Source organism: Schistocerca americana, chromosome 3, assembly GCF_021461395.2.
Source record: "Schistocerca americana isolate TAMUIC-IGC-003095 chromosome 3, iqSchAmer2.1, whole genome shotgun sequence".
Classification (NCBI taxonomy): Eukaryota; Metazoa; Arthropoda; class Insecta; order Orthoptera; family Acrididae; genus Schistocerca; species Schistocerca americana.
Window position 1 is genome coordinate 976,306,149 of NC_060121.1, and position 144,179 is coordinate 976,450,327.

Here is a 144,179-nt window from a genome sequence, read left to right on the forward strand (position 1 = left end):
CCGACCTTTGATGTTGTTTAAATGTGACTTGAAAATTTTTATGTGGCTGCTGGCAAGCTGTATACAATGCTCAATTGGCCACGTCATCTCCATAGACCACACTTCCCTAGGAGGTCAATATAATATCAGATCTGCTCTGTGCCAGTATAGGAACTCAATGTCCCTAGCACAGATCCAGCACCTCTCATGTGCATTGGCCTCTCTGGATTTTAGTCAGGCACTCAATCATGCCAACCAGTCCTATTACACTGCAGTGCCACGAAATATGCAATATCCGGATACCTTTATTGATGTAATCACGTGCCTCCTACATGGGGAACTGTCACTGGTACTCATCAATGGCTGCCTGACCGTTACCCTGCATGTCAACTGTTTGATGCACCTGGACTATCCTTTATCTACATAGCTTTATGCTTTGGCCTTGGAACCCTTGCTGCGTGGCCTGCTCCAATGGTTAACAGGACTCCAATTTGCCATTCAAGTTTACCAATGCATGGCTTATTCCAATGATGTAGTGCTTGTCGTCCATGGAGCCGATGACATGGCAGAGGCCATGTTCTAGATTGCAACATATAGAGTATCATCGGGAAGTAAACTCAACATCAACTAGTTGCTCACGATGCATGCAATTTCGGGTTTGTCGCGAGACTGTGTTGTCCCCTTTCGACTTTATTGACACACTACAATGCCTAGAACTGGACTTCACAGCCGACATCTGATAAACAACAACATTGAACTATAGATGTCTATTGCAACAGACCCTGGCCAGGATAGCACATGAACGCTTGCAGTCCATCAATTTTGTACAGATAGCACATTATTCCAATGTGTATTTAGCATCATGGCTTCCACACATCGCACAAACATTGCTGATCGTGCGCCAACTGGCTTGTAGCATTACGGACAGTTATGGCTCCTTTGTCAGCAAACAGATGTTGTTTAAAATTAGATATGACTCTCTTACCCTACCTAAGGACAGAGGTGGACTTTGGCTCGTTAGTGTCAATGCGTGCAGCGGCTCTCCACATCAGTACCCATTTAAAGCTGCAATGCAGATGTTGAATGAGAGGCTGGTTCCATCACAATCTGTAATGAGCTTTTAGATCATTACTGATCGTGATAGAACCAGCTTCTCTCGACCAACCAATTATGTTAGGAGGTGTCCCGGCTCCATTCAGTTACCTCAGGCGATTTTATTTGGACCACATTTATCTACACCAAGTGACACCAACCCCACTTTTAGCTATGACGAAACAACTCTACAGTGAACTATGGCAGTACCGCCGACTTGATCGAATCTGAATATCCAAATACGCAATGTAGAATGGTGTGGAAAATGGTGCACCAACCCTTACTTCACTCTGACACACAAGTCACAAGGTAGGTGGCTCCCAACAGGAAGTATGTAACGTATGAACGCATTTATGAGATCCACCTGGCAGATTCACCCACTGGCCTGGCATGCCATGACGGGGTGTATAAGTGGACAAGAAAAAAATTCCGTATTTTTCCCGGATTTCCCAGTTGAAAATACATTTTCTCCCAGATGAAAATACACTTTTTCTCTGTTAAGTGACAGTATACCTTTCCTCATGAGTCGAGGGACATGAAAGGGAAGCAGTGGTTGGGAAGGGAGTGAGACAGGGTTGTAGCCTCGCCCTGCTGTTATTAAATCTGTATATTGAGCAAGCAATAAAGGAAACAAAAGAAAAATTCGGAGTAGGTATTAAAATCCATGGAGAAGAAATAAAAACGTTGAGGTTCGCCGATGACATTGTAATTCTGTCAGAGACAGCAAAGGACTTGGAAGGGCAGCTGAACGGAATGAACAGTGTTTTGAAAGGAAGGTATAAGATGAACATCAACAAAAGCAAAACGAGGATAATGGAATGTAGTCGTATTAAGTTGGGTGATGCTCAGGGAATTAGATTAGGAAATAAGACACTTAAAGTAGTAAAGGAGTTTTGCTATTTGGGGAGCAAAACAACTGATGATGGTCGAAGTAGACTGGCAATGGCAAGAAAAGCGTTTCTGAAGAAGAAAAATTTGTTAACATCGAATATAGATTTAAATGTCAGGAAGCCTTCTGAAAATGTTTGTATGGAGTGTAGCCGTGTATGGAAGTGAAACATGGACGATAAATAGTTTGGACAGGAAGAGAATAGAAGCTTTCGAAATGTGGTGCTACAGAAGAACACTGAAGATTAGATGGGTAAAGCACATAATTAATGAGGAGGTATTGAACAGAATTGGGGAGAAGAGGAATTTGTGGGACAACTTGGCCAGAAGAAGGGATCAGTTGGCAGAACATGTTCTGAGGCATCAAGGGATCGCCAATTTAGTATTGGAGGGCAGTGTGGAGGGTAAAAATCGTAGAGGGAGACCAAGAGATGAATACACTTAGCAGATTCCGAAGGATGTAGGTTGGAGTAAGTACTGGGAGATGAAGAAGCTTGCACAGGGTAGGGTAGCATGGAGAGCTGCAACAAACGAGTCTCAGGACTGAAGACCACAACAACAACAAAAACAACCTTTCCTCAGAACAGTAAAACTTATTAATCCTTTGAATGGCTATGGTTTTATACAACGGTATAGAACCAAACTCAGTAAAACAAAACAAAAAAAACAAAAAACACGTTTTCAAAAGAATTTAGATGTGCAGCAACATGTACACCGCATATTTTAGTGTTAGAAAGTATAACTTTGAATTACACCACACACCTCAAATTACTTCCTGAAGCATTGAAATCGAGATTGCGATGCGCTGTTGTAAGCCAGTCATATCTCGTCACGTGATCCTGCCAGCCGATGACAGTGAATATTCAGAGCATAGGACACGTGACGTAGTCAGCCAATAGCAATATCACTGTTAAGTAGTGTGTATACACAAATTGGAAAAGTTAATAGTTTAAATTAATATTTGTAGTATTGCTACAAGAAAAGCAAAGGTTTCACATATAGTATTGGTCTCGAAGATTAATAGGCTGCAAGAGAAGCTAAGCTTTCACATATAATATTCATCTTTTTTGCGCGTACACTTTGAGATACATCACACAAATGTGGCAGTACAATTTTTATTAACGACATAAATGTCTGATCTCCTGGGCTCGAAATTTTTCTAAATGATCGTCCTCAAAGAGTTGATTTTTAAATAAGAGTCAAAATGCTCTGCGATTTAAGAAATTCGTCGTACATTCTCGCACATAGTTAAGCTTGCATAAAAGGAAATTTATTTTGAAAGTACGCTTTTCAAACAACCATTCGCAATATTTTCCCGCGACCTGTTAGAAATGGTTTCGTTTCAGCAGTTGTCAGAGAGCGGCAGATAACCAGGCGTCACCGCGCCTTCGCAGTTGCGATGGCGCAGGAAGCCCGTATGTTCGTACGTGTAAAATATTAAAAGATCTTACATTATGTCATAAAAGAACCAAGACATCAGAGGATACTCCAAGAGTACCGAATTTCGTGAACCATACTAAAATGCATAGGCTTGCAGAGCACGTTCGTATGTCCAGATTCGGATGTGAATTTTATTGGAGTGCTAGCACCATATTATCTCATGTTTGGTACTTTATTATGGCATAATGCAATACATGCGAGATGATGAAAAGATGCACTTTTGGAATGCAGTGAACAGTTGACACTAGCCAATAGTGTGGAATGAAACACATCGTTTCAAATAAATTGACTGCCTCAGAAGAAGATATTAATAAAAGCAACACTTCTTTTACTTATATGGATATGGTGTCTGTTCTTTCGGACACATCCGAGGCGTGCGCGAGATACTCGCGCTATCCTCTGTGCTCCCGGTGGCTCAGATGGCGCCGGCACGGTAGCTCAGCGTGTTCGGACAGAGGCCTGCGTCCTCTCTGTAATAAAAAAACTGAGTCAAGGAATCAACGCTCAACTTGAACGGATGTCTTGTGACGTCCGCCCCGACCAAACGCAACGAACTATATCAATGCCCGTAAGCAGCTGAAGGTATCAGTATAATTATACACTACTGGTCATTAAAACTGCTACACCAAGAAGAAATGCAGATGATAAACGGGTATTCATTGGACAAATATATTATACTAGAACTGACATGCGATTACATTTTTATGCAATTTGGGTGCATAGATCCTGAAAAATCAGTACCCAGAACAACCATCTCTGGCCGTAATAACGGCTTTGATACGCCTGGGCATTTAGTCAAACAGAGCATGGATGGCGTGTACAGGTACAGCTGTCTATGCAGCTTTAATACGATAGCACAGTTCATCGAGACTAGTCACTGGCGTATTGTGACGAGCCAGTTGCTCGGCCACCATTGAGCAGACGTTTTCAATTGGTGAGACATCTGGAGAATGTGCTGGACAGGGCAGCAGTCGAACATTTTCTGTATCCAAAAATGCCTGTACAAGACCTGCAACATGCGGTCGTGCATTATCCTGCTGAAATGTAGGGTTTCACAGGGATCGAATCAAGGGTAGAGCCACAGGTCGTAACACACCTCAAATGTAGTGTCCACTGTTCAAAGTGCCGTCAATGCGAACAGGAGGTGACCGAGGCGTGTAACCAATGGCACCCCGTACCATCACGCCAGGTGATACGTCAAACACGGATGCGACTAGCATGATGCTGTAAACAGAACCTGGATTCATCCGAAAAAATGACGTTTTGCCATTCGTGCGCTCAGGTTCGTCGTTGAGTACACCATCGCAGGCGCTCCTGTCTGTGATGCAGCGTCAAGGGTAACCGCAGCCACGGTCTCCGAGCTGATAGTCCATGCTGCTGCAGACGTCGAACTGTTCGTGCAGATGGTTGTCGTCTTGCAAACGTCCCCATCTGTTGACTCAGGGATCGAGATGTGGCTGCACAATCCGTTACATCCATGCGGATGAGATGCCTATCGTCTTGACTGCTAGTGATACGATACAGTTGGGATCCAGCACGGCGTTCCGTATTACCCTCCTGAACCCACCGATTCCATATTCTGCTAACAGTCATTGGATCTCGACCAACGCGAACAGCAATGTCGCGATACGATGAACCGCAATCGCGATAGGCTACAATCCGACCTTTATCAAAGTCGGAAACGTGATGGTACGCATTTCTCCTCCTTACACGAGGCATCACAACAACGTTTCACCAGGCAACGCCGGTCAACTGCTATTTGTGTATGAGAAATCGGCTTGGAAACTTTCCTCATGTCAGCAAGTTGTAGGTGTCGCCACCGGCGCCAGCCTTGTGTGAATGCTCTGAAAAGCTAATCATTTTCAAATCGCAGCATCTTCTTCCTGTCCATTAAATTTCGCGTCTGTAGCACGCCATCTTCTTGGTGTAGCAACTTCAATGGCCAGCAGTGTAATTCCTAAATTTCTTTATCAAACCGACATAAACAATTTCATTGCTCTTCAGGGTGATTAATGCTTGAGTGTCAGAAAAGTGGAAATAAAATAAAATCTGAAACTAATAACATATTGTAGCCTTCCGTAATTCTGTGAATGTATTTTAATTCACTTGATAGTTCCCGGCCACAGAAATCGGTTTAGTTTTCATTTGACGTGAGAGCAATAAACAAAGAGGAAACAGCAAAATCATTAAACGTAAACACGGGTCACATGGAGACTATCCAACTCCCCACTACAACTCAGACTGCTCTGTGCATCAGCACGAGATCAACGAAATGCGGCTATACTAATTAGAGGCCCGCCCCCCCCCCTTCCTCCCTCGAGCGTTTGAGGTAGGGCGCCAAAAATTAAAAAAATCGAGTTTTCAAAAATATGTTCATTTTGTAGCGCACGTCTTTCTGAAGAGTCTGTTATATAATACATGTGTTTGAGGAAATGTAAGACATGTTATTTGGTCTTAAGTGTGCCAAAGTGCAGTGCCATGCCTCTTCACACAGCATTCATTGTATTTCGCTCAAACGTATAATATTTTGTAACGGATGCCATCGAACTGTATTCAGGACAGTGGAAGTTAAAATGTCCTGTGGTCCCTCTCCTGCTTCCAGTCGGCCAGTTTGACATCCAGCCCCTCTTTTTTTTTTTTTTTTTTTTTTTTAAAGAAAACTCGCAATTAATATTGGATGGGATTACATATTTGTAACTCAGAGAACAAGAACTCTTCAGAAAATTTGCGCTCTTTATTGCCTATTAGCTAATAACTTGCTTTTTTTGTGTAACATAAAATTAAATATAGGATACATGAAACTAATAGAGACAAGTGACAAGCAAGACAGAGCACATTTCTTCAATCTTGAAGTCCTATCATTTTTTCTCTCTAACCTTGCTACAGTTTTACATGACATGCTTTCTTTTCTGCGAAAGAATCTATTACCTCATCAAACTTCATCAAACGATGACAGAGCGCATTTCTTCAATCTTGAAGTCCTAGCATTTTTTCTCTCTAACCTTGCTACATTTTTACATGACATGCTTTCTTTTCTGCGAAAGAATCTATTACCTCATCAAACTTCATCAAACGATTTGCTACATGAAAAAAAAGGTTGTCTAATATTGGAATAGCTGTTAATACAAACAGACCCAAGACTGATGTGGTTACTCGCTCTGATTACGTGTATTTGTCACTGTCTGCTGGAAAAACGAAATAGACCTGTCAAATATTGCAGCAATTGTAACACGCACTAAACAAACGAGACTGTTTTGGAACAAACGGTCATTTTTTTAACACGACATAATATAATGGGTATATATGGGTAGATCACATAACTAATGAGGAGGTATTGAATAGAATTAGGGAGAAGAGGAGTTGGTGGCACAACTTGACTAAAAGAAGGGGTCGGTTGGTAGGACATGTTCTGAGGCATCAAGGGATCACCAATTTAGTATTAGAGGGAAGCATGGATGGTAAAAATCGTAGAGGGAGACCTAGAGATGAATACACTAAGCAGATTCAGAAGGATGTAGGTTGCAGTAGGTACTGGGAGATGAAGAAGCTTGCACAGGATAGAGTAGCATGGAGAGCTGCATCAAACCAGTCTCAGGACTGAAGACCACAACAACACAACGATGTAATTCACAAAGTACCAATATCAAATGCCTATTAGGCCTGCTACAACCAAAGAGCTTTATGTTCGGAAATAGTTTTACATTTCATTCATACGCTCCAGCTTCCCAAGCATGGGATCGAAAAGTAGTAATACCAAATTTTTATATAAATTTGGAATCGTCATATTCTTCCATAATTTGTGTGATGTCTCCGTTTCTTCTCCTTCCTCTTTCTAACTTATGATTCATTCAGAAATAAACTTAGAATATGTTCAAAAACCAACGGGGATGTGTTTCAAAATTGCATGAATAATCGATAGACCAACGTGCGCTGGATGCTAGGCGCTTTGTTGTATATGGTGCATATCCTTTGCAACTTAAGTTTTTTTTTTCTGTCGTTTATGTTTTATTGCTGCAATATTATTCTGTAGTAGCAGGATACAGCAATATCCTTTGTTAGAGTATTGTTTCTTACCAGTCAAATTACAAAAATTTAACTGAAAACTAAAACCAAAAAATTCCTGGTTTTTTCCCGGATCTCCCCGTTGTCTCCAGTAGTATAAACCCTGCATGAGATAGACACCAATGGACACCATCTCAGCTGTGGGGGTGCGAGATAGGTGTGGTACCTTGTGCACCAGATGTTAGCGTATATTCTACATGCAATGCTGCTTCACAACGGCGCACACATGATTCTTCTACTGCACGAAACGTTCTATCCCAGGACTCTGATGAATGTAGTATTTTGGATCAGTGGCTAGACCATGAAATGTGTCTACTACGATGACTCCAAACACATTCTTGATTTCTCCATAAGCAGCACCATGTCATTGTATGCCTCACACAATATACCTTTTTAAACATTATAAGTTGATATGACTGATCACATACTTCAAAGAATGAATGCACAACACTGACTGAAACGAGAAGACGTGTCAGGTGACCCAGCCTGATGTACAATGGTGCATCACTTCCACCGGGCCTGTTACTGTTTTGTATTTAATATTTTCCCTCAATGTTCATCATATGCTAGAAGTGTCACTTGGTTCTCCAACTTAGCATGGCGTACCATAGGTCTTCTCCTTTGTTTCTTTGTATATACACAAAAGAAAACAAAATAAAAATAAAGCAGTTATTCATCTATGGCTGTGAACTACTATAATTGTCTATGTTTTTAGTTTCCTAGATACTGCCCCTTCTCTCCCTTTTCCTCAACATGTGACAGCGACACCATGGCCAGGCCTCATGTTGTGACCCCTGCTCACTCTGCCCCCTGACCCTCTCGTGTATACCCCAGATTGGGGAAAAAAGTGAGACGAGGCAATGTCCTAGGGAAGAAGCATGCAGACTTGCTGATATCCGAGTCGCATTCACAACAAACTTTTCAGTTAAAGCATCAAACTTTATTCAATTTACACCTCCTTGATGCGGTATTTCCTTCCCTAACTGTTACCTTTATTTAAACATTACCACATAACATGTACTTCCTAAAGACGTAAACGATTACTTTATTTTTTCCATGACACAAATACAACCGAAACTGTAGAAAATAATAGTCGATACAGTAATACTGTCTGTATCCAATAAGGTACAAAAAACATGATAGGTAGGATACATTACATAGCATATTATGCCATGCACAATAATTCAATTCTTTGCGTTCGAAGTCCAGGCTTATCTTCACAGAGCCGGTACATACTCGTAAACACTTCGCCACTCGATGCATCATACTTTGCTGGACCCTGTGAAACAACTGTATCCACCACTGACGAAGCAGCATGCACTAGAGCTATTAGGTCGTGTACATACGTTAGCGGAGTAGTATAAACTTGTTCCTCTAAATGACCCCACAAATAAAAATCTACTGGATTAAGCTCTTGGGATCATGGAAGTCAGAACATTGGACCTCCACGACCAATCCATTTCCCTAGAAACGCTTCATTTAAATAGTTACGCGCAATCATTCTAAAGTGTGATGGTGCACCATTGTGCTGCAACCACAGTCGTCGCCGAAAGCTAAGTGGGACTTTTTCTAATGCATCAGGCGAAGTAGCGCAAAGAACTGTACAATACAGGTGTGCATTCAACTCGTAAAGCAATAATAAGGGCCCAAAAGCACTTCTCCCACGATTCCAGCCCACAAGCTTATGCCAAAGCATATCTGGGAAACATGTTCATGGGCGACGCGTAGGTTGTGTTCTGACCAATAATGGCTGTTATGGAGGTTGAAAATGCCTTCGTGAATAAAACTAGATTCGTCAGTCCATATCACGTTATTTATAAAATGCTTGTTATCTTCCACTTGGTGCAAAAGCCACCCACAGAGCTGCAGTCGTCGAAATTGGTCTTCTGACCGCTGGTGTTGAGTTAACGACTAATGATGTGGATGCAGTTCTCAGTGGTGCAACACTTCGATGACCAGCCTTGAGATATGTGGAATTGCCTTACAATATTACTGGTACTTCACGGAGGTGACTGGAGAATGATTTCAAGAATCACGTCCTCTTTTTGTGGAGTATGTCTCGCCCTTGGGCGACCTCTGTCTTCTACTTGTGGAGAAGAGTACCAGTTTCTCAAAGGCGTTGCTCCAGGCCACAAAAACATTCCTATTAGAATGGCGCCTTTGAGGTACTGTGGAGCATAAACAGGAGCAGCAATAGCACTTTGGTTGTCGGATGCACCCAACACCAACACAATATCTACATATTCATGGTTAGTGTACTTCGTTGCGAAGCTGCCCTTCATGAACTAAAGAAAACCAATTATGGTTCTGCACTGTGCACTTATTAGACTCAGGCTTCCAGTTTCACGGGTACCACTGTCATGTGACAGGCTATTGTCATGTGACAAAATGGTGTCCTGCTTATAAACGATGGGAACTAGGAAACATACGTCTAAAAAATAGAAAGAAACCTGACGAGAATTCGAACCATAGCTCTGTGGGGATGTGGGTTTGATGTATCAGTAGTTTACTTATAACAAAGCAAGCTGACACCCGTTCCCATTTCGCTTTTCTTATTTGCCTTGATTCTGTTATTCCGAGTATAAGATCAGGCCCAACTTTGGAAAATTACATTAGTCAGAATAATTTCCTAATTAATTTGAACCATTTCAAGAAACTAGTTTTCCTAAAACGCAGTTCAGTTAACTAACAGTGATTATTTCCTATTCCAGTCACATTGTTGACATGTAAACAGATGTAATTACTATAAAGTTAGGACAATAAACCACATAAATCCTTAAAGTATTCACGTAGCTAATTTCCAGAGCATGGTAGGAACATCAGCACTTAATTAGTTTCCTGGTAATTACCACTTTTACGTATGGTATTGTTTATTTAGATGTTTCTTCAGTTTCCGTCATTAAGAAGGCTTCTTTCAGTTGAAACGTTTATTGTAACATAAAGTTCAGACTAAAACCAATTCTTCTGCACTATTCAATTAATTTGAATGTAAAACTCTAATTGTAAATTATCGAAATTACGTATTTAACAATGTGAAACTTCAGTAACTATTTTTGCGAAGCTGTAGTATAAGTACTGGGCCTGAAGCCATTTTTAAACTGAGTCTGTTCCGAGATTTCGAGAGTGGAAACCGTGTCAGTCAAAACAGCAATAATGTGATGGTGCAATGGTCTGACGTTGTGAATAATAAGACGGACAGTGAAGCAGGACAGTTAACAATGATTACTGATTAACTTTAATATAGGCCGGCCGCGGTGGTCTCGCGGTTCTAGGCGCGCAGTCCGGAGCCGCGCGACTGCTACGGTCGCAGGTTCGAATCCTACCTCGGGCATGGATGTGTGTGATGTCCTTAGGTTAGTTAGGTTTAAGTAGTTCTAAGTTCTAGGGGACTGATGACCACAGCTGTTAAGTCCCATAGTGCTCAGAGCCATAAACTTTAATATAAAAGTACCACACGTATTATTCATCTGAGTGTGACCGTTTTTGGTCGGTTATGTTACACTCCACAGTGACTATTGTCGTGTAATTAGAAGGTGCAGTACGTGCACATCAGGTAAATGAGATTTAACTATGTAATTAAGACACGGATTGGCCGTAACTAGTTTGATGAGGGGGTCCGACGTTAATGGAAGTGAAACATGTGAAACCAAGTGTGTGTGTGTGTGTGTGTGTGTGTGTGTGTGTGTCGATCACATTATTGGATGCAGGTAGTGCTGTGCCCACCCATATTGGGTCCACAAACGATATATTGGAAGATAAAGAACGAGAGGGAGACAGTGTTGTTAATGACAAGGCAGGAGAATTCGAAATTTTAAATGAATGGAAAGACTTACGAGGGACGTTTGAAAAGTACGTGCAAAAATAAAAACTACTTACGTGTTTGGGGTAAACCTTTTTTATTTTTCGACCTAGTCTCCTTTTAGACTTACACATTCGTCCAATGCTGTTCTAATTTGTTGATCCCTTCCGAGTAATAGGAATTGTCCAAGTCTGCAAAAGAGCTATAAGTCGCTGCAATCACCTCCTCGTTTGAATAAAATCTTTGTCCCGCCATCCATTTCTTCAAATTGGGGAACAAACAGTAGTCTGAGGGAGCCAAGTCTGGAGAATATGGGGGATGTAAAACAAGTAGGAATTCTGTTTACAATAATTTTGCGACCACAACTGCTGAGGTGTGTGCTGGTGCATTGTCGTGATGGAAAAGGACTTTTTTGCGGTCCAATCGCCTGCGTTTTTCTTGCAGCTCGGTTTTCAAACGATCCAATAACGACGAATAATATGCACCTGTAATAGTTTTACCCTTTTCCAGATAGTCAATGAGGATTATCTCTTGCGAATCCCAAAAGACAGTCGTCATAACATTTCTGGCTGAAGGAATGGTCTTCTCCTTTTTTTCGTGCAGATTCTCCCTTGGTAACCCATTGTTTAGATTGTTGTTTAGTCTCAGGAGTCTAGTAATGTGTCCATGTTTCATCCACAGTGACGAAACGACACTTAAAGTCCTGTGGATTCTTCCTGAACAGCTGCAAGCCATCCTCGCAACACACGATTCCGTTTTTGGTCAAGTGTGAGCAATCGCGGAACCCATCTAGCAGATAGCTTTCTCATGTCCAAATCTTTATGCAAAATATTATGTACCCATTCATTCGAGATGCCCACAGCACTAGTAATCTCACGCACCTGAACTCTTCTGTCATCCATCACCATATCATGGATTTTATCAATGATTTCTGGAGCCGTAACCTCCACAAGGCGTCCAGAACGTTCAGCATCACTTGTGCCCATATGGCCACTGCGAAAATTTTGAAACCACTTATAAACTGTTTTAAGTGAAGGTGCAGAGTCACCATAATGTTTATCAAGCTTATCTTTAGTCCCCTGAGGCGCTTTGCATTTCATAAATTAATGTTTAATCACCACACGAAATTCTTTTTCGTCTATTTTTTAATGTTTATCAAGTTTATTTTTAGTCTCCTGAGGTTTTTTGCCTTTCATAAAGTAATGTTTAATCACCACACGAAATTCTTTTTCATCTATTTTTTGACAATCACCCGACTTCCTTGATTCACATGAATGCCAAACACAAAGAAATAGACCAATGTGGCTAAAACTTGGTGTGCGTTCTTTCCAGACAGTAAATATCTCTGGAGTGAGCATTGCGTTCTGCGCATGTTGTCAACATTAAACCAGGATTGTCACGTGTTTTCGGGACTTCGCTGTGCGTCTGTGCTTTCCACAGAGTTTGAAATTTATAATATCAAGAGTTTTTGTTGTGTTTTCACCGTTTGTTGATAGTGTAATAGCGATGGTGAATTACTGTTGTTGCTACGGATGCAAAGAAAAATATGTTAAAGGAGTGATAGTAACTTTCATGGGTACCATGTTTAAAAATTTCGAGACGCTTTATAATGAAGGCTTGATCCTGTAGACCTATTTTTCTACGATTTTATGACTATATAATAGATATTATGGCTCATACAAAAGCTTACAAACAATCGCTTCCTCTCGTAAATTTGCTAGTGGAACAGGAAAGGGAATAGCTTCGTTCAAATGCCTCTGAGCACTATGGGACTTAACTTCTGAGGTCATCAGTCCCCTAGAACTTAGAACTACTTAAACCTAAGTAATCTAAGGACACCACACACATCCATGCCCGAGGCAGGATTCGAACCTGCGACTGTAGCAGTCGCGCCATTCCAGACTGTAGCGCCTAGAACCGCTCGGCCATCTCTGCCGGCAGGAAAGGGAATGGTTAGTTGTTTCAGCAAATACTATCCTCCATGCATTTATCAGTGACTTGTCGATTATGTATATAGATTTGAAAGACGGGAGAGAGATAAATTCAATAGAGTGGGAGTCTGTAATTGTCTTTGTACACTCCTGGAAATGGAAAAAAGAACACATTGACACCGGTGTGTCAGACCCACCATACTTGCTCCGGACACTGCGAGAGGGCTGTACAAGCAATGATCACACGCACGGCGCAGCGGACACACCAGGAACCGCGGTGTTGGCCGTCGAATGGCGCTAGCTGCGCAGCATTTGTGCACCGCCGCCGTCAGTGTCAGCCAGTTTGCCGTGGCATACGGAGCTCCATCGCAGTCTTTAACACTGGTAGCATGCGGCGACAGCGTGGACGTGAACCGTATGTGCAGTTGACGGACTTTGAGCGAGGGCGTATAGTGGGCATGCGGGAGGCCGGGTGGAGGTACCGCCGAATTGCTCAACACGTGGGGCGTGAGGTCTCCACAGTACATCGATGTTGTCGCCAGTGGTCGGCAGAAAGTGCACGTGCCCGTCGACCTGGGACCGGACCGCAGCGACGCACGGATGCACGCCAAGACCGTAGGATCCTACGCAGTGCCGTAGGGGACCACACCGCCACTTCCCAGCAAATTAGGGACACTGTTGCTCCTGGGGTATCGGCGAGGACCATTCGCAACCGTCTCCATGAAGCTGGGCTATGGTCCCGCACACCGTTAGGCCGTCTTCCGCTCACGCCCCAACATCGTGCAGCCCGCCTCCAGTGGTGTCGCGACAGGCGTGAATGGAGGGACGAATGGAGACGTGTCGTCTTCAGCGATGAGAGTCGCTTCTGCCTTGGTGCCAATGATGGTCGTATGCGTGTTTGGCGCCGTGCAGGTGAGCGCCACAATCAGGACTGCATGCGACCAAGGCACACAGGGCCAACACCCGGCATCATGGTGTGGGGAGCGATCTCCTACACTGGCCGTACACCACTGGTGATCGTCGAGGGGACACTGAATAGTGCACGGTACATCCAAACCGTCATCGAACCCATCGTTCTACCATTCCTAGACCGGCAAGGGAACTTGCTGTTCCAACAGGACAATGCACGTCCGCATGTATCCCGTGCCACCCAACGTGCTCTAGAAGGTGTAAGTCAACTACCCTGGCCAGCAAGATCTCCGGATCTGTCCCCCATTGAGCATGTTTGGGACTGGATGAAGCGTCGTCTCACGCGGTCTGCACGTCCAGCACGAACGCTGGTCCAACTGAGGCGCCAGGTGGAAATGGCATGGCAAGCCGTTCCACAGGACTACATCCAGCATCTCTACGATCGTCTCCATGGGAGAATAGCAGCCTGCATTGCTGCGAAAGGTGGATATACACTGTACTAGTGCCGACATTGTGCATGCTCTGTTGCCTGTGTCTATGTGCCTGTGGTTCTGTCAGTGTGATCATGTGATGTATCTGACCCCAGGAATGTGTCAATAAAGTTTCCCCTTCCTGGGACAATGAATTCACGGTGTTCTTATTTCAATTTCCAGGAGTGTATAATATGTGTGTCCAAACCTTTTTGTTTACTATAAAGTTACAGTAGGAGACCATGTTAAGTGTGTCTAGGACATGGAGAATGATTATGTGTAATTTATTTTAGTTTCCCGAAGGATGAATAACAAGTAAAGATGCGGCTCCAGAAAATAAGGAGGAGTAATTTTGTCCCCACAAAATATTCCAAAGTATGTTCAAAACACTTTGAAGAGGAATGTTTTGATAGAGAAAAATTTGGACGTGTGTGGCCGAAGGTAGATGCTATACCAACTATTTTTAATTTTCCACAGCAATTTCTCCATTCAGCTTAAATACTTTTTCTGCACAAATCAAATAAAAAACACAATAGTGTAGCTAATCAAAGTACACATTCATCTTTTTTGGTGTATTTTGACTTCAATTTATTTTCTTCAGCATTTGATTAAGAAGCGTAAAATTTTTGTAAACATGTCCACAAACTCTTTCATTTGTGTCACTTTCCACTTCCCTTAATGGTGTTATGTGGGTTGACTGTTTCATGACCAACTGTGTTTGCTTTACAGTACATTTATTCTCCGATCGCCTTCCCCCCCCCCCCTTTCTTATTCAGTCTACTATTTATTTAAGAAAATGGGAGCAAGTACGTAAAATGCGTTAAATAAACACTTCAAAGTGTCACCAGTAAGAAAAATTGTGCTTAAGGTCACAAAAACGAGAAAATAAATACGCAGAAATAGCAGAAAAAAGGACGAATTAGCAGGGATATAATCGCTAATGTGTGATAAACCCGGTGTTTTTCGGACACTTGCAAAAGTACTAGCGTACTGTCAAGACGTTTTGCAAGACTATCACTGCAAAAATGTACGTCAGGCTCTGTAATACTATAAAGTGCCGTATCATACCGAAAACTATCAAAAATCGAGTGCATCTGAAGTGTGACACCTACCGCAAAGAAGCAGAATGCAATATCACTTGCCCTTAAAAGTTACGTAGCTGGTTTATTCTCGGTATCAAATGGATACTGTTAAAGTGTCTGCGCAATGTATATAAATAATCCACAACACGTACGAAAAGAATCCGTCTGTACTAGGGTGTAGTGACATTCGAAATACACAGGGCGCTATACGGACAACCACACAACGTCCCGAGAACGCGTGACCAGGCCGGCAATGTATGTTGACAACACAAACTCTGTTTGGCGTATGTGAATGCTCACTCCAGAGATATTTACTCTATGGACGGAGCGACAACAACCAGCAAACGCACCGCGGGCAGGCCTGTGTTGGCGGCAGTAAATCGTTTGGCAGGCAGCTTCAAAAGTTGGTTCTCTAAATTTTCTCAGTAGTGTTTCTCGAAAATAACATCGCCTTCCCTCCAGGGATTCCCATTTGAGTTCCCGAGTCATCTCTGTAACACACACGTGTTCTTCGAACCTCTGAATTGCTTCGATCCTTCAATCCGACCGACCTGGTAGGGATCAGAAACACTCGAGCAGTACTCAAGAACAGGTCGTATCAGCGTCCTATATGGAAAAGTGAACCACTCCTTCCTGAAATTCTCCCAATAAATCGAATTCGACCATTCGCCTTCCCTACCACAGTTCCCTCTTGCTCGTTCCATTTCATGTCGCTTTGCAACGTTATGCCCAGTATTTAAACGACTTGACTGTGTCGTTACAGGTTTATTATCCCTGCTCATCCACGTTAACTTACATTTTATTCACATTAAGAGTTACCTGCCATGAACTAGGCACTACAATAATCTAATGCTCTGCTTAAAAAATTGACAGTTTTGTGAAACACTGGAGAAAATAGCATAAAATTCTATCAACTCACTAACTTTTGCTGTATCTGAACTGGTGACAATAGAAGTTCTCACACGTGTGACGATACTGTATACATACATTTACGTTGCTTTTTAAGTAAAGGTAAAATTCAAAGGCGAAAATCAAAGTCTAACTTGTGTTGTATCCGAATTGGTTACAATAGAAGTTCTCACACATGTGTGGATACTGCATAGGCCCCTATATACATTTATGCTGCTTTAAGTAAAGGTAACATTCAAAGGAGAAAATCAAGTACAAAAACCAGTACATGATTCTGAGTCCAAATCAGTATTTTCTTTTGTTATGAGAAACTAGTGATTTATGAAGTGCGATGCAAATGAAAATCCAGTAGCTGTTTACGTATTAGAATACCGGGGAATACGTTACCAGCTTTTAATCAGATTTAGAATATGATGATGACATTCACATGAATCCAGAAATAATATAAATCCAGAATTAAATGTCTAACAAACGAAACAAATCATAGTAAACTGACTGCAGTTGCTATCGCAAGAGGAAATTTTGGCAGCAAGACTACTTGTGGAGATAGCACCTGACGGCACTAGATCGCGGGAGGAGTGAAAGTTCAAATGGCTCTGAGCACTATGGGACTTAACATCTGTGGTCATCAGTCTCCTAGAACTTAGAACTACTTAAACCTAACTAACCTAAGGATATCACACACATCCATGCCCGAGGCAGGATTCGAACCTGCGACCGTAGCGGTCACGTGGTTCCAGACTGAAGCGCCTGGAACCACACGGCCACAACGGCCGGCAGTGAAAGTTCGAGAAATGGACTGAATCGTGATTGCGATCTTATACTTATGTATTAGTTGCAGTTGCTACATATGACCTGCACCCTAAAAAATATAGCAGTCCGTGTTTCACTGTTACTAAAGCACGTTACTACGAATAGCTTGAAGGAGGAACAGTGCAGAGATTGGCAACTCGGTCCAAATGTTCAGAAATGTAAAACTTTGCACATCACAAAACGAAGAAACATAGTATATCAGTGAGTCACTGCTGGAATCGGACAACTCATACAAATATCAGGGTGCAATACTTTCTAGCAATATGATCACATAGGTTCAGTCGTGGGTAAGGCAGGTGGTAGACTTCGGTTTTTTGGTAGAGAACTGAAGAAGTGCAATCAGTCTACAAAGGTGATTGCTTAGAAATCATTTGTGCGACCAGCTCTTGAATATTCCTCAGATGTGTGGGACCCATGCCAGATAGGACTGGCACGTGATATTGAAAGTAGACTATCAAGGACAGCATGAATGGCCACAGGTTTGTTTAATCCGTGGGATAGTGTCACAGAGATGCTGAAGGAACTAGAGTGGAAAACTCTTGAAGATAGACGTAAACTATCCTGAGAAAGTCTATTAACGAAGTTCCAATAACCGATTTCAAATGATTACTAATATACTACAAACCTCTATGTATCACTCACATAAGGATCGTGAGGATAAAATTAGAATAATTACTGCATGCACAGTGGCATTCAAACAATCATTGTTCCCGCACTCCATACGTGACTGAAACAGTAAGTTTCTTGGGTTTCTTCAAGAAACCCTAACAAATGGTATAATGAGGCATACCTTCTGCCATGAACCTCACAGTGGTTTGCAGAATATAGATGTAGATTTGATTTGATTTATTATTGGTCCTGTAGATCATACAATTTGTACAGCAAAGCACATCATGATATAGGACAAGTCAATTTGAAAAATTGTGTTAAGATGGTATATGACGAGAGATGACAGTAGTGGTACATAGCTCACATAGCAGAATGCATAAGAATATCTAGACAAAATATTAAAAAAAGGTGGTGTGTGATGAGAGATGACAGTGGTGCCTACTGCACATAGCAGAATACATATAAGAGATACGGACAGAATATGTGTAACAAACAATAATTAAATTATCGTACTAAGTAGAATTATCTACCAGTGAATATACAGCTTAGCAGAATACATATACGAGAAACAGACAGAATATGAGTGTAGTTATTGTTGTGGTCTTCAGTCCTGAGATTGGTTTGATGCAGCTCTCCATGCTACCCTACCCTGTGCAAGCTTCTACATCTCCCAGTACCTACTGCAGCCTACATCCTTCTGAATCTGCTTAGTGCATTCATCTCTTGGTCTCCCTCTACGATTTTTACCCTCCACGCTGCCCTCCAGTACCAAATTGGTGATCCCTTGATGCCTCAGAACATGTCCTACCAGCTGGTCCCTTCTTCTAGTCAAGTTGTGCCACAAACTCCTCTTCTCCACAGTACTATTCAATACCTCCTCATTAGTTACGTGATCAACTCATCTAATCTTCAGCATTATTCTGTAGCACCACATTTCGAAAGCTTCTATTCTCTTCTTGTCTACACTATTTATCGTCCATGTTTCACTTCCATACATGCCTACACTCCATACAAATACTTTCAAAAATGACTTCTTGACACTTAAATCTATACTTAATGTTAACAAATTTCTCTTCTTCAGAAACGCTTTCCTTGCCATTGCCAGTTTACATTTTACACTCCTGGAAATTGAAATAAGAACACCGTGAATTCATTGTCCCAGGAAGGGGAAACTTTAGTGACACATTCCTGGGGTCAGATACATCACATGATCACACTGACAGAACCACAGGCACATAGACACAGGCAACAGAGCATGCACAATGTCGGCACTAGTACAGTGTATATCCACCTTTCGCAGCAATGCAGGCTGCTATTCTCCCATGGAGACGATCGTAGAGATGCTGGATGTGGTCCTGTGGAACGGCTTGCCATGCCATTTCCCCTGGCGCCTCAGTTGGACCAGCGTTCGTACTGGACGTGCAGACCGCGTGAGACGATGCTTCATCCAGTCCCAAACATGCTCAATGGGGGACAGATCCGGAGATCTTGCTGGTCAGGGTAGTTGACTTACACCTTCTAGAGCACGTTGGGTGGCACGGGATACATGCGGACGTGCATTGTCCTGTTGGAACAGCATGTTCCCTTGCCGGTGTAGGAATGGTAGAACGATGGGTTCGATGACGGTTTGGATGTACCGTGCACTATTCAGTGTCCCCTCGACGATCACCAGTGGTGTACGGCCAGTGTAGGAGATCGCTCCCCACACCATGATGCCGGGTGTTGGCCCTGTGTGCCTTGGTCGTATGCAGTCCTGATTGTGGCGCTCACCTGCACGGCGCCAAACACGCATACGACCATCATTGGCACCAAGGCAGAAGCGACTGTCATCGCTGAAGACGACACGTCTCCATTCGTCCCTCCATTCACGCCTGTCACGACACCACTGGAGGCGGGCTGCACGATGTTGGGGCGTGAGCGGAAGACGGCCTAACGGTGTGCGGGACCGTAGCCCAGCTTCATGGAGACGGTTGCGAATGGTCCTCGCCGATACCCCAGGAGCAACAGTGTCCCTAATTTGCTGGGGAGTGGCGGTGCGGTCCCCTACGGCACTGCGTACGATCCTACGGTCTTGGCGTGCATCCGTGCGTCGCTGCGGTCCGGTCCCAGGTCGACGGGCACGTGCACCTTCCGCCGACCACTGGCGACAACATCGATGTACTGTGGAGACCTCACGCCCCACGTGTTGAGCAATTCGGCGGTACGTCCACCCGGCCTCCTGCATGCCCACTATACGCCCTCGCTCAAAGTCCGTCAACTGCACATACGGTACATGTCCACGCTGTCGCGGCATGCTACCAGTGTTAAAGACTGCGATGGAGCTCCGTATGCCACGGCAAACTGGCTGACACTGACGGCGGCGGTGCACAAATGCTGCGCAGCTAGCGCCATTCGACGGCCAACACCGCGGTTCCTGGTGTGTCCGCTGTGCCGTGCGTGTGATCATTGCTTGTACAGCCCTCTCGCAGTGTCCGGAGCAAGTATTGTGGGTCTGACACACCGGTGTCAATGTGTTCTTTTTTCCATTTCCAGGAGTGTATATCCTCTCTACTTCGACCATCATCAGTTATTTTGCTCCCCAAATAGCAAAACTCCTTTACTACTTTAAGTGGCTCATTTCCTAATCTAATTCCCTCAGCATCACCCGACTTAATTCGACTACATTCCATTATCCTCGATTTGCTTTTGTTGATGTTCATCTTATATCCTCCTTTCAAGACACTGTTCATTCCATTCAACTGCTCTTCCAAGTCCTTTGCTGTCTCTGACAGAATTACAATGTCATCGGCGAGCCTCAAAGTTTTTATTTCTTCTCCATGGATTTTAATACCTACTCCGAATTTTTCTTTTGTTTCCTTTACTGCTTGCTCAATATACAGATTGAACAACATCGGGGAGAGGCTACAACCCTGTCTTACTTCCTTCCCAACCACTGCTTCCCTTTCATGTCCCTCGACTCTTATAACTGCCATCTGGTTTCTGTACAAATTGTAAATAGCCTTTCGCTCCCTGTATTTTACCCCTGCCACCTTTAGAATTTGAAAGAGTGTATTCCAGTCAACATTGTCAAAAGCTTTCTCTAAGTCTACAAATGCTAGAAACATAGGTTTGCCTTTCCTTAATCTTTCTTCTAAGATAAGTCGTAAGGTCAGTATTGCCTCACGTGTTCCAACATTTCTACGGAATCCAAACTGATTTTCCCTGAGGTCGGCTTCTACCAGTTTTTCCATTCGTCTGTAAAGAATTCGCGTTAGTATTTTGCAGCCGTGACTTGTTAAACTGACAGTTCGGTAATTTTCACATCTATCAGCACCTGCTTTCTTTGGGATTGGAATTATTATATTCTTCTTGAAGTCTGAGAGTATTTCGCCTGTCTCATACATCTTGCTCACCAGATGGTAGAGTTTTGTCAGGACTGGCTCTCCCAAGCCCATCAGTAGTTCTAATGGAATGTTGTCTATTCCCAGGGCCTTCTTTCGACTTAGGTCTTTCAGTACTCTGTCAAACTCTTCACGCAGTATCGTATCTCCCATTTCATCTTCATCTACATCCTCTTCCATTTCCATAATATTGCCCTCAAGTACATCGCCCTTGTATAGACACTCTGTATATTCCTTCCACCTTTCTGCTTTCTCTTCTTTGCTTAGAACTAGGTTTCCATCTGAGCTCTTGATATTCATACAAGTGCTTCCATTTTCTCCAAAGGTCTCTTTAATTTTCATGTAGGCAGTATCTATCTTATCCCTCGTGAGATAAGCCACTACATCCTTACATTTGTCCTCTAGCCATCCCTGCTTAGCCATTTTGCACTTCCTGTCGATCTCATTTTTGAGACGTTTGTATTCCTTTTTTCCTGCTTCATTTATTGCACTTTTATATTTTCTCCTTTCATCAATTAAATTCAATATTTCTTCTGTTACCCACGGATTTCTACTAGCCCTCGTCTTTTTACCTACTTGATCCTGTGCTGCCTTCACCACTTCATCCCTCAAAGCTACCCATTCTTCTTCTACTGTATTTCTTTCCCCCATTACCGTCAATTGTTCCCTTATGGTCTCCCTGAAACTCTGTACAACCTCTGGTTTAGTCAGTTTATCCAGGTCCCATCTCCTTCAATTCCCACTTTTTTGCAGTTTCTTCAGTTTTAATGTACAGTTCATAACCAATAGATTGTGGTCAGAATCCACATCTGCCCCTGGAAATGTCTTACAATTTAAAACCTGGTTCCTAAATCTCTGTCTTACCATTAGATAATCTATCTGAAAACTGTCAGTATCTCCAGGCCTTCTTTTATGATTCTTAAACCAACTGTTAGCTATGATTAAGTTATGTTCTGTGCAAAATTCTACCAGGCGGCTTCCTCTTTCATTTCTTACCCCCAATCCATATTCACCTACTACGTTTCCTTCTCTCCCTTTTCCTACTACCGAATTCCAGTCACCCATGACTATTAAATTTTCGTCTCCCTTCACTATCTGAATAATTTCTTTTATCTCATCATACATTTCTTCAATTTCTTCGTCATTTGCACACCTAGTTGGCATATAAACTTGTACTACTGTAGTAGGCGTGGGATTCGTGTCTATCTTGGCCACAATAATGCGTTCGCTATGCTGTTTGTAGTAGCTTACCCGCATTCCTATTTTTTGTTCATTATTAAACCTACTCCTGCATTACCCCTATTTGACTTTGTATTTATAACCCTGTATTCGCCTGACCAAAAGTCTTGTTCCTCCTGCCACCGAACTTCACTAATTCCCACTATATCTAACTTTAACCTATCCATTTCCCTTTTTAAATTTTCTAACCTACCTGCCTGATTAAGGGATCTGGCAGTCCACGCTCCGATCCGTAGAACGCCAGTTTTCTTTCTCCTGATAACAACGTCCTCTTGAGTAGTCCCCGCCCGGAGATCCGAATGGGGGACTATTTTACCTTCGGAATATTTTACCCAAGAGGACACCATCATCATTAACCGTACAGTAGAGCTGCATGCTCTTGGGAAAAATTACGGCTATTGTTTCCCCTTGCTTTCAACTGTTCGCATTACCAGCACAGCAAGGTTGATTTGGTTAGTGTTACAAGGCCAGATCAGTCAATCATCCAGACTGTTGCCCCTGCCACTACTGAAAAGGCTGCTGCCCCTCTTCAGGAACCACACGTTTGTCTGGCCTCTCAACAGATACCCCTCCATTGTGGTTGCACCTATGGTACGGCTATATGTATCGCTGAGGCACGCAAGCCTTCCCACCAACAGCAAGGTCCATGGTTGATGGGGTGGGGGAGAATATGAGTAACAAACAATAATTAAATTATCTTACAAAGTAGAAATATCTACAAGTGAATATACACTTATTACAAGTAATTAAAATATTGTGGTACATAGTTCACATAGCAGAATGCATAGACCTATATGAGATAGACAGAATATAGATAAGATAGAATAATTAAGTTATCTTACTAAGTAGAAACATCTACAACTGAATAAACAGCGTATTGCAAGTAATTAAAATTTTGTTTCATGAAATTCATGTACGGAATAGAAACAGTGATTTAGTGGCAATTCCTTTAATTTACTTCTCATTATTTTTGGGTTTTTGCTTGTTTTTATGCCTGTTGGGAGGTGGTTGTATATTTTAATGCCCATACATCTAACCCCATTCGCTTATAATTTTGTGTTGTGGGCTATAATTTGTAACTGTGTTTTGATTCTGGTGTCATGTGTGTGGCAGTCTGCATTTCTGTCGATGGCGTTCAAGTGCTGTACTGTAAAACAAGCTAGTTAAAATATATAGAGGCAAGGCAGTGGCAGGATTTTTAGCTGTTGAAATAGTGGTTTACAGTGTTCAGTTCCTTTTTACATTTCATTATTCTTACTACTTGTTTTTGTGACTTGAAAATTGTGAGAGAATCAGAGCTCTTTCCCCAGAAGATTAGGCCATAGCTCAAGACAGATTCAAACAGGGCATGGTACACCAGCTTCAAGGTATCTACACCTGCTGTGTCTTTTAATGATCGTAATAGATAGCAGGTTTTACTAAGCTCTTGTGACAATGCCTCAATATGTTGTTTCCAATTTAGTGTGTTACTGATGGTAAGTCCAAGAAATTTGGTGTCCTGCCTGTACGTAATGTCATCTTTGTGGTAACTATAACTGCATTGAAGGGGGTTAGATTTTGTCTAGTATGGAAGTTCATACTCACAGTTTTTTGAGTATTTATGAGTAGTCTATTTGCTTCAAACCACGATTGTAAATGACAAGTAGTTTCATTAACTGCATCTTGCAATGTGTCACCTCTACTGGTTATCAGGATATTTATGTCGTCTGCATACAGAAAGGAGCTGGCAATTGGTATGTGTTCTGGGAGATTATTTATGAACAATATGAAAAAAACAGGGCCAAGGACAGATCCCTGAGGGACGCCATTCGTTGTATGTAGTATATCTGACCTGCAGTGGCTTAATGTCTCTGATTTTCTTATATCTACATATTGCTTTCTTTGACTAAGGTAGCTATGGAACCAATCATGAGCTACACCTCTAATCCATACTTATGGAGTTTCATAAGCAGCAGCTTGTGGTCGACCATGTCAAAGGCCTTGGGCTGATCAAGAAATATACCGACAGCAGGTTGTTTATGGTCAACAAAACTAGAGCACTTTTCTAGAAATGTGTACAGAGCATGTGTGGTGGACCTATTTTTCCGAAATCCATATTGGGAAGATGTGATTATGTTGTTAGAATTTAAACACATTTCTAATCTAGTTAACATACAATATTCGAATATTTTTGAGAAGGCAGATAGTATAGCAATTTGCCTATAGTTTGTCATGTCCGTTTTCTCTCCCTTCTTGTAGAGAGGTATAATTTTAGCAAGTTTTAGCTGGTTTGGAAATGTTCCCTCTAGAAATGAGGTATTTATGATATTTGACAGGGGTCCACTGATGTAATTTGAACACTTATGAAGTAAGAAGCAGGGTATCAGATCATGCCCTGCAGAATAAATCTTTTTGACTCTTTTTTTTAAATAGTATCTTCAATTTCATACAGTGTTGTAGGAGATAAGAAAAAGGAGTTCAGAGGAGTATTATTTTTGAGACAAGAGTGTGCAGTGTTTGGAGAGTTAGTCAGGAGATTTGTGGGAGGAGAGTGAACAGTATTTGAAGAGTTGGTTAGGAGGTTTGTGGAAATTTCTGAAAAATAGCTGTTGAATTTATTGGCAATTTTATGTGCATTTTCAACCTTTTGTCCTTCTATATTTAGTGTGATTTTATCCTCTATCCTTAACTTTCTACCAATCTGTTCATTTACTATACCCCAGATGGTCTTACATCTGTTGGAAGAACACGTAATTGTTTTATCATTATGAGCTTTTTTATCCAATTTGATAACTCTCCTGTATGTGTTTTTGTAATTTTTATAGTATACCTTGAACTCTCTGGATTTGCCACTGTCTAGTTTGCTAAGTCTGTGCAGCAGCCTCATCTTTTCTGATGAAGTTTTAATACCTTTTGTGACCCAAGCATTCTGTTTTTTGTTAGTCATAGTCTTTGTTTTCTCTGGGAAATGGCGATTAAAGTAATATTCAAATATCTGCAGAAAATTATCATATTTTTCATTTGTTGTTGAGGAAGTAAATACACTTTGCCAGTCTTCTTTCTCTAAGCTAAGTGCAAAGTTGTTTATGTTGCTATCACTATAATTTCTACATTTAAAAACTGTTTCTCCTGAGATGTGGATGCCACGAACTTAGCTGAGAGCTGTAATGAGGGTGGGGTTAGGAGTTTGAGCGGCAGCTAATTTCGTCTTGCTGCCAACCATGGAAATCGACATTGCGCACTTCTGCTTATTAGGAACATCTACTATGTTTAAACTGCAGTTTACCTGAATCCATTTGTACTCGCAATCGATTTGACTTTAAAATTGGACAAATACTCAACAGTAGCATACATTTCTGCAGGAGATGCTAAAAATCTAAACTGGGGCCAGTGACGTGCTTACGAGTTTCGTGCAGCAATGGTATTGACGCTCACACTGACGTATGACGCAAAATCTGGGGCGGCATCAGATACTGTTTATTCGCAGGTAATGAGATGGCGGCGGGATGACGATATACTTTTGTAGCAAAAGATGTAACATTCTCACGTCAATTTAGAAGCGAAATTCGCCATGTGTTATGATAAAAAAAATTGCAACATATTCTAAAGAAACAGGCAAATACTTGTGACGCGAAACATACGTTTCACAACTACCCTGTTAGGATGATGACGATGACGATTAAAAATAGTGGGATCGCAGACGATAAGCTAAACAAAAGACGCAGTGATCGTAACAATTAACGCTTTGTTGGTGCTGACATTTTAGCGATTTTGATTGAGGTAAACTCACGCTGCAGTGTTCTTCTTCGGTACGTGAAAAATTCGTGCAATACGCACGTTTGTTTATGTATGTTAAAACCGAGGTAAATTTATTGCTTTGTGTAACACCGCGTGTCTAAGATGGTGTTTACTGTTCGAGTCGCTTCTGCGTAATCTTTAATTGATTGTATTAATAACTGTCTGTATTGTGAAATATTCCGAAGTTTCGAGCATTCGCGGGTGCCGCGATAAACTCGTACTGTTATCGTCATTTGCAGGCTTAAACTTAATCGTGCTGTTGTAAAATTTGTGAGAACAGTAGTAGGCATATCCTCGTTCAAAACAATCGTTCTCGTATTTCATTGTACAATTACTTGCGAAATAGGTTATTTTGAGAATTTTCGGGCGCTTACAAAACTATAGTTCCGTAATTTACCGGTACGAGTGTTTTGGATACGTAATTTATTTCGTAGCAAATCAGCGTTTGTGGTTCACAGTTCAAGCAAAGAATACATCACGCATGAATTTCATTGTTGTCAACGCAGGTAAACGTGCGTTTTTGAGAATATGCGGAAGCTACCCTTGTCCGATGCATAATATACGAGCAAATTTGTGATTTAGTTACTGTAGCAGATTTTCTAACTAACAAGTTGCGTTGCATCTAGTTTTCCCTTAAAAGAGGAGTAGCTCTCTCTCTCTCTCTCTCTCTCTCTCTCTCTCTCTCTATATATATATATATATAATCTGCATTTGCCATAAATTATCCCTGTTTTCTAGTTGGCTAACAACTATAACTAATCTCAAAACCTTTTAGGAAACGGTTAATTTTTAACACGTTTTTGTTTTGCCTTAAAAGAAATCTAGTTTTGTGTATTATTTGCTACTTTTAATCCGTTAGATAAAAGGTTGCTAATTCCCTATAAGAATGCAACGGATTAAAAGATAAACAGTGGGCTTAATTTAAAGTTATTTGTTCACTGCCTAGTAACACATTGCACTAGGCAGAATGCAGCCCATTGTGAATACTGTTCTCAAACATGGGATGAGTTGGTTGCCACTCGTAAGAAGGTGGAAATCGTCCAGACTACTTTCAAATGATTGGCGGTTGCTGTGAATTGCTGCTGGAAGAGTTCCCGAGAGTCGTGTGTATGTGATACCTGTACCAGAGGTACCTCAAGTACTATCCTATTCTGTTGATCCTGTCTCCTCTGCAGAAAGTACAGGATCTACCATTACTAATCCACTTGCCTGTGAGTGGCATGTCAGTGGTATATATATGCATTGTGCACAGGGTGGGCCTGCGAGTGGCATGCCAGTGGTATATATATGCATTGTGCACAGGGTGGAAGGGGGCCAAAACCCCAACCAACAAGTTTGAGGTGCTTTCACCGAAACTGACACTAACCAGTGGGAATCACTTTACCTGTTTTGGGGAAAACTCTTCTTCCCCGTGTCAGGAGGCGGCAGATGCAAAAGGGTAGGGTCTATTAATCATTGGCAGTTCAAACATACGGCAAATGATGGTATCCCTTAAGGAAATGGCAGCAAAGGGTAGGAAAGGACATCAGTGTACATACCTAGGGGCCTCATTCAACATGCTGAAGAGGCTACTCCAGCAGCCATTGAGGGAACTGGGTGTAACCAACTGGAGTTAGTGGCGCACATCGGAACAAATGATGCGTGTTGTCTGAGCTCCAAAGTCATTTTGGGTTGCTCCAGTGTCTGGCAGAGAAGGTTGAGAAGACTAGCCATGCATGTGGAGTTCCAACGAAGCCCACAGTTTGAAGAATTGTCCCCTGAACTGATCGTGGCCCTTTGGTTCTGAATCGAGTGGAAGGATGGAACGAGATACTTCGAAGATTCTGTGACCAGCTAGGCTGCAACTTCCTGGACTTGCTCCATGGGGTTGACAACTGTGTGGTCTCCGTAAATAGGTCAAATGTGCACTATACATCAGAAGCTGCTGCACAGGTAGCTGACGGTGTGCGGGTGCATTTAAGGGTTTTTAGATTAGGTGACTCTCCGTCCAATCCAGATGACAGTAGCTGTTGGATACCAAGAAACATCAGTGTAAGATCGAAAGAAATTCTTCTCACAGGTGAGAGTATTAAAATCCTAATGGTAAACTGCCAAAGTATTCCCAACAAAGTGCCAGAGTTTGACGTGCTTGTGAAAAGCAGTGAATCCCACATAATAGTAGGTACAGAACGCTGGTTGAAACCTGAAATTGATAGCAGTGAGATTTTTGGGAAAATGTTGAGTGTATATCAAAAGGATAGGCAAACGGGAAGTGGAGGTGGTGTATTTGTTGCACTTGACAAGAAGCTCAAATTCACCAAGACGGAAATTGAGTCTGTTTGGGCAAGACTCAGTATTAGTGGTGTACATAAAATGATAATTGGGTTTTCCTACCGCCCACCAGACTCATTTTCTGATGTAACCAAAAACTTCAGAGAAAACCTCATTTCACTTGTACTTCAGTCTCCCTATCATATTGTAATCAATGATGGAGACTTTAACAATGCAACAATCAATTGGGAAAATTACAGTTTGGGTCATTCCATATCAAATCACCCAATAAAAAATAAATTTTACACCCACCTCCATAGATTTTCATGAAATTTGGCTCAAATGGTCCTAATACCATCCTGACAACACCTGCAATTTTTTTTTGCTGTATCTCTTAATAGTTTTTTATAAATTTTTAAAGTTTTTATGTTTTGCGTTTTCCAAACCTTCGGAAATGGTAAATTTAATTTGTATTCAAAACTTTAAAATTGCTTATCTTAAAAACTCTTTAACATCATGAATTTTTGCAGCAAGTTTATTTATTATACATATTTGAAGATAAAAATGATAATATTAAAATATATTAATATTTTCTATGAAAAAAAATGTATCTTTTTTTTTTTTTTTTTTTACAGATGTTTTGTTTTATAGGAACTGCAATACCTAGAGTCTCAGACCTGATAGAGTGCTCAAATTTGTTTTAATTTACTCTTAAACATATAGGCTACTTGATAAAACAAAAATAATGATGGCTTTTTAACATGTTTATTAATTATAGTAGATTACATTAGAATTATGTACAAAGATAGTGTACTTACGACACTTATGTATAATCTAACTGATTGCTTGAAACATTGAATTTTTTGAGTAATTTTATCTTTTTAATAAACATTAATGCTGATTCAAACTGTTTTTCCACTTCATCCAAGAGCTTTCAGTTCTTTTGATAGTCTTTTTTGAAGCAATACATTCTTCCAGTACCGCTTGATTGAGGTGCGTCTACTACACAGTCTATGTGCTCCAAAGGCACTATGCAAGAATCTTCTCTTTCAGGCCAATAAAATGATGCAGCTGGTCCTGAAGGATGTAGAAATAGAATTTCTGCATCTTCTTCATCATTGAATATTGTTTTTACCAGTCCAAAGTACCAGTTACCATCATAATTTGCAGCCACATAGCTATTTATGGATGGTTCAACACGAACCCAATTAGAAGAAGAATGGAAAGAAAAGACTAAGGAGGGTTTTACACTATCTGTAGTCCTTCTAATTTCAAGGTTGTTTGTTGGAAGTGGTTTGAAGTTATGAAAACTTCTTGTTCCAGGAATGGTTCGGGTTGCTGAGAAACGTTTTTCTAGTTTTAACCGTAGCATATCAGCTTCCTCTTTGTCAATAAAGTGGAAATGAATGTTTTCAATATTTTTTTTACAAAACTTGTGCACATCGATTGCTGTCATTATTTGTTCTTCATCTGAAAGCTGTAGACTGGCTTTCCGTAAAATTCTTTTAATAGTTCCTCCTAGGCCATCACAAATTGACTTCCCATGACTTATTGCAAAAAAAAAGAGTGTTGGGCCTTCAAATTAAAGTCTCTCAAGTGTTCAGTCAAATTTTTAAAACTGTTTCTATTTTTGTACTGCCCAGCACAACCATCTGTAAAGTAGTGAACTGAGTCAATGTCAGTATGATGTAATGACAGCCACTTTGTAATTTCTTTTTGTACAAAGTTAACAAAACTAGTGTCATGTTCTTGGTCATCACTAATAAAACAGTGGTTGGAAACAAAAACATTGTTTTCCTCATTTCTTAGAAAAACTCCAACTGGGTGTAGAGTACAACCACCTCTATTCCAGTGGTAACTTTGGATCTCATTTTGTATAACAAAGGAATAATTTTCACTGAAATCCATCACAATAATTGCTGTTTTGGGTGGTGGGTCTTGTTTCAATCTTTTAAAGGCTGCTGATTGAGATTTTGCTATAAACGAGTGCGGGGTGAGCTTTTCCAATGACCTAGCCAATAAAGAAATGTAGTCTTCAACACTGATAGACTGTTTGATCATTTCTGCCCTGTCTGTGTTAACCCACTGACTGATTACAATTTCTTCTTCTAAATCATTATCTTCACTTAGTTTTTCAGTTAAGTGCTCAGTTAGTGCAGTATTTGCAGGACAGCTGTGGCAATGATGTAGCATGCAGTTTTGGTTTTCCGTGTTGCAGACAAGCATCTTAATTAGGTCTTTATAAGATTCTTCAATTTTCACAGCATCCAGTAATAGTTCAAACATTCTGGTGGATACTGCATACACATACAGTGTGTGTGCCTGCAGCACCAGCAAGGATACACCATTTAGGTCTCAAGAAACAAAATGTTGAAAATCCTACTTCTACCTCGGGCTTCTCCCATTTGAAAGAATAATAGAGTTCTCTCAAGTTACACAAAATGAGTCTTATTTGCATGTACACATTTCTTTGAACACTTACTTTGTCTTTTGTTCCAGGTAGCACTCTGGAACTTTCATCCTTTTCATAAAAATCTGTTGCAAGTCTTATTGTATTTTCAGAAAGAGTTTTACCTTTTTTGGACCAGGAGTTTCCAAAATACCCTTTTCAGATTTTAGCTTTCTAGCTTATCGCACCATGTACTCACTTACATTAAATTCTTTCATCACTTTATTTCGACTCCAAGAATCTGGAGCCAAGGTCAGAATCTGGATTTTTCTAGACCTCCCAACACATGAAATGCTCTCTTTCATAAGAGAAATCATTACATCAAAATCCTTTGCTTTCTCAACCACACTTGTATCTTCTTCGTCATCATCAGAACTTGGTGCATCATATTTTAATGCTTTTGAAACCGCCTTTTTTGCAGTCTTTTCAATACTGCTAACCTTCCTTTTAAAATAAGACGCTTTACTTTGTTCTGACAAGCCATGAAGCTTTATCGGTGTTAAACCTAAATTATCAAGAGCAATGCTTGTTTGTACGAGGGAGTCATTTCTGGATTCCAATGATTCTAATTCAACCATGACTTCATCATCTGTTTCACTTTCATTGACTTCAACTCTTAATTTTTCCTCACAAAAGTTACGGCATGTTGAGCAAAGCTTTTGTCCAGGTTTTATGCTAATATTTTTTGTCAGTAATTCTTTAGAAAGATCCAAGCCTACACTTCTCAATGATTTTTTGATGGGCTTTTTCTGTTTTTTTAGTGGGTCTACACATGTTGTTTGATACTTTTCAAAAACATTTAAAAAGTAGAGGCTGTGGTGTGAACATATATTCTTAAATTCACACAGATTAATTCTAGATCGTAAGTGGATCAAATCTTTTTCTTCCTCACTCAATTCAGATACTGGTTGTAACTTTTTTGAAGGTGTGTAGGTTGTTTGGAAACAGTCAGATTTTTTAAATAACCCTACGCTACAGGTTTGAATATCTGACATACTGATTTCACTTTTGGTCTGATTACTGTTCTGGTTACTTTTATAGGATATTGGAAAAGAATCTCTGTAAACTAAGTAACAGTACTTACTGAAAGTTCGAATAAACTTAATAAAATACAATCCAAGCACTATTTAACACTAATAATTTTTTACTTCGAAACACAGGAGTAACAAAACAAAATCCAAGCGTACATTGTTACTCCAAGAAGACAAAAACTTATTTTTGGTGTCTAAGTCACTTGGTACTTTTTATTTTTAAAATATAATTAATATTATTTTAAAAATTAGATAACTATTAAACAGGTTAAAAAGCCAACATAATTTTTCTTTTATCTAATATCCTATACAATTAAGAGTATTTTAAAACAAATTTGAGCTTTCTATCAGGTCTGAGACTCTAGATATTGCAGTTTTTGTAAAACGAAACATCCATTAGCTAAAAAAACGATATTAAAAAACTTGTAAATTTTTTTCATTTGGAAGATTTTAATATATTTTTATGGTAATTTTTTTAACATTTAGATATAATACGCAAACTTATTCTGAAATTTCATACTGATATCTTGAGTATTCTTTAATATACAAATGTTTTTTAGTTATGAGGACACGTTTAAGTTACGATTTCCGACTGCTGAAACAACGCCAAATCTAAAAACTTTAAAAATTTATATAAAAAAAACTATAAGAGATAAAGCAAAAAAATGTTACAAGTGCTTTCAGGATGATAAAAGAAGTAATTGTACCAAGTTTCATCAAAATCTGACATGGTTCGTGTCAAGGCCTGGGTGACTTGACATGGAATGACCCTTTCTTAGTTGTGGTTGTGATAAGACTTCCTGTGAAACAGTCCTAAATGCCTTCTCTGAAAACTACCTAGAACAGATAGTTGTTTGTTAAACAGGCATTTTTCTGATGACTCTTTATAGGGCAGTTAGTTCCTTGTCTTAGTTCATAGAAAACAGTGTAGTATGATGTAGATTAAGACTACAGAGACAAATCAGGTACAGCTCACCGGTTAGCAGACAGAATATGATGGCACTGGTCACTGCAGCCAACAGTGCACTGGCCACGCCACACCAACGGCGGCCAAACCTTGCTGCACAGGAGTTCACTATGTAGTAGGCGGGGAACTGGGCTGCACCCTGCACCACTATTCCCAGGAAAGGGTTCACACTCAGCTGGCTCACTGCTATCACCGGTGAGTACGTGGTCAGCAGGTGCACCGACCTAGTAACAACCAAAACATTATTTGGTCTCATTCAACAAATTTCAAAACGATGACACTCTTTTCAACACATTTTGAATATTTACTTTATTAGAAACAGGAATTACAATTTATTATAAGGCTAAATTTCCAACAACAGTAAACATAATGCACTGTTTTAGCATTATTTTAAAGATGGAACTTCTACAGTGACCTTTCCGCCCCACAAAGCGAGCTGTGGACACAGCTGTACTGGGAACTAACAAAGTCACCTAAGTAGGTATAATGATTCCAGCCGCATGTAGTGCACATTCTTGCATCACATTTCCAGCACTGAAAGTTGATCACAGAATATTCCTTTGTGAGCAGCTGTGATGACTTGTTAGTAATGTCATTAAATTTACTAACAATGGGAAGGAGAAAGAAATAACAGTGATGATGGAAAACGTAATGAGATGTGCAAGCAAAATGTTGAGTACAAGGGTGGTTTGATAGACCATCTAAATTTCTGTAAAAGAATGGAATATTTTTGTTGCACCTTCGGGGTGGTAAGCTTGATTATTATAGGGCCTTATTTACTAACAATGGGAAGGAGAAAGAAATAACAGTGATGATGGAAAACGTAATGAGATGTGCAAGCAAAATGTTGAGTACAAGGGTGGTTTGATATACCATCTAAATTTCTGTAAAAGAATGGAATATTTTTGTTGCACCTTCGGGGTGGTAAGCTTGATTATTCCAAGGACTGTATAAAGAATTTCAACAATGTACTGCACACAGTTCATTGTTGACAGCTGTCTGAATTGGTCAGTGTATCGACTACAATTGAAGGAGGAGAAAACTTAAGTTTCGTGCTGCTTTAACATCTTCATTTGAAGGATTGGACTGCCGCACAAATCAAAACAGAATTGGATGAAGTTGACATGGACTCTGAACCATCATTGAATACTCGGTAATGATTTTAAACGTGGCCAGACAAGCACAGAAGATGAAGTACCCTCCTGCCATCCAGTTGAGGTCACTACAAAGGAAACCATTGACAAAATCCACAATATGGTAGGCCAAGAATCCCGAATGAAAATTCATGAGATTGTTGAGACTCTAGGTATTTCAACTGTGTTAGTGCATAATATCCAGCATGGAGAATTGGTTATGAAGAAGCTGTGCGCGAGGTGGGTGTTGCAATTACTTACAGTTGACCAAGAGTGCATCCGGCACAACATTTCAGTACAATGTCTGGTGATGTATAATCGCAATCTACAATACTTTTTGCACTGATTATTGACCGTTGATGAAACCTGTATCTATCATTACACACAAGAGTCAAAACTGCAGTCAAAACACCGGCCAAAGGTGGGTGAAAGTGCAATGAAGAAGGCAAAGACAACTTTGTCTGCTGGTAAGGTGATGGCCACTGTTTTTTGGATTTACAAGGAATAATCCTGATAGATTACTTGGAAAAAGGCAGACCATACCTAGACCCTATTATGCTTCATTACTGTATCATTGGCTGAAAAGAAGACCAAGCTTAGATTACAAAACAGTGCTCTTTCACCAGGATAGTGCACCATCTCACACTTCAGCAATAGCTATAATGAAAGTGCACAAATTGGGCTTTGAATTGGTTCCTCATCCACGCTGTTCACCAGACACTGCCCTAAGTGATGTCTTCATGCTCCTTTACTTAAAACTTTGGTTTTCTGGGAAGAATCAATGGGTATTGTACAGTGTTTGACAGGGCCTTTTCTTCCAGTGGGATGAAAAAGCTGGAGGATCGCTGGAACAAGCTTATATTCCTCAAAGGAGACTATTTTGAGAAGTAAGGTGAATTTTTTATGAAACTTTTTTTTTTTTTTTTTTACCGGGTTTATCAAACCATCCTTGAAAGTTGATAGCATGCAAGTTAACGTACAGCAGTAGACACTCATTGCTCAGCAGAGTGGGATCCAAGCATCCAGAAGCAAAGTGCACACAATAGTTATCCAAATGACTATATGCATGAATGTGTCATTACGCGGCAATTACTTCACTATTATTCACAATACAAATATCAGTTGTGCAAAAACTTGACCGCTTTTGTCATTCAGAATTAGGATTGAGGGCTAGCAAGCAAACTCAGATAATTTATTCTGTGAATAGGACTGGGACTAAAAGAAGGCAGAAGAAATGAGCCATCACGTGCGAATGCAGTGCTACTGTTTCCAAAAAGGGACATTACACTGTAAATAAGTGTTGCTACAATGATAGTCTATGAGGAGTACTGTGAAAAATGTGTCAGTCAAAGTTTGCATGTTGTGCAAGCATAGGTGTGAATTCGGATTATGTGTGATCCACATCTTAGCTTGAGCTGATGTGTGATTTGCATCTTCAGATCGAAAGAGATACTGCAACCTTACATTAATGATGACTTCATACATACATTTTGATATCACAGAATTGTACACATAGCTTACATTTTATAATCTCATGGGAATATTGTTTTACTAGGTGCATATAATAACAGATTTGCTATATGTGGAACTAATAAAGACAAAGCAGAAACCTGTATAAAAGAAGACAATGTTTGAAAGGGAATTTAAAAACGGAAAATCTTGAGTAATTATAACAAAAAGAATAATGAGCAGAGAGGCCATTCAAGTATTGTTAGTTGTTCGTTACTTAGTCCCATGTTCCATGGATCATTTGCATGATAAATTTTAATGTTGTGGAATAAGTCATTTTACATTTACACTGCAAATTAAATTGTAAATATGGCTACATACTGAACACTTGTAAATCTTTTTTTAAATGTTAACTCCACAGATGTGAGTTAGTAATTCCTATCCAATACCTTTTGCACATTACAATAATACAGATTGTTTTATGGAGTAGGAGGAGTAGTCAAGGACAAATTTTACTTTGCTGTCTGTCAGGCACTTAACATCACTGGGTAGGTTATTAGAATTTTAAATAGCGGCATTCTACACCCCTTTTTGTGTTTAAGACAACCTTAATGTGGAGTAATGAGTGTTCTGTTTCCTTCTGGTGTTGTAATTATGTACAGCATTGTCCTTTTTGAACTGTAGTGGATTATTTACAACATACTTCACAAAGGAATAAATATACTGTGAAGCAGTGCTGTAGTCAGAGTGCCCATCTCTTTAAACAGATGTCCAAAGATGATTGTGGGTGATCAGCACATATTATTCTTAAAGTACATTTTTGAGCAATGGAGACTTTCTTTCTTAAAGAAAAGTTACCCTATACTATAATTTCACATAACATTGTTGAATGAAAATACCAAAATATGTCATCTTACTTATTTGTCTCTAATCAAAATTTGCAATGATCCTAAGTGCAAATGTGGATGAACTCATTTTGGGAGTTCCAAAATGTGCTTTTTCCAATTTAAATTCTCATTAATAGGGACAGAAAATAATTTTGAAGTTTCCATCCAATAAATTATTTCTTATCCACCCGTTACACTTATCATTGGTTTTGTACCCCTAGATGCACAGAACGGAACATGTTGTATTTTCTTAAAATTGATGGTGAGACCATTCACAGAAAACCAGTCAATGACACTGAAGAAAATTGTTTACTGTTTCTTCTGTTACACTATGTATGCCTTGACTGATTAAAATACTAGATCCATCAACAAAATGAACTAATTCTCGTAGTTTTGTATTAGATGGAATGCCATTACATATACATGGAACAATAGTGGACCTAAAATTATGCCTTAGGGAACTCCATATATATGATTTCTCCACAGTCACAATAAAGTTCCCAAACTACATTGGTTGATTTACTAAGAACAACTTTCTACATTCTTTTGATTACAAATGACATTATACATTGGTTGTGTGCACTGTCAATCCCCAAAAACTTTTGTTTTCTAGGAGAATATTGCGAGTCACACAGTGAAATGCCTTCTAAAGGTCACAGAAAGTATCAACCAGTGTTGTTTTGTTATTGAAGACTTGTAAAATTCAGTGAGCAAACAGGTAAATGGCATTCTCAGAGCAGCAATTCTACTGAAATCCTGTGATCTATGATTTGCTGGGATATTGTTGTTGTTTAGGTGAGATACTATTATAGAATACACCACCTTCTCAAAACCTTTGGGAAATGATGTCAGTAGTTAAATAGGTCAGTAGTAACTGACACCTCATGACTGTGCGGCTGGTCCCGGCCGAGGTTCGAGTCCTCCCTCGGGCATGGGTGTGTGTGTTTGTCCTTAGGATAATTTAGGTTAAGTAGTGTGTAAGCTTAGGGACTGATGACCTTAGCAGTTAAGTCCCATAAGATTTCACACACATTTGAACATTTTGAACAATGTCATATTTCAGTCTCTGTGGGAAAATGCCCTGAGTTAGTGACCTGTAATATATTTCAAATAAGGCAAGGCTTATTATATGGGAACATATAAATTTGTTAACATTGAGTATAGATTTAAGTTCAGGAAGTCTTCTCTGAAAGTATTTGTATTGAGTGTAGCCATGTATGGAAGTGAAACATGGACAATAAATAGTTTAGACAAGAAGAGAATAGAAGCTTTAAAAATGAAGAATTCTGAAAATTAGATGGGTAGATCACATAACTAATGAGGAGGTACTGAACAGAATTGGGGAGAAGAGGAATTTGTGGCACAACTTGACTAGAAGAAAGGGATCAGTTGGTAGGACATGTTCTGAGGCATAAAGGGATCACCAATTTAGTATTGGAGAGCAGCGTGGAGGTTAAAAATCATAGAGTGAGACCAAGAGATGAATACTCTAAGCAGATTCAGAAGGATGTAGGTTGCAGTAGCTACTGGGAGATGATGAAGCTTGCACAGGATGGAGTAGCATGGAGAGCTGCATCAAACCAGTCTCAGGACTGAAGACCACAACAACAACATATTTAGTAATCTATTGGAAGCACACTCCAAACCAGATGAACGTCTGTTCTTGAGAGAATACATAATTTTCTTAATTTCAGAAGAAGAATTTGGAATTAATTGATGCGAATGAATTTTATGAGACCACTTTGTCGACATACTGCTGTCATTTTTCTCTTGAACTGTTTGTCCTTGTACTTTCTACAACATTTAAGAAATGACTGTGAAATATATTTTCTACCTGTGACTCATCATTTATAGCCCTTACATGCAGTTCAGTGGTGATGTTATCCTGTTCTGTGGCTGGTTGTCCTGTCTCTCATTTCACTGTGTTCCATATTGCCCTAAATCTGTTGTCAGAATTACTAATTTCTGATATGATCTATATGTTCCTTGATTTTTTAATAACTTTTGTTAGTCATTTTGAGTTGCATTTGTAGTGTGCAACTACTACAGGATCTCTTACTTGTCTTTACGAACAGATACATTTCCCTTTTCTTTCACAAGATACAGTACTTTTCCCCTCCTCTTCATCCACTGCTCGAAACCTATTGCCCTCCATATAAATCACAGCAAGTACTCGGTAGTGAAGTCACTTTATAAAAAGGGAGACAGGGATAATGTTGACAATTATAGACCTATTTCTATGCCATCGGTGTTTGCTAAAGTTATCGAGAAGGTTGTATATACAAGGTTACTGGAGCATTTAAATTCACATAATTTGCTGTCAAATGTACAGTTTGGTTTTAGAAATGGTTCAACAACTGAAAATGCTATATTCTCTTTTCTCTGTGAGGTTTTGGACTGATTCAATAAAAGGTTGCCGAACGCTAGGTGTTTTCTTTGATTTAATGAAGGCTTTTGACTGTGTTGACCACAAGATATTACTGCAGAAGTTGGGCCATTATGGAGTAAGGGGAGTAGCTTACAATTGGTTCGCCTCTTACTTTAAGAACAGAAAGCAGAAGGTAATTCTCCGCAATATTGAGAGTGGTAGTGATGTTCAGTCATGCTAAATCACAGTAAGACTCAGTTTTTACAGTTTCTAACCCACAATTCAACAAGAACTGATATTCTGATGAGACAGAATGGGCATATTATAAGCGAGACAGAACAGTTCAAGTTCCTAGGCATTCGGATAGATAGTAAGCTGTTGTGGAAAGCCCATGTTCAGGATCTTGTTCAGAAACTACTAAATGCTGCCTTATTTACCATTAGAACAGTATCTGAAATAAGTGACAGTTCAACACGAAAAGTAGTCTACTTTGCATATTTTCATAAACTTATGTCATATGGTATTAGTTTTTGGGGTAATTCTTCTGATTCAAAAAGGGTATTTTTGGCTCAAAAACGGGCTGTTCGAGCTATATGTGGTGTAAGTTCGAGAACCTCTTGTCGACCCCTATTCTATAGTCTGGGGATTCTGACATTGCCCTCACAGTATATATTTTATTTAATGTCGTTTTTTGTTAGCAGTATTAGCTTATTCCCAAGAGTTATCAGCTTTCACTCAGTTAATACTAGGCAGAAATCAAATCTTCATGTGAAATGCCCTTCCTTGACTCTTGTGCAGAAAGGAGTGCACTATTCTGCTGCATCCATTTTCAATAAGCCACCACAAGAACTCAAAAATCTTAGCAGTAGCCCAAACACTTTTAAGTCTAAACTGAAGAGTTTCCTCATGGCTCACTCCTTGTATTCTGTCAAGGAGCTCCTGGAAGAGCTGAAAAATTAAGCAAATTCCAGTGTTACATTGTTTGATTTTCTTTATTTGAACTTACGAATTGTCGCCTGAATACGTTTCTTGTATTTCATTTTATCTGTTTCTATCATCGTGTTATAATTTCACGTATTGACTCGTTCCGTGACCATGGAGACTTCTCCTTAATTTGGTCCCATGGAACAATAAATAAATAAATAAATAAACAAAGGCTAACGGTAGCCATGCAACAATTGTATGCCCTGGCCTCCCAACAAGAGATGGCCAAGACTCCAGTAGCTGCTCACAGATGCTGCCATGGGCCATGGGGGCAGCATGAATGCATCTCTCCCAGACAGCGTGTGTGTGTGCCAGCAGCTAGCAGGTCAACCTTGACTCATCCCTAGCAGGGTACCGATTGAAAATGCTCAGGTCTTCTCATCAGTGGCAGCAGCAGCATTCCATAGCAGTGGAGTTCGTCAGGGTGGCATGTATGTCGTGGCTGAAGTCACCAAAAAATATTAGTCATGGAACAGCCTCAACATGTATTTGCTTTAATTCACAATACTTTCACACCAAGTGACAATTGGCTACTGGCAACTGAAGAGAATAGAATAGAATGTGCACTTCATAAGACCCAGAATGTATGCTGGTTGGCTCATGCCAGTGATGTTATTGAGCTATGCCAATTAGTGAATTTGACCCTGTTTTGTAAGCTTGTCAGCACTTTTATCTGTTGTGTGGTGTCCCATCTATGGCTTTCAACTCTTTAGCTTCACACTTTCTGCCATTTTAGCTGGCTGAAAGTCGTTCTTGTGTGTGATTCATGCAGAATGACATTATGAAGTGATCATTTTGCTGTGGTCGCATGCTTCACTCTCTGCTCATATGTGGTGTGGCTATGCCCCAGTTATGTTCCTCAGTGTTTGCTACAATGGGTTTCCTTCGTGGTTATATTCTGATTGTGACTCTGCACGTCCTGTCTTGGATCAGCCCTGTGCTTGCCACGGAAAAGGCTTTAAAAATTTGACATTCACCTAGAATTCCTTTCTGCAGTCCCACAGTGCAGATGAGATGATTTGAATAAACAATAAAGAGAGGGTAAGAAATCAGAGAAAAAATATGACATCATCGAGGTTAAATGGTTTAGCAGGATTTGATAAAAATTTTATAGCACTGCATTTCACAATCATTTTTATGCAGAATATACTGAAAAAAAAAAAGATTTTATGGTTTTCATGACAACCAGACTCTCCCTTGTAGCACCAACTTGAAGAGATTTACAAGGAATACTGAGAGTGACATGTTTGCTTCTAGCAGAACAAACAAGAGGCAGCCCGTTCTCAAGTAAGTCACCTGGCGATGATGAGGATCACGGTGTTCTTAAAGACATTCCAGCTGGAGAATATACTCAGGAAGCCTGTCCTGTCTGCCTTGCTGTTGCCCACAGTCTGGATAACCTGCAAGGCAAATGCAGGCACAGTGGAGCCGTTGGTGGTCGCGATGTCACGCAGCACTGCCAGTGCCTCCTGCTCGCGACCCCTGCATGCCAGCCAGCGCGGAGACTGCGGAAACCATCTGCACCGGAAAGAAAGTAAGTCTCCTGTAAGTACTGTTAGTAATTTGTTTGTTCTTAAACCAGTCTTACTACAATGCTGTAGGTGCCAGATAAGTATAAAGAGGAGACAGAATGAAAAGTTACATAATCCATACATTTGGGCATGTACACTGACTGCCTGACAAAAAATGTGTGGCACACAAAAGGGAATGAGGAAACAAAATGTTACTTTACGAATTGAAAGAGTATGTGATGTTATTTTAGCGATTACCAAATCAAGTCACATTTACAAAGAACTTGGCAGTAAGAGCCAACTTACAGTCTGATGTGACATCCCCGCTGGCCTGGATGCATGCAATTATTCGGTTGGAAAGTGTGTCATAAAACTGTTTTATCCTCTTTTCATGCAGGCTGAAACACAACTGTTGCAACACATTCTTGATATCATCAATACTGACACTAGGAGGGAGATGATAGCTGGTCCCACATACATTTTATTAGCGACAGATCTGGGGTCTTGCTGTCTGCAGGAGTACTTCTACACCACACAGACAGTTCTTAGAGACATGAGCCATGTGTTGTAGAGGACTGTCCTGTTGAAACATGGTAGCACAATGCTGCCACATGTGAGGTAAAACATAGGGGTACAGGATGTCCATGACATATGGATGTATCATCAGAGTTCCTTCAGTCAGTACCAACTGTGACCTGAAGTCATGCACTGTGGATCTCCACGACATGGCACCAGTGGGAACACTGCTATGCATCTTCAAAACACTAAAAGGATGGTACCTCTCCCCATGTCACTGCATTACTCACCAATGATGGTCATCTAGGACAGTGCAGAACTGCACTTCATCACTCAATGCAACATTACACTATTCATCAGTTGATCGTGATTACTGATCACAGCAACACTTCAAAGGCAGCCATCTGTGTTGTTGTGTTAATGGCAGCCTGTCTATAGGATAGTAATTCCCTATTCTGGCTGCTGGTAGTCTCCAAACAGTGGTGCAAAATGACACAGAATATTGGTCTTGGATGGGATGTGCAGTTGTGAAGTATTTACAGTGTGCTTGGAGCACAACATGGTGATCCTCCCTTGGAGTGGTCAGATGTGGTCAAGAGGAGCCTTGATGACAAGTATGCTTGCCCTCACATTTCCATGCAATCCAGTATCAGGCCACAGTCACATCTGAATGCCCCACAAATCTGAAAATTACAATGATTTGTCCAGCTGCCCGAATGGAGCCCCACAATGCAGCAGTTTCTAACTCTTCTCAGATACTGATAACGCTGTCTAACTCTAGTATGTCACATCTCTGTGTCTTTCACAGTGATCACTGAACATCTGACATTGTTCACATGCCTTATAACCCTACCAGGCATGGTAATGATGCAAAACACGAACACTAGTGCACTATTGTGGCCGTTCTACATCTCACACAGAATTGAAAGTCTAATAATTTGAATACCAGCAGATGGTGTGTGCATCTCCGAAATAACATTGACATCCATCCATGTCTTCTGGGTACTCCAATTCTTTTGTCAGGTACCATAATTACTTGCACTAAAATGTCACACTCAAGGAAAATATTTGCAATGTGGCTGTTTTGTATCAATGTAAACCAAATGAGTTTATAGTAACAAAACTAATGTCACACTATTTGTTCATATCTCATCATTGGCCAAAGTGCATGCACACACACACACACACACACACACACACACACAGACCTTAAGCATTGGAGCTATGATGCATCCCATTATATATGAGCTAATTTTCTCTCTGTCCCTCTGAAGAACTGAGTGAGTCTCCCTCAGTGTTGAATGATACATTGAGGTGAGGAAGAGAACACAGATCTTGTTTATATGATTTCCAGTATAAATTTAAAAAATGAACAATGAGTGAAATTTAATTTAACTGAGATGAAAGGTGAAATTATTTTTGACTTTTTAAAACAAAAGTAGTATTCTATTTCAATTGTTTCTTTATTTCAAGTAAACTTTATTTTAAATGGCCAGGCATTATTTCATTTTTCTCCAGTTTTTTTTCTCCATGTTCAAATGTTGCTCAATGTGATGACCATTTGCATCCACGTCAGCCTGTAATCATAGTAGAGATGCCATTTCACAACTATTCACAGCACTTTTTGAACAGTGGACAATGGCATGTTTAGTTGTCATGACACAGCTCATGCATTTCATGAAGACTGTACACTGCATCCAGTATTCTCTCATGCAACAATAACTTTTTCAACAATTTGTGGGACAATTAGCTGTCGGCCTAGGACAAGGAGCAATTCTCAAATTGCCAGTTAATTCAAAATTCCAAATCCTGTTTTTCAACACTGGTGTGAAAAGAGGATCTCTCTGTATTCCTGTAACGTTTCCATACTCATGAACAGCAGCAGCCTATTGCTTTTGATAAAACTGCTTTGCGAGTAAAGCCCTGCACATCTTGTCCAGACCCATGTTGACTACCTTCAACTGTAATGCACAGTACCTGTGTTTCAACACTATGTTGTCGTATCAGTACTGGTGCCTAATTGCAAGTTGTATAACATGAACACTACTAACAACACAAATTCTGCAGCGCACAGTCTGAACATCAATCTTAAATAGGTTCTGTTTACACTGACTTAAGTAGCGGGAGTTTAATTACAACCACCCCGTAGAATATACAGGGACAGACAGATGTTCTTGTGTGAAAATATATAGGATCTCCATACTAATGCTCTAGAAAGTGTTTCAAATGTGGAAATGAAGATGGCAAGTCAGGAATTTCTGGCAGCTATATTGTTATGATATGCAAATTGGATACCTCCAAGATAGTTTACAGTCAAAAAGTGTTGTCTGAAAAGTGATATTTTAAGTTTGTATTTTGGAGAGGTTTAACTGTAATGTTTCGTTAACTTGGCTGGTCTATAAACAGTGGTAAGTTAATGACAACTGATGTAAAGTGCATTCGATTTGCAAGTAAACACTTTTAAGTACCCATTGGCGAAATTTTAAGAATGGATGTGTAGGTAGAATTAATCATTTTAAAAATATGTTGTTATGGTAGATATATGTGAAACAATGACATATCTGAAAAAAAATATTACACTTGTACCTACTTGTGGGAAAATCTTGACTCTTTTCTGTGTGATTTCCCCAAACAACCAAAATGTTGCCTACCATTATTTACAGCCAGTTATACAGAGTGTGCACGCTGTGAGAGGTATGAGTGTTTGTTCATCTTCGCTGGTGTGCAACACATTGCTTCTACTGAACAAATACTCATAGCTCTTAAGGTATACATTGTAGTTTATATTTATTTGACATTTTTCCTTGTTTTAGTCCATACTAGCTGCTGCCAAGGTGTGAAAAGCAAAGAACTGCTGGCAGTAGAAGAGATGTGTTTCATAGTATCGAAGATGGAAAAGTGTTCATATCTCTTGAGATATACACTCCTGGAAATTGAAATAAGAACACCGTGAATTCATTGTCCCAGGAAGGGGAAACTTTATTGACACATTCCTGGGGTCAGATACATCACATGATCACACTGACAGAACCACAGGCACATAGACACAGGCAACAGAACATGCACAATGTCGGCACTAGTACAGTGTATATCCACCTTTCGCAGCAATGCAGGCTGCTATTCTCCCATGGAGACGATCGTAGAGATGCTGGATGTAGTCCTGTGGAACGGCTTGCCATGCCATTTCCACCTGGCGCCTCAGTTGGACCAGCGTTCGTGCTGGACGTGCAGACCGCGTGAGATGACGCTTCATCCAGTCCCAAACATGCTCAATGGGGGACAGATCCGGAGATCTTGCTGGCCAGGGTAGTTGACTTACACCTTCTAGAGCACGCTGGGTGGCACGGGATACATGCGGACGTGCATTGTCCTGTTGGAACAGCAAGTTCCCTTGCCGGTCTAGGAATGGTAGAACGATGGGTTCGATGACGGTTTGGATGTACCGTGCACTATTCAGTGTCCCCTCGACGATCACCAGTGGTGTACGGCCAGTGTAGGAGATCGCTCCCCACACCATGATGCCGGGCGTTGGCCCTGTGTGCCTCGGTCGTATGCAGCCCTGATTGTGGCGCTCACCTGCACGGCGCCAAACATGCATACGACCATCATTGGCACCAAGGCAGAAGCGACTCTCATCGCTGAAGACGACACGTCTCCATTCGTCCCTCCATTCACGCCTGTCGCGACACCACTGGAGGCGGGCTGCACGATGTTGGGGCGTGAGCGGAAGACGGCCTAACGGTGTGCGGGACCATAGCCCAGCTTCATGAAGACGGTTGCGAATGGTCCTCGCCGATACCCCAGGAGCAACAGTGTCCCTAATTTGCTGGGGAGTGGCGGTGCGGTCCCCTACGGCACTGCGTAGGATCCTACGGTCTTGGCGTGCATCCGTGCGTCGCTGCGGTCCGGTCCCAGGTCGACGGGCACGTGCACCTTCCGCCGACCACTGGCGACAACATCGATGTACTGTGGAGACCTCACGCCCCACGTGTTGAGCAATTCGGCGGTACGTCCACCCGGCCTCCCGCATGCCCACTATACGCCCTCGCTCAAAGTCCGTCAACTGCACATACGGTTCACGTCCACGCTGTTGCGGCATGCTATCAGTGTTAAAGACTGCGATGGAGCTCCGTATGCCACGGCAAACTGGCTGACACTGACGGCGGCGGTGCACAAATGCTGCGCAGCTAGCGCCATTCAATGGCCAACACCGCGGTTCCTGGTGTGTCCGCTGTGCCGTGCGTGTGATCATTGCTTGTACAGCCCTCTCGCAGTGTCCGGAGCAAGTATGGTGGGTCTGACACACCGGTGTCAATGTGTTCTTTTTTCCATTTCCAGGAGTGTATGTACTTTGTAGCCTTTGTTTACTGGATATTTATTTCTTACAAATAGTTTTCTGTTGAGGGCAACTGCAGCTGAAGTAGTCTGAAGTGTTTTCTTAACCATGGGCTGTCACTGTTGCTAGTTGGGGCTTTTACCTTTTCTTGTTTTCTTGTTTTGCTCTTTTTATTGTAGGTAAATGCACTTTTAACATGTCAGTTTTTCAACTGGTCAATTTGAACTATGACACAATGCTTGTTGTTAGTAAAGATAATTATTTTTGGAGAGCTGAGTACCCATCCTTCCTGCATCAGGACTGATATGTTTTACTGACTTGTGAATATTTCATATTGGTTGTTGTGGGGATTACAGAAGTGTCCGATTCCACCCGTCTGCTTTGACCCATGACGTCACCAATATGGTGGAAATGGCCATTCTAAGAGTCTCCAATGTGGCACTTATGACGTCATTATGTAAACACGGCAACAAATACGAAAATACATGTAAACAAGACAATAACATCTCCCTTCAAAAATAAAACCAAACTATCGGGACAACTGCGGGAAATGGGGGGTTTTAGGGTGGGGACAAGCGAAATATAACAGTAAAAAAGCACACTACGATCCCAAAACACACAAAATGGTGGAAAAAAAATTACAACATTCCGCTACACCAATAAAATCTACTGGAATTGGACATTCCCCTTGACCTATATAGCTCAACCGCAACTGTTGATACCTACAGCTACAAAAATTGGAATCAGACATTTCCCGTGACCATAGCTGACAATACCAAAACACCAAAGGCTACAACTACGAAAATTGGACTTGGTCATTTCCCCTGACCTACATAGGTCAACAAAAACTATTAATACTAGAAAAGCAACACCTACAACTACAAAAAATAAAATGGAAACCACAGCACCTCAAAAACCCAAGAATTAAACATTCCTACATAAATTAAAACACAATCAATACACTGTAAATACAAAAAACATCACAACTCGAGTAGAATACCTAGACACAAAAAAATAGTTACTACCAACAAATTCTGGCACTGCAAACTAGGTCAGCCCACCCCACCCCCAGGCCCTCACACACACACACACACACACACACACACACACACACACACAAACTGCCACATGTACCTGTCCCTGGTCCAAGATGCCATAATTCTGGGCAACCTAATGTTCTTGAGACAAATACTACACTTCACAATCTCAACAATTAGTCCAAATAACTGCAGGAGTTTAATAACAGACAACTTGTCCTCCCCCATGTCCGATCGTAACATGGCATTGTGTATTTCATCATATCTGTACCCAACAACAGAAGCCACACAATAAATAAATTGTCTTACCACACGACAAACAGTAAACCAATAACATTAACGAAAACACCAAACACATAATCAAAAAATTATTGATAACTCACAGAAAAAACTTCTAAACCTTATGTCCTGAACTACAAACACTGCTAATGAGTTCACACATCCAATACCAAAGCTTAAATGAACCCAATACAATACATTACACTCAGCACATACACACACACCACCAGAGGGCACCAGCAAACACTACAAGACGACATCTACAAACACAACAAACTCATAAACTCCGCGCCGTAATGACGTAACATATCACAACACCCTTGTGTCACGTCAAAGCAGATGGGTGGAATCGGACACTTCCATTGACCCAAATGTCAGTTAGATTTCAGTTTTGACAGCACTTGGTCACAACAGTGAAGATTAGGTATTTTGTGTATGATAAATTTATTAAAAGCGCATAACAATGTTTCATTCAGACTATGTATTAATTCTGTAAATATTATCAGTTCCAGTTCACTGTTCACCTATTGTGACAATCTCCGGACAAACGATCAGGGTAGTATTATATTCAAATGTTTTACATTTTTCATATTATACTTTCTGACATGTTCCACACCCACAAGCATCATCTCATTTTTTGGGTCTATGGAACAAACACTGAACAAAAACTGAATCTAATCTAATCTAATCTAATCAAAGATATTGGATGGTAGTTTTGTGGATCACTTCTACTACCCTTCTTGTAGACGGGTGTGACCTGTGCTTTTTTCCAAAAACTACGACAGATTGTAGTTAGAAGAGGGGATAACTCAACCATAAATTCAGTATACAATCTGACAGGGATTCCATTGGGGCCTGAAGTTTTGTTCAGTTTTAACAATTTCAGCTTTTTATCAACACCACTGAAACTAACACACTTATTTCATTGATCTTTTCAGTGGTGGATTAAATTGGGGCAATTCTAAAGGAACTTTTGAAAATGGAGTGAAGCATTTCATCCTTTGCTTTGCTACCCCCAATTCCAGTTCCTGTCTCATTCGCTAGGGAATGGACACTAACTTTGGTGCTACTAACAACCTTCACATATGACCAGAATTTCTTTGAGTTTTATGAAATATCATTTGATAATATTCTGCTATGGTAGTCATTGTAGGCATCACACTTTGTCATGTTGATAGCCAGACATGTTCCAATAGCCAGACATGTTCCATTCAGCATGTCTCTATCTATAGCCCTACACTTTGTTTTACACATATTGTGCAGTAATCTCTGTTTCTTTAGAAGTTTCTTTACAGTGACTGTATACCATGGAGGGTCCCACCCATTATGAACTGTTCCACTGGGTACATACCTATCTAGAGCACAGTAAACTAGTCTTTTAAACTCGAGCCATAGTTTCTCTATGTGCTCCTGCCCTGTGCTGAAACTTCCACATTCTTCATTGGAATATAATGTTTACTGAACATATATATCTTTCTGCTTGCTTTAGTTGTCCTTCGTACTTTGGTAATCATTGTTGCCACAACTGTGTCATGGTCACTGATACCAATTTTGATGTGGACAGCCTCAAGGAGGTCAGGTTTGTTTGTTGCCAGTAGATCCAATACATTTCCCCATGAGTGGGGTTCCTAACTGTCTGTTCTAGGAAGTTTTCAGAGAAGGCATTTAGTAATGTTTTGAAGGATGTATCATCACGACCACCACTAACAAAACTATAATTTTCCTAGTTAATTGTTATATGATTAAAGTCTCCATCGATGATTATAGTATGATTGGGGAATTTCTGTAGAAGTGAACTGAGGTTTTCTCTAAAGTTTTCAGTACATCAGGAAACGAGTTTTGTGGGTGATAGAAGGATGTAGTTATCATATTATGCCCAGCCCTAATACTGAGCCTTGCCCAAACAATCTCATATGCAGTTTCAGTTTCTACCTTGCTGGACTGCAGTTTCTTGTCTATTGTGACAAGTACAGCACCTCCATTTCCATTTGCCTATTCTTTCAATATACACTTAATTATTCCCCAAAAATCTCACTGTTATCAATTTCAGATTTCAACTAGCTTTCCGCATCCAGTGTTTAAGTGAGCTTCATAGCTGTTCCAGAGCACTTCAAACACAGGCACTTTGTTGTGAATGCTTTGGCAGTTTATCATTAGGATTTTAATACTCTTAGCTGTGGGAGGCATTTCTTTCGATCTTACACTGATACTTCCATGAATCCTGCTGCTATCATCATCTGTATTGTATGGAGAGTTGCCTAATCTAGAAAACCCTTGTATTCAGCCCAAACACAGTCAGGTACCTGACCCATTTAGGGGGACCCTACAATTCTCAACCCCATGGTGCAAGTCCAGGATGTTGCAGCCTAGCTTGCTACATAACCTCTGAAGTCTCGGCTTCTGTTATTTGCTTCAAGTCAGAACCAGAGGGCCATGATCAGTTCTGGAGACAATGCTGCAAATTGTGAGCTTCATTGAAACGCCATGTGCAAGGCTGATCTTCTGTCTCCTCAGTCAGTCGCTGCAATGACCCAAGAATGACCTCAGAGTCCAGACGACAGGCATTATTTGTGCAATGTGTGTCACAATCTGCAGTTGGTTGCACCCTGTTCCCTCAATGGCTGCTGCAATAGCCTCTTCAACATATTGAATGAGGCCCCCAGGCATACACACTGAGGCACTTGGTGTCCTTTCCTGTCTCTTCCTACCATTTCCTTAAGGAGCACCATCATTCATCATACATTTGAATTGCCAGTGATTAATAGACCCCTACCCTTTCATGTTTGCCTGCTCTTGACACCAGACAGGTGAAGCGAGTACCACTGACTCAGTTTCAGTGAAAGACAGCACCTCAAACTTATTGGTTAGAGGGATGAGTACAACACCCTGAGTCCTCCATGGTTCCCGTCCAACCTCCACAGGATGTCTAGATCTACTGTTGACAGGCCACTCTCGGTCAAATGGATGAGTAATGACAGATCCTGTGCTTTCTGCAGAGGAGACAGGATCCACAGGAAAGGATAGTACTTGAGGTAGCTCTGGTACCGGTAGCACAGGTACACAAATCTTGGGAGATCTTCCATCGCAATGATTCACAGCAGCTGCCAATCATTTGACAGTAGTCAGCGCGGTTTCCAGCTGTTTATGAATGTCAGCCAAGTCATCCCATGTTTGAGAGCAGCATTCACAGTGGGGCTGCATTTTGGCAGTGAACAAACAACTTTAAATTAAGTCTGCTGATTATCTTTTAATCTGTTGAGCTAAAAACTTGTGCGAATTTCCTGTAAGAATTGAAGCAAATACCCAAAACAAAATTTCTTTTAAGGCAACACAAAAACCTGTGTTAAAAATTACTAGTATCTAAAACGTTTTGAGGTTGCCTACAGTTGTTAGCAAACTTGAAAACAGAGTTAATTCACAATAAATGCAAACCAGCATCTGGCCGTTTAGATTTAGGTTTTCCCTGATTTCCCTTAACTGCTTAAGGCAAATGTCTGGATGATTTCTTTGAAAGGGCACAGCTGATTTGCTTCCCATCCTTGATACAATCCGAGCTTGTCTCAAATGACCTCAATGTCGAAGTGCCGTTAATCCAATCTTCCTTTCTTCCTTTTACAACAAATGCAGATAATAAATACTGCTACTCCTCTTTTAGGAAACAGCTAGATGTAACACAGTATGTTAGTTAGAATATCTGCTGCAGTAACTAAATCACAAACACTGATTTACTATAAATGTGTGTGTGTGTGTGTGTGTGTGTGTGAGAGAGAGAGAGAGAGAGAGAGAGAGAGAGAGAGAGAGAGAGAGAGAGAGAGAGCGAGTTTAGTGATTATTTTCAGGTTTTTCGTAAGATTTTGTTTCCCACAGATTTATGCAATCAGATTACCAAAATGTAGTTTTAAAGTTTAATTAATTAATTTAAACCTCATTATAAACAGAGTCCCCCCCCCCCCCCCACCCCACCTTTATTGAAACTAAGAGTTTGCATTTTGCAGCCTATAAGGGTTTTTAGCATGTTGCTTATGGGTTTTATAATTGCATGTTTTGTTGGTGTTTTTTATTAACGTACATCAAGAGTTTATCTATGTGTCATACAAGTTTTGTCTACTGTGCTGTGTTGCTCAGCCTGCTGTTACATGACGTCTGATTCATGGAACTAATGGGTGAGTTTGAATCCTGCTCCATTTCTTGTATTCTCATTCAACTCCAGAACTCAACTGCACTCTTGCTGACATTTGAATTGTATTAAGCAAGTTAGTGGTGGCAAGAAAGTCTGAAAAGCTTGTGAGAGTTTTGCAGTGTGGGCTGCACTGAGTAATAGTTGTTAAGAAAAAAATTCAGTATGTCGCATTGTTTCTGAATAAATTAGCATTGAAGTTAGTCAATTAGGCAATTGTGCACGTAAATTCATGTGGCCTACCAGACACGATTAGTGTCATTATTCTCATAGCTTAGATAACAGTGCATGAGATTGCACAGCCTTTGGCTCAGGTTCAGTCCTTACTACCATCCCATTTCCAATTTTTGTACTGCTGCCTTGTTCGGTTTTAGGAAACCAAATGAGGCACACATTTGGTGGCTCTGTCTCCGCCAGGCCACTTGAATTTGTGCACTTAATGGTCTGATTGTCTAACTTCAATGACAATTAACTCAGAAATTGCACAACTTATCAGTTTATTTTATTTATTTATTTATTTGTAACAGTTATTTCTTGGCACGACCTAACCTCCAATAACCTGACCAGCTGTTCAGATTGTTTCTGATCACAGTGCAACAGTAATACCAAGTTCACGATAATGCAGCTGCTTTTTAACCATTGTACTATTCCAGTGTGTTGTGAACAGCAACGATAAAGGTCTCTGAAGTGAGCCGACTGGCCATTCATGTGGTTTTGTGCTTTGTGTCAGATTGTTATGCACTCTTTGCTCTTGAAAATCAGTCTCCTGATGAACTGCCGCTTCCAAACAATATTCGCTGACACACACATAAACTGCACACATTTTTATCGTCATTGTATTAAAAAACAAGTACACCTTCACACCTTTCATTTTATATGCATCACCTGAAGAAGAAGAACAGGGTAAAACAACTGATGGCTGCAAATGACATGAAATAGTTCCAGTTGGGCAGTGCCCAAGACACCAGACCAGCAAGCATCATTCCAAGGGCCATGCTACAGGATGCGTAGCGGTTGATAACAGAGCGGTGCTTGATGTCTGTAAGTTCCAGGCCTGAAACAAGTGAGAACAATATTAAATTATTTCAGGTATGAGCTAGCAAACTTTACAGATTTTGTGTCAAAGTTTCTTTGAAATTTCTCATAACAAAAGGACTAAGACAAGGCTGTGTTCCGATCCAATCCCATTTAAAATGTATATTGAGGAACTGACTCAGAACTGGCATTGAATTCACGGCAATGTGGATGTAGTTGTGGAAAATGAAGTTTAATTCACTCTTTATGAGCAGTTTGCTACAGTATTAGCCAGAGAAGATTGTTAATAATGTTCCGAAAATTTAGAGGATAATGTAAGTAATGTAAACTGGCAAATTATCTACTGAAGATTCTGTAGTAATGCAGGGAATCAAGCCACAGTAATTTTAATCTGCCATCCTCCATAAAATTTCATGGTGATCCCAATAAAACTCGAATGTTGATTTATCTATAATAGTTTAGGATTTACTGTTAAAGTGAAATCAACAAGTTTTGTAACAAAGACCTGAATGCTAAAATCTGAATGCTTTGCACAATCTTAATGATCGACATTTCATAGAGAAGCACATCATTAAAACGACAAATGATGTGAATATCAACCGTGTAAGTTTATTTGTTTAACAGATATAGTAAATTTAAATTATCAGTATTTACAGTTAAGCATCAGATCATCATTTCCTCCACACAAAACACATTGAACAATGACAGCATGACACCGTACTGAACCATTAGGTAACAGAATATCTGCTGTAAAGCTTACTGCATAATAGTTACTTTTGTTCAGTATTTATTTATCAGAAAGCACATTGGTGCAAGGCTACTGGCCATGCCATTCAAAGTTAAGAAGGAAATTGTATTGGTTTTATGTAAAAGAATTAAATGTTTATTATGTAATTGATATTATTGTTACTTTATTTACAATGTGAAAGTGGTCAAGCTTTGATTATTTAAATGTGGTACGTTAAAATGTAAATGTATAATGTGGAATAAGCTGTAGCCAATCAGATGGACGGCTTCAGGAAAGGTAACTGCCCTAGTCAGTTGAATGAGTATGTTTGGCACGTGGGAAGTGCGGCCAGCGACAAGCGGAGGGACAGTGCTGGTGCAGACGTGAAAGCGGACAGTTCTGGTCGAGACATCAAAGGGTGCAGTTCGGATTGAGACATGAAAGCGGACAGTTGGTCTTTATGCAGCTAGGAAGTGAAATAACTTAGAAAATTTCGCATTGTGTCGTATTGCGGGACATAGTCTTTGAGTGGTGAACGGCTGCACACCTGGGTGAAATCTAACTTTTTGTGTAAATATTGAGATGGAGTTTTGGACTTGTTTTGCGATGAGGTTGTGAATGATTGAACTGTGTCAAATGGATATGCGCTCAAGTCTAACAGTAACTCTAATACGACCACTTTTGCTATGAGTTTGCTTTCTGAATAAACATTATTCTAAACAAATCGCAACTGTGTGGCCTACATCGTTTATGGGTCGTTAATTTAGTTCCCAATATTATTATTACTGTTGTTGTTGTTGTTGTTGTTGTTGTTGTGGTGGTGTTCAGTCCTGAGACTGGTTTGATGCAGTTCTCCATGCTACTCTATCCTGTGCAAGCTTCTTCATCTCCCAGTACCTACTGCAACCTACATCCTTCTGAATCTGCTTAGTGTATTCATCTCTTGGTCTCCCTCTACGATTTTTACCCTCCACACTGCCCTCCAATACTAAATTGGTAATCCCTTGATGCCTCAGAACATGTCCTACCAACCGATCCCTTCTTCTGGTCAAGTTGTGCCACAAACTTCTCTTCTCCCCAATCCTATTCAATACTTCCTCATTAGTTATGTGATCTACCCATCTAATCTTCAGCATTCTTCTGTAGCACCACATTTCGAAAGCTTCTATTCTCTTCTTGTATAAAACTATTTATCGTCCATGTTTCACTTCCGTACATGGCTACACTCCATACAAATACTTTCAGAAATGGCTTCCTGACACTTAAATCTATACTCAGTGTTAACAAATTTCTCTTCTTCAGAAACGCTTTCCTTGCCACTGCCAGTCTACATTTTATATCCTCTCTACTTCGACCATCATCAGTTATTTTGCTCCCCAAATAGCAAAACTCCTTTACTACTTTAAGTGTCTCATTTCCTAATCTAATTCCCTCAGCATCACCCGACTTAATTTGACTACATTCCATTATCCTCGATTTGCTTTTGTTGATGTTCATCTTATATCCTCCTTTCAAGACGCTATCCATTCCGTTCAACTGCTCTTCCAAGTCCTTTGCTGTCTCTGACAGAATTACAATGTCATCGGCGAACCTCAAAGTTTTTATTTCTTCTCCATGGATTTTAATACCTACTCTGAGTTTTTCTTTTGTTTCCTTTACTGCTTGCTCAATATACAGATTGAATAACATCGGGGAGAGGCTACAACCCTGTCTTACTCCCTTCCCGACAACTGCTTCCCTTTCATGTCCCCCGACTCGTATAACTGCCATCTGCTTTCTGTACAAATTGTAAATAGCCTTTCGCTTCCTGTATTTTACCCCTGACACCTTCAAAATTTGAAAGAGAGTATTCCAGTCAATATTGTCAAAAGCTTTCTCTAAGTCTACAAATGCTAGAAACGTAGGTTTGCCTTTCCTTAATCTTTCTTCTAAGATAAGTCGTAAGGTCAGTATTGCCTCACGTGTTCCAGTATTTCTACGGAATCCAAACTGATCATCCCCGAGGTCGGCTTGTACAAGTTTTTCCATTCGTCTGTAAAGAATTCGTGTTAGTATTTTGCAGCTGTGGCTTATTAAACTGACTGTTCAGTAATTTTCACATCTGTCAACACCTGCTTTCTTTGGGATTGGAATTATTATATTCTTCTTGAAGTCTGAGGGTATTTCGCCTGTTTCATACATCTTGCTCACCAGATGGTAGAGTTTTGTCAGGACTGGCTCTCCCAAGGCCGTCAGTAGTTCCAATGGAATGTTGTCTACTCCGGGGGCCTTGTTTCGACTCAGGTCTTTCAGTGCTCTGTCAAACTCTTCACGCAGTATCGTATCTCCCATTTCATCTTCATCTACATCCTCTTCCATTTCCTTAATATTGTCCTCAAGTACATCGCCCTTGTATAGACCCTCTATATACTCCTGCCACCTGTCTGCTTTCCCTTCTTTGCTTAGAACTGCGTTTTCATCTAAGCTCTTGATGTTCATACAAGTGGTTCTCTTATCTCCAAAGGTCTCTTTAATTTTCCTGTAGGCAGTATCTATCTTACCCCTAGTGAGATAAGCCTGTACATCCTTACATTTGTCCTCTAGCCATCCCTGCTTAGCCATTTTGCACTTCCTGTCGATCTCATTTTTGAGACGTTTGTATTCCTTTTTGCCTGCTTCATTTACTGCATTTTTATATTTTCTCCTTTCATCAATTAAATTCAATATTTCTTCTGTTACCCAAGGATTTCTACTAGCCCTCGTCTTTTTACCTACTTGATCCTCTGCTGCCTTCACTACTTCATCCCTCAAAGCTACCCATTCTTCTTCTACTGTATTTTTTTCCCCCATTCCTGTCAATTGTTCCCTTATGCTCTCCCTGAAACTCTGTACAACCTCTGGTTCTTTCAGTTTATCCAGGTCCCATCTCCTTAAGTTCCCTCCTTTTTGAAGTTTCTTCAGTTTTAATCTACAGTTCATAACCAATAGGTTGTGGTCAGAGTCCACATCTGCCCCTGGAAATGTCATACAATTTAAAACCTGGTTCCTAAATCTCTGTCTTACCATTATATAATCTATCTGATACCTTTTAGTATCTGCAGGTTTTTTCCATGTATACAACCTTCTTTCATGATTCTTAAACCAAGTGTTAGCTATGATTAAGTTATGCTCTGTGCAATATTCTACCAGACTGCTTCCTCTTTCATTTCTCTCCCTCAATCCATATTCACCCACTATGTTTCCTTCTCTCCCTTTTCATACTCTCAATTCCAGTCACCCATGACTATTAAATTTTCGTCACCTTCACTATCTTAATAATTTCTTTTATCTCATCATACATTTCTTCAATTTCTTCGTCATCTGCAGAGCTAGTTGGCATATAAACTTGCACTACTGTAGTAGGTGTGGGCTTCGTATCTGTCTTGGCCACAATAATGCGTTCACTATGCTGTTTGTAGTAGCTTACCCACATTCCTATTTGCTATTCATTATTAAACCTACTCCTGCATTACCCCTATTTGATTTTGTGTTTATAACCCTGTAGTCACCTGACCAGAAGTCTTGTTCCTCCTGCCACCGAACTTCACTAATTCCCACTATATCTAACTTTAACCTATCCATTTCCCTTTTTAAATTTTCTAACCTACCTGCCCGATTAAGGGATCTGACGTTCCACGCTCCGATCCGTAGAACATGAGTTCTCTTTCTTCTGATAACGACATCCTCTTGAGTAGTCCCTGCCCGGAGATCCGAATGGGGGACTATTTTACCTCCGGAATATTTTACCCAAGAGGACGCCATCATCATTTAATCATACAGTAAAGCTGCATGCCCTCGGGAATAATTACGGCCGTAGTTTCCCCTTGCTTTCAGCCGTTCGCAGTACCAGCACAGCAAGGCCGTTTTGGTTATTGTTACAAGGCCAGATCAGTCAATCATCCAGACTGTTGCCCTTGCAACTACTGAAAAGGCTGCTGCCCCTCTTCAGGAACCACACGTTTGTCTGGCCTCTCAACTGATACCCCTCCGTTGTGGTTGCACCTACAGTACGGCTATCTGTATCGCTGAGGCATGCGAGCCTCCCCACCAACGGCAAGGCCCATGGTTCATGGAGGGAGGATTATTACTGTTATTACATGTTATGTTAACTTTGTATTTCGCAAACTTGCCATCAGCCAGACAATTTAACCAAAGGATCACAAGTGTCTAATTTAGGCATGTAATGCGACACATGTGGTTCAAGCCCTAGAAGAGTTTGAGCCAAGACATTTTGATGAAGAGGAACAGCATGTGAGCCCAAACATGTTTGGGATGTTAGCCCGCGATTGAAGAATAGTGAAGGCTTAGAAACAACACAAGAGAAAATCGAGGCTGTATGGTATGCAAGCAGCTGGAAGTGACTTGTACTAAAGTTAGTAAATGTACATAATATATAAATAGGAAAACTGACTAAGAGGAAAAATAACACAACTGAACTCCATATAAATTCTTCTGTCTTCTTTTTGGTTTATTTGTTGATCAGTCCTATACACCTGCAGTATAGGCTATTTGGATTTCCAATAACTGTTACAAACTAATCAACTCGGCAATGCTTCACAACTGCTAAATACATATGAGAATTGGATATACATAATCAAATCCCCCCTCCCCTTTTCTCTCTGCCTCTCACCTCCTCCCCTCTTTCCGTGTGCATCTCCTCCTCATTCCCTCTGCCTACTTTCTATATCCATTTACGCCCTTCCCTCTGTCTCCCTTCTGGATCTGTGAGCGAAGTAGCTTCAATGGTAGTTTTCACATAGTTTTAATCTGTGAATAGGTAGGATTGCAAAGGTTTGGATGATTTAGATTCTGTAGTAGTATTCTAGTCCTAAGCTGGTAAGCGTTAATACAACTTTCCTGTTTTCTGTAACACCAATGGTGAGGGAGAAAACAAACAGCACGTCACTGTGTATACAACTTTTGTTTGAGAATATGTGTAAGGACAGAGAATAAATACAAGAGAAACAGTTTGTCTAATGTTTTACATGCTCTCCTTTCATAGTTGAAGCACTGCAAGAAATAAATCCAAACCGCAAATTTTGCAGCAGTGTGGCATTTTATTTCTCACATTCATCTTTAATAGAAAACCTGTACACTGTCATTTGGCTAATGGCTCTGAGCACCATGCGACTTAACTTCTGAGGTCATCAGTTGCCTAGAACTTAGAACTAATTAAACCTAACTAACCTAAGGACATCACACACATCCATGCCCGAGGCAGGATTCGAACCTGCGACCGTAGCGGTCGCTCGGCTCCAGACTGTAGCGCCTAGAACCGCACGGCCACTCCGGCTGGAACTGCCATTTAAAACTGGAATAATGTACAGTGTATACCTGTTTGAAAGTTTATTATAGTGTCAGTAAAAGTAGGAGTAGAACATTTTGAGCCTTTTGGTAACATTTCAAATTTCATATATTAAATAAATAAATAAATATATTAGATACATTAAAAACGTTTATAGTGTATATCTGGATGAATGATCATTAGAATATCATGTTGTTGTTGTGTTCTTCAGTCCAGAGACTGGTTTGATGCAGGTCTCCCAGTACCTACTGCAACTTACATCCTTCTGAATCTGTTTAGTGTATTCATCTCTTGGTCTCCCTCTACAATTTTTACCCTCCATGCTGCCCCCCAATACTAAATTCGTGATTCCTTTATGCCTCAGAATATGTCCTACCAACTGATCCCTTCTTCTAGTCAAGTCGTGCCACAAATTTCTCTTCTCCCCAATTCTATTCAATACCTCCTCATTAGTTATGTGGTCTACCCATCTAATCTTCAGCATCCTTCTGTAGCACCACATTTTGAAAGCTTCTATTCTCTTTTTGTCTAAACTATTTATCATCCACATTTCACTTTCATACATAGCTACACTCCATACAAATACTTTCAGAAAAGACTTCCTGACACTTAAATCTATACTCGATGTTAACAAATTCTCTTCTTCAGAAACGCTTTCCTTGCCACTGCCAGTCTACATTTTATATCCTCTCTACTACGACCATTATCAGTTATTTTACTCCCCAAATAGCAAAACTCATTTACTGCTTTAAGTGTCTCATTACCTAATCTAATTCCCTCAGCATCACCCAACTTAATTAGACTACATTCCATTATCCTCGTTTTGCTTTTGTTGATGATCATCTTATATCCTCCTTTCAAGAGACTCCATTCCATTCAGCTGCTCTTCCAGGTCCTTTGCTGTCTCTGACAGAATTACAATGTCGTCAGCGAACCTCTAAGTGTTTTTTTTCTTCTCCATGGATTTTAATGCCTACTCCGAATTTTTCTTTTGTTTCCTTTACTGCTTGCTCAATACACAGATACAATAACATTGGCCGGCCAGTGTGGCCAAGCGGTTCTAGGCACTTCAGTCTGGAACTGCGGGACTGCTACGGTCGCAGGTTCGAATCCTGCCTCACGCATGACTGTGTTGTGATGTCCTTAGGTTAGTTAGGTTTAAGTAGTTCTAAGTTCTAGGGGACTGATGACCTCAGATGTTAAATCTCATAGTGCTCAGAGCCATTTTAACCATTTTTGAACCAATAACATCGAGGACAGGCTACACCCCTGTCTCACTCGCTTCCCAACCACTGCTTCCCTTTCATGCCCCCCGACTCTTATAACTTCCATCTGGTTTCTGTACAAATTGTAAATAGCCTTTCGCTCCCTGCATTTGACCCCTGCAACCTTCAGAGTTTGAAAGAGAGTATTCCAGTCAACATTGTCAAAAGCTTTCTCTAAGTCTACAAATGCTAGAAACGTAGGTTTGTGTTTCCTTAATCTATCTTCTAAGATAAGTCGTAGGGTCAGTATTGCCTCATGTGTTCCAACATTTCTACAGAATCCAAACTGATCTTCCCCGAGGTCAGTTTCTACCAGTTTTTCCATTTGTCTGTAAAGAATTCGCATTAGTATTTTGCAGCTGTGTCTTACAAAACTGATAGTTCGGTAATTTTCACATTTGTTAACAGCTGCTTTCTTTGGGATTGGAATTATTACATTTTTCTTGAAGTCTGAGGGTATTTCCCCTGTCTCATACATCTTGTTCACCAGATGGTAGAGTAGTTCTAATGGAATGTTGTCTACTCCCGAGGTCTTGTTTCGACTTAGGTCGTTCAGTGCTCTGTCAAAATCTTCAAGCAGTATCGTATCCAATCATCTTCATCTACATCCTCTTCCATTTCCATAATTTTGTCCTCAAATACATCACCCTTGTATAGACCCTGTTCTTCTTCTTCTTCTTCTTCTTCTTGGACCCTTTTCTTCTTCTTCTTGCATTATGGCCTCTGTAGGACCACGGGTAGCCCCTTCATGGACTGCATTTTCCTCTTCTTCTCCCAGAACCTTTTCATTCTTTCTCTTCTTCTCTCCCGCTCTTCTTCCGAGATCCTCAGTGTCCTTTTCTCCTATCGGCTCCAGTGGTGACACTCTAATCTTTTCCTGTATTCTTCTCTGTCACTGATCTCCAGCATATTGGTCGGTTTATATTTGTTCCTCCAATTTTCCTTTCCTTCGACCTTGATCCCCAATTCCAACCAGTCCTTCTGAAGTTTAACAACCCACTTTGTTCTGTCTTTCCCCTTGTCCTCCCTGTTGTTTCCCACACTCTCTTTGTCATTCTGTCCGTACTCATCCCAACTACATGTCCAGCAAACCTTGCCCTTTTGAGTCTGATTTCCCCAGATATTGTTCTCAACTTCCGGTACAATTCTTCCCTAGGTCTTTGCATTCACCTCTCTCCACCTCTTTTGGGACCTAGTATTTTTTAAATCGCTCCAGGCAAATGCCGGGATGGTTCCTTTGAAAGGGCACGGCCGACTTCCTTCCCCATCCTTCCCTAATCCGATGAGACTGTTGACCTCGCAGTTTGGTCTCTTCCCCCAAACAACCAACCAACCAACCTAGTATTTTTCTCAGTATTTTTCCCTGTTCTTTCTCTAGTTTTTCTTCCCCATTTCTTCCTAGTGTCATTGTCTCAGCTGCATATAATACTGCATTCCACACTGTTGCCTTGTAGTGGCTTATCTTTGCTTCTGTGAATATATTCTTTTTATTGTAACACTCTCTTGTCATACAGGAGGCTGACCTCATCTTCTTTATCCTATCTGTTATTCCCTACATGCTCCTGTTCCTTCCTGTTAAAAATTCTCCTAGGTATTTAAATTTTTCCACCATTTGAACAGTGCCTTCCGGTGTTTCCCAGTCTGCAGTGGTGTTGAATGTCTTTGTCTTGTTATAGGCTATTCTCAGTCCCATCTTTCTGGCTACCTTACTTAAGTTGTCGAGTTGTGTCTTTGTGTCTTCTTCCGTCTCACTTACTATTGCTATGTTGTCTGCAAAGGCTAGGCAGTCCGCATGAGCCCTGCTGTCCTTTTTGTCCCCCACATGGGTCTTTGGTATTCCCATGTCGTCGTGTATTGCTCTCCACTGCCTGATCACTTTGTCCAGTGCTATATTGAACAACAGTGGTGACAAGCCATCTCCTTGTTTAACAACAGCCTTGATCTCAAATTCTTCTGACAGTGCTCATCTGAATCTCACCCTTGCTTTTTTGTCTGTCAGAATTTCTTTTATGAGATCTTGTGTAGTTCCATCAAGTCCTCTATTCTTCAGGATCCTAACAAGAGTCTGCCTGTCGATAGAGTCATATGCCTTTGTGAAGTCCACAAAGGTTATTACTGTCTTTTTGTTTTTTTAAGGCCCTATGTTCGATCAGTTGCTTCAGGATAAATATTTGTTGTATATAACCTCTTCCCTTCCTGAATCCCACTTGGTAGTCACCAACTGTACTTTCTACCTGTTGTTCTACTCTCTTGAGCCAGGTGGCGCAGTGGTTAGGCACTGGACTCGCATTCGGGAGGACGACGGTTCAATCCCGCGTCTGACCATCCTGATTTAGGTTTTCCGTGATTTGCCTAAATCACTCCAGGCAAATGCCGGGATGGTTCCTTTGAAAGGGCACGGCCGACTTCCTTCCCCATCCTTCCCTAATCCGATGAGACCGATGACCATGCTGTCTGGTCTCCTTCCCCAAACCAACCAACCAACCAACCAACCATTTTGTATCCGACCTCTAGTAGCGATATTCCTCTGTAGTTTGCATCTCTCTTGTCCCCCTTCTTATGTATTGGTACTACAATTGCATTCTTCCATCCTTCTGCCAACTTCTTTGTTCTCCGGACTTGGTGGATTGTGTTGGTCATGTTGTCTATTGCTTTGTTGCCTCCCAACTTTATCATCTCGGCTGCTATACCATCTTCTCCAGTTGCCTTATTATTCTTTAGATCACTTATGGCATGAGCGATTTCATCCCTGGTTGGAGGGCGCGGCTCAATTCCATAGTGCGATCCATTCCATGACCTAAAAAATTTTTTTTTGATGGGATGGCTCGTGTCCATCCAGTTATGCAACTGAAGTTGTTAGACCCAGAAGATGTGTGGGGATACAGACACCTTTGGTAGCCACCCCTAACATGGAGTACAGCCGCTACCTGATATGTTTCAGTGGCCATTCTGCTCTCTCTGCCGTTGGGAAGTGACGTTCCTCTTCCACCTTCGAGACAATTGGCCGGGATTCACCTGTAACCCTACGTAGGGGCCCTAACTGGGTGCTACCATCCGGAGCCAGATGTACCCAGGTTATTTTGCAAAGCTGTTACTCCTCCCCCTCCTCCTTCCCCATGAATTGCAAGATGGGACCCCGGGCGTGGGACTGGCAATGGAGGAGTTTGTATAGACCCTCTATATATTCCTTCCACCTTTCTGCTTTCCCTTCTTTGCTTAGAACTGGGTTTCCATCTGAGCTCTTGATATTCATACAAGTGGTTCTCTTTTCTCCAAAGGTCTCTCTAATTTTCCTGTAGGCAGTATCTATCTTATCCCTAGTGAGATATGCCTCTACATCCTCACATTTGTTCTATAGTCATCCCTGCATAGCCATTTTGCACTTCCTGTCGATCTCTTTTTTGAGACGTTTGTTTGTAAATAAAGCAGGCAAAAAGGAGTACAAAATTTCTGTATGTGAACTTGATAAATGTAAGTATGTTAGATCCATGCATACCAGCCATGGCCTTCATTTAAATCACAGTGGGAAACAATTTTTGGTTGAAGAAGTCTGTCGTTTAGCAAATTTGAGTCACAACAGGCATAGTATGGAAGCAGTCCAAAGTACTTTGGACAAATGGGTCATATAGATCACGAATACGACATTTAGTAATGATGTGGAATGTGTAACTTAAACAATAATTTTCTTTACACAAAATAATTAATATTTTTTTTACAGTTACTATTTCATATCTAAGAATTCATCTATTGAGTAGAAGGAGTTGTCATTCAGAAATTCTTTTAATTTGCTTTTAAATGTTGGTTGGCTATCTGTCAGACTTTTAATATTATTTGGCAAATGACCAAAGATTTTTGTGGCAGTTTAATTTATCCCTTTCTGTGCCAAAGTGAGATTTAATCCAGAGCAGTGAATATCATCCTTTCTTCTAGTGTTGTAGCTACGCAAGTCGCTGCTATTTTTGAATTGCAGTGGGTTATTAATGACAAATTTCATAACGGAATATATGTATTGCGAAGGTACTGTGAGTATCCCAAGTTCCTTACATAAGTGTCTGCAAGGTGATCTTGGGTGGGCTCCAGCTATTATCTGATTACACACTTTTGTGCAATGAATACTTTCTCTCTTAATGACGAATTGCCCCAAAATATGATGCCATATGAAAGCAGTGAATGAAAATAGGCATAGTAGGCTAATTTACTGAAATGCTTATCACCAAAGTTTGCAATAATCCTAATAGCATAAGTAGCTGAACCTAACCGTTTCAGCAGATCGTAAATGTGTTTCTTCAAATTCAATTTCTCATCAGTACACACACCTAGAAATTTTGAGTATTCTGCCTTAGCAACAGACTACCGTTCATAGTCTATATTTATCAATGGTGTTATGCCATTTACTGTACAGAATTTTATAAACTGTGTTTTCTCAAAATTTAGTGAGAGTCCATTGCAGAGAACCACTTAATAATTTTCTGAGATACATTATTTGCAATTTCCTCAGCTGATTCTTGCTTCTTGGGTGTGATTACTATACTTGTATCATCAGCAAAAAGAACTAACTTTGCATCTTCATGAATATAGAGTGGCCAGCCGTTAATATGTATTAAGAACAATAAGGGACCCAAGACTGAACCCCGTGAGACACCATTCTTGGTACCTCCCCAATTGGAGGGCTTTGCTGATTTTTGCAGACTTATCTGTTTTGTTAATTTCAATCTTTTGCATTTTTCCAGTTAAGTATGAATCAAACCATTTGTGCACTGTCACACTCATACCACAATACTTAAGCTTATCTAGAAGAATTTCATGTTTCACTCAATCAAAAGCCTTTGAGGGATCACAAAATATCCCGATGGGTGATGTTCGGTTATTCAATGCATTTCATATTTGATCAGTGAAAGCATATATAGCATTTTCTGTTGAAAAGACTTTCTGAAAACCAAACTGACATTTTGTTAGTACTTCATTTCTACAAGTATGTGATGCTACTCTTGAATACATTATTTTTTCAAGAATTTTGGATAAAGCTGTCAGAAGTGAGATTGGCGGTAGTTGTTAGCATCAGATCTATCCCCTTTTTTATGCAATGGTTTAAAAATAGCATATTGAAATACGCTATCTGGAAAAATGCCCTGTTTCAGTGAGCTACTACATATGTGGCTGAGAATCCTACTGATTTGCTGGGAACAAGCTTTAAGTACTCTGTTGCAAATGCCATCAATTCCATGTGAGCTTTTATTTTGAGTGAATTTATTATTTTCCTAATTTCAGTAGGAGAGGTGGGTTGAATTTCAATTTTATCAAATTGCATAGGTACTGCCTCTTCCATATACTGCCTTGCATTTTCTAATGAATAGCTGGATCCTATTTTCTCTACAACACTGAAAATGATTATTAAAAATGTTTTCCGCTTCTGACTTCTTGTTGTGTTTGATGGAAATACAGTCTGTCTTCCTGTACTCTCGGTTGCCCTGTTCCCCTTTTCAAAATATTCCAAATTGTTTTAATTTTATTATCAGATGTGCTAATCTCAGACATAATGCACATACTTCTGGACTTTTTAATAACTTTTGTTAATACAATGTAGTAGTTTTTATAATGTTTCACTGTTTTGGGATCACTACTGCTCCTAGCTGTAAGATACATTTCCGTTTTCTGTTTACAAGATATTTTTATCCCTTTAGTAAGCCATGGCTTTTTATATAGTTTCTTACAATTATATTTCACTGTTTTCTTAGGGGAACTGTTTTCAAATATATTCACAAAGGTATCATGAAATACCTACCCCCATGAACCATGGACCTTGCCATTGGTGGGTAGGCTTGCGTGCCTCAATGATACAGATGGTCGTACTGTAGGTGCAACCACGACGGAGGGGTATCTGTTGAGAGGCCAGACAAACATGTGGTTCCTGAAGAGGGGCAGCAGCCTTTTCAGTAGTTGCAGGGGCAACAGTCTGGAAGATTGACTGATCTGGCCCTGTAACACTAACCAAAACGGCCTTGTTGTGCTGGTACTGCAAATGGCTGAAAGCAAGGGGAAACTACAGCCGTAATTTTTCCCGAGGGCATGCAGCTTTACTGTATGGATAAATGATGATGGCGTCCTCTTGGGTAAAATATTCCGGAGGTAAAATAGTCCCCCATTCGGATCTCCGGGTGAGGACTACTCAAGAGGACATCATTAGCAGGAGAAAGAAAACTGGCGTTCTACGGATCGGAGCGTGGAATGTCAGATCCCTTAATCGGGCAGGTAGGTTAGAACATTTAAAAAGGGAAATGGATAAGTTAAAGTTAGATATAGAGGGAATTAGTGAAGTTCGGTGGCAGGAGGAACAAGACTTTTGGTCAGGTGAATACAGGGTTATAAATACAAAATCAAATAGGGGTAACGCAGGAGTAGGTTTAATAATGAATAAAAAAAATAGGAGTGCGGGTAAGCTACTGCAAACAGCATAGTGAACGCATTATTGTGGCCAAGATAGACACGAAGCCCATGCCTACTACGGTAGTTCAAGTTTATCTACATCTACATCTACATTTATACTCTGCAAGCCACCCAACGGTGTGTGGCGGAGGGCACTTTACGTGCCACTGTCATTACCTCCCTTTTCTGTTCCAGTCGCGTATGGTTCGCGGGAAGAACGACTGTCTGAAAGCCTCCGTGTGCGCTCGAATCTCTCTAATTTTACATTCGTAATCTCCTCGGGAGGTATAAGTAGGGGGAAGCAATATATTTGATACCTCATCCAGAAATGCACCCTCTCGAAACCTGGCGAGCAAGCTACACCGCGATGCAGAGCGCCTCTCGTGCAGAGTCTGCCACTTGAGTTTATTAAACATCTCCGTAACGCTATCACGGTTACCAAATAACCCTGTGACGAAACGCGCTGCTCTTCTTTGGATCTTCTCTATCTCCTCCGTCAACCCGATCTGGTACGGATCCCACACTGATGAGCAATACTCAAGTATAGGTCGAACGAGTGTTTCGTAAGCCACCTCCTTTGTTGATGGACTACATTTTCTAAGGACTCTCCCAATGAATCTCAACCTGGTACCCGCCTTACCAACAATTAATTTTATATGATCATTCCACTTCAAATCGTACCGCACGCATATTCCCAGATATTTTACAGAAGTAACTGCTACCAGTGTTTGCTCCGCTATCATATAATCATACAATAAAGGATCCTTCGTTCTATGTATTCGCAATACATTACATTTGTCTATGTTAAAGGTCAGTTGCCACTCCCTGCACCAAGTGCAGATATTCCTGCATTTCGCTACAATTTTCTAATGCTGCAACTTCTCTGTATACTGCAGCATCATCCGCGAAAAGCCGCATGGAACTTCTGACACTATCTACTAGGTCATTTATATATATTGTGAAAAGCAATGGCGCCATAACACTCCCCTGTGGCACACCAGAGGTTACTTTAACGTCTGTAGACGTCTCTCCATTGATAACAACATGCTGTGTTCTGTTTGCTAAAAACTCTTCAATCCAGCCACACAGCTGGTCTGATATTCCGTGGGCTCTTACTTTGTTTATCAGCGACAGTGCGGAACTGTATTGAACGCCTTCCGGAAGTCAAGGAAAATAGCATCTACCTGGGAGCCTCTATCTAGTATTTTTTGGGTCTCATGAACAAATAAAGCGAGTTGGGTCTCACACGATCGCTGCTTCCGGAATCCATGTTGTTTCGTACAGAGTAGATTCTGGGATTCCAAAAACAACATGATACTCGAGCAAAAAACATGTGCTAAAATTCTACAACAGATCGACGTCAGAGATATAGGTCTATAGTTTTGCGCATCTGCTCGACGACCCTTCTTGGAGACTGGGACTACCTGTGCTCTTTTCCAATCATTTGGAACCTTCTGTTCCTCTAGAGACTTGCGGTACACCGCTGTTAGAAGGGGGGCAAGCCGACTGGCTCTGCAAGTGATGAAGAAATTGATGAAATGTATGATGAGATAAAAGAAATTATTCAGTTAGTGAAGGGTGACGAAAATTTAATAGTCATGGGTGACTGGAATTCGAGAGTAGGAAAAGGGAGAGAAGGAAACATAGTGGGTGAATATGGATTGGGGGAGAGAAATGAAAGAGGAAACCGTCTGGTAGAATTTTGCACAGAGCATAACTTAATCATAGCTAACACTTGTGTCAAGAATCATGAAAGAAGGTTGCATACATGGAAGAATCCTGGAGATACTAGAAGGTATTAGATAGATTATATAATGGTAAGCTAGAGATTTAGGAACCAGGTTTTAAATTGTAAGACATTTCCAGGGGCAGATGTGGACTCTGACCACAATCTATTGGTTATGAACTGTAGATTAGAACTGAAGAAACTGCAAAAAGGTGGGAATTTAAGGAGATGGGACCTGGATTAACTGAAAGAACCAGAGGTTGTGCAGAGTTTCAGGGAGAGCATAAGGGAACAATTGACAGGAATGGGGCAAAGGAATACAGTAGAAGAAGAATGGGTAGCTCTGAGGGACGAAGTGGTGAAGGCAGCAGAAGATCAAGTAGGTAAAAAGACAAGGGCTAGTAGAAATCCTATGGCAACAGAAGAAATATTGAATTTAATAGATGAAAGGAGAAAATATAAAAATGCAGTAAATGAACCAGGCAAAAAGGAATACAAATGTCTCAAAAATGAGATCGATAGGAAGTGCAAAATGGCTAAGCAGGGATGGCTAGAGGACAAATGTAAGGATGTAGAGGCTTATCTCACTAGGAGTAAGATAGATACTGCCTACAGGAAAATTAAAGAGACCTTTGAAGAAAAGAGAACCACTTGTATGAATATCAAGAGCTCAGATGGAAACCCAGTTCTAAGCAAAGAAGGGAAAGCAGAAAGGTGGAGGGAGTATATAGAGGGTCTATACAAGGGTGATGTACTTTAGGACAATACTATGGAAATGGAAGAGGATGTAGATGAAGATGAAATGGGAGATATGATACTGTGTGAAGAGTTTGACAGAGCACTAAAAGACCTGAGTCGAAACAAGGCCCCGGGAGTAGACAACATTCCATTAGAACTTTTGACGGCCTTGGGAGAGCCAGTTCTGACAAAACGCTACCATCTGGTGAGCAAGATGTATGAGACAGGCGAAATACCCTCAGACTTCAAGAAGAATATAATAATTCCAATCCCAAAGAAAGGAGGTGTTGACAGATCTGAAAATTACCGAACTATCAGTTTAATAAGTCACAGCTGCAAAATAGTAACGCAAATTCTTTACAGACGACTGGAAAAACTGGTAGGAGCCGACCTCGGTGAAGATCAGTATGGATTCCGCAGAAATGATGGAACACGTGAGGCAATACTGACCCTACGACTTATCTTAGAAAATAGATTAAGTAAAAGCAAACCCACGTTTCTAGCATTTGTAGACTTAGATAAAGCTTTTGACAATGTTGACTGGAATACTCTCTTTCAAATTTTGAAGGTGGCAGGGGTAAAATACAGGAAGCGAAAGGCTGTTTACAATTTGTACAGAAACCGGATGGCAGTTATAAGAGTCGAGGGACATGAAAGGTAAGCAGCGGTTGGGAAGGGAGTGAGACAGGGTTGTAGCCTATCCTTGATGTTATTCAATCTGTATATTGAGCAAGCAGTAAAGGAAACAAAAGAAAAATTTGGAGTAGGAATTAACAGCCGTGGAAAAGAAATAAAAACTTTGAGGTTCGCCGATGACATTGTAACGCTGTCAGAGACAGCAATAGACCTGGAAGAGCAGCTGAACGGAATGGACTGTGTCTTGAAAGGAGGATATAAGATGAATATCAACAAAAGCAAAATGAGGATAATGAATGTAGTCGAATTAAGTTGGGCCATGCTGAGGGAATTGGATTAGGAAATGAGACACTTAAACTAGTAAAGGGGTTTTGCTATTTGGGGAGCAAAATAACTGATGATGGTCGAAGTAGAGAGCATATAAAATGTAGACTGGCAATGGCAAGGAAAGCGTTTCTGAGGAAGAGAAATTTGTTAACATAGAGTATAGATGTAAGTGTCAGGAAGTCGTTTCTGAAAGTATTTGTATGGAGTGTAGCCATTTATGGAAGTGAAACATGGACGATAAATAGTTTCGACAAGAAGAGAATAGAAGATTTTGAAATGTGGTGCTACAGAAGAATGCTGAAGATTAGATGGGTAGATCACATAACTAATGAGGACGTTTTGAATAGAATTGGGGAATAGAGGAGTTTGTGGCACAACTTGACAAGAAGAAGGGACCGGTTGGTAGGGCATGTTCTGAGGCATGAAGGGGATCACAAATTTAGCATTGGAGGACAGCGTGGAGGGTAAAAATCGTAGAGGGAGACCAAGAGAAGAATACACTAAGCAGATTCAGAGGGATGTAGGTTGCAGTAAGTACTGGGAGATGAAGAAGCTTGCACAGGATAGAGTAGCATGGCGAGCTGCATCAAACTAGTCTCAGGACTAAAGACAACAACAACAACAACGAAAACATGAGATCGGTTAAATTTTAAATTAGCATATTTCACTGTTTTCTTAGGGGAACTGTTTTCAAATATATTCGCAAAGATATCATGAAACAGGTTAAATTTTAAATTAGCATCATGTTCCCTGTACACTTCAACCAAGTCTAAGTGTTGCAACCATTCCCTAAAATTTTGAATTGTTAAATAGTTAATATTGCATTTTAATCTTGCAAACTGCTTTGTAAAGTGGAATCGAAACATGGGGGAACTTGTATATATGTAAAAGAAAATGTAGATTATAAGAGTAGAGTCTCTTTTTGCAAACTAGGGTGTGAAACAGTCTTTGAAATCTGAGCTGTTCAGTTAATGTCTAAAAAAACTTATTATTTTGTGTGTCTATAGATCTGTTAACAACACAGGTATTTTTTTCAAAAAACTGGACCTTGCTTTAGGCAAACTCAAGACAACTGGGAAAACAGTGATAATGTGTGGAGATTTTAATACTAACTTTCTGAGCCACAGCCTTCATAGGGGTTGCAGGTCTGGGCCCCTGTAATTATTGTCATGTTGTTCTTGTTTTGATTTCTCTTGTAAAAGCATATTCATTTCACAAATGTGTTAATTTGTAAAAAAAAAAAAAAAAAAAAAAAAAATTTATGATTATATATTGTTAAACAAACAGGTTGCATGAAAATAAAGTTACAGTGGTAGGTCCTCCCTTCTGCATTTTCCTTAATACCAGTGTGGCAGAACTGCCAGAAAATATTAATATCTTTGCCTTTTTTGTACTTCGTTTTACTTTACTTTGGTTGTTGACCAGTTGGTGTGAGACATTCGTGAGGCCGTAAAGTACTTTCGCACAGATATTGAGCCCAACTTGTGACAGTTTACACAGATCACAAGCCCCTTGTCGAGGCTCTCCGCAAACCAACATTAGATGTACTACCCAGAAGGTTCTGCCATATGGATTTAGTATTACAATATGTTTCAGACTTTCAATATATCAGGGGTAATGACAATGTTGCAGCAGACTACCTGTCACGCCTGTCCTCCCCGAAGACAGCTATTGATCCTCACTGCTTACACGAGCTCCAGCTATCCGACCCAGAGATACAGCACCTTCTCTCTGACTGATACTTCCTTACAAATTGCTCTACTTCCCTTCCCTAATGATTATTGCTCTTTGTATTGTGACATTAAAACAGGTCATCCTCGTCCTACAGTCCGCTCTTAGGAAAGACGTATTCGACACAATCCACAATCTCGCTCACCCGAGCATTCGCGCGACTACACGCCTCATTACGGAGAGATACGTTAGGCCTAATGTAAAAAGAGATTGTAATCAGTGGGCGAGAGCATGCATACCTTGCCAGAGAGCCAAAATACACAAACATACTAAGCCCCCATTAGGCAGATTTACTGTGCCCTCAGGTAGATTCAGTCATGTCCACTTGGACATTGTCGGTCCGTTACCGATAACAATTTCCGTTACTTACTGACCATGATAGATCGTACCACATGTTGGGCCGACGCTATCTCCATTGCGGACATTACGGCCGACACTGTAGCTAACGCTTTTGTCCACCATTGGCTTTCTCGTTTTGGTTGCCCTACTTCACTTACCACAGACCAGGGGAGACAATTTGAATCGAATCTGTTTAGTCGCCTCTGTCAACTGTGTGGTATCAACAAATTCAGAACTACAGCCTATCACCCGCAATCTAACGGCCTAATAGAACGATGGCACCGTACCCTGAAGGTCGCTCTCATGTGTCATTCTTCCTCTTGGACTGAGGCACTCCCCTGGGTCCTTTTAGGGTTGAGGACGGTTTTCAAAGAAGACCTGAAAGCGTCAGTTGCTGAGATGGTATACGGAGAAAACCTCGCACTTCCGGCGGATTTTCTCGATGATTCTCCTCTACTTCCCGAGGATCAACTTCCCGAGTTGGTACGACAGGTTCGACAGCATATCACCAAGTTACGTTTTCTGCAACCTCGATCGCATGCTACCCCTCCGATTTTCATTCACCCACACCTCAGTTCTTGTAACTATGTGATGCTTAGAGAAGACGCCGTGTGTCCACCCCTTGCTCCACCCTACACTGCCCCATACCGGGTCCTGTCACGCTCTGAAAATACTTATACGATCCTCCTTAAGGACAAACCATCTGTCGTGTCCATTGAGCGATTGAAACCAGCATGGATCCTTAACGACACCGACATACACGATAATGAATCTGTTTTGCAAGAAACTTCAGAGGCCTGTCCTAACCCTTCTCCACAAGCTAATCAAACATTCTCTGCAAGTCAAGGCCCCCCTCTTCTGTACTTCAAGCCTCCGAGTGCCAGCAGTAATGAACTGGTGTTTCAAGTGAACTTGAGTGACTATGATGTGGACTCTATAAAAATACAACTTGTGGACACTTTTCTATTTTTATTTGAAATTCAAAACAATTCTGTGCCATCTGACCAGAAAGACGTTGAGCTATTACAGTGCTTCAATGTGGCTCCTGGTACTTCACAAAATGACATTTCAGCCTATGTAGACTCCAATAATGTTTTATTTATAAGAGTAACCACCCCTTCGCCTTCATCTTCCCCGAATCCTCCTACCCCTATTGCCATCACCCGTGCTGGCTGCACCGTACGGGCACCTCTCAGACTTCAAGATTACGTCATGCCTTAAATGTTTACCTTCCTTCCCTTTATCACTTACTCCTCACCACTCATCCTATGTGCTCCGCGCTCCTCAGGGGGGCTCTGTGGCAGAACTGCCAGAAAATATTTGTATCTTTGCCTTTTTTGTACTTCGTTTTACTTTACTTTGGTTGTTGACCAGTTGGTGTGAGACATTCGTCATGACTGTTACCATGATTGTCGAAAACTATTTCTTTGTGTTTTGATTTATCGTGTGCCAATAAAATGTTACGTTGTGAAAGTAAATGGTGTTTTCTGTGTTATAAATATAACACTCACCATACCAGTAATTACCACATCTCAATAAATTTATATTTATTACTTCTTTACTACTAACTCTATTCACAACACATTTAGCAGACAGTATCAGCATGTGTCTCTGAAAGTATATACAAAATTGTATCATTGTAAGACCCATAATTCAGAAGATACGAGGGGTGGAGTAGATGGACAGAGTTGGGGAGGAGGCGCTGAACATAGAAAGAAAGAGGAGGAGAAGGCAGGGTGGGGGGGGGGGGGGGGAGAGGAAATGGACATATGAATGAAAGGGGATGAGATGGACAGAGAGAGGGAGAGGAGGAAGAGATGGACAGAGAGAAAGGCAGGAGTTGGATGGAGAGTGGTGGATGAAGGAGGTGGACAGAGAGAAGGGGAAGGAGGGAATGGACAGGGGAAGGGATAGTGGAGGCGGATAGAAAGAGGAGGATGGATGAGTGGACTAATAGAAAAGAAATAAATACGTACCAGGGTACTCATCTGTTGTCGAATATAAATTTAAATTTTGGGGATTTTTTTCTGAAGATCTTTGCCTGGAAAGTATCCTATGATGATGCAAACAGTGGACGAGGAGTAGTTTGAAGGGGAAGAAAATGAAAGCTTGTGAAATGTGGGGATATAAAGGCATATTGAAGATTACATGGATAGATATAACACCTGATGAAGTTGTACTGAATCAAAATAGGTAGAAAGTATTTTATGGCACAATTTGATTAAAAAAAGGGACCAGGTTATAGGACAGATCATGAGACATCAAGGAATCATTAGTTTGGTAATGGAAGAAAGTGCAGAACAAAATTGAAGAGAGAGAGAGAACGGACATATTACAGTAAACAGGTTCAAATGGGTGTAGGAAGCAGAAGTTGTGCAGACATAAGGACGCCTGCATAGGATGGACTCGCGTGGAGAGCTGCATCAAACCAGTCTTCGGATCATAACAATAACGACATTGCTGAAATTCCTGTGAAGTTAAATGTGTGATGTGATATCTCAGATTTTCTGAGATTTATCAATGGTGTGCATCCAGATGATCATCAGAGTAGTTTTTTCCATTTTAGAGCAATATTTGGGAAACAGTAACTCATCTGAATGCCTGGAAGTGCACCATTAACAAATGTGTGATGCTTTGGCACTCACCGACAGCCAATAAAGACTCCTCCATTGGCCCGGCCGCACCAGAGACGAGTGACTCTGCCAGGATGAAGAGCGGCAGCACGTGCGGAGCGAGCATGACCAGCAGCCTGCTGACCACGTGGGCTGACAGGCACAGCAGCTGCTGGGGGCGTCGGCCGTACCTGTCAGCAGCAAGAGTCATCTGAACCACCTGTGTAAGCGTTAGACAACACAAAGACAGAAAAAACCACAACACCAAAAATGTAATTAATGAGGAGTAATGAAATTTTGGAAATATATTTGTGTACATAACACATTTAACTGATTAACACTGCAGGATCACAAGTTAATGTAAGTGCGAGATAAGCCATTCCAGATGTGAAATGCTTATACATTAATCAGTGGTGTAATCAACAGACTCTTGAATGCAAGCATGCAAATGTGCACGAATTGTGTTGTACAGGTGCCAGATGTAAGTTTGTGGGATGGAGTTCCAGGCGTGTTACATTCAGTTGGTCTGTGCAGGGATGGTTACTACTGTTTGTGGTTGACGCATGATGTCTCACATGTGCTCGACTGGAGACAGATCTGGTGATCAAGTAGGGAAAGGCAACATGTCAACACTCTGTAGAGCATGTTGGGTTACAGCAGTGGTTTGTGGGCGAGCATTATCCTGTTGGAAAACACTCCGTGGAATGCTGTTCGTGAATGGGAGCACAATAAATCACCAGATGGACATACAAATTAGAAGTCAGGGTGTGTGGGATAACCACGAGAGTGCTCCCGCTGTCATACAAAATCGCCCTCTAGACTAACATCAGCTGTAGGTCCAGTGTGTCTTTCATGCAGGCAGGTTGGTTGCAGGCCTCTACTGGTCTCCTTGTGTCCAACACACTGGCCCCACTGGCACGAAGGCAGAACCAGCTGTCATCAAAAAACACAACAGACCTCCACCCTTCTTTTCAACGAGCTCTCACTTGACACCACTGAAGTTGCAGATGGCAGTGGTTTGGGATCAACGCAATGCATGCTGCATAGCATCTGAGTCCAATTTGTAACAGTTAATTGTATCACTGTGGTGCCAGCTGCTGCTGCAGATGTAGTACGGTGTGCCAGAGCCATACACTGAACACACTGGTCTCCCTTCTCGGTAGTGTCACGTCGTCATCTGGAGCCCAGTCTTCTTACAAGTGTACGTTCTCGTGACCACTGCTGCTAGCAGTAATGTACAGTAGCTACATTCCTGCCAAGTCTTTCTCCAATACCACAGCTTCTTGTAACCGTATTACACGACCTTGTTCAAACTCAGTGGACTGTTGATAATGGCGTCTTCATTGTCTTGAAGGCATTATTGTCAAACATCGACTCACCACGTTCAATCTCAGAGTCTCAAAGGTAAATAATGATCACTACGATTACAACACATATTTAAAGTGAACTTGAATTTGCGTCCTCATACTACTAGTGCCATTCTTATGCAACTATCATAAAATTTTAACAGACGTGTGAAACACGCCTACTACTTTTTGTTTATGTCACAAAACGTCTTGGTAGTGCAATATTTTTTTTTCCGCAGTGTACAACTGGTAGATACAATCATTAATCATATGATTATAATTTATAAAGAAAATATCCTATTTATATGTTGATTGACCAAACAGTGTGGGATAAAAATAGTTGTATAAGGTTTACTCATGATGCTGAACAGAGAATGAGAGTCTTAGTGAACACAGTTGTGTAGTTATCATCCATTTGGCAAAACCTTTTTAAGAAGACTGAAGAAGAACTGAAACCAACCATAATCCACAGCCCACTTAATCAAACCTACGTTTACACTTTTATTTTGTCACGGCAGAGTAGGTAGCGGTGTGCCCATCTGCACTGGTCACAATACTTGCAGAATTTTCATTAATTTTCTCAAGAACTACAGCTGGCAATGCACCTAGGTGGCGAACGTTGCCCACACGTTGTTGCCAAAGCCTTCCTAGGCACCGGTGATTAAGAACAGAAGGTGAGGATGAAAAGGGTGCACCACAAGTAGCAACACGGGAAGTGATCTATCAGATAGCCAGATATCAAAGGGAACCGCAGATCATTAGCAGGAAAGGTGCTAAAAAAAAAATTGCTCTGAGCACTATGGGATTTAACTTCTGAGGTCATCAGTCCCCTAGAACTTAGAACTGCTTAAACCTAACTAACCTAAGGACGTCACAAGCATCCATGCCCGAGGCAGGATTCGAACCTACGACCACAGCGGTCGCGCGGTTCCAGACTGTAGCGCCTAGAACTGCTCGGCCACTCCGGCCGGCTGAAAGGTGCTACAGAATGCAAAAATATGTTGTTAAAGTAGTCATGATTTTAAAGTTAACAAACTGCTACTGCTGTGAAATATGCAAGGCAGAATTTGTCAATCTTGTCAGTTATGTTTTTTAGAGTTAATGTGTAAGTAACTCAGTAGTACTAAAGGGTTACTAGAATGGCTATGGTTATATATGAAGACACACCAGGCAGTATGGTGTTTGAGACTGATGACTATTAGTAATGTACGTTATTTGTCTTGTGTCAATGCTTTGCCTTTATAACGACTTAACTCTGTTGTGTACACATTCTGTGAGGTGTTGAACATCTGTGGAGGAATGGCATGCCATTCGTGCTCAAGAGCCAAAACCAGAGAAGGAAGTAATGATGGATGCTGGGGGTCTAGAGCCTAAAACACTCAAGACAAGCCACAAATGCAGATATACATCACATCACAGCAAAAGTAATCCAAGCATTGCTATGTCCAATTGGACCTGTATGACATCCACTGAAAGAGAACTTACCAACCAACAAATACATGAAGATCAGAATGGAGGGAGGTTTGTTCAGTCACTTTCACTGCTTTATTATTAATTGTCACACAGCCCATTGTCAAATCAAGGCTCTTTATCAGCTTGAAAACTCATCACAAAGGTGTTCCACTGGGTTCAAATCAGGACGCTGTGTAGACCGGTCTATTTCAGGAATGATATTGTGCATAACCATTGCCTTACAGATGATGTTTTATGACTGGGTCCATCAACTGTAAACTGTTCCTTAACTGTAGGAAATGCACAATGGTGTAAAATATGTTCATATCCATCTGAATCTAGTGGTTTCTTAAGCACAACAAGGAGACCACACTTTTTCCATAAAAGGCGTCACCTCACTGTAACACCACCTGCTTCGTGCGTTATGGTTGGCAGTTAACGTTCTTCATACATTCGCCATATCCAGACATTTGCATCAGAATGCCACAGTATATAGTATGATTCATCACTCCAAATCACTTGCTTCCGGTCATCCACTGCTCAGTGACACACCTCTTTACGCCACCTCAAGTTTCGCTTAATATTGACTACAGGAATGTATGGATTATTAGGACCTGCCTGACCATTGTACCCCATTCTTTTTAACTCCCTATGCACAGTCATTGTGCTAGCTGGACAGCTGGTACACTTCGGAACTCGTGAATTATTCCTTCTGCTGATTTCATGCAATTTTTTTACAACCACCTTTCGTAGTGCTCATTGGTCCTTGTCCCTCAGTACAGGTCTGCCTGTTGTTGGTTTAGCTGTGTATGTTCCTTCGCATTTCCACTTCACAGTTGACTTTAGTAGCTTAGAAGGACTGAAATGTCCCTCTTGGATTTGTTACAGATGTCATTCACTGACTGGACCGTCTACTGACAACACGATACAGCTAGCCGTACTTTGTACTGGAAGCCCACCCTCGTGACATCTAGTCATCAATTTTGTATTATGTGGAGGTGTCCAGATAATTTTATTCAGAAAGAGTATGTTGGAAAGCGGGTTTAGACTGGCCATCGGAGGATTTGGACTTACCTCTGTACCAGCAGAAAAATGCTCTTGTTATAACAAAAGAGACAAGTATATTCCTCTTTAAAAGACTCTCACAGCAAAGTTGGGAACCAGCTGCCACAATCCTCATTCTGCCTTCCTCACAAAAAATTTTGGCATGCAAACATTTTGCGCCTCTTTGACATGGAACATTCTGAGTCCTTTTACCCCATCTCTCTTTGTATTTAAGATAAGCCTTTGTAGTCCCATCTCGCTCTCACTGACACTGTCTATATAAACATGTCTCTCTCCAATTGTCTCCTTTTTCTCCCACTAATTTACAACATATCCCATTGCCAATGTCTCCTCTCTCTCTTTCACTGCCTCTTTTTGTCTTTCTTCCCAACTACTTCTGTCTCCACCATATCTCGACAGCTCAAAAGTTCTGGGGGGGGGGGGGGGGGGGGGAGACAGACAGACAGAGAGGGAGAAGAGAGAGAGAGGGCTTCAACTTACTTTTCCCCATGCAACCACATGCTTAAAATTTTGGTACAGTACGTACCTTCCCCTACACCTGCTTGTTAAAGGTCACCAGTCTGAGAGGGTGTAGACCCCCCCCCCCCCCCCCCCCCAAGCCTATGTATGGACAGACCTCACTTAACTATATTTTTCATTTCCACTGTCTCATCTCTCTTTTTCTCCAACTACATCTATCTCAACCCATCTCTCTTTCTCTCTTACTGCCACTGTCTCTTACTGACCAGTATTATCTCCTCTCTTTAACACCCACTGTTACTGTCTTTATCAGTCTCTCTTTCTCTTTCCTTGCCACATTTTCTCTCCCACCATCAATGTCTCATCCCTCTTTCTCTCCAACTGGCATTGTCTCTTCTCTCTTTCGGTGTCCCCATCTCTCTCTGCTATTGTCATTCAGCACAAAAAGCGCGAATATGTTCGTATGCCAAAATTTTTAGTGAGAAATGTCTGAGGCAGTTGGTTTCCCAGTTTTCTGTCAGAGTCTTTTTAAGAGGAAAGTATTCACCATTTTTGTGCTCAGGCAGGAAATTTTTCCGCTGGTTTCCATCTTTCCCTGCTACAGCAGTGTATGCTACTTACATAAAATGAATTCTGTAGGTCAGTGATGTTCTGACAGTTTATTTATATAGTTCCACACATTTACATACTTTGACGCATATTAAAAGTAATTAAGTATGCAGAATATAAGGTTAACCCAAAATTGTTTGCTTTACATTTTTTCTTAATAATTTGCTCATCGATCGCAATTCATCGAAAATGCCCAGCTTTTGATTTGCATTGTAAAAGAGTAAAAAAGTTATTAGAAATATTTTAATGAATTTTCTGTCTTTCCAGTTTTAAATAATTTTGGCAGTCATTTTAAGTTCTTTTTAGGCATGTTAAGACCTTCTTTAGCCTATTTTTTGAATCTACTGTACCACTCGGGGCATATCTGTAGAGGTGAGAAGTGCCCATTATACAGGGACTGCACATCATGAAGTTTTATTAGTGAAAAAATGCTGATCAAAAACATCATGTTTGGTGGCATCTGCACCCTTGCGATGACCCTTAAACTCTTGCCACGTATTCATTGCGTCAGTGAAAATGACATTTATGCTCCAAACTGGATATTACATAAGTACAGTAACTTTGAACCTCTTCTCCTCGGTAAGGGATAATGATATAAAAAAAAGTTTTGATATTCCTTGAGAATACTATCTTAAGAATATATGGTAAAAATTTTGATGACCTGCCACGAATAGAAATTATTATAAGCTGCCTAAGGACCACCCTATGCCACACGTAATTCTAAAGGGCAATTGATTTGCAAGAGTACCTTGGCTGGAGGAAGTGTGAAATGTTTTAACATTGATCTTGTGCTATAGGATAGCTGCACTGTAGCCACTGTTCCAATAGTCATACAAATGACCGCTAGGCCAAGGGCTATGAAAACACCTGACCTATTATTTCTGTGATCAATAGAACCTGAGATATGACCCTCTGAAAAATTGCACTTTTGCACACAGTTTTCTGGAACATGTTGGTAATGATATAGTATGGAGAATAAGAACCTGACAGTAAAGTCAGGGTAGAAAAAGTCGAATGAATCAAAATTTTCCAGATGACCACAGGTCAGAAGTGCAGTGTTGTGGGGATGCAGCCATAAAACAATAGCTTTAACTCACTTGCTCCAATTAATACTAGTCACGCTAAAAAGTCTGATACTAACTGTATGATTTCAGCAGAACAGACAACATTTAAATTCCTGTACATGGCTGATTATGTGAAATGCAAAATTTTCTGTGGTGCTTACAGTGTAAAACTACACTATTAAAGTAGGCTAAAAGTCCTATATTGAAACTGATTTCTGAAGCTAGTAAGCAAACTACAGCAGCATGTGAGGCAGACAAAACCACATGGCTAGACATAACCGAACACGTTCACTTGACGGAAACACTTCCGTACTCCATTCACTGGGCGGCTGTCATTTTATAGCTGTAGTCCCACAATAGTGCTTTTCTGACCTATAAAAAGGTAAAATTCCGTGTTCTGGCTCTGGACAGGACAATTAGGCTCAAGTGACCTCCGTGTCATCCTCTGCCATTGGTGTAATTGGATGCTATATGGAGGAGCATGTGGCCAGCACATCTCTCTTCGGGTTGCTGTCGGGTTGCTAGACCTTGTAACTGCTACTAACCAGTTGAGTAGCTCTACAGTAGGCCTCAAGAGGTTGAGTGCATCCTGTACCAGTCCTCCCACCAACGAAAAATCCCTGTCAGTACTAGGAATCGAACCCAATTCCTCAGCAGTGCTCACCACTCAGATATGCAGGCAGACATTTCCAACTTAGGGTTATTTGAAATATGTCAGTGGGTTAGACAGCTCTAACCTGGTCTGAACTTATTATTAGGTTTTTGTCCTCCACAGTGTACAGTGAAATATTTGTATTCAGAATAGTTGATTATTCTCGTTAAGTGGTGAATTATGTACAGAACTTTGCAAAGTTCAGATAATTTACGTTGTTACAATATATTATGAATGCTTTTCAATTCTTGATGATTGATAGGTAACAGAACTACATGACACCATGGTACCGAACACTCTTTTTACAGGCACTGAACTAGTATCACACCTATGTATTTACTTCATGTAGTGTTCCAAGACTCAGTTTCCTGCAGGTAGTCTGTTCAGTGGAACCTTAAGCTACATATCTATAAATACAAGTTGCTTCTCACAAGAAACAGCAACCACTCACTGTAAATAATGATTTTGATTTACAGAAATAGTGCCGCTATCGATTTTGATCGACTGGTTTACCTTCAGTCGGCTGTTCCTGTTTTGACTACATTTGTTGTTGTTTACGCAAGGTGTTGGCTGTTTTTCCCCCCTTGTGGCGAAAGTTCCTTGGGGTGGTGGTGCCCTATAGCAAAAACCGATGTGAGGAATGATCTATTTAACTGTAATTGTAGCCAATAACAAATGAAAACAATGTAAACCTATCTTAGAGATATCTTAGAGATAAAACTGGATTAGTTGAAGGTTACTTACATTGGAATTACTGCATTATTATGTTGCACTGTTGACTGATTGTGATCACAAAATAGTAAAAGGTACATAAAACATTATTTTGATGTATACAAGAGCCATTTCACAACTTCTGCCCACAGTGCATGTGCATCTGTAACAGAATTGCTCCCATGCGTGAAGAAAAAGTTGTGAGCCAGGCTTGTGTTTTCATAATTTGTGTTTTGATGAGATATTATGATTTGAATCGGTTACACGATAAATCAGTCTAATCTAAATGCTGTAAATTCAACTAAATACCTAAGTATTACAATTACGAACAACTTAAATTGGAAAGAACACATAGAAAATGTTGTGGGAAAGGCTAACCAAAGACTGCATGTTATTGGCAGGACACTGAGAAAATGTAACAGACCTACTAAGGAGACTGCCTACACGACGTTTGTCCATCCTCTTTTAGAATACTGCTGCGCGGTGTGGGATCCTTACCAGATCGGACTGTGTTTTCATAATTTGTGTTTTGATGAGATATTATGATTTGAATCGGTTACACGATAAATCAGTCTAATCTAAATGCTGTAAATTCAACTAAATACCTAAGTATTACAATTACGAACAACTTAAATTGGAAAGAACACATAGAAAATGTTGTGGGAAAGGCTAACCAAAGACTGCATGTTATTGGCAGGACACTGAGAAAATGTAACAGACCTACTAAGGAGACTGCCTACACGACGTTTGTCCATCCTCTTTTAGAATACTGCTGCGCGGTGTGGGATCCTTACCAGATCGGACTGATGGAGTACATCGAAAAAGTTCAAAGAAAGGCAGCATGTATTATCGCGAAATATGGGAGAGAATGTCACAGAAATGATGCAGGATTTGGGCTGGAAATCATTAGAAGAAAGGCGTTTTTCGTTGCGATGGAATCTTCTCACGAAATTCCAATCACCAACATTCTCCTCCGAATGAGAAAATATTTTGTTGACACTGACCTACATAGGGAGGAACGATGACCATGATAAAATAAGGGAAATCAGAGCTTGTGCGGAAAGATATAGATGTTCATTCTTTCTGCGCACTATACTAGATGGGAATAATAGAGAATTGTGAAGGTGGTTCGATGAACCCTCTGCCAGGTACTTAAATGTGATTTGCTGAGTATCCATGTAGATATAGATGTAGATGAAATAGAGGTAGTGACTAGCAGTCTTACATAAAAATTGAACGCTGTGGGGAAAACCATGCACTGAAATGCCTGGACACACCAGGTCTTGTCATCTTCACTGGCCTGGTTGCCCTTTCTTGATGACAACCATGCATGTCTATTTGGTCCATTCACTCATCCCTGTTCTCAGTTCTCAGCAGACCTAGGGTTTTTATGTGGCTCCCTCGGTGCCACCATGCCTCGGCCCCATTTCCATGTCTAGGTCTCTGGTGCTGGCACCCGTCCTCGATTTGTCATCCTGCCCACGTGATGCCTCCTCCCTTCAGGACATACTTGTTCTCCAGGATGGTTCTACCATCTCTCCTTTGAGGAAGATGGGATGCTGCACCGTCAGCTGTTGTCAGCATCCATACAGTGAGATGCCTCTACCAGCTCCTCCTTACGAAAGAGAGATACCGCATCTTGTTTGTCGCCTATGACCCAGCCACCAAACACAAAACAGCAATGTATTGCTGGTTGCCACGCTACCAATGTGCCAGCAACACAATAATGGAGGCCACGCCCCAGCAGCCACCATGGTACCAGGGGGCATTATGCTTATCATACACAGCACAGCTACTGCTGGCACCATCTTGCCTCCATCAGTCGCATGCCACCACCACCACCACATTTTCCTGGCATTTTTCTATGGGATGGCTTTTTAGGATGCCACCTGCTCAGTATCCATTGACATGACATCACTGCTCATGGTTTCTCTCAGCTTAACTCTGACCACCAAACAGTTCCTCAGAGTTCTATGTTCCAATTGCACAGTACACACTGGGCTTTAGTGCAGCCTTGCCTGTGACCTGCCAGTTAAAACGCACTGCCTCACGACCGTGTCCAAATTGCCGAGTGATTGTGAGTGCATCAGTCACGGACTATTTTCATATATGAACATTTTCGACTACATCAGAGGCATCCTATTACAACCAACTAAGCACTGCTTAGTGACTATGCTAGTATACACGGAGGTGGCTGTTACTGTAAGTGTTCATAATAATAAATAAAATTCCACTGCTCTTTGACTGCCTGGATGCATCTATTCATTAGTACCATGCTTCACATATCATGACATATCAGAAGCAAAATTGCAAAAGAAGCAAACATGTCTGACTCTTTATTGTTCAGAATTATAACTAAGAAACTACTGAGAAGTCGCTGCAAAATGGGCTCCTCATCATCTGAGTAAAGAGCAAAAAAGCAAATCTCAAGAAAATTGTACAAAAATTGCTTCAGTGTTGTGAGACAGAGGAAGATTAGTTTTAAATAAGATTTTTGCCATAGGTGAAACAAGTATTCAAGATTTTGAGGCAGAATTGAAATATCAATGCTCTAAATAGAAACATCCTGGCTCTCTCGTTGGCCAGATAATGCCTATGCCAACAGTTCCAAGGCAACCTAATACTGATTATAGGTTATGGCAAGAATGAACTAATAGCAACAGACAGAATACCCCAGGTAACAATTGTAGGAGGCCAATACTACATGGACTTTCTTGAAAATGTTTCATAGTCAATGATTTTCCTAAGACAACTGACATTTTCACAGTTGAAGTCCACATTCTGCATGTTGAGGAAAAGTCTTCCACATCAACCCTACAGTCCTAACACTAACCTGTGAGACTCAGTTCGTTTCCAGAACTCAAGAAAGCGGTATGTTGATGGAGACAATAAACACACAAACACACACACAAATTTCAAGCTTTCGCAACCCAAGGTTGCTTCATCAGGAAAGAGGGAAGGAGAGGGAAAGATGAAAGGATGTGGGTTTGAAGGGAGAGGGTAAGGAGTCATTCCAATCCCGGGAGCGGAAAGACTTACCTTAGGGGGTATTTTTTTACAATTATACACATTTCATTAGCTGCAGTTTACACTGAATGAGCACTGGCTACAATTAAAACAAACAAATAAAGAAGATTGTTTGTTACATAATGTTGCTGAAATAGATATTATGTAAATACTGTGGTATAGAAAGGGGACAAAATAAATAGTAAACAGCTATACACAAATAGATATCATGACAGTGGACATTATGTGATAGCTAACTGAAAGTTTAAATTAATTCAGCTATTGTATTAATTTATAATTAGGTACGCTATTATATTTTAGCATAGTACAGGGTGTCCATAAATGTTCACACTGATTTCTAGATTAAATGTTAGTTATATTTGTGATGGTAGAGGTTGTTTTTGTTACATGTCTACTAGAGACACCATGAAGTTGCACAGCTGTGTCTCATTCAAGACTTTTGCCCCAATGAGTGCTGTGTGTGCTATATTATGAAAATAGCTTCCTCTTCAGGAGAAAACTTATTCTATTGTGTGGCTGGCAGAAACCAGATCACTGAGTATTGTGCAGCAAAAGTTTGTGTCTCATTATGGAAAGAAAGCACCTGATGTCAAGTTAATCAGAACATGGATGGATACTTTTTTAGCAATGGGGTTGATTCAGAAACAGACAAGCAGCTGCAGGCAACCTGTTTCAGAGGAGACAGTGCAGGCGGTTCAAACCGCATTCATGAGGTTGCCACAGAATTCGATTAGACAAGCTATCCTGGGAGCTTCAACTGCCAAAGAGTACAGTGCATAAAGTGTTTTGTAAATGTCCTAAATTGTATGTGTACAAGATCCAAACTGATCAGGCATTACCACCAGGTGATCGCTCAAAACATGAACAATTTGCAGTGGACATGCTGAACCGTTTGAATAATGACAATGATTTCTCGAAGCTGGTGTGTTTCTCCAATGAGCTCACATTTCATGTTTGTGGCTCAGTTAACTGCCATGATGTCCAGAACTGGGTATCAGAAAAATACTCTTATCATATATTTGGGACAGTCCAAAGGTTAATGTCTGGTGCGGGTATATCTCTGACTGGTCCATTTTTCTTCCTTGAAAGCAATGTAAGTGGATATGTTTACCTAGGCATGTTGGTGAATTACACCATTCCCGGCTATAGGATATGGAAGATACTATCATCTTTCAGCAAGATGGAACTCCCATTCATCAGGCTCTAGAAGTCTGCGTTTTTCTTAATGTGATCTTCTCTAACAGGTGGATTGGCAGTGATGGCCCATTTCTGTGGCACCCGACATCACCTGGCATTACCCACTGAGATTTCTTTCTTCTAGGAAATGTGAAAGATATTCTGTTCAAAACAGCAGTTCCTGATGTCAGATATGCCATGTGCACAATCACACGAGTCATGTTGCAGAATGTGGGGCAAGAGATTAAATACTGGCTTGATATTTTGCATGTTACCAGGGGTGCACATGAAGTGACTTAATTGTTGAAGTGTATTATATAGGTTAAATGTTTATCTAAGGTTTAAAACTTAATAAGTAGAGGCATATGTGGTATAACACATGTTTCATTTATTGTATTCAATGAAGAAATATTTATATTGTTTTGTTTTCAGGGTAGACATTTGTGGATACCCTGCATTTCTTGTTGGGTTAGCGTATATACATGTTACTATTGTCAAATGGAGTAGTGTTTATTTATGATGAGTGGAATGAGAAAGAGAAAAATAGTTACGTACATGTCACCTACATAGCCAAAGAGTAAGCCTAATGCCACTCCAATATTCTGTGAGTAGAACAAGATGGTATTAACAGTCTGCTGGTTGTCACAGACCCAATTCATCTGTGATGTCACTGTCAATGAGAACCAGGTGTTGTCATACTCCCAGCTATGCTGGCACTTCACAGGTTCCCTCCTGTTGCTGAAGTCCCTCACATCACTCTGGTTATACATCAAGCACTTGCTGAATGCGGCTCCTTCCCTGCAACAAGGCAGAAATTTGTGGATGAGCATGAGGCATCAGTGAGGTGCTCACTTCATACTCAAGGAATGAGAAAGCAGTGGAAAAGGAAATACCGGAAATACTTGACTCTATCCAAAAAAGGGAACTGTCCACATTACTAAGAACTATTTCTCGTGTTACATTAACATGCTACTGTTCATGGTAAAACATAAAAGTAAAACAAAAGCAGTGTGGTCTGTTGTCAAATCAAAGTTAGCTGTTAGAGTTAGTAGTAATGAAGTATCTAGGATTAAAATAGATGATAGCTTTATTGTAAACCTGGCTCAAATATCAGTGTGTTTAAATGAATTCCTCATAAATGTGGCAAAGTCAGATGTTGATATAGCAGAGTATCAGAGTAAAGTAAATCCCTTTGGAATCCTCCAAGAAGCTGAGTATCTTATGGATTTAAGAAAAAGCACAATAAAGGACATGGAAAATGTTGTTGTTGTTGTTGTTGTTGTGGTCTTCAGTCCAGATACTGGTTTAATGCAGCTCGCCATGCTACTCTATCCTGTGCAAGCTTCTTCATCTCCCAGTACTTTCTGCAGCCTACATAGTTCTGAATCTGCTTAGTGTATTCATCTCTTGGTCTCCCTCTACGATTTTTGCCCTCCACGCTGCTCTGCAATGCTAAATTTATGATCCCCTGATGCCTCAGAACATGTCGTACCAACCGGTCCCTTCTTCTAGTCAAGTTGTGCCACAAACTCCTCTTCTCCCCAATTCTATTCAATACCTCCTCATTAGTTATGTGATCTACCCATCTAATCTTCAGCATTCTTCTGTAGCACCACATTTCGAAAGCTTCTATTCTCTTCTTGTCCAAACTATTTATCATCCATGTTTCACTTCCATACATAGCTACACTCCATACAAATACTTTCAGAAATGACACTTAAATCTATACTCGATGTTAACGAATTTCTCTTCTTCAGAAACGCTTTCCTTGCCATTGCCAGTCCACATTTTATATCCTCTCTTCTTTGACCATCATCAGTTATTTTGCTCCCCAAATAGCAAAACTCCTTTACTACTTTAAGTGTCTCATTTCCTAATCTAATTCCCTCAGCATCAACCGACTTAATTCGACTACATTCCATTATCCTCGTTTTGATTTTGTTGATGTTCATCTTATATCCTCATTTCAAGACACTGTCCATTCCATTCAACTGCTCTTCCAAGTCCTTTGCTGTCTCTGACAGAATTACAATGTCATTGGCAAACCTTAAAGTTTTTATTTTAATACCTACTCTGAATTTTTCTGTTGTTTCCTTTACTGCTTGCTCAATATACAGAACGAATAACATCGGGGAGAGGCTACAACCCTGTCTCACTCCCTTCCCAACCACTGCTTCCCTTTCATGTCCCTCGACTCTTATAACTGCCATCTGGTTTCTGTACAAATTGTAAATAGCCTTTCGCTCTCTGTATTTTACCCCTGCCACCTTCAGAATTTGAAAGAGAGTATTCCAGTCAACATTGTCAAAAGCTTTCTCTAAGTCTACAAATGCTAGAAATGTAGGTTTGCCTTTTCTTAATCTAGCTTCTAAAATAAGTCGTAGGGTCAGTATTGCCTCACGTGTTCCAACAATTCTATGGAATCCAAACTGATGTTCCCCAAGGTTGGCTTCTACCAGTTCTTCCATTCATCTGTAAAGAATTCGTGTTAGTATTTTGCAGCCATGACTTATTAAACTGATATGAAACTTCCTGGCAGATTAAAACTGTGTTCCGGACCGAGACTCAAACTCGGGACCTTTGCCTTTCACGGGCAAGTGATCTGCCAACTGAGCTACCCAAGCACGACTCACGCCCCGTCCTCACAGCTTTACTTCTGCCAGTACCTCGTCTCCTACCTTCCAAACTTTACAGAAGCTCTCCTGCGAACCTTGCAGAACTAGCACTCCTGAAAGAAAGGATATTGTGGAGACATGGCTTAGCCACAGCCTGGGGGATATTTCCAGAATGAGATTTTCACTCTGCAGTGCAGTGTGCACTGATATGAAACTTCCTGGCAGATTAAAACTGTGTGCCGGACCGAGACTCGAACTCGGGACCTTTGCCTTTCGCGGGCAAGTGCTCTACCAACTGAGCTACCCAAGCATGACTCACGCCCCGTCCTCACAGCTTTACTTCTGCCAGTACCTCGTCTCCTACCTTCCAAACTTTACAGAAGCTCTCCTGCGAACCTTGCAGAACTAGCACTCCTGAAAGAAAGGATATTGCGGAGACATGGCTTAGCCACAGCCTGGGGGATGATAGTTTGGTAATTTTCACATCTGTCAACACTTGGTTTCTTTGGGATTGGAATTATTATATTATTCTAGAAGTCTGAGGGTATTTCGCCTGTCTCATACATCTTGCTCACCAGATGGTAGAGTTTTGTCAGGACTGGCTCTTCCAAGGCCGTCAGTAGTTCTAATGGAATGTTGTCTACTCCCGGGGCCTTGTTTCGACTCAGGTCTTTCAGTGCTCTGTCAAACTCTTCACGCAGTATCATACCTCCCATTTCACCTTCATCTACATCCTCTTCCATTTCCATAATATTGTCCTCAAGTACATTGCCCTTGTATAGACCCTCTATATACTCCTTCCACCTTTCTGCTTTCCCTTCTTTGCTTAGAACTGGGTTTCCACCTGAGCTCTTGATATTCATACAAGTGGTTCTCTTTTCTCCAAAGGTCTCTTTAATTTTCCTGTAGGCAGTATCTATCTTACCCCTAGTGATATGCACCTCTACATCCTTACATTTGTCCTCTAGCCATCCCTGCTTAGCCATTTTGTACTTTCTGTCGATATCATTTTTGAGACGTTTGTATTCCTTTTTGCCTGCTTCATTTACTGCATTTTTATATTTTCTCCGTTCATCAATTAAATTCAATATTTCTTCTGTTACCCAAGGATTTATATTAGCTCTCGTCTTTTTACCTACTTGATTCTGTGCTGCCTTCACTACTTCATCCCTCTGAGCTACCCATTCTTCTTCTACTGTATTCCTTTCCCCCATTCTTGTCAATTGTTCCCTTATGCTCTCCCTGAAACTCTGTACAACCTCTGGTTTAGTCAGTTTATCCAGGTCCCATCTCCTTAAATTCCCACCTTTGTGCAGTTTCTTCAGTTTTTATCTACAGTTCATAACCAATAGATTGTGGTCAGAGTCCACATCTGCCCATGGAAATGTCTTACAATTTAAAACCTGGTTCCTAAATCTCTGTCTTACCATGAAAAATGTTATCATTAAAAAATAAAAACTCTGCTGGGTGGGATGGGTTACCCATTAAAGTGATTAAAACAGCTTGTGGCATAATAGCACCTCCCCTAACTAAAATATTCAACCTGTGTTTTGAACAGGGATGCTTTCACGATGTTTTGAAGTATGCTGAAGTCAGACCTCTGTTCAAGAACGGGTTGAGGGAAGACATAGGAAACTATCAACCTATTTCTATTCTTCCAGTCTTGTCAAAAGTGTTATAGGAGGTAACTTGAAATCAGATGAAAAACTTTATATTAAAAATGATATTATTATAAGTAACCAATTTGGATTTCAACCAGGCAAAAACACTCTGGATGCAGTGAATAACATTATTGAAAAGATAGGCAAATCATTGGATCAGAGGAGTAAGGTTGCAGGTATCTTCTGTGATCTCATAAAAGCATTTGACCCCATGAACTATGACTTGCAGTTATGCAAATTAGACAAATACAGGATTAAGGACAAGGGCTAACATCAGAAAACAATGGGTAACAACAGAAAACAAAGGGTAACTCTCACCTCAGGTACAGTGAATTATTGTTGTAAATGGAGTATAATATCACAAGGTGTGCCTCAAGGCTCTGTTTGGGGCAAGCCCTGTTTTTATTCTACGTAAATGACTTACCCATAAATATAAGTTCCCCCTCAGTTCTGTTTATAGATGATTATTTTGTTTTAATTGAAGATGAAGATGCAGAAAAAATTCTGAGCTCCATCGTAAGCACACTGGATACCTTAGAAAACTGGTTTAGTTAAGTGGATTGAAACTGAACATTGCAAAAATACATATGGTACATTTCAAAACCAAACATTCGAAATGTGTGGAACTTAAATACAACATAAGAATCAACTTATGAAAGAAGTTGACATGGTCAATTTCCTGGGACTAAACGTGGACAAGAACCTAAGCTGGAATACACATATTGACTTCCTATAAAAATAAACTAAGCAATTGGGACTTTCAAATGCAAATACTAGCAAATTTGATTGACTTGAGAACACGAAAAATTTCTGATCATAGTTATTTTGAATCTGTCATTAGGTATGGAATAATTTTTTGGAAAGTTTAAGTAGTGTATCTCGAATACTGAAATTGCAAAAGAAAATTGTCCAGTACATGTGTACTGCACAACAAACAGAGTCTTATTGCCCATTATTTTGGAAACTCCAAATCCTAACTGTTACATTTATGAAATTGTAATCTTCCTATACAGCAGGCAAAACTTATTTGAGGAGAATCATTTTAACCACACATGTAACACAAGAAATAAAAGTAATTTTATGCTACCCACACACCAGTTGAAATTATGTGCATGGATTCCACAGTATATGGGGACGACAATATTCAACAAGGAAACACATATTTAATATGAAGTCAGAAATTTTAAAAATGAGGCTGCAGCAAATTCTGTGGGAGAAATGCTACTATTTAGTAGAAGGATTCATAGAGTGAAATGATCATTTGCGAAAGGGGTAGTTAAGTGTTAGATTCTATTGTATGTATGGATAACAAAATTGTATTATAAGATTATTATGAAGTTGTCTGTTAACATCAGCTATTTTTTGTTTATGGTGAAATTTTACCACAATTTGAGATGTCTCCTGTATCTCAATCAAATGACTTAGGTTATGTACATTGTGAGACAAAGAAAACACGATTCACAAAAAGTCTGCATTTATTTATTTATCATAACCCATTTTCCTGATGACAACAAAGGAATGTTACATATATATAGAATTACATTTATCTGAATCTTCACGATAGTCTGTTACTACTTCTTTCTTTCCTTTTCTTCTTTACTGAATACTGAATTGAATTTACAGCCCCTGAGAGTGTGTGCGATGATAATGTGTGCAGAGCCTAGATGAGGAAACTAGATGGATAAATAGGTCTAACCCAACTACATAAAAAATAACATTTTGATTCCAAAACAATGGTGTTTATACAATATGGAAAAACGAAAGGCTTGGAAATAATGCAACTGTACAAACTAACTTAACCAGGGGAAATAGGCATTGTCAGGAATGCCAAAGGAAAGTGCGTTAGTACCACTGTTATCTTCTATATGCATAAATGTTCATGAGGACAGGATGGGCAGCAATCTGCGGCTGTTTGCTGACGAAGCTGTGATGTGCAGGAAGGTGTCATCATTGAGTGACTGTAGGAGGATTCAGGATAACTTAGACAAATTTTCTAGTTGGTGTGATGAAGTGAAGCTAGCTCTACATGTAGAAAAAGGTGAGTTAATGCAGATGATTAGGAAAGAACAAACCTGCAAGGTTCAAATATAGTACTACTAGTGTCCTACCTGACACAGTCACATTTATTAAATATCTAGGCATAACGCTGCAAAGCGATATGAAATGGAATGAACATATAAGGATTGTAGTGGGGTTGATGAATGGTCAACTTCTGTTTATTGAGAGAATTTTAGAAAATGTGATTCATCTGTGGAGGTGAAAGCATATAGGTCACTAGGGCAACTGATTCTCGAGTACTGCATGAGTGTTTGGGATCTGCACCACGTTCGATTAAAGGAAGACAAGCAGTTCAGAGGTGGGCTTACAGACTTTTTACTGGCAGGTTCAAATAACACACAAATATTACGGAGATGTTGTGGAACCTCTAATGGGAATCCCAGGAGGGGAGGCGATATTCTATTAAAGCAACATTATTGGGAAAATTTAGAGAACAGTGATTTGAAGCTGACTGCTGAACGATTCTACTACTGCCAACATCAATTTTGCTTAAATAGTACGAAGATAAAATAAGAGAAATTAGGACTCGTACAGAGGCATACATATAGTCATTTTTCCCTTGCTCGTTTGCGAGTGGGACAGGAAAGGAAATGACAGATAGTGGTACAGGCTACCTTACCCGAAGCACTGTAGGGTGGCTTCCAGAGTATGTGTGAAGGTGTAGATGTAGAAAGACAGGTGCTGCCTATGTATTTTAAACAAAGCCTTTGGGAACAGAGAAACAGCTGTATGAATGTCACCAGCTTAATTGGCAAGCAGATACTCAAATGACTCGTGAAAAGGTTTCCAACGTGAGTATCACTGCATGATGGGAATTAACACACTTTCAACGTGGGGTGGTTGTCAGAGCTAGATGAATGGGACAATCCATTTTGGAAATCGTTAGGGAATTCAGTATTCCAAGAGCTGCAGTGTTAAAAGTGTGCCAAGAATAGCACATTTCAGGCATTGTCTCTCACTACAGACAACCCAGTGGCTGACAGCTTTTACTTAACGATCGAGAGCAGCTGCGTATGTGTAAAAATTGTCAGTGGTAACAGACCACAAGGACTATGTGAAATAGTGCAGAAATCAACACGGGACGTATGATGAATGTATGTGTTAGGATAGTGTGGCAAAATTCGATGCTAATGAGCTATAGCAGCAGACACCCAACGCGAGTGCCTTTGATAAAAGCGTGACAGCACCTGCAGTGACTTTTCTGGGCTTGTGACCATATCTGTTGGGTCCTAGACGATTGGAAAACCATAGCTTGGTCAGAAGAGTCCCAGTTTCAGTTAGTAAGAACTGATGGTAGGCTTTGAGTGTGACACAGACCCCACGAAGCCGTGGACTTATGTTGAACAATGCACTGTGTAAGCTGGTGGTGGCTCCATAATGGTGTGAGTTGTATTTACATGGAATGGACTTGTTTCTCTGGTCCAACTGAACTGGTCGTTGGCTGGAAATGGCTGTATTTGGCTACTTGGAAACCATTTACAGCCATTTATAGAACTCATGTTCACACCTATGTCATGTCACTGAGTCACAATTGTTTGCAGTTGGCTTCAAGAACATTCTTGGCAATTGGAGTGAGTGATTTGGCCCCCCAAATCACCTGACATGAATCCCACCTAACATTTATGGAACGTAACTGAGAGGTCAGTTTACACACAAAATCTTGCACTGGTAACACCTTTGCAACTATTGATTGCTATAAAGGTGGCACAGCTCAAGATTTCTGTAGGGAACTACCAACAATGTGTTGAGTTCATGGCAGTCAAGTTGTTGCGCTACGCTGAACAAAAGGAGTTCCGACACAATATTAGAAGGCATCGTATGACTTGTCACTTCAGTGTACTAAGCAAAGAAGGGAACACAAAAAGATGGAAGGAATTTAGAGCAAGTTTATACATGGAAAACATATGCGAAGGCAGTATTTCAGAAAGGAAAGATGATTTACATGAGGTTTGAGTGATATTATTCAGAGATGAGAATTTGCAGAAAACTGAAAGACAAAAGTGAAAATAAATAATAATAATAACCCTGTTGTAGATGACATTCCCTCAGATTTACTGAGATCTTTGGGAGAGTCAGCCATAAAAAGTCCCTGGGTGCAAGATACACAAGACAGGCAAAATATCCAGAGTTCAAGAAGAATATAATAATTACAGTTCCAAAGAAGCCAAGTGCTGACAAGTGGAATATTACTGGACTATCAGTTTAATAATTCATACTTACACAAATTGTTTACACATGAAAAAAATAACTGATTTTAACCAACCTTGGGGGACATCTGTATGGTTCCTGGAGATATGTAGTATCATGTGAGACAACACTGATCCTACGACTTCTCATTGAAGATAGGTTAAGTAATAGCAAACAAACCTTTGTTTATAGCATTTAATCAAAGCTTTTGACAATGCTGACTGGAGTACATTCTCGCAAAGTACTTAATAGAGGCAGTGATAAAATACAGGAAGGGATAGGATCTTTGAAACTTGTACTGAAACCAGACTGTAGTTACAGGAGATGAAGGATATGAAAGGAAGCACGGTTCAGAATGGGATGAGACATGGTTGTAGCCTATCCCTGGTGTTGTTCAATCTGTACATTGAGCAACCAGTAAAAGAAACCAAGGGAAAATTTCAAGAGGGAATTAATGTTTAAGGAGAAGAGGTACGAAACTTTGAGGTTGACTGATGACATTGTAATTCTGTCTGAGACAACAAAGGACTTTGAAGAGCAGTTGGACAGAATGGATGGCATTTTTGGAAAAAAAAAAGTAATATCAACAATACAATTCTCTCGAGCTTTCAGCCGCATCAAGTGGTTTAAAATCCATATATTTTAAACCACTTGATGCAGTTGGAAGCTTGAGAGAATTCTATTGGTACATATCGCCAAAAAATTATCCATATATAATATCAACAGTAGAAAAACTGGAATAATGGGATGTAGTTGAATTAAATCAGCTGATATCGAGGGATTTAGATTAGGACATGAGACACTAAAAGTTAAACTCTTTCTAGTTCATAATAGGGATGGTACAGCAATAAGTATGCATGATACGAAGAAACAAGCAGTTTTGTTTCCAGTGTTAGAACCCTTTTTTTATTATTATTTCCCAGTGACACATTTAATCTTTATTTAGGCATCTTCAGACTGGCCTATTGAAGAAAGAGAGAATTTCATAATAGTGGCATGACTGCATTTAGTGAGACTGGGTTCTAAGAAAATATTAACAAACTTACTGATATTTCATTGCGATGGATCAAGTACGTAGCCAGAGGGGCTGTTCAGGGGGTCCGACAACCCCTCCCCCCCCCCCCCCCCCCCCACCAATAACCTAAATAAAATTACGCATGAACTGGATGCCTTTTAGTGAAATTGAAAGATATAGGGGACAATCAAAAAGTTTCTGTTTAAGCGTGTTGCTGCAATGGAAATGCAATGCAGCGCAATTACATTGCAGGACTATAAGAATCGACATATGACAGGGGTTAGTATGACACTCATGTCTTTCTGATGAGTGTGTGGCAAATGCGGAAGTGTGTATTGTGGCAATGGCATTACCAAATGCGTCAAAACAGGATCAATGTGCAGTTATATTTTTCTTGGGTGCCAAAAGGCAAACATCAGGATAAATTCATTGGAGAATGTGTTGTTTGTTGGGTCTTCAGTCCAGAGACTGGTTTGATGCAGCTCTCCTTGCTACTCTATCCTGTGCAAGCTTCCTCATCTAATACCTACTGCAGCTGATATCCTTCTGAATTGCTTAGTGTATTCATCTCTAGGTCTCCCTCTATAATTTTTACCTTCCATACTGCCCTCCAATACTAAACTGGTGATCCCTTGATGCCTCAGAATATGCCCTACCAACCCACCCCTTCTTCTAGTCAAGTTGTGTCACAAATTTCTCTTTTCTCCAGTTCTATTCAGTACCTCCTCATTAGTTATGTGATCTACCCATCTAATCTTCAGCATCTTTCTGTAGCACGACATTTTGAAAGCTTCTATTCTCTTCTTGTCTAAATTATTTATCGTTCATGTTTCACTTCCATACATGGCTACACTCCATACAAATACTTTCAGAAATGACTTCCTGACACATAAATCTATACCTGATGTTAACAAATTTCTCTTCTTCAGAAACGCTTTCCTTGCCATTGCCACCCTACATTTTATATCCTCTCTACTTTGAGCATCAGTTATTTTGCTCCCCCCAAATAGCGAAACTCATTTACTAGTTTAAGCGTCTCATTTCCTAGTCTAATTCCCTCAGCATCACCCTATTTAATTCGACTACATTCCATTCTCCTCGTTTTGCTTTTGTTGATGTTCATCTTATATCCTCCTTTCAACATACTGCCCATTCCGTTCAGCTGCTCTTCCCAGTCGTTTGCTGACTCTGACAGAATTACAATGTCATCGGCGAACCTCAAAGTTTTTATTTCTTCTCCATGGGTTTTAATTCCTACTCCGAATTTTTCTTTTGTTTCCTTTACTGCTTGCTCAATGTACAGATTGTATAACTTCGGGGAGAGGCTACAACCCTGTCTCACTCCCTTCCCAACCACTGCTTCCCTTTCATGCCCCTCGACTCTTATAACTGCCATCTGGTTTCTGTACAAATTATAAATATCCTTTAGCTCCCTGTTGTTTACGTCTGCCACCTTTAGAATTTGAAAGAGAGTATTCCAGTCAACATCGTCAAAAGCTTTTTCTAAGTCTACAAATGCTAGAAATGTAGGTTTGCCTTTCCTTAATCTATTTTCTAAGATAAATCGTAGGGTCAGTATTGCCTCACGTGTCTCCAACATTTCTACGGAATCCAAGCTGATCTTCCCCGAGGTCAGCTTCTACCAGTTTTTCCATTCATCTCTAAAGAATTCGTGTTAGTATTTTGCAGCTGTGGCTTATTAAACTGATAGTTTGGTAATTTTCACATCTGTCAACACCTGCTTTTATTGGGATTGGAATTGTTATATTCTTCTTGAAGTCTGAGGGTATTTCACCTGTCTCATACATGTTGCTCACTAGATGGTAGAGTTATGTTAGGCCTGGCTCTCCCAAGGCTGTCAGTTGTTCTAATGGAATGTTGTCTACTCCCGGGGCTTTGTTTTGATTTAGGTCTTTCAGTGCTCCGTCAAACTCTTCATGCAGTATCATATCTCCTATTTCATCTTCATCTACATTCAGACCTTCTATATACTCCTTCCACCTTTCTGGTTTCCCTTCTTTGCTAAGAACTGGGTTTCCATCTGAGCTCTTGATATTCATACAAGTGGTTCTCTTTTCTCCAAAGGTCTCTCTAATTTTCCTGTAGGCAGTATCTATCTTACCCCTAGTGATATGTGACCCTACATCCTTACATTTGTCCTCTAGCCATCCCTGCTTAGCCACTTTGTACTTCCTGTCGATATCATTTTTGAGATGTTTGTATTCCATTTTGCATGCTTCATTTACTGCATTTTTTCCTTTTCATCAATTAAATTCAATATTTCTTCTGTTACCCAAGGATTTCTATTAGCCCCCATCTTTTTACCTATTTGATCTTCTGCTACCTTTACTATTTCATCTCTCAAAGCTATCCATTCTTCTTCTACTGTATTTCTTTTCCCCATTCTTGTCAATCGTTCCCTAATGATCTCCCTGAATCTCTATAACCTCTGGTTCTTTCAGTTTATCCAGGTCCCATCTGCTCAAATTCCCAACTTTTTGCAGTTTCTTTAGTTTTAACCTACAGTTCATAACCAATAGATTGTGGTCAGAGTCCACATCTGCCACTGGAAATGTCTTACAAATAAAAATCTTGGTTCCTGAATCTCTGTCTTACCATTATACAATCTATCTGAGACCTTCCAGTATCTCCAGGCTTCTTCCATGTATGTGTATGGGGCAGTATATCTGTCAAAAAGTACCGTTGGTGAATGGTGCGACAAGGAGTGCTGTTGCTTCATTATAGCACATGTCGCCATATCGCGAATGTAACTCAGAAATAACGCCGACTCAGATGAGAGACACATGAGCACCCACGCTATAGTCCTAATCTCTTCCCATGCAATTATCATGCTTTCGGCCGTTAAAAAAGTCCTTGAAGAGTCGACAATTTTTGTGGTATGTCGATGTGTGGCAAGCAGTTACAGATTTCTTCATGCAGCAGGAGCCATTGTTTTACCAAACGAGTATCTTCAGCCTAGTGCGGCGATCGGATGATTGCCTCAGTGGCGTTGGTAGTTTTTCCTGAGTGACATATCGATTCTGTACTGTATGGCATCAAACAGAAACTTTTTCATCCCCTCTTATATTTTAATTTCCAATCATATGACGGGAAGGGGAAATGTCATATCAATAGTCAACTAGACCATCGATAGATTTAAACTTGATATTTGCTGTCTAATTTGAAACGAAGTGTCAAGAGCGAAAGTATAAATTGAAGTTCAGTTTCATTTTTGGTATTGAGCATCCAAAAATTTACGAATTTGACGATTGGTTCTGTGGAACGTTTGAAGAACCAGAAAAAGACTTTTTGGAATGGCATATGACTTCCTGAATAACGTATACACTGTGAAATTGAAGAACGAGGAAATCTGCCAAAGGATTATGTACATGACGAACGGCGATGCGGAGTACAAGACAAGCACAGGTGAGGTTGAGCCGTGTTACTATGACCTACGCTGGTTTCGGTCGGGCCCTTTGGTAAATGTGGTACCGTGTACACAGTCACTGGCAATCGCGGGGGGGGGGGTAACATGCGCTACAAAGTCGATAATAATGGCGTGAAAACCGCTAAAATTGATTTACAATGTCACATATTGTCTTTTATCAATGACTTCGAAGCTCTCGTAGTTTACGAGGGGCAACCAAGTACTTGTTCTGCCTGTACCATACCTGGTCACCTTAGGGAGGAGTGTCTGCAAAGACGACCGATACAGCTCTCTGCCGAGGTAGATGTGGAAGGTAGGCCGCGGGGCTTCGACCATAGATATTGGTCGAAGCCGCGGGCGCAGTATGCCACAGTTGCCAGCTGTTTGTTTACGTGCAGCGACAGTGTTGTGTACCCTGCCGATGACGTAGCACTCACTGCCACAGCAGCAACAACTGAAGTGTCCCCAACTAGTGCACCCACTTAGAGCACTGACGAGGAAATCTCCCACTCTCAAACAGACGTTGCAATGACAGCGCAATCTAATGTTGTTCCTGAACTTACTCTGTCCTCACGCAGCTTCGTGTATGATTCAGTTCTGAAAGAATCTGTCGCAGGGGAAGAAGGCACATCTTGTTCACAGTTGGACAACACTACTGTCATATGCAACATTCTGGCAACTGACTCTTTGAATAAATGTAATAGCACTAACGACAACGACCAACAAGTGACGTTACACCTTACAGACAACGTCACAGATACACTGAGACGCGTGACGAACATTCGGACACCACTGTACAAGCAATTCCTACTTTAAAAAAATCTAAAAAGTTCGTATGGGAGTCCCAGAAAGATTTCAAAGGCTACCTGACAAAAAGAAACTTTGCATTGCTCACGGAGAAGCTATTGAGGCAGCACAAAAATTGAGGCCAGTAGTCCAATTAGGCAGCAAAACCGAAAAACAGTCAACCTGAAAAAACGACAACATTGTGAACTGCCTTATTAGAACCCATGGACTCCGGCAACAATCTAAACATACCACCGGTTGGTCCTTGATGGATGGACGATGAAAGGGACAGAAATGAGGGCCAACGGTAGCTTTATACTGAAATCTTAGTGTGAATGTGTGTGTATGGACAGAGCGGCATTTAGCAGGTCGGCTATATCTCCTTCTTAAGGACCGATACTTTGACGTACAACAGAACAATGATTAATATTAACGGAATTCAGAGTGATAGAAAATTCAGAGCAGTCACAGATTTCCCATACACCACTAATGTAAGCATCGGGCTGTTAGAAGAAGTTTGTGTGTAGAACCAAACGCAGCGGGATTTGTAGCCATAATGAACATCAGAAAAGAGGATCACACAGGAACTGCAATCCTGCTACGAGATGGTTTCCATCACTTGAACATAATACGACTGACAAATGGACAGGCATATCCTGTTTAATCAATGGCATTCAGATTGTTAACTTATATGCACCATCCGGCAGTAACCGCTGACAGAAAGATTCTTACTTTTATAAAAATGATTTGCCTTGTTTAATTAATGGATATGCTGTGAATTTTATTGTAGGGGAAGATTTTAACTGTGTTATCTCATTATAAGACCAAACATCGAACTTTAATAAATGGATGGATTCTACCACCTTGTCTCTGGATTGACACTACTTGACACTTGGGAAAAAATACATGGGGACCACGTCGCTTTCACACATATAGCCTGCAATTCAGACAGTCGGATAGAATGCATATGTCTCTGCCGCTCTTGACCGTAATGTAATGAACAGCGATATTGCTTCCGTCAGCTTTTCTGACCACAGTGCTCATCAATGCTACATAACCTCGAACGCCCAGAAATGCTCCGTAGGAGAGGTCACTGGAGAACGAACGTCAGCCTGTTGCAAGGCAAGCAGCTGGATGTGGACATCCAACTGGTGTGTGATCAAGTAAAGCACTCCAAAACCCAATACAGATCGACTATTGAATGGTGGCTACACAGAGCTGAACTGAAACTTAGATCAACAGTAAAAAGTTACGCTGTTGGTTCAAACAAAAGAGAGAATTTTACTTCTCATGCCTCTGTGAACCATACCAAACCACCAACATCAAAGCTGATGGCGCTTATCACTGCATAAAGAAGTACAAGGCGAAAATTATGAACCTGTATAGCAAAGAAATCTGAACCAAAGGACTTCGAATCAGAGGAAACAGCCTCACTGTACCACACTTTACGAACAATGCGGCGACAGAAAGTGAAGCTAATTGAAGAGGTAGTTGATGGGACATGGACTGTAGTTACAAGACAACGCGATATCTCATCACATGTGTATAACACTACAGAGAACTTTACGGCAGGCAGGAGATCAATGACGCGCTTTGCACTGAAGTACTCAATTAAATAGTTTCACGAAAATGATGCGCTTGAGGTCCGATCCAGTGAAGACGATGTTAAATAGGTTGTGTTCAGCTCCACGAAACGAAAATCTCCTGAACCCGACGGTCTTGGCGGGGAATTTTATCAACATTACTGGAATATCTTGGCCCTAACATTAACTCAACTTGCTAATGAATTGTGGAAGCTTGAATCGGTACCAGAGGAACTCAAAGAAGGCTTCGTTGTGCCTTTACCCAGAAAAGGAAACATCAAAAGGATACATGAAATGCGACCTATTACCTTACTTAATTCAGACTTTAAAATCGTATCACCGACTGCGAAACAGCGAATGCATCTGTTGTTACATAAAATACTAGAAAAGTACCAACATGGTGCTGTACCTGAACAGTGTGTAGTATCAGCTTCCTGCAACCTATGGGATGTCATCTGTACTCTGGCAGACAATAACGACACCGATGCACTACTATTTTTAGACTTTGAAAAAGCATATGACCACATGAACCATGAATTTATGATTAAGGTACTGACGAATAAGTGTTTCTACCAATGTTTTGTCAAACTATGCAGCACTTCTTTTCCAATGCCATATTACGTATTTTGATTAATGGACACCCTTCTGACAAAATTTTAATTAGGAGGTCTAGCAGGCAAGGTTGCCTTCTATCAGTGGCGTTGTATGCCATCGTGGTAGAACCCTTACTTGTACGCTTAACCCAGCAGTCACTAGGAATCACCATCAGAACGGAGAAAGTGGCTTGCATTGCTTATGCTGATGATGTGTGGTTAGCGATACAATCTTAGTAAATTTGACGGAAATGGGGAGCCTCGTCAGCGACTTCATCGCGGTCATTGGTGCAAAACTAAACAAGAGAAAGACAACTTTGGTTTATGTAGGAAGAAGCATTGGTGATGCTATCCATCTCAACTGGTGTGAAATAAGGGCACAGCACAAATCTCTCGGAGTATACTGGGGTGCAATACGAGACAGAGACATTATGGTGACAAAAAAACTGGACAGACATGCTGCACAAGATCAGAGCCACAACATGCATTTCGCCACACAGGGAATTAGATCTCCTGCAAAGATTACACACAGTCAGAATATCCGCAGCGAGCAGAGTGTACTATCTGGGCCAAATCCAACCACTCTGAAATCAGCTAGCAGACAGCATACAGAAAGCCTTCTGTTGGTATGTCCTCAAAGGTCACAGTTTCAAAGCAAGCTTTGGAATGTTGGCCTTACCAGCCTCACGAGGCGGAAGCTACTCATCAGTGCCAGACATGTCTCGGATCTTTCTGATCAGCCGCGTGCATAAAACTATCACCAATGACACACCGAGATTAATTAAAAACTTAACACTAAATTTAAGGCCATGCAGTGTAATGCTCCTAATTAATGAAGCTGTGATACCAATAACCTTTCACTATGTTAGACTCTACTACAGTGAGCTCAGTTACATACGACAAACTGACAAAATCCACCTTATACCGATGCGAAAATCTATAGTTTTCTCAGAACAGATGATAGAGAAAACAGACTCATTCAAAAATATTCGCAAACTAACAAGGGAACCACCCAATCGCACCCCCCTTAGATTTAGTTATAAGTTGGCACAGTGGATAGGCCTTGAAAAACTGAACACAGATCAATCGAGAAAACAGGAAGAATTTGTGTGGAAGTATGAAAAAAATAAGCAAAGTGTACAAACTGAGTAGTCCATGTTCAAGATAAGCAACGTTAAGGATACTGTGACTCCAACAGCGGCGTGGTCCCGTGGTTAGCCTGAGCAGCTACGGAACGAGAGATCCTTGGTTCAAGTCTTCCCTCGAGTGAAAAGTTTACTTTTTTTATTTTCGCAAAGTTATGATCTGTCCGTTCGTTCATTGACGTCTCTGTTCACTGTAGTAAGTTTAGTGTCATGTTTTGCGACCGCACCGCAAAACCGCGCGATTAGTAGACGAAAGGATGTGCCTCTCCGATGGGAACCGAAAACATTTGATCGCAAGCTCATAGGTCAAGCGATTCCTCCACAGAAAAACACATCTGATATATTCTATATGACACTGGTGACGGCATTTGCGTCACATGACAGGAATATGTTGTCGACACACCTAACTTGTACACTTGGCGAATGGGTAAAAAGATTCTTCTACCTTGCCCGTTTTAGGTTTTCATGTGGTTGTGATAATCACTCCCAAAAACGTGATGAAAACATAAGAGTTTGTCACATAAACTAAAAATAAAAAAAAATTAAAATTTTCACTCGAGGGAGGACTTGAATCAAGGACCTTTAGCTCCGCAGCTGCTCTCGCTAACCACGGGACCACAGCGGCCCTGACATCATACTGGCATTGATGTCGCTTATCTTGCGCATGGACTACTCAGTTTGTATATTTTGCTTATTTTTTCATAGTTCCACACATTTTCTTCCTGTTTTCTCGATTGATTTGTGTTTAGTTTTTCAAGGCCTATCCACTGTGCCAACTCATAACTAAATCTGAGGGGGGTGCGATGGGGAGGTTCCCTTGTAAGTGGAATATCATCTAGCGAAATATCCATAACTTTGTACTGCCATCAAGCATCCGGTCTACATGGTATTTAATAACCAACGACAAAGTTCCAACCAACACCTGAGCGCCATTCCTGCCTGTACAGTATGCGGCCACATGGACACCTTAATTCACAGCTTCACCTGTGGTACAGCTGGACTGATCGTATGCGAAGTAGACTTTCGATAACTGACTGCACAGTTCCGCACAACGTCGACGTCATGGAATTAACCAGGCCACAAAAAATATCATACCCCACAGGAAGCAAGATGTCGCCATTTGGATTTTAGGTTACACCGCTGCTTCTGTCATCAATCATGTCATACAATACTTAAAGAATACGGTGCATATATGGAATACGAACATGCAAAGATAAGAGAACAAAGATAATATGTTGACATGTATAGTAACATGTTGAAAATTATGGTGCGGTTGTGAATCAATTTATTTACGTCAATACATAGTACAAAACAATGTATGACAAGAACGTAGAAAAAAAGAGAACAGTACAGGTGTCAACGAGCTGTTCACTTGGGAGACAACAGATTTGCACGCTCTCATCGGCATGATGCAGAGCATTCATCAGACCATACGTCATGCCGTGACGCCAACATCCAGTGCCTATGGTCATGTGTCCATTTCAGATGTAGTTGCCGACGTTGTGGCATTAACATAAGCACATACAGGAGTCATCAGCTGCGGGACGTGTTATTAGGAGCGTATGGAGCACTGTGTGTTCAGACACACTTGTACTCCGCCTATCATTAAAGTCTGATGTTTGTTCTGCCACAGTTCATCACCTGTCTCGTGTTATCAGACTGCCCAACCTACGTTGTCCGAGATCTTTAATGAGGCACGGTTACCCAACCCCACGATGTCTGGATGTGGTGTCACCTTGACTTTACCACATCTTGAAGACACTTACCACAGCACTCCTCAATTTCCTGACCAATCGTGCAGTTTCCAAAATGCTAGAACTGAGCCTCTGGACCATCACAATATGCCCACAGTCAAACTCAGATAGACTGTGCGTCTTCCTCTTCCTACACACAGACAGTATGCTCACTTTACTAATGCACCATGTGTGTGTGTGACTAGCATTCATTCCTCACCAGAGCTGCCCTATGGCCTGGACAGGCTTATATTGATAGGAGGACAGTAGTCATAATGTTCTGACTGAATAGTGTATAGCATATCTGTAGGCGTGACTGCCTTGATAATGTCAGTACAGATGCACAACAGGGTCTGAACGTCTTGCAGGGATACAGGACTCAGTGCGAGCAAGTAGGTGAATGCACAGTGGATGCTACTAGCGTGTGACAAGTTGAGAGTATCGGTCACCCAGGAAGCATGTCTGGATGGCCAAGGCAGTTAATTCAACTGCTCGTGTGAAGTGTGAGACCCGCGCTTGTGTACTGGTTTGGCAGAAATAATCGCTTTTTACCATCAAACTATTTCAATTTCCGATTGCAGCTGTCATTGGTCTTTCCTTCAAAATTATTACAAATCATACTAAATTAAAGTCGTGGCATAAAAATAGACTTCGATTTGCCTGTGTCGCCCAAAAATTGTGTTGATCAACAAAATCATCGCTCAAATAGCGATAGAATTTATACACTATCAAATGAAGAATCATACACAATCAAAGGAAAAACATGCAATATCTGTGTTCCATTTTTTCTGATGCATTCTGTTTTATTTCAAAACAATTTACGACAAGTTTTTCCAAATTTTCCACCGACTTGCTTTGGGAGGTGAGGTGGTTTCATCCATCTGCTAGCAACTTTGAAAATGATGTTTATGGTTTCTCGTTTCCGATTTAGGCAGATGTCATGTTTGGTCCATTACTATAGGAACACAGCCAATTCCTTTCTTTCTGACAGATTACAGTTACTTTATAGATGCAGTCTCTCCACTTAAACAAAAAGAGCTGCATTGAAGGTGAGTCGAACATCCTTTTGGAGATTCCCAGATCCCAGCAATAAAAACCGTATATTGGAAGGGAGCTAGCAATCGCCATTTTTTACTGTGCAATCGGATCTGTACACAAAGATGGCTCACTTGTAGAATGACTATATATCATGTCTTCAAGTTTTACTACAACAACGATGTTCTACTGTGAAATGTCTTATTTGTAATAACCTTGGGACAGTGAGTCCAACTGTACAACTCTATAACGTATTTGTAAATAAACATCATGTGAATGACAACGTATGTCGAACATCACAGAGGAGTTTATTAACATCAAAGTCTGTATAGTCATATCATGATGGACAATTACAAAATCATTTATGACATTACATGCTTTAGAAGAGTAATTCAAATTAATGTGTGAACCAATGTTAAAACCCCAAAACTGTAGTTGATAGTATTTGTGTGTTCAGTTTTGTTTTATAAATAAATTTGGGTGCTATAGTTCCAAGTTGACTGTTGAAATAATAATTTCCTAAACATTCTTGATCACTTAAGCAAACTGAAGAATTTTAGTGAAATGAAGGATACTTTAATAAATATGCAAGCATGTCCAAGGGAATTTTGCATCATAATTTGGAATAACACAGGCACTGCAACATCGTAATATTATAATATTCACAAGTGTGGGTGTATTTTTAAGTATGGAGTTTAATGTACTGGACTTCTATCCATTGTCTTCTGTTTCAACACTAGATTGATATAAAGCTTGAACTGAGCAGTTAGGTTTGTCCATTGACTTTACGAATTACCAGGGCCTTGTGATAGATTTTTTTCAAGATCTGGCTGAATTTTCGTAGGCTACACAAACAGGCCGTATTATTGATGTATGATTTACCATTTCCGCAGTTGCTCTAAATTCTCGTTGATAATGAGAACATAATAATAGTTGTTTTCAAAAACTTCTCTTAGTGGTACTACTGAATGCAGGTACATCTCTGATTATTTTCTTTCCTTTTCTGGTATGTAGGCTTTAGGATCCAATTTAGGATTTGTTTGATATTTATGGCATGTTTCATCTTTTGTAAACCAGTAGGATAACTTGTAACAGAGGAAAGTTAAAAATTAAACATAGTCCCTACTGCAAACCTGGGAATAGTGAAGTTCTTCCACTCCTCGAGTGACAGGTTGGTGTGTTCTCGACCAGGTACATGGCACCAGTGATCAGGAGTCTGCATAGCAATGTAGAACATATAGACGCTCATCAGGTTGAAACATGATGCAAAAAAAACGAAGACAACGTTCAGTCTCATCTGGAATTTCCCTCTGGAACCAATTGAGTCCAGAACTTCCTCAAATGCCAGAGCACCCTTCACCTTAGAGTTGTTTTCCTGCAACTGAATCATGCAAATTGCTGTTAAGGCAAGTTACCCTAAGGGAAAAAAATAGTGAGCTCAAAAAATGTGTACACTTATTTTCTGCACCTATTGACTTACATAGCAGTAGCATTGTCTACTGCAGGGGTTTTCAAAGTCTCCATCACAGTTTCCTAAGGGTTCATGGCCTTACAGTATGGGTGTCACTGTGGTTACATAAAAATAATTATTTGGTTCATTTGCATTCTGAGTTAAATAACAACATGCATCCTTGTAGTAATATCTAGCCGGTTGTCTAGCAAGTTCTATAACTATGGCAGTGCAGCATATGGCAGTCAAATCATAAGACATAATTATTTTGTTTTATTCAGTAACAATCACTGTGAAATTAGAGATTCTTCAAATGCAGATTGTTTGTTGTGTCTCTTCTGTAATTTGTACTCTTCTGTCAGAATACATAAATTTTTAAATGTAAGCACAGTACTTTATTTCAGATGTATCATGCAATTCTAAAATCATGAGTAAATGAGCATGCAGTAAGTATGGTGACAGTTAATTGAAATTCGGTTTTAATCACACTACTAAATTTAATTCAAAGTCATAATTACTGCAAGCGCACATATTAATAAAGTGAAGAGACATTTGGAGCCAAATACAGTAGTTTGGTAAACAAACCATGAGAATGTATTTCTCATAAGTTAAAGGAAAAGACATAACAAAAAAAAAGAAGCTCTCAATAAATAAACTATGATTCACAAACAGATTCATCTTTAATATGTGAATCCAGTCCAGTAAGGCTGTTGCCAGGTAGTCATACAGAAAGACCACAAATTCACAAGCTGAAAATTTGCATCATTGGCATATGCAGCTCTGGTGATATGCACATCCTCATGATGCACTGTCTCAGTGAGTTTCTGAAGAAACGCATTCTTGAAGCAGAAGTGGAGATTTAATTTTGGCATGGATTAACTCGGAAAAGAAAATGTACTTTTTAAGTTGTTATGGAATGTGTAAGGGGTCCGTAGGCCCTTACTATAACTTTGCACTCGGCACAGGTCGATAGGGCGAACAATCGATTGTGACATGTTGCGAGACCGAGTGTCGAGATGCGCCAGAGTGGTTGGCAGGAGTGGTGTGTGTGTGGAGGCCATTATTGAAATACTGGGTCTTTAACCAAAAAGGGTGTCACCGTCGCCGTGGTTAGACCCCTAAATAATAAATTAATAACGGGAAGTGATGAAGTATCATTATGAAAGTGATCAGTGACGTTACTAGTGCCGATATTTGGTTTCGTGTCTACCGCGCCGGCCTAACCTTGGATTGCAGTGTTGGATGCAGTGATGGATTAGCGTGTGACGATAATGGAAAATGAAGAAAACCTGTGCTGAGATTAGCTGTAATTGGATATGTATGACGAAGGCAGTGGCTGTCTCCTTTTTGTGTTTTGAGAAGAATATAAGTTCGTAATTAGTAAAACTGTGTTGGTGTTCCTAATTACCATACATTCAGTATGATGGTATTGAACAGAATGAACTGGAAAGTAACAACTTCCATAGCAGTCAATTCCAATTACCAGCCCTATTAGGTTCACGGTCATGTTAATAATAAATATTGGGCTGCTATTCGATCAGATCAGGTCGGGATAAAAACGGAGGTGTTACAAATGATGCTGATGCTATCATCTTTCAAGCCGGAACCACCCAAGTGCTCAACAAGGAAGTAACCGTCGCACATGCTCCGATTGTGAAAGTAGACGGCTATGTGTCCTGGCAGTTGGAACTTCATCTTGCATGCATTGTGGGCTGCATGCAGAACCTCCTTCTTAGATTACAGTGGTCTCTTTGTGGAGTTTCCACTTTTCTGTCCAGTGGCAGTCCACAGATATAACCATCAGCTGCCCACTTGTATAATGCAGCATTCTCCTGCGACTCATTCATAGGAAGATTGTTGCAATAAACCTCATCAACTTCTCCCATATGATTGCCTCCAACATATGATTCGATTCTGTTACAATCGGAATCATACGAACATAGGTCATGATACGATGCTGGGTATGGTACTTGCCATTCTGTGAAGGTAGTACAAGAGGCATTGGTGCCACTTTCACAATGCACCTCAGGAACCAGGTGGTACTCGAAGTCTGCATATACAATGAAAGGACATCACTGCTGTTCATGACCATTCTTAAACTTTAAGAGTTTTGTATCGTTGGTGGCATTTCCACAGGTACCAATTCCTGGCTTTAGTATTCAGTGAGGTGCTTTTCTAGAACCTCACTCCTTGTAAAAGGGTTGAGGCATTTATGGAACAACTATCTTGCTCATTTTTTGTGCTTGATTGGGAGGAAAGTAGGCTTTTCATACACGTATAGGTTGCTTCTCGCTCTCAGAGAATAACAGCAAGTTTACAAGTTTGGTATGCTAACCAGCTAATTCACTGGCCCTGTTTCCTTTGTTTCAGAAAAATTGCCCATTATGATATTCTTGCCACATTTTCCATACCACTGTGCAATTGACTTGCTCTGTATATCACGCCACTTCTCCCTCAAATTCGGACAGTGTACTTTTGCTAAACAGCAGAAGTACATCATCTAAATTTGAGGGAGAAGTGGCATCACTGCCCACCATGAGAGGATGTGCCAGCCCACAATACAGAACTGATTTACACTTAATGGTACATAGTGATGTTGAAACGATGCCTGATGCTGTGAACATCCATGATGGTTGTGAAATGATCCAGGTGATAGAAAGCATGACTGCATTAACAGATGGGCTGGTGTCATCAGCATTTACCACATTTATGATTCTAACAGCTACAGCAAATACATCATTGACAAACCAGGCTGTCTGCAACAGAGGAAGAATTTAGTCATCAGATCCGAGCTGCAGTGAACACACACTTACAAATATCGAAAAACCCTACCTTAATAATACCTGTAGGGTCACTAGAGTCAAATTGGTGTCGTTTATTAGCTTTGATGAACCATAATCATAAAATTTCCATTATGATGTTTCATTTCTCCTGATTCTGTCGACACTGTTGAAGTTGCTGCTGGCAGATCTTAGACCAGAATGACTTTTCTTGTTGAAACGACTCATATTTATGGCTGAACAGTACATTCCTTATCTTACTTAAACCAATAGGAATACGCTTATCTCTACTCACATGGTATTAGACAAGATAGCACAGGCTCCCAGCTGTGTGTAGACAGTACTATTTTACCACAGTTGACCCGGAGTTACAATACATTAATTTCAGTGCAGTAGCATGTGCTAGCCCATCATATGGATAGTGGTGGAATGCAACATACTCAGTTACAAAATAGAAGAACAATTTTCTGATGGTTTGAGAATTGCAGCACACAATGACAATTATCTGCAGATTACTATCCACACACCACACGCCACCTTGGCTCTGTTCAAAGAATGCCAAACGTATTTTAAAAACCCACCTGTTGCAGGTGATTACTAGCTCAGAAGCCACCAGTATCATTTTTAAGCATCTGGTGACGCCCAGAGTCCAGTACCTATCACATTGTGCACTGAGTCTGCAATAGTAGTAACAAAAGGTAGCCAGAACAATTTTTCGCACTGTCAGCAAGATGACACCTTAGAACTGTGCAGCATCCAGTAGTGCACCTGCCTGGCTCGCTGTCTGGAGGTAGAGGCGCTCAGCTGTTATCAAGACATCACTAGCCTCTGGCATGTGTTAAGAACATGATAAAAACTTGAATGTTTGTTGACTAACAGCACTCTCCAAGGAGTGTTTATAAATCATTCTATGGTATTTTATACAAGTACACCAACACCATACGTTTCAAGTTAAATAGTTAAAATTTTAAGTAGATAGATAATATATTGCATTAGGCCACCACCAGTAAACACAATTTAGTCGATTATTTGTATGGGTAGTAAAAACTGTGAGTACAGGCACAAGATGGCAGCATTTTCAGTCATATCCTCTAAGTGCAGATTTAATTGTATTACAGTTACACGATTTTGTCTGACTGTATGCCAGGACGTGGGTACCCTAGGACCAGGGGTAGGGCTGGCGCGATTTTTCTTGTTGCATAGCATTCCTCAACGCACCAGTATGTGTACTAATGGACGAAAATAAATTTTAATGTCACCCAATTGCACTTTATGGCAAGAGTGTATTTGTTTATTTACAATAATAATTGTAATAATAATAATAATAAATGTGTGATGGTGAAATGTAAAACATTAAGCCGTAGATCTATGACAGAAGCTCACAGTTGGCAGATATTGATACTGGGCTAGCCTGATGAATCAGCGTAGGTAGACCTTGTCTTGCACGCCACAGCAATGAGATATGAGCAGCAATCGAGCAGACAGAATCTCCAGACTCCTCTCTCTTCAGGGTGTGTTAGCTCTTCTCCAAAACAGTCAGTTGTATATGTGTCAGAAGCAGTACATTTCGCACAGCTGATACGGCCAGAGAGAATAATCAAAAAATGGTTAAAAGTAAGATACATGGTTTAAAAAATTGGATATTTGCCAAGCAATAGTGTTAGGTGCTAATATAAGTCATTCTGATAAAATGTATGCAATCTGTGATCAGCAAACTTCTCATTATCTCAACTGTACTAGTATCAATAAATGATACATGTGTAATGCTTTTTGTTTATTGAATCATGCCACTCTAAACTGCATCCAAATATTGTACAATTCAAATTACAATGACTTGCAACTCTCATGTATTGTTGGAGAATACCATAGCATTTAGAAGTCAAACAAATAACATTACCATTTCTTCACGCACACAGAACTAGGTAAGCTCGACGTGGGGAGCATGTGCTCACTCGACGGAGTGCGTGAGACTGGAGTAGAGGGCGAGGTCGGAGAAGAGCTCGACGGTTGGAGCTGGAAGTCACTCCATCGAGTGTGTAAGTCCGACGTGGAGGGAGTGGTCGGAGTGTGAAGTGCGGTAGAACCGGGCTCGACATGAGCAGGCTTAAGTCTATTGAGAGAGACTGTAACAGCTGAATCTTTTATCTGGATGTCATGGGTGATGGCTGAGCGCCTGAGAACACGGTACGGGCCGGTATATGGGGGTTGCAGGGGAGCACGGACATTGTCATCTCGGAGCATGACGAACTCGCAATTGTTCAGAGATTTCGGGACGTGAGCCTTAGGGCGGGAGTGGCTGGCGGGCGGAGGGACTGGAGGTTGATGAAGTGGCACCTGACGCGGTCCACGAAGGATGGTAAGTCAGACTGAGGGAGAGAAGCGGAAGGGCTCACAAGTTCGCCAGGGAGAACAATGTTCTGGCCATATATGAACTCGGCTATTGTGCCTTTGAGGTCTTCCTTATAGATGGCACGAGTGCCGAGTAGCACAAGGGGAAGGGCCTCCGTCCAAAGAGAGTCGTGGCATCGAAGAGCCGCCTTGAAAGTGCGGTGCCAGCGCTCAACTAGCCCGTTACTTTGCCGGTGATATGCTGTGGTATGGATGCGCCGTTCTGAAAGACTCCCCTACGTGGTATTCCACGCTGTGACTGCAGAAACTCGATGCGCTCAACGTTCGGATGCACGGTCCGCTTGTCGACGGGTTTAAATTTGTCATATACGATCGAGGACGTGAGTCTGTTTAAACGCCCAACTACGAAGTATTACAATGGTCTCAAATAGCAACTCGTGTGCTGTTGGAGACTGTCCCTGCAGCTCATAAGACCTGGAGTATCACGTGCAGTGACGTACGTGCCACAGCGTGTCTTTCTCTTGGGCATCACTGAGGCAGCACTAGCAGACTGCACGTCGCCAGCGATGGGCGACTCCCGAGGGAAAAACCGTCAGGAGAAGTTGACCACGGAGTATCACATTCCGCGCACTCACCTGTGCACTAAAGTGAAAGTAACAACGGACAATGCCAGACACGTTCATTCGAACTATGAAGTCTACATGCCAGCTTGCATCTGGACAACTGACATTTTTGTTGTTGTTCAGTGACTCAGTAAATTGAATGTATCTTGCTCCTGCACAGGAAATCCTAGATAAAGCTAGTGCACTTCGTGGGATAACGAGGGGAGCATTTTAAGGCAATTGTTACCCAATAAGAAGGCATCTGTGAATAGTATTAGTGACATTAAGAAACCAAGCTATTGAGGTCTGACACTTAAGAGAACATTTCATGTACACAATGCTAGGCACTTCAAGATGAGGTAGTAATTCGAGCTGTACAACTCGAGAAAGTGAAAAGACTATGTCTCGCTTGAGCTGTTCATAAACCTTGTGGTGCTGTTCACATGTACACACGTTTGGTATATGTATTAAAGATGAGTGATACCAGAAATTGTCTTTAACTCCATAACATTCATATGGTGTTGTGGTATTCTTCAAGGTTATTCAAAATGATCTAGACATATTCAAATTATTGAAAAAACAGTTTTCATTTAGGTAGGGTACTGGATGATTATATCTATGGAAACAGAGATTAAAAAATTCAAACAGAAATTAAAAATTTTTTTGTTGCTGTAATATCCAGCAACAGGGTTGCTAGGCCAATGAAGAAGGCATTTTGTGCCATCAAATTCTGTAAAAGTGAGCCAATGACAGTATAAAAATGCAAAACTGTTTCTGCAAATGTGTCTCGCGACTTGTAGTGGCTTGGAACTGAATCTGACACGGTTTCGTTTGCAGGAATTTTCTCAGCACTCTCCAAACAGCTGACTATGGTATTCCTAGTTTGCGACTGGCACGAGACATTGATTTGGACTTTTGTGGACTTCTGAGGAACCTCTATCCGCCCTCTGCTTTCGTCTTTCCCATTCGTAAATGGATTGTCTGGTAGATGGAACCTTGTTAAATGCCTTCGCCAATGGTCTAGCAGTCATGTTGATGGAAGTCACTGTAACGTAGGAAGACGTGTTGAGTTGCTGTTCACGCACACATAATCTAATAATACCATACCTCCAAACCAAAATTTTTTACGGGTACTTAAATGTATCTTGATCATTCTGAATAACCATATACAGAGTGAAGACTATGTGCTGAATGACTTGGTGTTGTTCTCCAGTGGGAGTAAGATAGACAAACATTGAACAGAACTGAGCCTTGGGAAAATCATTTTGTACTAAATTTCATCTGTTAGACACTGAAAGTGAAATTCTCCTCATCTAAGTGATCACTGTGTCGTCGTCTCATGAAAAGTGAAATACGATGAACTACCCTTGTGTGACAAACTAAGAGAGGCCTTGAATATAATGAAAACGCCACCTAGAATAGGTGATTCATAATGTGTGTTGCTTATATTTCTAGAGCTGACATCTACATCTTGGTAATTAACATTGACACATGTATATATATATATATATATGATTTACTTTGTGATTGTAGACACTATTATGATTACCAGTCTGGTAAGACATTCTTGCCAACATCGCCTGTGGTGTGATTTTAAAGTCATTATTTTATTCCTGTATAAGCCGTTTATTGACTGTATAGTCTGGTATTTTTGTTGTGTATTTTATGTCAAGTCTTCCGATGGTGAGAATGTAATTCATGTTCCATAACATTAAAACCTTTTATGTTCATTCTCACATGTTTTTTCTTCCCATTCCTAATTTGATTTACAACTATATATTTTTACTTTTTGGGCACACCAAACAATTAGCTAAATGCCTTTATTTCATGTAGATGGTTTGATATGCCACTTAATTGACATTATGTTTAAAATTATCTATTTTTTACGATTTTTTTCAATATGTAATCCTGATGTTGAGTATGTTTCATTCTTTTGTAATTGTTTTCTGTTTCATCGAGAAAATGAAGCTCAGACTGTATTTCCAGTTTCTTGTGACGAAACTATGTATTGACAATTCATGATCTGTAATTGAATTTTTAAAGGTCTCAGTTCCAATAGCTGTTTATGTTATTTGCCTTATCTTGTGCAGTGGGAATGTGCGTGAATCTTGGTAGAGAGAGTTACTTTTTAAGTAAGGAGTGAAAGTGATTTGTTAATAATTGCTCTAATAAAGACTGAATGTGAGTAGTCAAGTATCTGTCACTGGAGTGAGAGGGGGAACGAGTCAGACACAGCAAGATACGCACATTAGTAAGAGTATCTAAGAATGAGTGTGGGAGATGTCTATATTATAAACGTTGTAAAGTTTCGTAAATGGGATGAATGAAGTTTGTAAGCTGGTTCTCCCTAAAATCAAGTTTTCAGCCCCCTTACATCAACATTTGGAGTGAATGGATGTGGTGGCTTTAATAAAGAGTGGATTCTATGAGTGTTAAGCTGTTTCCTTGAGAATAGGAGATCTGTGTGACAAAAGTTTCCTGGATGTAGTTACAATGATTAGTCCCATTGCAACTACGTCTGCACAAATTTTTCACTAGAGATAGCTGTGAAGGTGCATGGGAGTGTGTTTCTCGACTGCCACGTCTCATAGACTTATCATAATTGGATTCATAGTCATAACTGTCCGTGCATAGTTCCCATCGCTTTATAAAATGGGTAACGAATAGTCAGTGATTGCCAGAAGTAAGAGGTCTTCCTCTATACCGATTCCTTCTCTTTACTGTAGGAGGTTCCGCATGCAGCTTTCTCTGCAGCTCAGCTGAGTGTGTACTGAGTCAAGCTGGATGTGCTAGGTCAGTGACACAATGTGAGAAACGACAGCAAACACTGAAGCCTGTGCGGCTCTCCCCACTCCTCACGCCTTCCAACAGCTGCTTTGGTGTGGCCAACGATAAATACAGGCCTGTGTCACGTCAGCAATGTTGTGTTCGTAGCCCATGATAAACACTCATTCAAAGTCCACAGACATATGTATGTCTGTGTCAAAGCCCTTTGATCAAATCTTTTGACAATGTAGTAGAGAAGCTTTTAGCAAAGATCTTTGATAAAAGTTAAAGTGAGGCCATTGTTTACATGTCACTTCGCCTGCGTTGGTGCATTTAATCTATAAAATGACGAAGTATATTTGGTGTATGGCTACCACCACGGTGATCGTTGCAAAGTATGAAAAATACAAAAGTCTTCATACCGCAAAGGACGCTGACTACAAACCGTAATAATCTGTTGCGGCCTTACGAAGAAATAGTTGCAGCAATCAGCTGCATTCGAATTTGGTGTACTGCCAGTGACGGTAAGCTTACATATAAAAAGAAAGGATGTGGAAGGAGATGGAGTTGTGAAGTGTGTTCAGAGTATACTTGAGGGAAGTAAATGTCTTTATTTGTACTCCAAATGACCTGACATAATCTTCATAAATTCCTCATTAAGTGATTTAGATATATTGGTTCACATGTTTCTGGAATAAAACGTAAAATGGTACATTGTGCGATTCGAGTACTATGTTGAAAGCTGGAATAGCTTTCACATATAGCTAAAAATCTTAAATTAGCCATGGGACATTCATTAGCAGTAATAGCATTCATGGTTTAACACACTGACTGCCACGTGAGCCAATGTTGGCCCCAGTTACACAGGTTGTGACTCCACGTGAGCCATATTTGTTTACGTATACATTGTACTGTGGGCCGCGTGATCCATAACTGGCTCTCATGCAGAGTTGTGTTATAGAGGCCTCGTGAGCCTCATAGGGCTCACATATAATGCGTTTCAACTATGGGTTTAAAAGTGGTGGCTCCACTGAACACTCTCATGTTCGTAGCACTCAATATTTTTACAATTGGTAGCCATGGTGATGCCTAACTTCGGCGTATGGTTAAATGGTACACAAAGATCGTTTCTGAAATCGTTTTTGGAACATATGTTGTAAATACTCTAGCGTTGTACAACTTGTCAAACAAAGGACTTAGGTTATAATTGTGTTAAAATGTAGTTGTTGGGCCACGTGAGCCATATATGGCTCACATCTGTTATCAGTCCAGATCAGTCATAAATTGACATTTTATCAAGTAACTTAATCCTACATGTTCTAAAGAAGACATCTGATGCAAAAAATCAATTTGGCTTCAGAAGTAATATTCGTGATTTCAATGTGGTATAGCAATGCATGATCCAAATTTCACCATGGCAGTCAATGTGTTAAAGAATGAAACACAACATCAGATATATTGTTTTTCACAATTTGCATTATGGTTTGCGAGAGTTCGTTCTCACGATAAAATACAAATATTTGCATAGGTATTTTACGTGATATTTCGGAAACTCGTTGAAAACAAATCGTTCCGATTGCTGTTGATCATAATCAAATAACTGCACTGCCAGAAAGGGAGAACATCACACATACGAACGCCAGATAAAATGCCTGAGTGAAAATTTCCTTTTGATAACGAGAATAAATTCTCGAAAAGCATGATTTGAAGCATGAGAAAATACGGAACTAGTGCTGTGTTTCGTTATTTAAACTGTGAATGACACTGTTCCAGGCTATCCAAAAACATCGATTATGATGAATGAAATTGAGGAATGGCATTTGTTAAACTAATATCGTGTACAGAAACATGAGGGGCCACTTTGATGAAGGCAAATTGAAATGTATGTTCGCCTATTGTCAAATAAGTTTCGCTATTGCTTACGTCCTCACACTGTAGCTCACGAAGCAAATTCTTCTGAACACTTCGAGTTCCTACACTCCCTATCCACGGTTTCGCCCACAATCGTTTCCATTTCTCTCTTTTCCAGCAACGTGCTCGCCATCAGATTATGGCGTTGTTAAATGTTTGGCATCCGTTCCAGAACAACTATGACGAAATATTTTACGATCGTGTAATAGCTCCACTGAATTAGTTCTATCAAAGAAGTTTCACGAAATCTTTGACAAAGCGTGCATTTGCATCGGCCAGCTGTTAACACTACATTACTGACGCCACACACACGTGCGTTTAGGCCTGTATTTATCGTACGCCACGCTGCTATGGAAAGTGACGTCATACCAGCGTGATACTCGATGCGACATTCGCCATACTAGTTTCACGGCGTTTTTCTGTTTTGTATTATAACTTGCAGTATGCCGTTTCAGGGGAATAGCCCATTGAAGATTTATACTCAGGCCCATCACCCATGAACCAACTTCTCGTAATAAAATGTCAATTAATGACGCATTGGCAGTAAAAGGCTTCAGGACATCTTAAGATAAACAATAATGTTGGAAATCCAAAGTGCTCACAGTGGCCATGTGACTAAGGACGTTGAGATATTGTATCGAAAGACGTAGCTACGCGTCCAGCTATACTGTATGCTCGGTAATTCCCGTTACAAACTTCTAGGACTTATAGAGGAGAGAGAATACATGATAGTTTGAATATGATCCCATGTGTGGGAACGTCATCCAACGAGCTACAAAACCTCGAAGTTTACGAAATTTCAGTCACCAACTTTCTCTTCGAATGCGAAAATATTTTATTGAGCCCAACCTACACAGGTAGGAATGATCATCAAAGTAAAATAAGAGAAATCAGAGCTCGAACAGAAAGGTTTAGGTGTTCGTTTTTCCCGCGCGCTGTTCGGGAGTGGAATGGTAGAGAGATAGTATGATTGTGGTTCGATGAACCCTCTGCCAAGCACTTAAATGTGAATTGCAGAGTGATCATATAGATGTAGATGAAGTTACAGGCGTTAGCGCCTGTAAATGTATGTAGAGGGTGATTCCGTCATGACGCTACAAACTTTCAGAGCTGATGCAGAAGAATAAATTTATGAATTTGAGATAAGATTCCTTGTACCAGAAACGAATGAGTCGGAAGTTGCGAGCGAAAACCGTTCTGCTACCTCTGATAGTGGAATACATGTACCAGTACTGTTGCTGCTAAGATTGTAGGGTTGGCAACTTTCACGAATGGTAATGCTTTTCGAACTATGAGCGCCTGTTCAATCGAGGAGATGGTGTTTCACACTATTAGAGATGAGCAAGTTCTCATAGGTTCTAAAGGATGCATTTTAGATCCCATGTTTGCTGGACATTTTTTCTTGTTTCGTTCCGTACTACCACATCTGAAACTTGCCTACCATACATTATTAGCAACAATAGTACCGGTGCACGTATTCCGCTGACAGAGGTAACAAGATGATTTTCGCTTGTGACTTCCTACTCGTTCGTTTCCACATCAAGAACCCGTACAAAAAATTAATACATTTATCCAACTCCATCATCTTTATGAGTCTGTAACATCATGACGCAATCACCCTGTAAACATATTCATTTATAGGCGCTGGCGGCTGTAACTTTGATGCTCTGTAGCGTCGTTGGATGACTTTTCCGGACATGGGTTCTTATTCAAAATATTATGTACTAACTCCCCTCTGCAAGTCCTAGAAGTTTGCCACGGGAATTTCCGAACAATCTGTATGTAATTTTTTTTTTTTTTTTCATCTTCGCCTTTTGTAACAGATTCTGGGACTTTCTTATTTAGCGTATGGTTAAAACAGACATATCATGAAATTAGATTACGTATACATATGTACAGATTTACACACAAGAAACTTAAGGTTGGCTTTTCAACTGAATATCCAGTCCTTCAATCCAGCGCATTGCATCTGGAGTTGCTAGCAGAAAGTCGTCTTCGGCTCCGTGGTAGATCGAATCCTGCATTCACTGACAATGTGGTGGACAGTCTGGTATGGAGCCCCGCAGTCACAGGCTGGATCAGTCAGCTTCTTCCACTTACAGAGAGCATCCCTGCATCAGCCATGGCCGGTACGGATTCTGTTGAGAGTAGTCCAGGTCTTGCGTGGTAGGTCGAATCCGCTTGGAAGTTTAGCATCTGTCACTGCTTCCCACCAAACTTTCCATTCTTCAAGGAGTTTGAAATCCTTAGCAACCATGTCAGCAGCATCGCACAGAGTTGGATGACGTGATTTCAGTCTCTTACGATTTAAAACTGGCAGATCGCTATGCATGGGTAGGTTAGAATTCCTGGAGATCTTGTGGATTTCCCTCGTAAGGACAGTACAGTTGCCAATAAACTGTAGTAGATCTGATTGCGCCAGATATTATGCGCATTGTCGTATTCAGCTGGGTGTCAACAAGCTTTGTATGATGACTGTTCGTCCAAACAGGTGCAAAATACTCAGCACTTGAGTGCACCAAACCCAGAGCTGAAAATCGCAGGGTGGTTGCTGAAGATGCCCAGGTAGTTCGTCATAGCTTATGGATGATGTTTTTTCGAGTCCTCAACTTTTGAGCTAACTTAAGAAGGTGTTGTTTGAGGCATAGTGTACGCTCCATGCTGACACCAAGATATTTTGGGTTCCAAGAATTCTGCCTCTGAAACTGGGACTAACATTCACAATGTATTCGTACTTGTGCGAAGCTAATGTGCCATATTTGGAGGTTTCCGTATTTACGCTTACGAATTACCAAAATGCACTGTTTTAGTGATACACCGCATTAAAGATCACTGGAAAACGCTTCATTCTGTAGTATCGGTACGGTTTGTTCTGCTAAAATGTCGGGAAATGTACTAAAGGTGAAAAGTGTGGAGGTAACACACTGAGCACTGAACTGAAGTTAGAGCTTAGCATTCAACACAAGTATGTTTACACTTTTTGCTGGGTTCTAATTACAACTGAGAAGGAAATTTAAAAGCAGAACAGTAATTACTGGCGAGTGACATAACCTTAAAACGACTAGCATTAATACTCTGGTTACTAGCAACAGCAGACATTTACAATAGTCATTGTTTTGCACTTCAGCAGCTGCTTCAAATGAAGTAGTTTTTAAAGTCTGCAGTGACGTATGCGAAGCAGTTTAAAGATTTTATTAAAGTAACTTGCTTATCAACGAGATAATACAAACAAAAGTGACTAATAAATTGTGAAATAGACATGCGACCTGTCACATAATTTATTTAATATAACCTGCTATATGGTTTGTTAGGGGCCAGATAGCGTGATCCTGTATAAACGATTTTTATTTATCATCAAAAATCTCTAACATAACAGTGATACATCAGGCCTTGTATTTGCAGACAGCATGAATGTATGCAATGAGGATGATCAGATTTTCGTATATTTTTAATTTTAATCAGCATAATAAATACGTATTCGCACTTGTTTACTTTCACGGAAATTTATTGTGCTTTTCCTTTTTAATAACAGCTTGTGCTTATTTACTCCGTTTCTGCCTGATGCAAGCCTCTATAATGAAATTTATGGCATTTCTTACGTCCCTGATTGGATCAAATTGCTGCTAGTGAAGTGTTCAGCTGTTGTTTCTGCGACTTCTGAGGTATCAGTCAACAGCGTCGTATCACTGTCACTCTCAGGTTACTGGAATTGCGCTGCTGGACACTTACAGGGTTACCGAAGCCGTACAGGCTTGAAGTTCGTGTTGGAACGATCGCTTGGAGAGAGTAGTAATTCTTACAAGAAGAGGTATCGTGGTATCGGGTTCAAGCAGGCTTCACAGGAGGTTTGTTTTGGGCCAAAACCCCGTACTCCAAGAAGTCAGAAATGTATAAACAACTTAGAGTTTCGTGAGAAGTGGCTGACTTCTTTTCTGAAAAGAAATTCTTTTATGTTTGTAGAGTACAGGGCCGCCTCTCTTGTCCAACCTTAAGCGAGGTGGAGGACCTCTGGCCTAAAACGTTCCTCATCTCAGCAAGTAACAGAGTCAAGTAATTGAAGACGCAATGGCTAAAACATCAAACTGGGTGAAGAGTGGGAGAGAAATTCCGAATTGTTTAAGGACTACCAACTGCTTATAAGTATATCACAAGACTCAATTCCCAGAGCCGCTTAGTGATGCGTGCTGTATTTACACCAGGAGAGACAATATGCACAGCAGAGGTACTTCAGATACCTTTGGTGTTTCTGATACACAACTCTTGGCAGCCCTCCCAACACACCCATCCAAAGTAGCCTGTGAACACCTGGCAGTTAGTCAGGGCGATTTCCAGCCGTCAACTCAGCAAACACAGTGGGGGTGTATTATACCTGCTGCAATATCTTAAGGAACAGTAAACAAATAGCTTATGCCTGGTGCAGTGTTTTGCAGAATAATAAACAAATAACTTTATACTAGGATTGCCGATTCTCTTTTAATTTGTGCGTCTGATATGCTACAAGTTTTCCCAGTGGCGTTTTGGAACTAAAGTGATTTATAGCCAAAAACGAGATATCTTCCACAACTGAAATGGTACAAGTTTTATTGTTTCTCTTCAACAACTGAAAAATTGGTACAGGTTTTATTGTTTCTCTTCAACGTTTTTCGCGTTATGGACGCTGAGATAATACGGCAGCAATGTACGATAAATGCGGGCAATATACACTCCTATTAAAATAGAGAACAATGTGAGACCATTTGTTACTTATTTGCAGTAACTCTAAATCACAGACACCGATTCATTATGGAACAGGTTAAGCAGCACACTCGTAAATTAGGAAAATCTTTGCAAGCATCCCAGAACTTCTCAAAAATATGTCTTTTTCACGTAAATATGTGATGGAATTTGGAAACTGTTAATTGTGAACGAGGATACTGTGGCCAAAGTGTATGAAGAGAACAGCTGAAGTTACAGTGGGCGATATAGTACTACACAATATATCACGTTCCTGAAAAGAACAGGTTAAGTTTACAATCGAAGTACAAATACTACTCGTCACATCACGATACCCACACGAGTTTTGCTATAATCAACACGGAAAACACGTTTAAATTTTACATCAAGTTTTTGTACCCAAGTTTTCGAAATGAATTTGTGTGACGCAAGTGATTAAGGGAAAGGAAATTCCCGGAGTCAGCATATAAAGATAAGTACATTTAAACAGCCACGCTAATTCCACAGATTTTGCAACTTAGCTGGTTTTTCGTTCCTTTTTCCACGAACGTGCCAACGTGAAACGTAGAGTACAACTAATGCACATCCGCTTCAGGTGGCTAACGCGTCACACGTGCAGAATTTGCAAAAGCGCTTGTAAAATGGAAGTGCGCTTTTAGACATAATGTAAGACGTCGTGGTCTCCTGACCTTCATTGCTTACATATTCCGCCCTCACAATCATATTCCGCACATCAAGACGCTTCATTCGAACCCAAACTCGATAAGATAAAGTCAATGTTATATGAATTCATGTAAACGATATGCAAATAACTAATAAACCGCAAATGCGCTCCGAAATTGAAATACTCGAGGCTGGCATACACACACACATTCAAGACAAGACGGTCACAGAGGTTTTTTGTTTGAAATACTTGAGGCTGGCACACACATTCAAGAAACGATGGTCGCAGGGGCTTTTAGCTCGGGAGATGCAAACCGCATGCCGGGGGGCTGGTCCCTTCAGAGGACGACTTAGCCTATCTATGTCGGCCAGTGACCGCCCATAGAGCAGACAGAATTTGCCCAAGTGAAAGGAAGAACGACCCTGTGTTTGGCTTAAAAGCAAATTCCGCTACATTGTGTGGGAGCACCCAGCCTACGCACTCTTTACAACATAGCACACAGTTTCAGAGATTTTCACAGGGAGACAGCAAATGCCAAATGCTGATTATACAGATTTCCGGATTGGTCGCCTTAAACTAAATGTCACTCTCCCATTTTAGAAGAGCAATGCTGATTTTCAGACATATTTCTGACGCCTTCAGCTGAAGGAGTAATGGAAGAGACTGAAAGATATACCCCTTCACATCTGGCGTGGAGAGGGGCCGTTCTGTTGTCGCTCTTGGAGCGAGAACATGTAACGAGAGAGTGCGCGCTCGTATGTGTACTCAAAGAGCGAGGAACAAGTCTCTCCTCAGTTCTTCACTGGGAGAGCACCTCTGTCGAGAGCGAATCGGAGTGCAACTCTATATTGAGTCCTTGCAATTAAGCATTATTCACTGTGTTGGCCACCACACTTATTGTGTGGCGTGAACGGACAGAGTTATAGCTAAACGCCTGTGAGCTAATTTTTGAGTGGCATCGCGGTGGACTGGTTATCTGACCGGTGTACTACGCCAATAGTTAGACTAGGGGCAAACAGGAGTCCTTGACTTCATCAAGGCGTGGGGAGAGTTTGATTGGCGAAGGTCAATCCAGATAGAACAAGAGCTATCTTATTTGTCAGCAGCGAGCGGCGCAGACAGCAATTATCGCAGCTTACAGTATTGTGCGCTACAGCTCTTGTGAGCCCCATATTTCCTCCACAACAGTACACTTCACTGCATTTCACACGCGACAGCCTCAATTGTACTTAACAACATTCTAACGGATAATTATTCAAGTTGAGTAGGTGTGGCTCTCAGCTATTCTGCCAAGTTAATAACAATCTTAAAGTTTGTATAGAAATTTCATTAGCGAATCCTATCCTTAAGAGGTAACTTCACATTCCGAAAAGAACCCGGAAATAATTTTTTCAGTTCATAACTAAAAGTGCCATTGTGATTTCTCAGAATTTTTGCAAAATAAATAAAAATTTTCGTTAGTTTCATGTTTTCTCACACTAAGTAGCACTACTCCAGTACCCAAGTATCCCACTAGTTACATAAGAAATTTTGTGAATTTTTGTGTCTTTTCCTTACAGTGGACGACTCCAGAAGATATTTATTGCTGAAAGTTTTTCAGGCATTTCTCTTTAGAACCTTAGGAGCGTCGGTCTGACTTCTGTAGTAGTGTGGGGGTGGAAATTGCATCTTGCAGGAGCCACAGGGTAAAGGGTACATCTCAGATTAATCCGTTGTGCAGAATGACAGAATAGCACCCAAGCCACTCACAATAAGCGATAAGAACTTTGTATGTACCTTTAGTGTTTGCATTTCGCTGTTGTGACAGTCTTTCTCCATCCCTACAGAGAGAATGCTGTACTCAACACTCACACAACTGCTCACTTCCGAAGTGGAGAGGCCTGTGGCACAGGAGACTGAAGCCTCGTATGACTAACTAAACGTCAGTCTTGTGTCTGTTGACGCCACATGAAATGGGACAAACATTCCGCACTGGCGTTTGTAAGACGGCACTGTAACATAATTCTCGTGTTAATGAGTCTTGGAGTAACAAGCAAACGAAGGTGGCGCTTGTCTAGCTATCTGGCAAGTGAATGGCACGATAACCTTTGTCCAAACACAACCTTGTTAACATAATGTCAGTCTTCGACAACCAAGATAACCCCTTCGAGTAGAAAATTCACTTAGATTTATTAATGTCCAAATCATGGATAGATTAGATTAGATTTATTTTCATTTCAATTGATCCATAGTGAAGAGGTCCTGCAGGATGTAGAACATGTCAGAAAAACAGTAATACATGACAAAATTTACAACTGAAACAAATAAGCTAATGTACCTTCCACAGATTCCAAGTGGAATGATCGTCATTTTTTTAATGAATACTGCATTAAAGAATCATTTTATAAGCACTCATTTACTAAGATCATATTAATGCACTGAATTTAAAATTAAAAAAAGTTTTTTATTTATAAGGTAACAAACATCTAATAGAACTGCTACAATACTTATTTACAATGAACACATCACTGCACTGAAATGACGCAGAAGTTAGATTGTACTTACATACAGGATGTTTCACTAAATGTGTTTGCCTCTGTACTTGCAAGTTACGAAGTAATAGGCGACGGAAATATTTATTGCGGTAGGTCACCATAAGAAACGTTACACTGTCTGCGGAGCTACGAACATAGTTTACTGTGCTATTATACAAAGAGTTACAGCAAAAAGATACAATTTTTTAACTGGAACAAAAGTTGTTTCTATCATGCACTGGAATCAGTAACACCAGCTGTGTATACATCAGTTTAAATTACACTCCTATCACTTTTAGTTTGGGAGCTACAACCCTTCAAAGTTTCAGGGGCAGATACCACACACGCTGCACGTAATGCAATGCACCTTCTAAATGTGGTGCAGCCGAGTTGTAACGTCGCCGGAGTCACGGAGCGAGAAGCTTCCTAGATGCGCTGTTAGACTGCCGACTGTCACTGCACACGGCCGTATAAGCCACACAAACAAACAGGGCTCAATATATCACAGTTACTGACATGGGGTGAAGATGGCACACATGAACAATGAGTATGTTGACATGTTGCTGACGCTCGGCGAGTGTCGACATGATGCCACTGAAGCAGCCATGGCGTAAACCGTGAGATATCCTAGGCAAAGAGCTCCAGCAGCCATTACATTCTTACATGCCGAACAACGACTTCGGGAAACAAGCAGCTTGGTAATTAGCCGCAGTAACAGACGAAGAACTGCAAGAAGTGAGGAGACGGAGGTGTTTGTTTTACTCGTAGCTGCAGTACACGACGATCCTCATGTCAGCTTACGAGCAGTTGCTGCAGTTGCTGGTGTCAGTCTCACATCTGTGTGGCATATAGTACACAACCACAGGTTTCACCTGTACCACCTGTCACTGACCCGGGAGCTGCATGGGAACAGTTTCCGTGCGAGAGTTACATTCTGTGAATGGGCCTTGCGTAATTTTGCGCTGGAGTCTTTACAAGGAGTTATGTTCTCTGATGAGTCTATGTTTACAAATTATGGTGCAGTGAATAGCAACAGCGTGCACTACTAGGCCACAGACAATCCTCGGTGGGTACTACCTGTCGACCGTCAATGTAGTTGGTCTATTAATGTGTGGTGTGGAATCCTTGGGGATGAGATCATCGGTCAACACTATTTCCCAGGTAGGCTGACAGGTAAGTTATATTACGCATTTACAGTCGACAGTTTGGGTGGTCTCCTTGAAAATGTGTGTTTACACATGAGAGTCCATATGTGGATGCAGCACAATGGTCACCCAGCCCATTCTGCGTGTGCTGTTGTGGAAGAACTAAACAACAGGTTTGCAGGAAGGTGGCTGGGGCGCCATTGTCCTCATTCATGGCTCGCAAGATTGCCCGATTTAGCACCATTACATTTCTTTTTGTGGGGATATCTAAAGGATCCTGTTTATATCACTGAGCCCACATCCCCAGATGGTCTAATACGGTGCATCGAGGACGCATGTTGCTTTGTGACACCGGCGATGTTACATCTCGTCTGCAGATCCTTTAGAAGGCGTACTGCATTGTGCATTCAGGAACATGGACACACATTTGAACATCTCATTTAAATCAACTTCCCACCGCCAGAACATCCATCACCCACTACACAGCCATGTATTATGTACAGCGTGTGGTGTCTGCCCCCGAAACTTTGAAGGGTTGTACCTCCCAAACTAAAAGTGATAGGAACGTAATTTAAATTCATGTATACACAGCAGGCGTTACTGATTCCAGTGCATGATAGAAACAACTACTGTCTTTAGTACACATAAATAAAAAGTCAATATCCATGGACATGTTTTAAAGCAAAAAGAAAGTATGGTGTCTAATTAATAAGGACTTTGGCTTAAAAGAATTCCATTTCAAATATCATCATCGTCATAAACTAAAGGCTATGCCTTGTCGATTTAGCCATGTCCCTCGCTCCATTGTCATCCTCTTCAATTCTTCATACGATTTTATCCCCATATCTTCTTTGACGTTATTAAAATCCGTTGCTCTTGGCCTGCCTCTTGGTTTTTTCCCTAAAACTTTTCCTTCAAATACATTGTTTAGGAACTGGTTGTGTCTCATTATGTGCCCTATCATTTTTGATTTTCTTCTTCCTATATAATTTAGCAGCGTTCTGTTCTCATTTACTTCTCTTAAGACCTGTTCATTACTTTTTCTATCTACCCAGCTTGTTTTCGTCATTCTTCTCTGTATCCACATTTCATTTGCTTCCAGCCTCTTTTTCTCTGCCTTCCCAGAGTCCACTCTTCACATCCATACGTTAAGACACTCCAGACAAAAGTTTTGGCAAACTTTTTCCTACTTCCTAGGCTTATATGGTTGTCTGTTAGTAAATTCCTTTTATTTTGGAAAGCTTGCTTTGCCAAGGCTATTTTTATATCTGTGATACATTTATTGTCGTCAGCGATTGTGCTCCTCAAATAACAGAAGTTCTCAAGTTACTCTAGAAGATCATCTTTTAGTTTAATACTAACTTTATCATTTTCTTTTGTCTTCCCTACTACCATAGTTTTTGTTTTCTTCTTATTTATTTTTAGATTAAATTCTCTTACGATTTTGGCAAATTTTAGCTACATAAACTCCATTTCCTTTACTGAGTCAGCACGTACTACTCTATCATCTGCAAAACGGATGTAATGTATTCCTTCCCCCTTAATTTTAATTCCTTTGGTTTTTCTTTCCAATTTTTCAATGGTTTTTTCAATAAATAAGTTGAACAAATATGGTGATAATGGGTATCCTTACCTTACTCCCCTCCTTATTTTTGCTTTCTTATTCACACCATTCACTTCTATCTCTGCTTCCTGCCTTTTATACAGGTTCCAGATAAATCTTCTGTCCCTCCAATCAAGATTTATTTCCTTCATTGTTCGGAATAACAATTTCCAATTAACCATGTCAAATGCTTTTTGAAAATCTATAAAGGTCAGATAGGTTTTCCTATTAACTCAATTCGTCTTTCTAATACCATCCACACAGAAATGTAGATTTGAAAAAGAAAAGTGGATGCACAACAAACTTAAGAAAATTCAACAAGATCTAAGTGGAGGTCTAATTGATAGAGCCTACTCTAAAATGAAATCATTCCAGATAAAGTCAAGAACAAAAACAAACATGGTCAAGAATAAAAACGGTGACCTACTTTTCGAATTAGAGGATCTATGCAAAAGATGGAAAGAGTATATTGAGGAACTATATGAAGGAGAAGATATTGCTAATGAGGGGGAAATTATGGAAGAAGGGAGCAGTGTGGATTTCGACATGATAGGGCCACCTACATCGAAAGAGGAATTCAACAGTGCTTTGAATTATCTAAGTAATGGCAAAGCGACAGGCACAGATAACATCCCAGCAGAAATTCTGAAGGAAATTGGAGAATCAACAAAAGAGTACTTATGTAAACATATTAAAGAGTACTATAAATATGGAAAAGAACGACCTACAGATTTGCTTAACAGCAAAATAGTAATAATCCCCAAAAAAAGGAAATGCTCTGCACTGTGAGAACTGTAGAACTATCTCCTTACTATCCCACGCTTCCAAAATAATGTTAAACACAATAAAAAATCGAATAAAAAGAAAATTGAGGCAGACCTAGGAGAAGACCAATTTGATTTCAGATCCAGAAAAGGAACTAGAGAGGCATTTCAAATAGTGGGATACAAACTGACTGTAGTTCTTCACAGAAGATAAAAATTATTTCATCATTCTCGTCTTTTAGTAAAACTGAGAGGTCATTCTTACTTTATCACTGTTCCTATTCAGTAGCAGAATCCTTACAACATATGAAATACAAAACTTTAAAGAAAGATGTGCTAAATATGTTACTGCCAGTAGTTGTGATGAAACAAGCGCCGTATCGTTTGAGAGATACAGAGGCGAGCAAGTGTGCCGGGACTCACCCCAGTTCACTGCTAGCAGCGCCACGTCACCTTAACGCGTCTGTGAGTGGCTTACAAGTATTGCACCACAAATTAAAGTCGCTTTTCCTAATTTTGTCAGCATGTGTTATAGTGCATTAATGTTTAGTGTCAAATCTGACTGATCAGACGAACATCTTTCCCTAAATACATCATTTTAAGACAAAAATAAGTGGCGCTAGATAATAAAGCTAGGAGCCCAAAAATTGGTGAGAGCATGCAAATGTGTGTCAAAATTAGCTGTTACAAATTTCGGTTTGATTAGAGCAAAATTTTGGTCAGAATCCAAGTTTTTAAGAAAAATTTAAGGCGCTAAATATTAGACTTAGAAATATGAAAATCTGTATGAGGTTCAGTTCAACATAAAAATAGTAACTACGTGGCCCCACTAATCTATCTCTAGTAGTTTCCGAGTAATTTACTGAAAACTAAATTTGGAACAAAAACGTCCTGATTTGTAGTAGTATAAGTATCTGTTATGTTGTGTATTGAACTGGGGACCTAGAAACGATGGATAGGCATCGTCCCGCCGTATTCCCCAGTGGTTCACAACCCCAAAATAGGCCACAGCAGTCCACACACCCCTCCGCCACCCCACACCGAACCCATGTTGATATCTGTTTTATTAATCTACAAAGTTCTTATCGTGATGAGACCTATTAAATAATAGAGCTATAACAACTTTCAAGACCTTGATGTTAATGACAACCAATACAAGGTTTCTTAAAGTTGTAGTTCAGAGGTCGTGTTCTACTGTCAGTTCCGTTATAAGAATTCTAGACGGCAAAGTTTTAATGCAGGCGAGTTAAAAGTTTTTCTGTGATTTTAACCAACTTAACTTTAGAGCCGTTTAGAGGATACTACCCTGGGCATGGATCGCATAACTGCAGATGTTCCCTTGACCGTCCGCTGCGTCCGTGTATAAATACGGCCTGAGAGGCAGAACTTGACTTCACTTCGCACCCAGCTACCATACGATGCCTCTGATGACGTCACAGCCCGACCACAAATAAACTCATGTTTTCGGTACAAATTGGAAGTGGAATCGCGAGGACTGTACGCCATCCTGCATCGCTTAGATTTCGCGGAAGCAACTGTAATCTTAAAAAATTTGTAACGTTAACAAATGCGTGTGGCAACTGGTGATTATTATTCTCCGCTTTTGCGGCAGGCAACTATTTTGATTATCAGAAGTCAGGGCGAAAGACCATTTAATGGGAACTTTCCGTAGAGGTAGCCTCTGAACTGCTCATAGTGCTGTCTAGGATAGAGAGATTTATTATTAGTATTAACACAATGAATATTACGATGTCATGCGTGTGAAAATTTACCAAATATATCTATCAATTAGAACTCAAAATCTTCATTTCTAATCATAGTTCTGATCCCGCTGAGGAAACAGAGAGTAGAAACATTTCTTTCAGTGGGCTGGACAAGAATGTGGCCTTGCAGACTGGGAACTATGGTCAGTAAGTTCTCCATCTCTTTCTGGCTGACCACAGAAATAGTTTCCAGCCTCTCATAAAAGACGGCGAACAATATTCTAATATTTCCTATGATTTATTATTGTCATAATCCCGCCGCCCCACATAATTCATGCTGTCCTGTAGATAAAACCAATCAAACAGACTCACTCCACAAAAGGAGCGCACTTATAATAACACAGCATCGAAAGCAAGTATCACAACCTATTAAAAACGCGAAGTTTAGTAAAAAAAAGTATTTGGGTGTAGTGGAAAGCAAACCTCCATCACATCACACTTTTTGTTACGAATCAGTGACGCAACTCATTTCGCTAAAACAACCACCAGTGTTTGATGATCATACTTACTACCCTATCATCTCCCGAAAGTATTCATCGTAGCTACATTACTAACTGAAATTTAACTATAACAAATTTTACCAATAACAATGCGATTTTGATGGTTCCTCAACGACATACTCTCATAATATGCAAGTAACAATAATTCTGTAACCACAAACATGACGTTTCTCGTCATTTTATTACAACATATCATACAACTAATGACAGGTTTCCGATAGATCCTCAATTTGCTGGTGCTCAGAAACGGCTGATATACATATGGGCTTCAACTGAAAGTCAATACTGCGCCTCACAACTCATTACTGAAGAAAAATGGCGTGTCGTGTAAGGAAGGTGCAGTTCTGCCACCTCATTAGTCAACGCTCAAACGCACGTTCAGAATATCTGACATGCTACTTATCGCCCTGCACGTTCGGAAAGCGTGGGATTTCACTCTGTGGCCACGTTCGGATGCACGGTTTGAGTGTCGACGGCTTTAACTTTGTCACCTATGATCGAGAGTATGAATGTGTTTAAAAGCGCAACTACGAAGGATTACAGTGGTTTCAAATAGTAACTCGTTTCCTGCTGGAGACTGTAGCTGCAGCTCTTAAGACCTGGAATGTCACGAGCTGTGACGTAAGCCCGGCTTCTCTTTCAAGTGGGCATCACTGAGACTTCCTAGGGAAAAACGTCCATTGATAGTGACCGGGCCAAATATCTCACGAAATTAGCATCAAACGAAAAAAATAAGAACAACAAATCTGATTGAGCGTCACGGGAGAAAGCAGATGGCGCTATGGATGGCCCACTAGATGTCGCTACCATAGATCAGACTGATAGAAACTGCAACTTTTTTAAATAGGTACCCACTTTTTTTTACAAATTCGTATAGTACGCAAATAAATAGGAATGTTTGATTTGAAACATGTGTTTCGCTTTGTGATGGATTGCGCTGTAATATTCCAACACATACAATGTGCCTCAGCCATTTAGATAAACAGTTGGTAACACTGTTTTTTTTTAATTAAAAAACAAAATGTAGTTACCTTTGGACTTTATTTCTGTTGTTCCAATATGATACGTTTACTTTTGTGATCTTATCATAAATTATGGGAACGCATGCTGCTGCTGCATGAGCAACCGTAATAACCTCAGTAATGTAATAAATGCTCAAAATGATGTCCTTCAACTTCAATGCATTTGACAATACGCGTAACGAAATTCCTCTCTATAGCGAGTAGATCGCCTTCAGTAATTGTCGCACATGCATTGACAATGCGCTGACGCATGTTTTCAGGCGTTGTCGGTGGATCACGATAGCAAATATCCTTCAATTTTACACAAAGAAAGAAGTCCAGAGATGTATGGTACGGTGAAATTGCAGGGCATGGTATGGCGCTTGTACGACCAATCCACCTTTTCATTAAATATTCTATTTAACACAGCTTCAACTGCATGCTTGCTATGTGCCGGACATCCATCATGTTGAAAGTACATCGCCATACTGTCATGAAGTAAAACATCTTGTAGTAGAATCGGTATAACATTAATTACGAAATCGGAGTACATTGCACCATTTAGATTGCCATCGATAAAATAAGAGCCAATTAGAGATCCTACCATAATTTCACAACATACATTAACCCGCCAGGGTCGCTGATATTCCTGTTGTGGCAGCCATAGTGGATTTTCCGTTGCTCAGTAATGTATATTATGCCGGTATACGTTACCTCTGTTTGTGAATGACGAATCGTCACTAAATAGGACCCTTGAAAAAAACTGTTATCGTCTCGTGATTTATTTTGTGGCCAGTGGAAAAAATTTACGCAACATTCAAAATCATCGCCATGAAATTCCTGGTGCATAGAAGTGTGGTAAGTGTGAAATGTATGATGATGTAAAATTCTCAAAACCGACCTTTTTGACATTCCCGATTCAATTTTTCTGCTATTGATGTGCGGATTAGCTTCAGCTTCAGCTAAAACACTTATTTGGGCATCTTCATTTCTTGTAGTTCTTGGTTGCGTTTTTTTCTTTGGCTGAACATTTCCGGTTTCTTTAAATACATTAACAATCCGATGAAAGGTTTGGACACTTGGATGGTGTCTGTCAGCATAATGATCAACATAATTACACGTAGCACAAGCTTGTTTCGTATTTTGATCACAAAAGCCATAAATAAACACCATATCTACCTTTTTTGCGACAGCTAAACGTTCCATTTTAAGAATATTATGCCCTCCACGTAATTTTTATGACTGGAGAAGCGTTTTTTTCCTTTATTGTGTTTCAATGGACCATCTGGGGCGGGCTGGCTTCAGTTGAAAGACAGTAATTATATAAAGAAGACATTTAAAATAGCAGACTGGAGAAAGTATGGCGTACATGGATATAAAAAATGGGGAACAGTACGGAAGAGAACAGACAAAAAGGGGGGCGACTGTAAAATGGGGATAAAAACAGGAAAAAAGTAGTGCACACAAAAAAACCACACACTGGGACAATTAAAGAACAAAAAGAGAAGTATGCCAGAGCATAAGAGTATCGACAGACGGCGTAGCACATAACTATCACTGACGAGTAACACTATGTACAAGACCAGCACACAATTAAGATCACAGCTCTTGACACACAGGAGAACAGCACCAAACAAAACACTGACGTAGCACACGGGTTTGGACAAGAGTATTATCATACCTAATTTAAGTAGTGAATGGCATACAGTGCTCTTGGGTGCGCTGCTACATTTGTGAGAATATTACAGTTCCATCCGTCACAAAGCGAAACAAATGATCCAAATCAAACAGTCCAATTTATTTACGTACTGTACGAATATGTAATAACAATGGGGGGTGCCTATTTTTTAAAAAATGCAGTTTCTATCAATTTGACCTATGGCAGCGCCATCTAATGGGCTATCCATAGCGCCCATAGCGCCAACGGTTTTCCCCTCTCACACTCGAACAGATTTGTTGTTCTTACTTTTTTCTTTTGATGCTAATTTCATGAGATATTTGCCCTGGTCACTATATATATATATATATATATATATATATATATATATATATATATATATATATATCAATGTGACTCAGTAAACCGAATGTATCTTCCTCCTCTACACGTAATGCTGGACAAACATAATGCATTTCATGGGCTAAGGAAAGGAGGATTACAAGACAATTGTTACCCAATGAGAAGGCATCTGTGAATAGGGACCAGTGACATTTGGAAATCAAGCTATTGAGATCTATTACTTGAGAGGACATTTCACGTTTTTATTTATTTATTACTGTGTTATCTAGTAACAGGGCTGCTAGGCCAACGGAGAAGGCATTTTGAGCGTTGAAGTTCTGTAAGAGTGAGTCCAGAACCACATGTCAATGCAAAACCGTTTCCGCAAATGTTTCTCGCCAGGTGTAATAGCTTGGAGCAGCTAAATATGATGCAGTTTCAGTTGCAGACATTTTCTCAGCACTCTCCAAACAGCTGACCGACACTAGACATTGACTTTTGTGGACTTCTGAGGAACGTTTCCTTGCCCCGGCCTCTGATTTTTTTATTTACAAAGTTTTCCTGTTCTCTTAAACTTATATTTCCACTCGTAAATGGATTGTCTGGTAGATGAGGCCTTGTTAAATGAGGTCCAGAATTTTCGATGGACTCTAATGGTGGACTCGCTCTTGCAGAGCTCCATCACACAAAATGCCTTGACCACTGGTCTAGTGGTCATGTTGATGGAAGACCTCTAGAGTTACTGTTACCATATACATAATATAATACTTTACCTCAAAATATATCTTAATCATTCTGAATAACCCTATATAGAGAGAAGACTATGTGCTGAATGACTTGCTGTTGCTCTCCAGTGTGAGTACGCTAGACAAATTTTGAACTCAACTGAGTCCTTGCAAGCTCATTTTGAACAAAATTCATCTGTTAGACACTGAAAGTGACATTCTCCCCGTCTACAGTGATCACTAACTGTGTGTCTTTGTCTCATACAAAGTGAAATGTAGTGAACTGCACTTGCGTGACAAACTAAGAGAAACATCGAATATAAATGAAAACACAACCTCGAATTGATGTTTCACAATGTATGTAGTTGTCTTATATTTCTAGGCCTGACTTTTACATCTTGATAATTAATATACGTACACGATTTACTTTGTGATTGTAGACATTGGTATGACTACCAGTCTGGTAGACATTCTTGGCAACATCGCCAGTGATGTGACTTCAGAGGTCATTATTTTATCCTGGTATAAGCCATGTCATTAGACTGTAAAGTCTGGTATATTTTTGTTGTGTATTTTATGAAATGTCAGGTCTTCTGGTAGAGAGACTGGAAATCATGTTACATACTTTAAAATGTTTTATGTTTGTTCTCACTGGTATTTACTTACCATTCGTAATTTAATTTACATCTATGTACTGTTACTTTTTGGGCATGCCAGACGCATACCTATATGCTTTGATTTCATGAAGATAGTTTGGTAAGCCACTTAATTAACTTTATGTTTAAAATTCTTTATGTGTAATCTCGATGTTGACTATGACTCATTCTTTTGTAATTATCATCTGTTTCGTGGAGCAAATGACACTCAGAGTAAATTACCAAATCCTTATGACGAAGTTGTGTATTGACAATTCTTGATTTGTTACTGAATTTTTAAAGCTCTGTGTTTCCATAGATATTCTCGTTATTTGTGCTGTCATGTGGAGCGGGGACGTGCGTGAATATTTGTAGAGAGAGTAAATTGTTTAATTAAGGAGTGAATGTGACTTGTTAATAATTCCTCTAATAACGATGAATGTGAGTGCTCAAGCCGCCATCACTGGAGGGAGAGGGATTACAAGTCAGAGTCAGCAAGATACGCACATTTGTAAGAGTATCTAAGAATAAATGTCAGAGATGTCAAGATTATAACCGTTGCAAAGTTTCATAAATTGGATGAATGGAGTTTGTAAGCTGGTTCTCCCTAAAATGAAGTTTTCAGCCCCCTTACTTCAACATTTGGAGTGAGTGGATATGGTGGTTTTCAGAATGAGTGAATGTTGTGAGTATTAAGCTGTTCCCCTGACAAATAATCCTTTTCCGCTCATCCCGACCATCTCGTTCCATTGAGAATGGGAGATCACTATGAAAAAAATTTTCTGCATGTAGTCACACTATAAAGAGTCCCAGTGTAACTATCATCAGGTCACCTTCCATTAGGAAACAACAGAGAACTGACATGCATCGAGACAAGAAAATAGTGCATCGATAATGGCTAGGCACTAGCCGAAATATGGATCTGCCAAATAAAACCTGCAAAAAAAAAAAAAAGGATGACTGATTGCTGCACTCTATAATTTATAAACCAGTGCAACAATGTCTACACAAATTTTTCACCAGCTGTAGGAGTGAAGATACCTGGCAGACTATTGCCCTACTGGGACAAAAAAATGGTTCAAATGGCTCTGAACACTATGTGACTTAACTTCTGAGGTCATCAGTCGCCTAGAACTTATAACTAATTAAACCTAACTAACCTAAGGACATCACACACATCCATGCCCGAGGGAGGATTCGAACCTGCGACCCTAGCGGTCGCTCGGTTCCAGACTGTAAAGCCTAGAACCGCACGGCTACTGGGCCGGCTACTGGGACATCTCATGTACCAATCATAATCGAATTTATAGTCATAAATGTCCGTGCTTCATTCCCATTGCTTTATAAAACAGGTAACGATGTAATGAAAAACTTAAGGGGACTTTGTATGTCATATGCTGCTAATGTTAAATTAGCGAATTTTGTGACCCATTAGCTTGCAAACTTTTTAAGACACCAACTTACGATATCGCATAATTGTTGTAATTTGTATACACACAGAACTAGAATTATTACTAAAATTGTATTGTGTGGCATGTTATCTTTTTTCTTCAAACACTCAATTTTTTGACAGAATTTTGTAAATAAATGAAGATAAAAACAAAACAACTCAGGATATTTTAATTGTTCCAGTTCCATATGTGTTGAATCGCACTCGAGGCATGATGTGAAAATTTCATATCCCTACAGTCAGTACTTTTTTTAGGAAATGGGTCATTTATTGCAAAAAATGTAGTTCACAGATATTGAGGTGGTAAACTTTTTTTATTGCAGATTCTTATACAGACTTACATTTCCGTGTCTTTTATGAAATAGAATTGCATAGTCTTGGTCTATTTCAGTGTCACAACAATCCAGTGCTTGCCTCCTCCTTTTCTTTCTTGCTTCTTTTGTCATTTGCTGAGCAGCTAGCTGTGCTTCATGCACACGAAGCTCATCCAGTTACCTCAGTCCATTAGCTGTGTTCTGTCCAAATCTTATCCCTAACTTCTCCAGAACCTTAAGTCTTTCATAGTTCCCTCCATTAAAAGTTATTACAGCATCAGACACCGCTAACTTTAGAGTCATAAGGCCAACAAATACATTTCATTATTGAAGGACTCATTCACATTCTGGGTCTACCCATGTAATGGCTCTACTTCTTTAATAGCTCAGGATTTGCCAAATCTCTGTAAATAGGTTTGATTGCCTCCATTACTGCCAAAGTAAGAGAGTGTTTATGTGTAAATTCGTGCAGAGTGTCACAAAATTCAGAAGTGACCACACCCCCTAGTGCATTACTTCAGAAACATTATCGTGGTTTCTTTCACTGCTAGCACACGTGTTTTCAAGTACTTCAGAAGAAAAAGCAGATCTCATTTATCTGTTAGCCTCAAATTTGCGTTTCTAGAAGTTACTTTTACACTCAGTCATTTTATTTACGTATAAAAAGCAATAACAGTTAGCTTACTACAAAAATAGCCGATAACCACATTACTTTCAACGAAAACTAGTACCAGAAACAAAGGACTGATTTGTTTATTCGTAATGCCAATTTCTGACACGTAGCAGTAGGCACAAAACAAAGCAGTTCACAGCCCTCTAGACTGTGTTTTTCCCAAGATATGACTGCTCAATCGTGGTAGTATATGCGTAGCCGCGAAATTTGACTGTCACACGTCAACATTAAAAATATTACTTGAAGGTCTCACAATTGTCTGATTTTAATGTATTATATACCAAAGTGTTCAGGAAAGTCCAAAGTACATTATGGACTGGAAAACAGAAAATGTCAAATTTCAAGGAATTTCATGTGCAATGTCCCTGTAAGTAAGCCGTATTCCTCTATAGTCTATACCAATTGCTTCTCTTTACTGGAGGAAGTTTTGCATTAACTTTCTCTGTAGCTCAGTCTCGTGTATGATGAGTCAACCTGGATGTGCTAGAGCACTGACACAATGTTATGAACTACAACAAACATTGCAGCCTGTGGGGCTCCCCCCACACTTCACCCTTTCTGGAAGCTGCTGTGGGAAGTGACGTCATACCGATGTGTGACACTCAATGCGACATTCGCCATCGTGGCGTTTTGCTCTATTGTATTATAACTTCCAATACGCCGTTTCAAGGGAATAGAGCACTGAAGATTCATGCCCAAACCAGTCACCCTTCGACCGAATTCTCGTAATGAAATGTGAATTAATGAGGCATTGGCAGGAAAATGCTTCAGGACATTGTATGATCAATAACAATGTTGGTTACCCGAAGTGCTCCCTGCGGCCATGTGGATAAAGACATTGAACTAGTGTACCGAAAGACGCAGGTACGCTTCCAGATACAATATGTAATTTTTTTTTCCTTCTGCGCCTTTTGTGACAGTTCCTGGGACCAACAATCACACTGTATTCGCTCTTGTGCGAAGCTAACATGACATGTTTGATGTTTTCCGTATTTACGCTTGCGTATTATCGCATTAAAGACGTCTCGAAAATGCGTAATTTTTTAGTACCGGTACGGTTTGTTCCGCTAAAAAGTCGGAAATTGTATATAAACGTGAAAAGTGTGGAGCTAGTGCAGTGAGCACTAAACTGAAGTTAGAGTTTAGCATTCAACACATGTATGTTGACACTTTCTGCTGGCTTCTTGTTACAACTGAGGAGGAAATTTGAAAGCAGAACACTTATTACTGACGACCAACGCAGCCTTAAGAAAAAACAGCATTCACTCTATGGTTACTAGCAGTCAGAGACATTTACGTTAGTCACTGTTCTGCATTTCAGTAGCAGCTATATACATGAGGTAATTTTTGATGTCTGCAGTGACATATGCGAAGCAGTTTAAGGATTTTATGAAAGTAACTTATAGATCAGAAAGATAATATCAGTAAAATATGATTAATGAAATGAATGAAATTAATGAATAGACATACGCCCTGTAACGTAGGTTATTTGGTAAAATCTGCTTAGGGTTAGTTAGTGGCCAGATAGCGTGATCCTGGGTAAACTAAATTTATTTATCATCAAAAATCTCTAACGTTGTAGTGATACATCAACCTTGTTATTGTGTTGTTGTTGTCTTCAGTCCTGAGACTGGTTTGATGCAGCTCTCCATGCTACTCTATCCTGTGCAAGCTTCTTCATCTCCCACTACCTACTGCAACCTACATCCTTCTGAATCTGCTTAGTGTATTCATCTCTTGGTCTCCCTCTACGATTTTTACCCTCCACGGTGCCCTCTAATGCTAAATTTGTGATCCCTCGATGCCTCAAAACATGTCCTACCAACCGATCCCTTCTTCTAGTCAAGTTGTGCCACAAACTTCTCTTCTCCCCAATCCTATTCAATACCTCCTCATTAGTTACGTGATCTTCCCACCTTATCTTCAGCATTCTTCTATAGCACCACATTTCGAAAGCTTCTATTCTCTTCTTGTCCAAACCGGTTATCGTCCATGTTTCACTTCCATACATGGCTACACTCCATACAAATACTTTCAGAAACGACTTCCTGACACTTAAATCTGTACTCGATGTCAACAAATTTCTCTTCTTGAGAAACGCTTTCCTTGCCATTGCCAGTCTGCATTTTATATCCTCTCTACTTCGACCATCATCGGTTATTTTACTCCCTAAATAGCAAAACTCCTTTACTACTTTAAGTGTCTCATTTCCTAATCTAATTCCCTCAGCATCACCCGACTTAATTCGCGTCATTCCATTATCCTCGTTTTGCTTTTGTTGATGTTCATCTTATATCCTCCTTTCAAGACACTGTCCATTCCATTCAACTGCTCTTCCCAGTCGTTTGCTGTCTCTGACAGAATTACAATGTCATCGGCGAACCTCAAAGTTTTTACTTCTTCCCCATGAATTTTAATACCTACTCCGAATTTTTCTTTTGTTTCCTTTACTGCTTGCTCAATATACAGATTGAATAACATTGGGGAGAGGCTACAACCCTGTCTCACTCCTTTCCCAACCACTGCTTCCCTTTCATGCCCCTCGACTCTTATAACTGCCATCTGGTTTCTGAACAAATTGTAAATAGCCTTTTGCTCCCTGTATTTTACCCCTGCCACCTTCAGAATTTGAAAGAGAGTATTCCAGTCAACATTGTCAAAAGCTTTCTCTAAGTCTATAAATGCTAGAAATGTAGGTTTGCCTTTTCTTAATCTTTCTTCTAAGAAAAGTCGTAGGGTCAGTATTGCCTCACGTGTTCCAACATTTCTACGGATTCCAAACTGATCTTCCCCGAGGTCGGCTTCTATCAGTTTTTCCATTCGTCTGTAAAGAACTCGCGTTAGTATTTTGCAGCTGTGACTTATTAAACTGATAGTTCGGTAATTTTCACATCTGTCAACACCTGCTTTCTTTGGGATTGGAATTATTATATTCTTCTTGAAGTCTGAGGGTATTTCGCCTGTCTCATACATCGTGCTCACCAGATGGTAGAGTTTTGTCATGACTGGCTCTCCCGAGGCCATCAGTAGTTCTAATGGAATGTTGTCTACTCCCGGGGCCTTGTTTCGACTCAGGTCTTTCAGTGCTCTGTCAAACTCTTCACGCAGTATCATACCTCCCATTTCGTCTTCATCTACATCCTCTTCCATTTCCATAATATCGCCCTTGTATAAACCCTCTATATACTCCTTCCACCTTTCTGCCTTCCCTTCTTTGCTTAGAACTGGGTTGCCATCTGAGCTCTTGATATTCATACAAGTGGTTCTCTTCTCTCCAAAGGTTTCTTTAATTTTCCTGTAGGCAGTATCTATCTTACCCCTAGTGAGACAAGCCTCTACATCCTTACATTTGTCCTCTAGCCATCCCTGCTTAGCCATTTTGCACTTCCTGTCGATATCATTTTTGAGACGTTTGTATTCCTTTTTGCCTGCTTCATTTACTGCATTTTTATATTTTCTCCTTTCATCAATTAAATTTAATATTTCTTCTGTTACCCAAGGATTTCTATTAGCCCTCGTGTTTTTACCTACTTGATCGTCTGCTGCCTTCACTACTTCATCCCTCAGAGCTACCCATTCTTCTTCTACTGTATTTCTTTCCCCATTCCTGTCAATTGTTCCCTTATGCTCCCCCTGAAACTCTCTACAACCTCTGGTTCTTTCAGTTTATCCAGGTCCCATCTCCTTAAATTCCCACCTTTTTGCAGTTTCTTCAGTTTCAATCTGCAGTTCATAACCAATAGATTGTGGTCAGAATCCACATCTGCCCCAGGAAATGTCTTACAATTTAAAACCTGGTTCCTAAATCTCTGTCTTACCATTATATAATCTATCTGATACCTTTTAGTGTCTCCAGGATTCTTCCAGGTATACAACCTTCTTTTATGATTCTTAAACCAAGTGTTAGCTGTGATTAAGTTATGCTCTGTGCAAAATTCTACAAGGCGGCTTCCTCTCCCATTCCTTCCCCCCAATCCATATTCACCTACTATGTTTGCTTCTGTCCCTTTTCCTACTGACGAATTCCAGTCACCCATGACTATTAAATTTTCGTCTCCCTTCACTACCTGAATAATTTCTTTGATCTCGTCATACATTTCATCTATTTCTTCATCATTTGCAGAACTAGTTGGCATATAAACTTGTACTACTGTAGTAGGCATGGGCTTTGTGTCTATCTTGGCCGCAATAATGCGTTCACTATGCAGTTTGTAGTAGCTAACCCGCACTCCTATTTTTTATTCATTATTAAACCTACTCCTGCATTACCCCTATTTGATTTTGTATTTATAACCCTGTAATCACCTGACCAAAAGTCTTGTTCCTCGTGCCACCGAACTTCACTAATTCCCACTATATCTAACTTTAACCTATCCATTTCCCTTTTTAAATTTTCTAACCTACCTACCCGATTAAGGGATCTGACATTCCACGCTCCGATCCGTAGAACGCCAGTTTTCTTTCTCCTTGTTATTGTAGATAGCATGAATGTTCGCAACAGATATAATAAGGTCTTTCGTATATTTTTTAAAATTTTCAGCGGCATAATGTACATATTCACACTTGTTTACTTACACGTAAATTTATTGTGCTTTTTCTTTGCAATAAAAGCTTGTGCTTATTTACTCCTCTTCGGCCTGGTGCAAACCATGTGTAATGTAACTTATCGCATTTCTTACGTCCCTAACTGGACCAAATTGCTGCGAGTGAAATATTTAGCTGCTGTTTCTGCGCTTTGCGAAGGATCACTCAATAAGGTGCTATTTGTGTCACGCTCAGCTTACTCAAAATGGGCTGTTGGCCACGTACACGTCACTTTGACTTCACTTCCGGGACTCCACAGCCTGCACGGCTTGAAGCTCGTTTAGAGACTACGGGTCCCCATTTCAGAGGTCAGCATAACCTGCAACAGGTGTCGGGTGACAACTCCGGTACTGTCAGGGGTGGCAGTGTCCAGCTGACTTCCTGCCAGTTTCACATAATGCTTTGGCACTATGCGCTACGTGGGTCCAGACCTAGTTTCAAGGAAATAGTTGACATGGCGTGAAGAACTTCAGTGCTTGGAGAGAGTAGTAATTTTTACAAGCAGAGGTTTCGGGTTCAGAGGGCTTCACAGGAAGTTTGTTTTGCTTCGAAAACTCGTACGCCAGGAAGTCAGCAATAGATAAACATCTTAGAGTTCCATGAGAAGTGGCTGACCTGTTTTATGAACGGCAGTTCTTTTCTCTTTATAGAGTACAGGGCCGCCTCTCTGCCGCCACTTTAAGCGAGGTGGATGACCTCTGGCCTAAAACGTTCCTTACCTAAACAAATACACTGAAGTACCAAAGACTCTGGTATAGACATGCCTGTTCAAATTATTATTATTATTATTATTATTATTATTATTATTATCGTATGCATCAATTACAGTAATACACATTTAGCAAAACAAAGAAATACACTCCTGGAAATTGAAATAAGAACACCGTGAATTCATTGTCCCAGGAAGGGGAAACTTTATTGATACATTCCTGGGGTCAGATACATCACATGATCACACTGACAGAACCACAGGCACATAGACACAGGCAACAGAGCATGCACAATGTCGGCACTAGTACAGTGTATATCCACCTTCCGCAGCAATGCAGGCTGCTATTCTCCCATGGAGACGATCGTAGAGATGCTGGATGTAGTCCTGTGGAACGGCTTGCCATGCCATTTCCACCTGGCTCCTCAGTTGGACCAGCGTTCGTGCTGGACGTGCAGACCGCGTGAGACGACGCTTCATCCAGTCCCAAACATGCTCAATGGGGGACAGATCCGGAGATCTTGCTGGCCAG

At 40.5% G+C, this 144,179-nt stretch overlaps 1 protein-coding gene across 1 annotated transcript; it reads right to left on the bottom strand.

Moving 5' to 3' along the window:
- Nucleotides 1-40,946: 40,946 nt before the first annotated feature.
- LOC124606601 (solute carrier family 22 member 7-like) lies at nucleotides 40,947-107,424 on the bottom strand. Its single transcript, XM_047138586.1, has 6 exons — nucleotides 107,168-107,424; nucleotides 86,752-86,994; nucleotides 74,669-74,826; nucleotides 52,639-52,807; nucleotides 41,194-41,415; nucleotides 40,947-41,046 (listed from the first exon to the last, which is right to left on the bottom strand). The coding sequence occupies exons 1-6, from the start codon at nucleotides 107,422-107,424 to the stop codon at nucleotides 40,947-40,949; spliced, it is 1,149 nt and encodes a 382-aa protein (XP_046994542.1).
- Between the last annotated feature and the right edge of the window lie 36,755 nt (nucleotides 107,425-144,179).

What these genes read in the sequence shown, in the direction of transcription:
- LOC124606601 (XM_047138586.1), bottom strand. Translation starts at nt 107,424, where the DNA reads ATGATTCAGTTGCAGGAAAACAACTCTAAGGTGAAGGGTGCTCTGGCA. An exon ending in ACCCTGTTCTTCTTCTTCAG is followed by an intron (nt 41,416 to 52,638) that starts GTGATGCATATA and finishes TTTCCGGTGCAG; the next exon opens with ATGGTTTCCGCAGTCTCCGC. An exon ending in GTGATCCTCATCATCGCCAG is followed by an intron (nt 41,047 to 41,193) that starts GTGACTTACTTG and finishes TTTTTTTTTCAG; the next exon opens with TATATTCTGCATAAAAATGA.